Consider the following 144179-nt stretch of genomic DNA (forward strand, 5'->3'; position numbering starts at 1 on the left):
ATAGGTGGAACTGTTTGTGTTGAAGTGCACAGTGATGATGCAGCTGAGACTGAAACATTTTGCTCCTAAGCAGCTATGTATGTATGACAACAGGCCTCTGATGTTGAACAACAATGCACATTCTGCTAAATTACATTTACACTTTACATGGAAGTGTTTAAAAAACTCTAGACAAAAAGAAAAAAGAAAAAAGTAAAATACATACACATGACGATCAGGACAAAGATTGTCAGATGATGCTCATATTCTGAATGAGCTAAGCAGAGATGCCTAACCTACTGCAGCTGAATTCCCTTTTTGTGACAGAATTTAATTCATAGTTTACACACAAGAGAAACCAAAGAAAAAGTGAAAAACAAAACAGAAACCGATCTTTTTTTTCTTCTTCTTCTTCTTCTTTTTTTTTTTAAAGAGAAATCTTTGAAATTACGATGGTGAACATTTCACTTCATCCAAACTCTAAAGGTTTGGATGAAGTTTATAACACGTTTTTGCCCAAATGATATTAATCCAAGTGCCCTAATCATACTTTGCAAAACTCGATTTAAACTATGAAATAAATGCCCAGGATTTATGCCCCCAAAACAAAGATAATGCAACTCCATAACAAAAGTGAAAGTACAGATTAATCCATAATCCAAAAATAGACAAATGATTGTAACACAGTACCAAAAAAAGTAGAAAAAGACACACCAGCCCTTTGATAATTCAAAAACCATAATTGTTTTTATAACTTTCGACTCTTCTGCACACACTAGAAATGTACATCTCATATATGATCCAACCTCTAACATTATTAACATTATCACCACTAAAAACCGTCTTTTGCTTTGTTGAAACTGACACAGGACAGATGAAACCTCTCTCTTTCACTCAGTCTTTTTTTGGAAAGAAAAAAGTGTGATGAAAAGTCTTTGGAAATATCAATAATTGTAATATTGCATTGGATTAAATTTTGTAGGTTTTTTTGCATTACATTCATTCTTAACCTCACAGGTCACCTAGAAAAAAAAAATATAATTAATATAGAAAAGCGAGAAAGTCGTGTGACGGATGTGACCAGTGTCAGAGCACACATGCCAAATCGCTTTCAGTCAACATGACGACACACTTTAACCATTCTGCTAATGAGCACAAAAATGCCAATGTGAGCCATGCTTTGAATTCGCATGAATACAAATCATCACATCTGCATCCCATCTATAGAGCCTTCTTTACGCACAAAGTAATAATGAACAATGCATCCAAGGAAAGGTTTATGCAACATGGAGCCCAACTTTCACATGAATGCATCTGAATAGACACTGCTGAAATGGCTTTTAGCACTGGAGCAACCTTACATTATTATTACTAATATGACAATTTCCACTGTATAGAAAAACAATCAGTGAACCAGATAAATACTTGAAGAAGAGTCAGACAATAACTGTTAGGATGTCTGAGAATTCATTTGCTCCATTTTCCCCTGGAGGAATCAAGTTTCTTTTTAATCGTTTTTCTTTCTGTACGGCGTCACATAATCTCTAATGAGCACTCTGAAGAAACCGAACCACTACAATTCATGAAAGGCAACCTGCTGTGCTTTACACTTACACTGATACAGTTAACCTGATTTGTGCAAGTTGGTTTAAAGTGATACTACAGTCTTCCTATACTGGTTTTTAATCTGCCTGTAAAGAAGTTTGCCCATTTCTCCACGTCCATGGCTATAAATGCACAATGTAAAAAAAATCTTCATACTCTTTCATATGAGAATGCTCATCTTTCTCATCCATCTGTTTGGTCAGTAATGACTGAAACCCATTTTAAAAGACTGAACTTTCCCCATTAGATTTTATTAGGGAGAGCCTTCAATCATTTACAGCTCCTTCAAAATCTAGTGGGGTGAGTCTGAAAGACATTTCATGGAGTATTACTGTAAATGCCAAATAAAGAGGAGTGAGCATAAATACAGCTCTTGACTCTTTGCAATCAGGCTACGTGTAATATAGAAATTTGGCTGCGTAAACATCCATCTTGTACAGGTTTTGTCATTTCATGATTGCTTTAAAACAGCGAGTGGATCAGTTGCACAGCTGCTATAATGTAGTACAGTATTGTAATCAGTCTTCCATAGGAAGAAATCTCCTTTTAAAACTGAAAATGTAAGCATGTACTTCTGCCTTTTTGGAGCCACTCTAAAAAGGCTTTGAATATGCAGATGCTTAGATTCATATGGTATCATGCATGTGGTTAGCTGTCCACAATAATCAGACAGATTCATGCCGTTTCTGATGTAGATTCTTTCCTTTTTTGTAATACATAAATGTAATGTTAATCTTTCTTAATTCTATAGTTAAGCTTTGTAACTGAAGTGCTATTTCTAGCATTGCAACCATCAACTATCTTCAGAGCGTGGCCATAGAGAGCTGGTTTCATGCATGTTTTTCCATGTTTTCTGCAGACAGGACATGGCTCATACAGTAGATGCAAACAAAATATTTATGATTTAAAGTTCCACTAGCAGCCCATAATTCTATAAAGCTTATTACACACTAGAAAACAATTTGAAAGAGTAGAGAGAAGCACAGTAAGTAGAGGCGACTTTGCTAGATTTTCAGCACTAGAAGGCCAAAGCAGTATAGATCAGCGGTCCCCAACCCGGGCCGCGAGAGTTGAGGCTCAGGTGTGAAATTTATGGTTTTCAGGGGTTTTATCGGTTTTCAGCGTTATTTTGTTATCGTTTTTATCATTAACTCTGTTTTCCTGGGTCTTTTCACGTGTGTTATGAATAAATCTTCTTTTTTTTCAGTACCGGTACTAGTTTAAATTTGTTGTATTTATCCGCGACACCTTAACGGCCGGTCCGTGAAAATATTGTCGGGCATAAACCGGTCCGTGGTGCAAAAAAGGTTGGGGACCGCTGGTATAGATGGATAGGGAGGTGCCAAACGGAGGCATTGCTGTTCCCAGTCAGCGTTAACAGCATATGATCCTGACAATTATTATAAAGATGCAATATTCTATGTAAATTCTATTAGTATGATATATTAACATTAATGCCAGTACTGTTAAGATAGATGAGAATTCAGTCATTTGTTTTAGAGGTAGCATGTTTGGACAAAACAAACAAAAAAACCCATAATGGAAGTACATCAAATATTCACTGTTTTTTGTTTGTTTTTTTAAACATAATCATATCCTTCTGCAGCATCAAGGTTCCCCCCCTATTATTTACCAAGCCATAATGGCCTGACTGAAAGTTGACTGAAACTTGGCATAAATTACACTTAATTTCAATCAATTTGTAAAAAAACACTCTCCCTAACCTTCCTAACCATGGAAATGAGAAGTTCCCGAGAACAGACTGATTTTGAAACAGGTCACATCTAATTATAGCAGGTCAACAAATCATGGAACAAATTTATCTGATGGTAGATTTAAAAAATAATTCTGTATTCTTCAGATGTTTAACATCTCCGATAGCCAATTAGATATGAGTGTGTCTTTACTTCAAAGCAGGAATATAAAGGTACTTCCCCTTATGGGTGTGTAACTGCACAAAGCACTAAATGCAGCCAGTATACAATTGCAAACCTCCCCACAGCTGACTGAAATTCTATGTATCTACATTAGCTGCAAAAGAGCACTACACAGTAGCAATTAGAGCTTGCAATATTCACATCAGCTAAGATATGTGCAAATGTCTGTTGAGAAACACATCCTATCCAACGCCGTACTTCTCCATTCTCTGAAACACCTACACATCCCATTCCACTCTTAATCAAAACTCTAGTATTGTGGTCAATATTGTAATCTGCAGACCTTGTTATTTATGACAATCATATAAAAGGAATAACTTAATTAGGATTAAACACCTTAACTGAGATTTCTGACAGAACACGTATGTGAGAGGCTAGCTCTGGAGTGTAGTGGGCCCCGGCCTCTCTTTTCCACCCCCTTGCACACACACAAAGCGAGGTTATGCTGAACCTGTGTTGAACGTTGATTTGAAGGGGCCAATGCACCATTTTGATGGCTTTTCAATGGTTCTTCTAGACTGAGTTGAATGCTGCTTAGTTTCAGTAAAGACACTGTAATAAAGGAGGATTTCAATTTGTGACATTTAAAGGTGAAACATACAAGACTGGTAGCTTAAAACTGCTTAAAAATTTACAAATTATCAGAAGATTGTATGACAGCTACTGAAGTAAGGATGATAACGAGGTAGCGCCAGCCCATACTGAAGTGTAATACCGCACTGTATCTCAAGGTGAGACACTGAGTCACTGTTGCATAAAGCCTGCGTCAGTCTAACATGAAGGAAGGAAGAGCTCTTCCCAGAGATTGCTTTTTCTTTTATAAGGAGTAAAACAGTGGAGCCCAACCTGCTATGGTCAGTTTAAGCCTTGTGCTGTTTGCTGCACTTATCCTTCTTTGCAAATGAAAAGCAAAGTAAAAGCAGCACTACTTCCAGAGGAGCTGCTGCATGACCCTGCAAAACAACACTGACCTTTTCGAGAGTAAGGTGTTCAACATATTGCACCTTTAACGATAAATAAAAAGCGACCTGAGAGCGTGTGTGGGGGTGAACCAAAGAGAGCAAGAGTACTGAGCGAAGTTCAATGTAAATTCATTTGGTAGATGTGTGTCATAGATTTTTTTTTGCGCAATAATACAGTATCTGAAACTATACAGCATTGGAGCACGAACAGTGAAGGCAAGCAGTTATCCCATGACAGTTCCATTGAAATTTACTGAACACACCTCATATGCATGTTTCCTGTATGAAAGGTAGAAGCTGAATAAGCTAGTACAGGCTGTGGGGTGCTAGGAGTTGATTATGATTTGATAGGCAGAGCCATTTTCTGGGCGTGGCTTGGCTTCAGTGGTAGTGGTGGGCTTCGGAGGCCAGTCAGGGTCCACACTGAGCTCCTGGGCAAGGTGCATGTAGCGAGCTTTGGGTCTCATCTTGCGGGGGCAACACTGGCAGTACAGACACTTGTGTCCATACAGATCATTGGCTCCCTGTGAATACCACAACATGAAAAATAATCAAATAAGTAAAACTGCAGAAAGGTTCCCTGACAGACAAAGTTTGTGTGTGTGTGTGTGTTTTTTAATGAATACTTGAACAGCCAAATCAAACAAAACTGCTACATGCAAAATATAAATATGCTCATATAGTGTCAAAGTTGTAATATGCATATTTCTTGACACTGATAAACTATAGCAACTGTGCGTGCATGCAGATTAAAACAAAATTCAGCATGATTCTGGTCTACAGACAGCTTAAAGACTGAGCCTTCTCCTTAAAAACAAGCTCATGGATTCAAAGAACAAACAGACAAAGGATCTTTACATTACAAACATAGACAAAAGGGTAACTTAGAAACCACACACTGACAAAGACATTTAAGGTCTCACTATTCAAATACAAACATACTACACTTGATGAGATCCAGTGACAATGTTGAGTGATGCTAAGAAGGGCAGCAAGCAGAGGGCCTGCAGACTACCACAGGGGGTGGAGCGGTGGGGGGGAGGGGTGTGTGTCATACTTGCTAGGCAATGGGAAATATGTATTATTATTATTATTGTTGTTATTATTAATAAGAGTAGATGAATGTTTTGCTCAGCATTCTGCATGTCTATTGCATGGAAGCATATCACTTATTTAAATGACCTACAGTACAGAAAAACATTAAAACTACACACATTAGATATGATGAGATTATGGGTTTACTTCACCGAAGGCCAGCGCTGCTTCAATAGCAACAATCTATGACATCCAGCAATAGTTTCAACATTTGATGTCATGTGGCTCAGCCTGAATAAAACTGAGTTACCACGTTTTTAAGCCCTGACCAGAGTGCCCGTTAGAGGGACAAAGGGAGGAGCGTACAGATCAGAAGACTGAGGTTTTGCACATGCACGTGGTTAGCAGTTACATTAGAAGAAAAAAGTGGGAACAGAGAGAGAGAGAGAACACCACACAAGAGTAAAAAGAAAGGGCTAGAGAAAAAGGTGTCAGATATTTCCAACCTGTGGTGCCGGGGCGGCAGGAGTGACGCCAAAGTTGCCCTGTTTGTCTCGGCTGAACACAAGCTTCCGTAAGACGATGTCAAGGATGATGGTCTATGGGATGGTGCAGTGGGCAGGGGAAAGAATTACAGAGAGTCTGGTTTGATTTCACAAAGCTCCTGTTATAGAGGTGCGCAACTGATTTTTAGTGCCACACTGCTTTAAAGTACCAAGTATAGCAGTTTTCTTTCCTTCCATGAAACTGAGTGTTAATCATTGCATGCGAGGTTAAAATTAAGCTTATTAGTAAGAAGGCCGTGCATGGTTATTGTCGTCTAAAAAAAATACTGCAAGCTCTTGATGAAACTGAATCTGCTTGCTGTGTTTTTGTCCCTCCAATTCACTTCAAAGATGAAGGGAAACTGCACTGTTAGTTTAGGAAAAGGCTCCATCTACGGGGGCATACTAAGCAGTACGTGAATGCAAGGGCAGCCATCTAAAAGGAGGGCAGAAACAGTGATACTGCTCCAGCGAGTCAGCAGGCAGGCATTAATAATCCAGTGTCGTGAAGGTTTACAGAAATAAATTCTGAAAAGCATCCTTAATTAGACAAACATGTGGAGTAAAATACCCACAAATGCACATATTGTAACAAAATAAAGTCACATTCTTTAAACGGTTAACTATTAAAAACCTCACACTTTGCTTCTTTCCGTTTCTGCTTTACAACACAAAACTGATCTTGCTGTCCAGTTAAACGAGATAAAGATGAGCACACTGCATGAGAAAACAAAATCTGAACATGGGGAAAACATCAGCTGTTACCCAAGTGTGAACGTGTGGATCTTACCTCCACCAAAACAGACACAGCAGCATTGACTAAGATGATGAGGAAAAGTTTTAGCCTCCATTCAAACGGGATGCAAACAATCTACACAGACAGAGAAACACTCGTCAATGAAGCGACAAGAAAAAGTTATAAAGTTAGTCTTACCAAGACAGCCCTGCCTTAAAGCTTTATGCACGCGCAATACTACAGTAAGTCAAAAACAAAGTCAGAATCTCCATTTACATGAATAAATACCAAGAAAAGATGGAGCCTGAGGTGATAAATAAAGCTGTATCCTACATTAAAGAATATAAAGTGTGCATTTAATGTCTTCCCACCTCCATAAACCCATTAATGACGTCTACTCGGTAGAACAAGATGAACAGCAGGAAAACATATAAACTCCCAGCAGACAGCACAAAAGGCCCTGTGAAGAAAACACGCAAATAAAATTGTAGAGTTTACTTTTTAGGGCATATATATATGTGTACACACACACACACACACGTACAACACACACACAAATCAAATCAAATCAAATCAAATCACTTTTTATTGTCACATCACATGTGCAGGCACACTGGCACAGCACATGCGAGTGAAATTCTTGTGTGCGAGCCCCACAAGCAACAGAGATGTGCAAACACAACAACACAAACGAGCAAAATACAAGAATGGCCAACCTGAAACTAATAAATATATGTACAATATATAATAGTGTATGCATTTCTGGATGTGTATACTAAATATTTTCCTACGTGTGTGTGTGTGTGTGTGTGTGTGTGTGTGTGTGTGTGTGTGTGTATACATTTTTACAAATTAAATAGTAAAAAAATAAAATAAAATAATAATAATAATAATAATAATAATAAAATATATAAAATATACAGAGTTGAATATGTGCAAAACAAGTGGCATTTATATACAGTGTGGAGTGCATAATGTTGAAGTTCCAGTAGTGAAGCTGAGGTGTCTATGACGTGTTCAGCAGTCTGATGGCCTGATGGAAAAAGCTGATGGAAAAAGCACACACACACACACACACACACACACACACACACACACACACACACACACACACACACACACACACGTTAGGGAAAAGTTTCTTACAATTCTTATAGCTCGGCTGCCTGAAAGGTTTGCCTTTGGAGAAAACAATAGCAACAATGAGATACTGGAAGGAAGAGACGTAGAAGAGGCTGGTGTTCTCATAGTTTTGGATGTTGTGCTCGTCCTCTTCTGTCTCATTTTCAAAGTCCATTTCAATGTGTGATGTGAGGTTGCAGACACTGTGTGAAGACAGAGAAGTCATTAAGAACATTTTCACTCTGTGGTCCTTTTATACTGCATCTAGAAAGTAATCACAGCGCTTCACATGTTCAGAATCTTGTAGCCTTTTCCAAAATGGATTAAATTCATTTTTCAACACAAAAATTATACACACAAATCCCACAGTTACAAAGTAAAAAACGTTACTTGAAATTCGTGCAAATCTGGTCACCTCCCTGACTAAGGCCCTGGTGGTTCAAAGTTGATACAATCCCATCTCAGAGGTCTACAGACAATTCCTCGGACATCCTGGCTTGCTTTGCGCTTTGACACATGGGATCTTATTAATTGACATGTGTGCCTTTCCAAATCATCCCCAATCAACTGAATTCGCCACAAGTGGCCTTCAATCAAGTTGAAGATCATCTCACATGATCAGTGGAAACAATAAGATCAATTCTGAGTGTCACGGGAAAGGCTGTGAATACTTATGCACAGGTTATATATTTGTTTCGATTTTTAATACATTTGCAAGAATTTCATTGTGGTGGATTAAATTCTATTGTGTGCAGAATTTAATCCATCATGTAACAAAATGTGGAACACGATAACATGACAACGTTTAAAACTTATAATGAAACCAAGTTATTATTTGATTTGGGTATTTGTCTGCTACACATTAGAAGTAATAGTCAGTGCTCACTCGGTAAGTGGCGTCCAAACTTTGTACCAGGGCTGCTGTTTGACCCAAAGGAATGTCCAGATCTGGAAGCCCAAGCAGATGAGGATCTGGGTCAGCACAGAGAACAGCAGAGGCCCTGAGATCAGACCTGATGGAGGACGACGGGACACCAGCTCTTTCCACGCTGGGTTCAGACTCACTGATAAGGGGCAGAGTGAATAGTGAGGATTATTACATTCAGAACAAATAAACACACATATCGCTTATCCTTGATACTTTAGTTGTACTTACTGGTAAAGACAATGAGGAGGATGATAGCAATGTCGATGAAGAGGAACTGGAAATCGCCAAGGTTACTTAAAATCTAAAAACCAAAAACAACACGGTACAGATGACAAAAATCTGAATTCACTGGATTTCTCATCTAACTAAGCAGGCAGTTTTACGTACAGAGTAGAGGAGAGTGACGCTGATGTACTGGATGATGCTGTAGAGGGCCATAAACTTAAACACACAGAAGGAGGTGATAAGAGCAGCACGGCCCTCCCTGCAAAAACAAAGCAAACTGTGTCTTAACAACATAACTGGGGGAAAAAATTGCTCCCGGAACAACAAATTCAACTCCTCAAAACATTTGAATAATAGTGTGACACTGTGTGTAAGAGCCAAAGTCAATGTTTATGTTTTTCCTTTTTTGTTCTGGTGGCACAGGTGTATAGCTTTACCTGCGTCTCAGGTGATGGTATGTGGGTGTGGTCACAGTCTATTTACCTGATGTCGGTGTACGCAGCAGGTGTGTTGGGTGAGTGGTTTGTCGGCAAACTTTTCTGTTGAACGTCATTTTTTGGCACACCAGTTAATCCATGCGCTAGTTGTAAATTGATTGAAAGCGCAAATGTTTGTTTTTGTTTTGTTCTTAAAATAAATGCGCAAAGTACAAGTTCGACTCATTATGGATTATTGGAGGCGCGTCACAGGGACACAACCAACTCAGCCGGCCGTGGCTTTATTTACGGATGAAAGTCGCAACACTGTGTATATTTGCCAGACTGCAAATTCAGCCTATAAGATACTTATTCTTAATACCGTTTTATTCATTTATGGATCAGCATGTAAATAAAAATACAGACCTGATGAGGTTAGGGACACAGGAGATGTTGGGGGTCCTTGAGGTGAAGGGAGATGCTACTGAGGCTTCGAGCTCCGACAGAGAGATCCCACTATGAGCCCTCTTCAAAGCCTGGGTGAGATAAGTTAGCATTATATACATACTGCTGTCAGATTGTGTCCATTACAGAGAGCTGTTGTCCAAATGATGAAGGTGTACATACCCCACAGTCATTCGCGCCATCGCCACACATTCCAACAAAGTAGCTGCGAGCACATGAGAACAAACAGTAAATCTTTATTCAGTGTAATGCTTTTTAAAGTCGTTGCAAGATCAAAGCTACGATGCCACAAACTTTCAGTTTTGACTTAAAATCTGATTCTGCTGCTCATTAATGACAAACTGTCCAGCAGCACACGATGGGAATGTTAAATAACAGAATGTTGAAATCTCATTTTTGACAAGTTCAAAGCTACATCCCATATTTGACTAAATACTCACTCGACACCCTGCAGCGTCTCAATCAGCTGGGTTTTCTGGTCAGGTGCCATTCTGGCAAACACTGTGCCGCGCAACACGAGCTATAAAGCAGAGCACACAATCAGGAGTCAGAAACAAAGACGTATTTGATGCAACTTCTGTTCCATTTTCGTTTGAGCAGTTTCTTACCTTTTGAAGCATATCTGGGAAATGTTCATCGATTACAGCAAATGATTTTCCGTTCATAGCAAAGTGGTAGAGCTCTTGGCTTTTGGGATCATCTATGTGACAGACATCCTCCAGGCTTATGTTCACTTCCTGTTCCAAAGTATGAGAAATTTTAAGAAATGCATCGAGATTTAAAAAAACAAAAACAGGAACATTCAATAATTACTAAAAACCAAGTCTTTGAACTGTTTTAACAATCAACAAAGACATCTTTATATTATTTAACAAAGGTTCTGAACCCACACAGAAATTCACTATTGAATGTTAAAATCTGCTGCATTTTATCTAATCAATAAATAACTTCTATAACTTGTAATCGATGTTAATCAAATAACAGGTAATGGGTTTTGGATGATCTGATCACACACCTTTGTTTTGTATTTGATCTGCTGAAAACCTTTACATTTCCTTTAGTAGACAAGATACTGCTCAATTTATATGTGACATTACGAGCTATGTTTAGCTGAAGTATGTTCAGCTGCCTGTGTGTTGTACCAGTGTTAGAATTAGACCCATCGATTCACCTGAAGTCGGGATGCACTGCGAGGTTTGTCAGCGTATCTCCAGGTGATCTTGGCGGCTTGTCCATCGTGTGGAGGGAGGGCATCGGCGATTATGACTGTGTCCTGGGGAGGGATCATTCCGCAGTCGCGGGCCACAGAGATGGCCGTCAGCATGTTGTCACCTGCAAAGTGATTACGATATTAATTTTGCTATAACATCCCACAATTCAGTCATTTGCTTGTCATGTTTTCATCTTCAGCCTTGGGTTATAAATAAGTTACCCAAGGGTTTGCTTGGCTGTGACTGATGATAGATGATGAATTATGAATGATGAAATACAAGCTCAGTGTCACCTCACCCTAAGTGACACCACAGTAGAGTTTGGGGGCTAATGGAGATGGATGAGCTTGCAAAAAACAGGTTAAAAGTGAGCCAGAGTACGTGCAAACCATGGATCAATTGTGAAACAATCAATTCTTTTTAAGGCTCAAAGTTGAATTTGATTCACAGCCAAGTACAGTGAGTCTAGACAGGAACACCTGGTTAAAGTATACACGCAGAGTAAACTATTGCTGGCATACCTGTGACCTCTCATTTGTTATGCAATGATGGAAAATACCAGCATGTTCTCACCAGTAACCATGACTGTGCGAATGTTGGCTTGATGAAGGTCCTGCAGCACCCCTGGAGTTTCTGGCTTCAGCTTGTTCTGCATGATGATGAGACCCAGGAACTCCATGTTTGCTTCTATGTGATCCCTAATTCAACGAAAGACATATGAATGTGTTTGTGTCTAACAAAATCCCCATATTAAACATACATTTCTTCCCAGTAAATTATCTCTCATTAAAATATTTTTTTGTTCCACACAGAGCCACTTCCCTTTATTTTCTTATTCAGATCACAGAATGCATGTATTACATCAATGCAAAGTACACTACCTGTTGATGTTCTGGACCTTGTGCCAAGTAAGTTTTGATTCGAGCCGCCGATGAGCGAGAGCAATGACTCTGAAACCCTGCTTCGTGTAGCCTTCCAAAACCGCTGCAAAGTTTTCTGGCACTGCAAAGAAATGAATACAATAACAAGAGAGCCAATCAGTGATTCATCAGTAACAAACAGCAAGAAAAGAAGACAGAAACCCAAGAATTATAGATTCACAGTGCAAGCACCAACACTAACAACAACACTAAATACTAATTTTGGAGCAACAAAATCATTATCTTGAAGTATGCTCAATCATCCAGGGAAGAAAGTCCCAAAAAGTTGATTCTGCTCATCAGAAAACAGTTTCCAGATGAACAGAATCTACTTTTGGGACAAAATCATGGATATACCAGGTCAAAGATACATTTGTAGAAAAATGTATAAAAGAAAAAATAAAACAAATTGTAAGACAACATGCACATCTCTACATTTTGGACACCTCACCCGTCTCTCTTCTGCAGAGACTAGTCACAACCTCTGGTGCACCTTTCATGTAGGCATCCATACGTTTCTCCCCGAGGAGACGAGCTACTACACTCATTCTCTGGAGCGCTGAAGAAAAAGGGAACTGGCGCACAATACCAATCTCATAGGCTGCCTGCATATGCACACGTAAAGACAAACAAAATAAAATTATTTGTTTATTAGAAAGAGAAAGATGAAATGCTAAAATCGAGTTAAAAGTATACCAGTTATACACAAAGGCACTATAGAAATGAATAAAACACAAATACTCACATTACCAAATTACTCTTTTTAAAAATAAAATGAAATGAACAGTTAACTTTGACAGGCATGAAAAGAAATACAACTACTACTTACCGAGAGCTCATAGAGTTCCTATAAAAACAAAAACAAAAACACACAACAACAAATAAACCAGTCATTAAGAGTAAAAATACACTGTTCTTTTTAATGTTATAATAACATGGACACACACACAAAAAAATGCACGTTTAGATGCTGGACAGATATATTCATATAATTTTATACTTTTTCTAGACTCTGAAGGCCTGTGGTGTCCTGCTAACAACCGGGTTGCTGTACATACCATGTCCTGCTCTGGTGTTACAGCAGGCTCCGGGGGCAACAGCTGCTTAGGCGGTCGAACGACAGTGGGCATGATACGATTATGAAGAGACGTTTCCTCCTCGGTAGCCTCTTCCAGGATCTGGGCAGGTAAATATAAGTAAATGTTTACATTTCATACCAAGAAGCTTTTTAGATGTGCAACATTAAGACATTGAAATAATGCTTACATGTCTTTTAGGCAGAGGTAACATTTACTTTGAATAATCTTATCCAGACATGCCAAAGACATACTAAAAATCAGAACAGCGCAGCTTTTGTATATAATCTAAAACTCGTACACTAGATTAGTACAAAAGAAGAGGACCTTTCTAATCTCGAGCCATCAACATGATTGGAATCATGCAGATGTTTTTGTGGCAGGTTATAAAGCAATAATGCGTTAATGCCCAGTTTAGCAAAATTGTATCCAGCCTAAATACTGACAGAAGGGAGAATAAAGGGGACACTGCATCACAAAATGGATTCATGAGTCTCATAACTCTAGCCTGCCCTTACAGACATTTAGCTCGTGGATAGATACAGATGAACTCACCCAGCCTGTAGCCTCAAACATTTTGAGGTCCAGCGGGTCCCCAGACAGCTGGCCTTCTATTTTGGTAAGTGAGTGGCATGTGGCCATGCAAGCCACAAACTGGGACTTGACAAGATTTTCCTTGTAGGCATTTTCTTCTGACAGGTGGAAGCTGGAGAGGCAGAAGAAGTGGGCGGTGAAGAGAGATTAAATTATACTCCTTTAACTACATTGTGGGAGTCATAAGAAATTGGGATGATCTGATATCGTCGTGTTGGTGTTGTTCCCACATCATCATAATAAATGTTGTTCCAGGTTCAACATTGCAAGTGACCAATCACCTTCTTGTGACATAACACTTCTGCAAGCCAAGCGATTCGTTCAATTATGAAATTCCAATGTTGCAAGAACAATATGTATAATGCTTACCGTTCATTAAAGAACAGTATCCTGAAATGCAAAGAATTCAAATCGCTGGATCGGAGGACAGAGGGGGTTTCTCGCAAGTTAAGTACTTTTCTTTTCACGGCTGTTTTTTTTCCGAAGTCGCAACAGTATGACGTCACAACAATGTGATTGGTCACTTGCAATGTTGAACCTGGAACAACATTTATTATGATGATGTGGGAACAACACCAACACGAGGATATCAGATCGTGCAAGAAATTGATTGAGAAATGAGCATTTGCAAGATAAAAACTTTTAATCTATCTGGTAAATAAATGATTAGGCCTTTAAAATTCAGAGCTATTACAATTCAGTTTTCTAACGATAACCTTAGTACTAGAAAAAAGACATATCATCCAGCCACTGCTTATTACAATGCATGATCAGTTTTAGGCATCACTGGGAATCTCAGAGACAAGCAGATTTCTTGGTTTCTGCTCGTATCCAAATTTCTTCTGAGCTGTTTGAAACAACCATGACAGGAACAACACATCCGAGTTGATTAAAAGACTAGTAAATGTCTATGTAATTTAATGTTAACACCCCAGATCCTCAGTGTAATTTGTGCATTTACAGCAACTGTGTCAAACATAAGGTCTGGGAGCCAGAATCAGCCCAGCAAAGACTCCACTCCAGCCCACTGGAAATCTTTGAAAAATGAAATGAAAACTTTATATTTTGTAGTTACTGAATTTTACACATTTATCAGAGTTTTACTGTTCTGACCCATTTAAGATCAAAGTGGGCAGCATGTGGCCCACAATGTAAAATGAGTCTGACATCCCTGATTTAGAGGGATATGAAATGTTACACAGATACACTCCAGTATATTCTAAGCTCTTTTTAACAGTTTATCAGTGGCTGAAATAAATGACACCTTCAGATTTTTAGTTTCTTTAGGCTACAACATGCAGTAAAATAGGCTCACGTTTACTAATTTAGGGCACAGAGCATCTTACCTGCCATTCTCAACCCTCTGGACTCCCCACAGGTCTAACCCATCTTCTGTCAGAGTTCCAGTCTTTAAAGATAAAAGATAATGAAATTCAACTGAATCAACACGGGGTGATCTTTGCTACCAGTTGCTTCTACATATGACATGGCACTAAAATTCTACAGAGTGACTTAAGCACCGTCTTTTACAACTGATAATCTGAATAAATTAGAGACTCACTTTGTCAAAGCACACCAGATTGATCTGGCCGCAGATATTAATTCTCTGTGGGCTGATGCAGAAAATGCCAATACGTTTTAGGCGTCGCTGTGCATACACAATGCCGGCTGTCATAGCGGCTGGCAGCGCTGGTGGTACTGTTATGGTGACAATGTCCAGGGACTCAATGATGATGGTCTTAGCTGGCACCTAACAAACAAACAAAAAACTGCAGATGTTTGCATGTTTGACAACCCTGATTCTCGACAACTCACAAAGAGCCCATGTTCTTCAGTGCTAAGAGATACACAAATGTATGAGAAGACTGTCAGTTTTCTGGAGAACAAAATATTTGTTTCTACTGGCCACAGAGGATGACTCACTCTTAGAACAGCTGCCTCAGGCATTTCAACCAACCCGATTAAATTGTATTGCATTAAAAAGGGAAACCATCTGAAAACGTAATCATCTTACAAGATTTTTTGGAGAAAAAGAAAAACTGAAAGAGGAGACCGATCATTCTCCTTTAACTTTCTGCATTACCTCGTTCATGATACTGAGTACAATGGAGTAAACAAAGCCGATTCCAGCCACAGCCACCAGACACAACAGGAAGAGGTAGGCATCGCGGTACAGCTTGAAGTCGGTGGGTTTGGGATAAAGGATGGAGCGCACCAGCTGGCCTTTAGCTGTGCTGAAACCTGAGTGAAGAAAATGAATTTTTGGTCATTTTTAAGTCTTAGGCCCTTTCTCAATTCTCAAGTACGCGAGTCCGTGCTCGCGTTCTCGGCGAGTCCGGACTTGCCGAGAATGCGAGCACGGACTCGCGATTTGTACAACTGGAACACCAGCGTACTTGATGATGTCACAGGTCCGGAGTTTTTACTGCCGTCCCCTCTTAATTTAGCTGTGAGTAATATGTTATGAAGCTTAACTTTAATCACAGCCAAACCGGTTTACTCAGGAACAAATAAAACACTGAAATAAACCAAACATTAACATTTAGAAGTGAACGAAGTGACTTATATATCATGTTTAACCTCAGTAGCGAAATCTCTATTAATAAAAATAGTGTACATGTGTGACTTAATAAAAACAAGCAGGTGAGATGTTAGAATGTTTTTATTTTTATTTTAGTGGACACTCAATACAATAGACAGCTGCTGGGGTTTGTTTAACCTGAGTAGCGAAAAGACCGCGGGGGGGTTGAAAACGATGTGCCGGGAGTCCGCTGTTCTCGCCGGCTCTAGTGATCCTCGACCTCGCGGTCTGCTATGGAGCTGGCGGGTCACAGACGTCTCCGAAAACGTCAGAGCACGTTTGGAAATATATAATATCTTGATAAATCGAGCAGATATTTGAAGTTTACACAGCTACATTCTCGCTTGAAAATAACTTAAAAGTTTATTTTGTGACCCAGAAAGAGTAATATTTAAAAGTTTTTAGCCGCGCTCGTCCGCCATTGCTGCGTTTTGGACGAAATGCATTCTGGGTTATTTAGCTGTACCAAGTCCACACAATAATAATAATAATTAAAGCTGCAAGCAGCGTTATGAGGGCCCTCGCACCCCCGGCGCGTCGAGCCACGCCCAACACCTAAAACCAGCACGTCCGATCTGATGTCACATTGATGGAATTCATGCATTTAACCACCAGCTAACATTTCAACTCATTCATTCATGATTTGTTAGTCGTTCCACTAGGTGGTGCTCTAACCCTTATGCACAAATGGCATAACAAACATTTCCGAGCTCGAGTCTCATCACGCCTATGAGCTTTGGGAGAGATTGGACATTGTGTTTTTGAGTGACAGCAGATTACTGCTTTTTGGCGAGTGACTGAAACTCCACGTGCCGCCATGACCACCCCGTTTCCCTGAATGTAAAAAGCTTCGCAATTTAACATCACAAAGGTCTTTAGATTCCACACACAGGAGATCGCATCAATCTGATGAAATCCCTTGGAGGAGTTCGTCAAAGAACGGTGCCTGGAAAGAGGGGAAAATGTTGCCAAAATTGCACATTAATTTTAAAATGGCTGACTTCCTGTTGGATTTTGGATATTGCTCCAAGAGACTTTTTTGTACATCTTGATATCTCCTATAAGCTTACCAGGTTTAAGACTCATACATAAAACACAGAGCAGGGGCTGATATTTTGAAATTTTGTAGGGGGCGCTGTGGAGCCATTTCGCGCTATTCAATAAAAATGATCACATGACAACAAAGCCTTCATCCATTTGGAGGGGTGTGCTAAATTTAAAGCCTCTATATACTTTCCAAGCCCCTCAAAAGCCACTTCATCTTTCATGGTGGACCGCGTTGCCACCAGGGTGCGCCGTTCAGTTTAAAGTCACAATTTTTGCACTGAAGCATCACGAGGGACTGATGTTGATATTCACCGCTTTTGAGGTGGCCACGATGAACCTGTGAAAATCAGTACAACAAAATTAAAGCCATGACATTTCCTGTTGCCACTAGGTGGCGCTGTACGTATTCCCGACAATGGGCACATGAATCTGTTCAGGGCGGGTCTGACATCATGCCTGTAAAGTCTGGTACTGAACAGACTGGATTTCATTGAGTTATACTAATTTGTTTCTTCATGGCGTGACATCAAAGTTCGCCATGCTGCTGGGGTCACACCCTTTTGCGAAAAGTCACAGTTTTCACTGTAACCCAAGACCAACTCCTTAAGGCTTTCCTGGAGAAATTTGAGGCTGCAAGTGTCACCCATCACTATACTGTACCCCAAAGTGTAAAACATGACATTTCCTGTTCCCACTAGGTGGCGCTGTCCCTGGTGTCAAATATGGCAGTTGAAATATGTTCAGGGGTGGAGCCTTATCATATGTGTTCACTTTGGTCAAGGTCAGAAAATGTATGACAAAATGAGAGGCAATAAGATTTTCATGGCGAGTCATCGAAATTCGCCATGGCGCCACGGCCTCATAGTATTGTGAAAACTCAAAAGCTCCGCAATTTAACATGGCCCAGGTGTGTAGTTGACACTGACCAAAGATGAAGCTTATACAACCAAATCCCAAGGAGGAGTTCGCAAAAGTTCGAGGCATGGAAATGGCAAAATTAGAGCCAAAATGTCACCTTCTCTTCCAAATGGCGGACTTCCTGTTGGGTTTGCATCAATGGGCCCACAGACTTTTTTGTTCGACTCGGCATGATACACATGTGTGCCAAATTTCATACATGTAGCTGAAACGATGTGGTCGTAGGGCTGCATTTAACAAGGCATAGGTGGCGCTGTAGAGCCATTTCCCAGTGCTCATATGTAAAACCATTAAAATACAAAATTTTTCACCAGACCTGGCATGTGTGCAAAATTTCATGAGTTTTTGAGCATGTTTAGGCCCTCAAAAAGGCCCTTGTTTGGGGTGAATAATAATAATAATAATAATAATAATAATAATAATAATAATAATAAGAAACGGAGCAGATACAATAGGGCCTTCGCACTCTCGGTGCTCGGGCCCTAATAATAATAATAATAATGGATTGGATTTATATAGCGCTTTTCAAGGCACCCAAAGCGCTTTACAATGCCACTATTCATTCACTCTCACATTCACACACTGGTGGAGGCAGCTACGGTTGTAGCCACAGCTGCCCTGGGGCAGACTGACAGAAGCGAGGCTGCCATATCGCGCCATCGGCCCCTCTGGCCAACACCAGTAGGCAAGTAGGGTAAAGTGTCTTGCCCAAGGACACAACGACCAGGACAGAGAGCCCGGGGATCGAACCGGCGACCTTCCGGTTACAGATACGCTTCCCAACCCCCTGAGCCACGGTCGCCCCAATGCATGCGCGATAAAACGGGCGGAGCGAGAACACATCCGGGAATTTTTCGCTTTCTCGGCTTGATGCGTACTTTGAATTGGAACAGTACTTGCTCTCCGACTGATGACGTATCACGAGTACACGAGAACGCAAGTACGCATATTGAGACAGGCCCTTACTTTCTTTCATTCTGTCATTTGAACTGAGGCAAAATGTTCTGACCAAACGGACTTTTATAGATCAAACAGCAAGCTTGTTGTTCTAAATTGACAAACCATTTTATTCCAGCCAACTTTATCAAGCTCCCACTTTGCAGTAAAGTAAAGGATTTCATTAGAGACTATGTCACTAACTTAAACATATGGTAAATGGTAAATGTCCTGTATTTGTATAGTGCTTTACTTAGTCCCTATGGACCCCAAAGCGCTTTACACTACATTCAGTCATCCACCCATTCACACACACACACTCACACTCTGGTGATGGCAAGCTACATTGTAGCCACAGCCACCCTGGGGCGCACTGACAGAGGCGAGGCTGCCGGACACTGGCGCCACCGGGGTCTCTGACCACCACCAGTAGGCAACGGGTGAAGAGTCTTGCCCAAGGACACAACGACCGAGACTGTCGGAGCTCGAACCAGCAACCTTCCGATTACAAGACGAACTGCCAACTCTTGAGCCACGATCGCTCCATATAGGCTAAATCTCACTGTTATACTGTAACAGTACCCCATTTCATTTTAAAAGATCTGGATTATTACAATCACATTAATCATTAAAGCACTTGAATCCAGACCCCCAAACTAACCTGTGCGCACCACTACAGCCTTGACCAGTTCGCCTGTGTAGAAGCGGGTCTGGATTACATTGGTGCCACAGAAGAGTGTGTGTCTCTTATGCTCCTCTGTGTTGTAGGCACTACCAGCCTCCTCCCCCCTGTCCCCTGGCACTGGGTTTGGGAGGTTGGTCTTTGTCACTGGAACGCTCTCACCTAATGAAGATTAAAAGACATTAGCACTGCGTCCAGAAATACATAAGAGGAAAACCAGACTGTTTGGAACTTGCAAAGACATAAAATTTGAAGAAACAAGTCTTTACATGTGCTTCTCTACCAACCTGTAAGCATGCTTTCATTGACGATACAGGTGCCACTGACCAACACGGCGTCACATGGCATGATGGTCCCATTGCTGGGGATGACTATCACGTCACCGGGCACCAGATCAGTAGACAAAATTTCCTCGATATCTGCCAGGAAATATGTGGTAGAAACAAAGTGAGTGAATGTGTGCAATCAGATACAGACATCATACCTAAAACAGGAGAGGTGAGAAATGTATTCCAAGTGTAGACAGTGGACATGACAGGCAACAGGGATGAGGAGATTGTAATAAACCCAAGGCAGACCCGACCACTCGCTCATTCTTTTCAACATATTGTTGTCGTCCTTTACAGACACACACAACAACAACAGTCAGTCAGCACAGAGTTGCAGATGCCGTGCAGGTGTGTCCGCCTCCCCTGCAGCAGCACTGGCAGCAGCCCCGCCACAGAGATATTTTGTGTTTAAGAGCCTCATAGTCTTGTTCAGCACTTCTCTCATTAATAATGCCTCTCTACGCAGCAGTGGAAAAAGCTGAGGCATCATAAGCAGTACCTTACAGCTTATGTGCCCCCACAGCTATGTCTGACAACTCTAAACCCAAGTTCAACCACCCTCCTTTGGACAACTAATGACATGCATTTTGAGATGGTGATGGTATTGTCATCACTTCTGCAAACACAAACAGAACCTTTTGTGCAGAATAACAGACCAAACTGTCCATCCTTATTGTCATATAGACTCTAACGTTGCAGTGTTTCACAGCAGAGGACATTTAGAGGGCAGCCAGTGCAGGGTCTGGCTCGGCATAAATGCAGAAAAATCCCCGTTGTCAGATTTGGATTGGAAATCCCTTTTTGAAACTAGCTGAATATAGAATACCTGATGCATTTTTCCTATGAAAATAATTTTTGAATCTCAAACAAAAGATAAAATCAAAGAAAAAGTTTTACAAACCATTATTGGCTCGGCATACGGACACACGAACAATACTGTGAGCTGCCACCATGTCATGAAGCATGACGTATTGCTGGAGAAAGAGAAGAAAAATAACAATGATTAAAAAACCTTTTTAATTCCCATGAACATCTGTGAATTGCAAGGATGTTTTCATTTGAGTTAGTCAACCATGAGCCAGTAAACCACGTGCATGCGTTGGACTGAAAACGCTAGATTAGATACTCAGTTTAGTCACTGGTATAAATCATAATGGTAGAAGGAAATAAGAAGGGGAAAAAGGTCTTCAACAGGCAGTCGTCTGATTCTGTGGTACTTAATGTAATGTTCCATATAAATGAGTCAGCCTTTGAAGACGTTTATCTGAGACTGAAAACAAAAACAATCGTGGGAACGCCATCAGGCAAAAACACAGCTGGACAAACCGGGCTTAGGCCCCATTGCTAATGAGGTGGGAAAAAAGCAAAAGCTAAGTAAGCCGTCATCATTGTGTTTTGACATAATGATACAATAAGTAAATCTAAGGATACGTTATCAGTGGCTGATATGACATAAATACTTGAATAGTTTAAGTTATTCCAAGGATGCTGAAGATTTTCAAAACAAGTGTTTATATTAGAAAAAAAGAATCAACCTGTTTCTTCTTTCACACATTTGCTGATTAATTCTGTATTAATAGAGCTCTGTGCTAAAATTTAGTTTCATTAAACAAAATCTAAGTATTACAGAAAAACAAAGTGAACTAATTTTCAACCCACTGACTTTAAATTGCTCCTGACAGAAATACGAGTTCAATTCAATCTCATGATGTTGTAGAGCTCACCTTTTTGATGGTGTACAAAGAGGTAGCTATGGATATGACCGACATTAAAACAATGGCCGCAGCATAGTAGTAATACTCATCGGCACTCCACAGGATCACACTGAAGAGTTGGAAGATGTAGAAAGGGTTGAGGACCTGCAGAAGGATTTAGAGAGGAATCGGTATGGCAAGCAAAGAGGTCAAATAAAATAAAACAAAACAAAACAAAGAGAGAAAAACGGAGAAAGATCCAGAAATCACAAGAAAACAGAAATATTTGAAAATGTTGAACCAGTACAATTTCCTTAAATATAAAAAAAAAGAAAAGAAAAATTTTAAACACAGTTTCATTCATAATGCACTGAAATGATTAACAACCTACTTCAGCTAATCGCATTAACATGAAAAAGTAGCAAGACAGCAGTACATAAGCACGACTCTGTTCTGACAGAAGAAAAGGATTTCTGTTCTCAAATTATTATACGTGTGCCACACAATAAACTAATTCACTAATATTTGGTGCAAGGTGTCAATAAACCCACAAGATGAAAAGATGTCTCACACACATTCATGCTGCATACAGAAACTCAAACTTTGCTTTTACCTCTTTGATAAGCAGCTTGAAAACAGAAGGCACTTTCACTACAATTTCATTCACTCCGAAGAACAGTCTCCTAAAAGACAGGAAGAAAAATTGTATTTAGTTTGTGTGTAAATACCAGAGACTGTGGATATTCCTCCTCCACTGTTCATTAACTCCAGTTACAATATCAGGGCTTATAGTTTTTAACCCCAACAACTGAACAACAACAACTCCTTGCACCTACAGTGCCGTACAAACTTGAGTGACTTTGTCTTTTGATTGAATGTTACCTGTACTCCTGCTGGTTCATAGTCAGGCCTGTGCTGTGCTCCGAGTGGAGGGTGGAGCAGCTGACCTGCAGATCCTCCAGGCCACTGTAATAGGAACATTGGAGGAGATACTTTAATTCCACATAACCGCAACAGCAAAAGCAAAACAAGCATGCAAGTTGCTATAAAATGAAAATCTTCTCCCCCTCAAGTTTTTTTTGTTAGTCAACATACAGAGCAAGAGTCATATATTTACTTGTCATTACTGCTGTGTGCAACCTTTGAAGAGTTTACTTAAGAGGATTCTGCAGTGAAAATTGAAAGTTATATAGTTATAAAAGAATGCTTACGTTAAAACCTCAAAGTTCTGCTTCTCGTCGTTCCAATAATACTTTGTGCTATGAAAGGTAAAGTAGCGAATCTGAGGGGAAAAAAGAGCAAAGGGACCAAAATAAGAGACAGAATTATTTGGCAAAAGTAATCATATTTGTATTGTTGTCCATAAAACAACCCTTCTATGAACTTTGAAAAACGACAGTCACATTCATTTATGTGCTTAGTGCATTTCCAGTTTATACTACAGATTTATGTTGAGACAAGTGTTGTGCCTACCTGCGTGGGCTGGTAGTCTGCAAATTTTCTGATGAGCTCCTGAGCAGGGCTGCCATCGGAGGGATGAATGGTGTGTCCGTTGGCCTGAGGTGGGGAAGCAGAGGAGGAGAAGGGGTAGGAGAGGGAGGAAGGAGAGGAAGGGGAGGAGGGGGAGGTGGTCTGGGTCTCCAGGCTGTGGAAGGGGTTTCTCCCTGGGGCAAGCATCACTCGCACCCTGGCCAGGAACCAGCGCCGGAACTCATCCTAAACCACCCAAACAAAGTTAATCTAGTGAATTTCTGAGAAGCTTCATTAAGTAACAACAAATTTCCCCCTATTAAGTGCAACGTTTATGAGGAGGAACAACATTATTCTATATGTCAGTCTCCATTTTTAGTCACTGGGAAGTGGGGTGAGAGCTCATAACTATATTTCCATTAATATAACGGAAAAATACAGATGTGAAATTTTTTACTAAAATAATAATAATAATAATAATTAAAGCTGCAAGCAGCGTTATGAGGGCCCTCGCACCCCGGCACGTCGAGCCACGCCCAACACCTACAACCAGCACGTCCGATCTGATGTCAAATTGATGGAATTCATGCATTTAACCACCAGTAAAGTAAAGTGTGCATGTTAGTCCCCGTAGGGAAATAGTTCCTCTGCATTTAACCCATTCACCCAGTGAAGCAGTGGGCAGCCACCAATGCAGCGCCCGGGAAGCAGTGTGTAGGGACGGTACCTTGCTCAGGGGTACCTCAGGGTAGCGTTCAGTGGAGTCGAACCACCGACCTTCCGATCATGGGGCCACCACTCTACCTACTGAGCTATCCCTGCCCAGCTAACATTTCATCTCATTCGATCATGATTATAGTCGTCCCACTAGGTGGCGCTCTAAACATTACTGACAAATGGCATAACAACAACTATTTCTGAGCTCGAGTCTCATCATGCCTGCGACCTTTGTGTGAGATTGGACATTGTGTTTTTGAGTGACAGCAGATTACTGCTTTTTGGCGAGTGTTTGAAACTCTACGTGCCGCCATGACCACCCCGTTTCCCTCAACGTAAAAAGCTTCGCAATTTAACATCACGAAGGTCTTCAGATTCCACGCACTGCAGATCACGTCAATCTGATGAAAATCTTTGGAGGAGTTCGTCAAAGTACGGAGCCTGAAAAGAGGGGAAAATGTCGCGAAAATTAAGATAAGATAAGATAAGATAAGATAAGATAACCTTTATTAGTCCCACACGTGGGAAATTTGTTTTGTCACAGCAGGAAGTGGACAGTGCAAAAGTTATGAGGCAAAAATTAGAATACAATAAGAATAAATACAGTACACAACTGTACAGAATAGAATAAAATAAAATACTATATACAGTAGAATAAAATAAAATAAATATACAATAAGATAAAAATAGAATACAAATACAAATACTATATACAACTGAGTAAAAATACAACGATGACAGAAAGGATTATTGCACTTAGTATTATTGCATATGTATGGATGTGTGTGCTTGATCAGTTAAAGTCTTTATTATGGAGTCTGACAGCAGTGGGGAGGAAAGACCTGCGAAATCTCTCCGTCCCACACCGTGGGTGCCGCAGTCTCCCACTGAAGGAGCTGCTCAGTGCTGTCACAGTCTGCTGCATGGGGTGGGAGACGTTGTCCAACAGGGATGACAGCTTAGCCGCCATTCTCCTGTCACTCACCACCTCCACTGGGTCCAGAGGGCATCCTAGAACAGAGCTGGCCCTTCGGATCACCCTGTTCAGTCTCTTCCTGTCCCCAGCAGAGATGCTGCCGCCCCAGCAGACCACGCCATAAAAGATAGCAGAAGCCACAACAGAGTCATAGAAGGTCTTCAGGAGTGGGCCCTCCACTCCAAACGACCTGAGTCTCCGCAGCAGGTACAGCCTGCTCTGCCCTTTCCTGTAGAGGGCGTCTGAGTTATGAGTCCAGTCCAGTCTATTGTTCAGATGAACACCAAGGTACCTGTAGCTGTCCACAGCCTCAATGTCCATACCTTGGATGTTCAGTGGTTGCAGTGGAGAATGCTTGTGCCTGCGGAAGTCTACCACCAGTTCCTTGGTTTTACTGGCGTTGATCTGGAGGTAGTTCAGCTGGCACCAGTCCACAAAGTCTTGGGTCAGACCTCTGTACTCCTTGTCGTCCCCATCAGTGATGAGGCCGACTATTGCAGAGTCATCAGAGAACTTCTGCAGGAAGCACTGGGTGGAATTGTGGGAGAAGTCTGCAGTGTAGATGGTGAAGAGGAACGGAGCCAGAACCGTTCCCTGTGGGGCCCCCGTACTGCAGACGACCCTGTCCGACACACAGCCCTGAGTCCTCACATACTGTGGTCGGTCGGTGAGGTAGTCCAGGATCCAGGTAGTGAGGTGATGGTCCACTCCAGAGTTCACCAGCTTGTCCTTTAGAACCGAGGGAAGAATGGTGTTGAAGGCACTGGAGAAATCAAAGAACATGATTCTCACAGTGCTTCCAGCGGTCTCCAGGTGAGCGAGGGAACGATGTAGGAGGTGAATGACGGCATCATCCGCTCCAATGCCAGGCTGGTAGGCAAACTGAAGTGGGTCCAGTGATGAGCTTATTAGGCGCCGAAGCTGAGCCAGGACCAACCGCTCCAGGGTCTTCATCAGGTGGGATGTCAGAGCCACCGGCCTGTAGCTGTTGAGGTCCTTGGGGCGTGAAGTCTTTGGCACTGGTACAACACAGGAGGTTTTCCAGAGCTGTGGGACTCTTCCCAACCTCAGGCTCAGGTTGAAGAGGTGCTCCATCACCCCACACAGTTGGTCCGCGCAGGACCTGACGACCCTCGAGCTGATGCCATCTGGACCCGCTGCCTTCTTGCCATTAATCCTCCTCAGTTCCCTCCTAACCTGGGTGGTTGAGAGAGACAGGCTGGAGCCTTGTGTTGAGTGTGTATTGGATGCTGTTGTTGGGGGTGGGGAGGAGTGAGCAGGGTGAATAGAGGAGGTGTGAAGTGTCTGAGGTGGAACAGCAGCAGTGGGGGTGGGTGAGTCTGCAGCCGATGTTGCAGACTGCCTCATGGCTGAATCAAATCTGTTGAAGAAATGATTCAGTTCATTTGCCCACCTCACATCCCTCCCAGGCAGAGAGTTCTTAAAATGGTTGACTTTCTGTTGGATTTGGGATATTGCTCCAAGAGACTTTTTTTTACATCTTGATATCTTCTACAAGCTTATCAGGTTTCAGACTCATAGATAAAACACAGAGCAGGGGCTGATGATTTGAAATTTTGTAGGGGGTGCTGTGGAGCCATTTTGCGCTATTCAAGGAAAGTGATCACATAACAAAGCATTCATCACATTGGAGGTGTGGGCCAAATTTCAAGACTTTTTAAACTTTCCAAGCCCCTCAAAAGCCACTTCATTGTTAATGGTGAACCGCGCTGCCACCAGGGTGCGCCGTTGAGTTTAAAGTCACAGTTTTCGCACTGAAGCATCATGAGGGACTGATGGTGATATTCACCGCTTTTGAGGTGTCCACGATGAACCTGTGAAAATCAGTACAACAAAGTACACATGACATTTCCTGTTGCCACTAGGTGGCGCGCTGCGTATTCCTGACAATGGGAATTAGGGCTGCTCAATTAATCGAATTTTAATCACGATTACGATCTGGGCTTTCAACGATCATTAAAAATGACTGAGCCGATTATTAGCCCCTCCCTAATTTATCCGCGACACCTTAAAGGCCGGTCCGTGAAAATATTGTCGGGCATAAACCGGTCCGTGGCGCAAAAAAGGTTGGAGACCGCTGATTAAGAGGACCCGAGGGAAGCTCGGAAAGCTAAGCAGAAGTTATTTGGAGAGTGACTGCCGTTGGTTGAAAAGAGAGTTTAAAAAAAAAAACTTCAGTGGTGTTGCACACTATTTTATATTATTTTTTTAAAGTCATTGTTAACCCTTTAAAGCCGGTCAGAGCAGCACGCTCCGTTTTGCGTAACTATTTTTAAATCCCTGTAGAACCTGAACCGTGTAAGCTAGCGCAATAATTTGTTTTGCATATGAAACCGGAGGAGCTGTACTTACATCTTATGCCATCAGCTTGTCCTCGGTCACGGTTTCGTTCCACATATAGCTTTGCAAAAACTGCATAAAAAGCGCTTGCAGGAACAAAAGCATAATATTCCAGAAACACGCTTTGCCGTTCCTATCAGCTGTTCGTAACACTTCCCACAGTGAAATGATGCACATGCTGTTTTCTTTGCAAATTTGCATCATAGGATTGTTTTTTGTTTTTCCTGCAGTATATAAAAATTGCTGTATCTCCAAAATAAAACTATGAAGACACTCAAAATAAATTTCCTGTGGTGGGAAACTATTTTTTGCAACTTTATTGTATTTAAAGTTTTGAGGGATAAACCTCTTAAATTTCTCCAAGTAGAAATATATGTAAACAAAACAAAAGCAATTTTCAATTTTTTTTGTAGTTTATTGCACTTTTTTGCAATTTATGTAATTACTATGGACTTAATGCATACATATTATTAAAATATGGGCTATAACAGTTGTATTGATGTATAGCAACTTGAAATGCTCCCACAAATGGCACTACAGCATGTAAAAAAAATAAATAAAAATAATATAAGCTCTGGTGGACTTGGTTCTATAGTAGGTCTTAAAGGGTTAAATAAATATCGTCAAATAATCGAGATCTCAATTTCAGTGAAAATAATCGTGATTATCATTTTTGCCATAATCGAGCAGCCCTAATGGGAATATCAATCTATTCAGGGCAGGTATGACATCATGTCTGGTACTGATCAGACTGGATTTCATTGAGTTATACTAATTTGTTTCTTCGTGGTGAGACATCAAAGTTCGCCATGCTCTCGGGGTCACACCCTTTCACGAAAACTCACAGTTTTCACTGTAACCCAAGACCAACTCCTTAAGGCTTTCCAGGAGAAATTTGAGGCTGCAGATGTCACCCATCACAATACTGTACCCCAAAGTGTAAAACATGACATTTCCTGTTCCCACTAGGTGGCGCTGTCCTTGATGTCAAATGTGGCAGTTGAAATATGTTCAGGGGTGGAGGCTCATATGTGTGCTCTTTGGTCCAGATCGGACAATGTATGACAGAATGAGAGGCTATAAGATTTTCATGGCGAGTCATCGAAATTCGCCGTGGCGCCACGGCCTCACCGTATCACGAAAATTCAAAAGCTCCACAATTTAACATGGCCCAGGTGTGTAGTTGACACTGACCAAAGATGAAGCTTATACGACCAAATCCCAAGGAGGAGTTCGAAAAAGTTCGAGGCATGGAAATGGAAAAATTAGAGCCAAAATGTCACCTTCACGTCCAAATGCCGGACTTCCTGTTGGGTTTGCGTCAATGTGCCCACAGACTTTTTTTGTTCGTCTTGGCATGGTAACACAGGTGTGTCAAATTTCATACATGTAGCTGAAATGATGTGGTCGTAGGGCTGCATTTAACAAGGCATAGGTGGCGCTGTAGAGCCATTTCCCAGTGCTCATATGTAAAACCATTAAAATACAAAATTTTTCACCAGACCTGGCATGTGTGCAAAATTTCATGAGTTTTTGAGCATGTTTAGGCCCTCAAAAAGGCCCTTGTTTTGCCTGAATAATAATAATAAGAAGAAGAAGAAACGGAGCAGATACAAAAGGGCCTTCGCACTTTTAGTGCTCGGGCCCTAATAATAATGTAGACATACAGAAATCAACAAAAAAAACAACAAAGAAAAAGCCCACAACTGTGTTTGCACATATTAAAATTAAATGTTAATTATTATTATTATTATTTACTAGTCTTCAAAATAGTTACTTCTAATTACGTCTTTACCATTTTTTTCATGAATTGGCAACACCAAATAATAAATAAAAAAGAAGCCAAAATTGTTTTAATATGTTTTGATTAGTTTGTTGATAAAATGTTTAATCTCTAAAATCCACCACTTCCTTTCACAATTTCTTGATTAGATTTTTTCCAACCAAATATTAAAAACCCATTTAATACGAAGAAAGAGAGAAAAAAATAGAAAAACTTATTTTCTAAGTAAATAATTTTTCTCTTTTTTGAATAATAATGACTCACTGCTGCTTTACTTGCTACCTACCGTGGAGCGCAGCAACACCACTTTGGCCTCACGGGCTGTGGTACGAGTGCAGGTGGACTTGACGCACCATTCTGGCATCCAGTAGAGCACCAGGAGAAGGAAGCCCCCTGTACACAGCACCCCGAGGCCCACCAGGGCCAGCCGCCAACGACACAGACGGTAGCCCTGCAGCTCCTTAACAAAAAAAAAAAGAGAAAACAGGAGCACAGTATGGCACGTTAGGTAACACAGTATGTAACTTTCTGGTAGTCCCACAGGAGTTAGCAGTGAAGACAAAGTAAGCATAGCGGTCATCACTGTAGACTGGACCGCAGGTGGGGTCGAGCAGCGTGAGCTCACTGGGGTTCAGGCTGGGAACAGACTCCAGTTTCACAGCCAGGGTGGTTATGGTACCATTAGGGAAACACTCAGTAAGCAGTGAGAAGAAATTGCAAGCCATCAAGAAGTCACTGATGGGCACATTAGATTCTGGATCCTTCAGGATCACGTCAATTCTGGTATTTTTTCAATATGCGTATATGTGAAATGAAAAATACCATCTCCTCCTCTTCCCCCTTGTTGACAATCTTGAGGTCTTCCTTCTCCATGCTGCAGAACAGTTTGCCAAGCCCCTTCCTTAGTCACTGCAAACAGATCAGACAAAATGTCAACGGTGAACAGTGCGGGAAACATTTAATGCTGGGCTTACACTGTGCGATTTTTTGGCCCATTTTGAGCCGATTTTTGAGTCGTGCGACCGTTTTGGCGATCGGCCCGATTTTGGCCTTCATCGTGCGTCGTGCATCGTGTAGTATACGTGGGGTAACGAGACGCGATTAACACCTCACGACCAGCTCCCGATCATCAATCGCTTGGTCGTTTGAAATCCTCGCGACCGTCGTGAGGGTGTCACCGCAGTTTCTCACACTGCGCACGCGCAAACACAAATGTCAGCGAAAAAGACGGCGCAGCACGGCAGTGTAGCGTGTGATCTGGACACAAGCGACGGAGGCACAACTTGTAGAACTATGGTAAGCTGATCCGAGCCTTTTCGATGTGGCCTCACAAAATTATCACGACCACAACAACCGTGAAAATAGTTGGATCTACACTGCTGCTCAATCACAGCTGCCTGATCAATGTTTTTAGCAATTTAGCAAAGTTGATGGCGGTGGTGTGCGTGTCTGTGTGTGAAAGACAGAGAGGGAGAGCGAGCGACAGAATTTCTGTTATAACCTTCATTTTATGGACGCACAGTGTGAGCACTCGGGTCGCATCAGAGCATCGGGCCGTATAGTGTGAGACCCTGCATCGTGACCTATGAACTTCTAACCCCTGCGAGTCAATCGTACAGTTTGAGCAGGAGCTGAATCGCGCGACTGAAAAAAAATCACACAGTCTCTGCCCAGCTTAAGCTTCACAGCAGGCTTTGAAACCGAGAGCTCAACAGCACAGTGTCGGAACAAGTCACAAGATAACACCACATTATTTGTTTAAATTAAAGACTGATTAATCAAAGCCCTGTAAAGTGCTTAACAATGTCAAATGTCAAAGACAAATGTCAAAAGCAAATTACAACTTTGGAAAGCAAGTTTCTGTCTTTTTAATCAATATTCTTAACGCAATCTTCTTGACTGAAGTGACCAGGGATTTTGTATTTAAGCTCCACGTGGCAGGTCGGATATTGCTTAGGAAGGAAGCTGATTTTCTGCATCATTCACAAGATCAAAAAAACATTTACCAGCACTCAAAGTATGCACTTTAAGCCAAAGAGGTTTGGACCAGTGGAAGTAACGGCAACTACAGGAGGGTTTTAATCTATAACACATATAGTCACACATATAATCTATAGAATATATATTTTTAGCTAGCATATCATACACATGTTATACTTGCTAACCCTGCGAGCATGCTATATATTTAATTTTTAGATTTCTTGAAAGAAATCTCACTTGTGGATTTTTTTCCCCCCAATAAAGTTTGAAGTGACAAATCCTCACCCCCCACCTCCCTCTTCACCCACGACTGCAGACCTGCCAATGGTTCCAACACCATCATTAAGTTTGCAGATGACACCACGGTGATTGGCCTCATCAGTGACAACGATGAGGCCGCCTACAGGGAGGAGGTGGATCGTCTGGCTGAGTGGTGCGACAGAAACAACCTGCTGCTTAACACCGAGAAGACCAAGGAGCTCATCGTGGACTACAGGAGGAATGCTGACCCACATCCACCCATCCACATTAAGGGGACGGCTGTGGAGCGTGTGAGCAGCTTCAAGTTCCTGGGAGTCCACATCTCCGAGGATCTCACCTGGACGACCAACTGCTCCAAGCTGGTCAAGAAGGCTCACCAGCGCCTCTTCTTCTTGAGGACTCTGAGGAAGAACCACCTGTCCTCAGACATCCTGGTGAACTTCTATTGCTGCACCATCGAGAGCATCCTGACCAACTGTATAACAGTCTGGTACGGGAACTGCTCTGCCTCGGACCGGAAGGCGTTGCAGAGGGTCGTGAAAACTGCCCAGCGCATTGCCAGAGCACCACTTCCTGTCATAAAGGACATCTACAGGAAGCGGTGTCTGAAAAGGGCTGGGAAAATCATCAAAGACCCCAGTCACCCATCACATGGACTCTTCACCCTCCTGCCCTCTGGGAGGCGCTACAGGAGCCTCCGGACTAAGACCACCAGGTACCGGAACAGCTTCTTCCCCACAGCTGTCAGACTCCTGAACTCTGCCTCCTGACATCTGACCCACATTAAACTCACGGACTGGACATACACACACACAACCACACACACACACACAACCACACACACACACACACACACACACACACACACACACAGGACAACTGTACCCTCAAACACACAATAATAACATGGACTGAACCACCACTCACAACCACTAGCACTTTATATAGCCTCTTAACTGCACTACTGTATAGTTCTGTGTAAATAATCATACGATAATTTTTAATTCTATAACTGTTCGCAACTTGCATAGTTCCCATTTCTGTATAAGTGTATATCTCATATTTCTGTAAAGTTCATTATTTCATATTCTGTATAGTTTTTTTCATATATATATCCTATTCATAGCTTGTACTCACAACAGCCTGTACATACTTATAGTTATAGCATATTCATAACATACTTCATACCGTGTACATTATAACATACCATAATAGACCCATTTCTGTAATATACTTACATATCTATATTATTGCTAATATATATTGTAATATATCTATATCATGGCTAAAGCACTTCTGGATGGATGCAAACTACATGTCGTTGCCCTGTACCTGTGACATGTGCAATGACAATAAAGTTGAATTCTATTCTATTCTATTCTTTTCTGGCTGCCACTTCAAACAATACTGTCTTTATTTCTGTGGCTCTCTCTTATTATGAATCACTTTGTGGCAGAATACACTTTAGACAAATGTAAATGAAAGCATCGCCGTATGCCAATTGTAAACTGCAGGCATGTGCCAGTCAGTTTAGAATAGTTCCCATTAACTAATTTCACTTGGTAAGGATAAAATTGGAATAAAATATAAATTAAAACATTATGGACATAAAGTTAAGAACATGTCTATGGATACATTAGTGAACCGTTTTGTTTTTCCTATCTCTGTCCACATACAGTCGTGCAGCATTTACATTGGGTTAAAGAGATTTTAGCAAATTACAAATTCAGATGTAGACTGTAGCACACAAAACATGGCCCAGCAGCAATGAACAGCACTTCCCAAAAAGCTGCTCAACCTTAGTACACCTGAGACTATCTCTTAAGTCAATACACCCACACAGTCTGAATGACTCATCAAACTCATGCATTACTCCAGTCCATATCAAACTTGTTGCTCCATTCCTCTCTCAATTCCCAAGAGGACTACACATCCCGTACAGAAGGAAAATTGCCAGTGTGTTTGGACGTGCATGTGAATTTTGCTGTATTATCCACTGAACAATCTTTGTCAAATGATTCCTAAGGTGCTTGTAAACACAAGTTAGGCTATAGACAGTTTCACTTTTTACTTAAAACCCCAGCAAACCGTCACTAAGTAATATTACAGACAGTTGATCAGGTTCACTCCAGAGGGGCTAAATGGGGCTACTTGGGGAAACATGGCACACAAAGATGCAAATTAATGTTTCAAGAAGTAAGGCCCAGACATTAAAACAGTGCCGCATTTGACCATTTCTACATTACACAAAAGACAAGAGAAAGTAAAAAAGAAATCGGAGAAATCAGAGAATCCAGCTTCTCTGATTACATCAGGCACCACTGGTGGGGTGTGGAGTAACTGAAGGTGTAGCTCTGAAAGTCAAGAAAAACAAGTCAAGAAAAACCAAGGAGTGCTTGACCTTTACCTTCCACTGTGCTAGCCTTATACAGGTCAGTATAGACAGGAGTCAAAGTTAACTGAAGTTAGACTCAGGTTACAAGCCTGAATATTAAATAGCAAAATACATCAGTACACACAAAGATAAGCAAATCCAACGAGGTATTAAGTCAGGCAAATGGTTAGGATACCCTCTCTGACAGCAATTATCACTGGAGAGTTCTGGTATGATATGTCAGGACAGAGTGCCAATAGGGCCACCCTTCTACTGCATCCAACGCCCTGTATAACCCAATTATCCTATATCACTGCCTCGCACACTCAGATCTTATCTTGCCTGCTGCACCCGGGTGGACTTTTTCTCTGGCATACTGCGGGATATTTTGCTTAGGACCAAGCCCTTCCTTGTATTTTTCAATAGCAGCCCCCCTAGCCAGCGCTCAGCGGTGGCTGCATAACAACAAGAACATTCCCTCCTAAATTTCTGCTATAACTGGAAATGCCAACCCAAGTACATCATGGACACAAGCACCCACATGACTGTCCAGAAATGCATTGGGAAGGCACAAGCACAACCCGATTGCATTACAGAAACATTTAAGCTAAAGGGACTGGACTGATAAACACACACACACACACAAATCACTCAGCTTAACTCAACTACTCAAAACATTGAGACTGGACTGACTAATCAACACAAGCACAAACACACTGACCTACACCACCAAACTATCGTACACACCAACCTGTAAATGCTCTTTTGCACAATATTATTACTGGACTTTTTGCACTAACTTCTTTACTTCCTAATTTTTGCTGCTACACTAAGGAATGTTTACTGTTCCTCCACTACCTCAACTCATCATCACAAAACCTTATTATTATGTTACGTTGTGTTTTTTTCTCACACTGTCACTTTGTTGCTCTTGTTCGCACATTTGCACGTGCACTATGTTGTCTGCTGTCTGTTAACAAAAAAAAAAAAGTCTTCTTTAGATAGTTAGATTTTGTTAATTTATGTTGTCATTTATGTTAGGTCAGTCTGTCTTGTCTCTGCTAGCCAGCTAACTAGGCCTCTTAGTTAGCTAGTTTAGTGTTTTCTGTTAATTTATGTTGTAAATTTATGTTGCATGTACCACCTTGGTCCTGGAGGAACGTTGTTTCGCTTCACTGTGTACTAACTGTATATGGTTGAAGTGACAATAAAGCCGACTTGACTTGAAAAAGCTCAGGTAATTAGTTCCAGTGATTACCATGGACCAAATGGATTTAAATTTATTAACGGGAATCATTTCATCTTATTTTAAAAGCTTGTACAGATTCTCCCACATACAGCTTAATAATTACAAGCCATTTTTCCCATTTCAGTATTAACATCCTTCTCTTCAAGGACCAAACAGTCTTGGGATCTGGTGTAGGTGAAGATTTATACAGTGGGGAAAAAAAATACTCATGAGACACCCAGAAAATTTGCCAAGACAAAGTTTGAAATAAATGGAAAAAAGAAATTAATGCGACAATAGTTAGCATCAAGGAGGATTTATAGGCAGAAAGCATGCTTGGCAATCTTTCCATAAAACTATTTATGGAAATGGAATGCATTAAAACTATTTAATGCATTTAGCTTGACAACAATTTAAGGTTAATCAAAGATTTTTGTACATAAAACTCTGGTAACAGAGAGTGGTGTTATATGCTTTGGACCGTTAAAGGTTACACCTGAGTCATTAACTATTTTGTATTAAAGTGGTACTACAATAGAACCCTGTGGCACACCTCTGTTGACACTAATGAGGCTGGACTGTAAGCCATCAGACCCCACAGCTTGTATAACACAGCTGAGACAATTTGCCACCAAAACCAAAAAAAGATGCCTCATAAGACAGTCACGATAAAGAGTATCAAAAGCCTTAGATCAATGACTAAATATAATCAGGTACTGTTTTGTACCCCAAACAGAAGAATGACAAATAAATGACACATTTTAAAATAGAGTACTATGTTAAAAATGACCTCAATGACATAACATGACACTAGGGCTGCTCAATTAATCGAATTTTAATCACGATTACGATCTGGGCTTTCAACGATCATTAAAAATGACTGAGCCGATTATTAGCCCCTCCCTCGTGCTTTACTCTCGCGCTGCTCCGTGTGGCAAATCGAGCGCACCTCTCTGCATTTCGAACACGCGTCACAACAATTAAGAGGACCCGAGGGAAGCTCGGAAAGCTATGCAGAAGTTATTTGGAGAGGAGAGTGACTGCCGTTGGTTGAAAAGAGAGGTAAAAAAAAAAAAAAAAAAACTTCAGTGGTGTGGAAACATTATGGGTTCGCGGAGTCAGACGTGGATCAAGTAGACATAGTGTGTAAACTTTTCTACGGTGTCATAGCATAGCTGCACCACAGAGCAACACTGCAAAGTTCACTAAAAGTAGATGTTTACATTTTTCATTTATTTTTTATATTGCAAACATTTGCACTATTACCAGTATTTGCACACTATTTTATATTATTTTTTTAAAGTCTTTATTCAATACATTGTTATTGTTAACCCTTTAAATCCCTGTAGAACCGGAACCGTGTAAGCTAGCGCAATAATTTGTTTTGCATATGAAACCGGAGGAGTTGTACTTACATCTTATGCCATCAGCTTGTCCTCGGTCACGGTTTCCTTCCACATAAAGCTTTGCAAAAATTGCATATAAAGCGCTTGCAGGAACAAAAACATAATATTCCAGAAACACGCTTTGCCGTTCCTATCAGCTGTTCGTAACACTTCCCACATTGAAAAAGACGTCAACGCGAACTATCACATGTCCGCCATTTCCTGTCCGAAACCGGAAGTGACGTCATTTTCGTGGAAAATGTAGTTTTTTTACTTGTAGGTCTTAAAAGCCTATACTGGTGATTTTATAAGTCATGTTTGACTCTATACTTTTCTGAATAGTTTCTGGGATGCTTGGAACTCGAATTGCACTGCTGGAAATAGTTTATTTTGATGCACATGCTGTTTTCTTTGCAAATTTGCATCATAGGATTGTTTTTTGTTTTTCCTGCAGTATATAAAAATTGCTGTATCTCCAAAATAAAACTATGAAGACACTCAAAATAAATTTCCTGTGGTGGGAAACTATTTTTTGCAACTTTTTTGTATTTAAAGTTTTGAGGGATAAGCCTCTTAAATTTCCCCAAGTAGAAATATATGTAAAAAAAAAAAAAAAAAAAAAAAAAAAAAAACGATTTTCAATTTTTTTGTAGTTTATTGCACTTTTTTGCAATTAATGTAATTACTATGGACTTAATGCATACATATTATTAAAATATGGGCTATAACAGTTGTATTGATGTATAGCAACTTGAAATGCTCCCAAAAATGGCACTACAACATGTAAAAAAAATAATATAAGCTCTGGCGGACTTGGTTCTATGGTAGGTCTTAAAGGGTTAAATAAATATCGTCAAATAATCGAGATCTCAATTTCAGTGAAAATAATCGTGATTATCATTTTTGCCATAATCGAGCAGCCCTACATGACACAACATCCAAATATAAATTGCAGCTAAAAAGGATTACAGAGTATCAAGTTTATGTGGTTACTGAAACCAAGACTGTTACGTAGTCTATCCAGATAACAGAGGGTGGTGACCTCTAATTACAGGTTCCAAACAGACAACAGCAGTTGAAACCTTACCAGACTTATGACCCCATTTATGATTCAAGTACCACTATGTGACAACTTAACTGAAGCTAAGAAAAAGTCGAGTCAAATTTTTTTTCCTATCTGCCAGGTTAGGAATGGTTACAAAGTAAATAAATAAGGTGTATGGAAATATTGCAACATAATAAGAAAATTGGGTATGGTTAAAAGTTTGCTAAAATGCCGTAACAATAGAACATTTTGCATCATAACAGAGAGAAGAAAAATATAGTATTCGTTGTTGCCTTCCTTTTACTTAATTCATGAAGTAAAACAGCAGCTGGCCATCATATTTGCTGTGCAATTGACCCCTTGGGGATTAATCAGAATCAGAATACTTTATTGATCCCTAGGGGAAATTATTAACACTTTGCTTGTCTGGTAATTAAAATGAAGATTTTTTTCAGATATGTGGATAAATTAGATATTGAAAACCACAAACAGTTGAACATAACTAAATTACTGCTTAACGTGAATGTTCAACTGACTAATATTAAAGCATGCCTCGGCAGATTTCAGCAACATAACTGAGTGAGTATATCACAAGTCTTTTAACAAAATTATGTTTTTTGAAGGTTTCTGTGCACCTACCTTGAGAGCCAGGGACAAAATGCCCCAGGCGGTCCTCTTCCCCACAGTTAGCTTGCTCTCTAACCACACTAACCTGGAACCCTGGATGGAAAAATCCAAGAGAAAAAAAACATTAAAAATTACATCACACAATCTACATTACAATTGATTTCCAAATATTCTGAGTCTTAGGTAGGTTGAAGGTTAACTGAGGATACACATTTACAAACCAATATTACCAAATAGCCAAAACTGTTCAGAGTTTCTCCTTAATTGTCACTTCATCAAGATACAGAAAGATTGCTTCAGAATTTGATTGTAGTTGATCATTTGATTTGGTCCTATTGCCACCTTTTCCAACAACACTTCAATTCTTCTTCTTTTTTTTTTTTAAAGTTAAGTATCTAAAGAATTAAATAAATAAATAAATAAAAATGGGTTAAATGTGAGTTTAGTCCAAAACCTAAACTGGCACCACTGTGGAATAAGAAGTCTGTTCATATAAGATGGATCTGTTGGGTTTCAAAACTTAAATTATTCATTATGATGTTGTACCTATCTTAATAAAAGCTTTTGACCTATTTTACACCTGAAATTATTAAAACATTTACTGTGTGACAAACTGTTCATTTGGTTTTGTTATTTATTCATTACTGAGAATATACAAGCATGTTGTGGCCTCCAAACTAAATGTTGAGGATGAAACAGGTTCCAGTTTTACATCTTCCCAGGGACTTCAGAATCTCAGTACTTCAGGTGCCAAGATGATAAGAAATTGTTTCCACTTCACTCCAAAGTTTAGAATTACACCAGCCAATTGCTCAGCAGATAAGGTATGCCTCCTGCTTTGAATACAAGAGTGACAGGAGGAACTAGTATTCACACTGGAACACTGAGGACCTTGTGTGAGGCCTCCAGGAGCCAACATGACTTCACAGATATTTATAGATCGCTTGAGCCCAGCCTAAGGCCACATTGTTGTCTCTTATCTAATCAAATAAGAGACAACAATGTGGCCTTAGACTAATCAATCTGCCATTAATAAGCAATGTTTGCTTGGGGAAAAAATAAAACATTAAGCAGCTGTTGATCTTTTTTCCCCAAACAAGAGAAAACATTGCAATCATCCGAGTTCCTGCAAAAACTCTGTAAGATGAAAAAAAAAATCCACTTAATATAAATTTATAAAACCTCAGAGGCTCAATCATGAACACCTATTTGAGTCCTAAAGCATCTATGATCCTGTACAGCTTTTACACAGCCCAGTGCCTTATATAACCACAATATTGTCAGCATGTATTTGATTGCGGAGTTTATGGCTTTAATATACAAACAATCATTAAAGTCAGCAAGTGGAACATTACATATGGCCAGTATGGAAACAAATTCTACCAAAGTGGGCTACCAATGTTTCTGGATTTTTATTCTGTGAAATATTTTTTAGTTACTGTACCAACTACAAAAATTGTTAGAAAACACTAAAATATGTCATCAAAATTCTTTGATGCAAGTATATCCACTTACATAAAATTTACACGGCATACAAGAAGCGTCCAGAGAACCGTTCTTGTTCTCCATTCTTTTCTTTTTTTAACAATAACAAATGATTAGCGGTCAAAGATTCACTTAGCATGTGGGATTTAATAAAAAATACTGCTTGCACATAATGCTCGGGCACTTTGTAGATTTTTATCTTAGCAAAGAGACAAATAAATAATGAGAGTAGACATATACTCCTTTCCCTTTCTGTCCTGTTCTACAACACACAAGACAAAAAGGAAAAAGTGAACAATGAGCCATGACCTAATGACATAAGTCTATAATTCATGGAAGCATTTGGAGGAAAAAGTGTTTTGTTGCCATCATACTCTGAACTCAATGCGCTTTCTTTATCACTTCCCCTCCTACTCATTGGGTATTAAAGCCAAACTATGTTTCCCATCATGAGCCAGTCATGTTGTTTATCATTATAGCTTCTGGGTTCACTTTAAAAAATAAATAAATAAAATCTTTTAACTACCTGCCCTTCCTCGCCTGTGTAGACTAAAATGAGTTCCTGAGACAGCCTTCAAAGTTCTCCACCACATAACATAAGTTTATAAATAACTGAATACAATTTTAACTTGCTTGTTTTACCTAAAATGTATGTTCCATTCATGCACATAGAGCATCTACTGCATCCTTTGGGTTTAGGTACATACACAGATATGGAAAAAAAACAATGATGTAAAGTGTTGACTTGTTGGTTATAGTTAATCAGTTTGTGATATATATTGTTATTGGGATAAAAACAAACAAACAATCTAAACACTTTTTCTGTAAATTCAGTGAATAATTTATGTAATCATCACATGGGGAGTACTATTTATTTATTTTTTTACATCTGACAAAGTCGGTGTCAGACTTTGTTACAGAGGTAGCCCCAAATTTAGGAACAAGCGCCTCAACTTGTTTTGGTGGAATCCAATTTGTCTGAAGTGCTGAAGCTAAAACTTATCGAAAATAAGAAGGATTTGAGTGGTTAAATGCTTCATTTATTCAATACAAATCTTGAAATGATTTCAGTGTGTTCATCGGCACGTATAAAGGCATCAGTATAACCACGACACAGTAACACCAACTCTGATCACTAGTTGCAAAATGTTAACAGTAACTCTTCTATCTCATACCTGCCGTGCTCATATTCAATTTTAATGCGATTAAAGAAAGATCAGGAGTCTCCCCATGTATGAACAACAGAATTAATAATGATAGCTGTGTAAGGAATCTGAAGAAATCCAAACATTAGTTATGGTTATAATCGCAGCAATCACACCAGAAAGCCATGTCAAATTTATTCAGCTGCAAGACATCAACCAGAAACACACAGCTTAAGTTGTTTTAAAAAATACATGACAAAAAGTCCTGCAAAAGATGGTATCTGTTTATCTCAACATCATGAATTCTGTCAGGAATTACCTAAGTCACAGAACCTAAAACTCACAGAGGAACTGTTACAACTTCTCCATGTTATTCGAAGAAACGTCCAGCCGAGGAGCTTGAAAAACTGGTCTCAAGACAAACTAGGAAAACTGGCTTAGTTTAAAGGTAGTTAAAGGTGAGATCACCTTACATCATATACTCTTGCACCTTACTGCAGAAACAAATATAACAAAAACACAAAACTGTGAAGAGAGCTGCTGAAATGATGTGCCATCGTCATCTGTGTCAGGTGAAAACGGACTTCAAGGGATGACTCCAGACGGTGAAAGACAAAAAAGAAAAGAAGACAGAGAGCTTGGTTTCCTTTCCTATGGAAAGAAAATACTAGAGGGAAAAGCCTGGGAAAAACTTTAATCCTCAAGATCAAAAGTATGCTAAAGTTCAAGTCTGACCGCATGATCTTGGATTAACAGGAAAATTGTTTGAAACTGTGCTTTTCACTTTACAGAGGTGTGTACTAGTACACAATTTCAATTAGGTATTAACTTTTTCAACACAGTCGTAACACCAAGACAGCTTTTTTACACTTTCCTATCCTCATATGAGAAACGAGTGAGGAAAATAACCCAAACAGTAGCCACAGTCTGCCAAGTCACAGGGCTGGACTGCCACGTCTGGTATATTCGGTAGGTACTCTGATTACATGCTACAAGCTAACAGAGTAAAAGGTAGAATTACAGGTCATTTTTAAAGCTACAGTGTGTCAGCAGCAAAGGAGCCAAGTGTCATTCAGCATTTCATCCATGTAATGGTAGTAAAGCTCGACTTCAGCAGTTGTTTCTTATTATGAAACATCAGTTTAGGAAACCCAAAACTTCCCCTGTGTCAATATAAGTGCGTGGCTCCGCTACTGCAAGGTGGATTAGTGGTACAACTGTGCTGTTAACATGCATTACGTATTTTAACCCGGTATAAGGAAAGTTAAAAAAAAAAGTTTATATATTCTTTTAATATAACCAATGATCTAATTATCATTAGAAGATGCCTCTTGAATAAACAGACTGGTTCTTTTATAGAGCTATTCTACTCTGAGTAATCAAAGTGCTTTATATAACTTCCCTCATTACCCATTCACACCGATTCATACAAGCACTTTTATCTATGGTTTACTCAACTCAGTCAACAAGTGCTTTTTATCTAACATTCACACACATTCATACTCCAATAGATGCATCAAAGAGCAACTTATAACTTAGTAGAAGACCTACTCTACTAGACTGTATCTAGATTCCACTCATATCACTTGTAACAATTGATTATGCTGAAAGAGCCCGACGGGTGCTGATAAGAGCAAGCAACAGTCACGATCTGCAAATAAGCTCTGCCATATAAGCCTAATAACACCTGATAAACAATGCTCTAAGGTCGTACAGCGCATGTTTGTCAAGATGTTTTCGGTGTTTTTATGCCCTCACTTTGCTACCTAAAGCCTTAAAAAGTCTTAATCAACATGACACTGCAATCTCAGGTTTGCACTGGTCTGTTAAATTTTGCAGTTGTTCCTATTTTCATTGAAAGCATTCTCACTTTTGCTGAGAACTTGAGTGTTCTGGTCTTACTGAAGGCAAACTGTGATACCAGCAGTAGAAAGCTGCGTTTCTCTATCACACTGCTCCGAGGCTCCCACATCAAACAGCGCTGGGCTGCTGAGAGGACTTTTACCATGTCAGGATATTTGACATCTCTGCTCTGAATTAACACTGGCAGGCCTTCCATCACAGGTTGATGTGTTCAAGCTCACCTGTAAAAGCCCTACAGGCACTGGCTCAAAGGACAGTGGAATACTGGCACCAAACTTCTTAATTTAAACCGCTTTCAAGTGCTCAGCTCGACAAGACCTCAAGCTCCCTCACAGAGAAGAGCCAAGTCCAAGGGTAAAAGGGCAAGTTAGCTTCTTAGTTCTTCAATTCTTCTTTATCCAGTTTAAAACAAAAAATAGTTTTAAGTGCTGAACAGACCTATCTTATTTACAGACCAATAGTGTCAAATTTTATGAATAAATGCAATTCATCTTACATCTGAATCCCATATTGCTCAAGGTCTCACGTGAAAGAAGATCTAGAGGAATGGATATTACTCCACTCAACTCAACGTTCATATTGTCACTAACTGTAGTGATACTGAAGATAACACTGGCTCTGTTAAAGTGAAAAGACATCAAATATTTACAAATATATATATATATATATATATATATATATATATATATATATATTACTCAATGCAGCTACCACGAGAAGCCTTTCACAAGACCTGTGATTAAATGCTATCAAACATTAGTCAAAGTTATTTTATTAGCATGTTTTCATACGCTGTAGTTATTGCAGGTGTATTAACTTTTCCAATCCTACAAATTACTCGAGGATGAAATGTAGCAGGTGTGTTAGATTAAACTGTACGCCCAACAGTTTAAAGCGTCTTCAGATTTACTTTTTATGCCAACGAAATGATAACTGGATAAGAAAAAAAGCCTTCTGCAGATCAAAAGGCTCATCACAACTGCGCAACTGGCATGCACATGTTTACAACTTGAAGGGTGAAAATTCTTGATTTTCTGTCACTACGTACTGTCAGTATCATAAAGGATATGACCGGATGCTGTCCAGCAAAACTGATCTGTATTAAAAATGGAAAAATTACTCCGGGGGAACAATCCTGGCTACAATCCCAGGTATCCACTTAGGTGGGTCTGGGCAGATAAGAAGACATGATTGAATGTTTGCTAGCTGGCTAACATTAGCCAAGTTGCATTGTTAGCCTGACTAGCTTAAAAACAACGTCCAGGTATCCTCCACTGTTGAGCTGTTTTCCCAATTTAATCGCTGCCAAAAGGAAAACTGTATCTCAGAGGCAACCGTGGTGATTCTCCACCCGTGCTGCTAGAAGGATGAGGCTGACGTCTCCACACGCATCAGCTAGAACCATACCGCTTTTAGCATTTAGCCGCGCTTGATAACGAAAGACACATGGGTGATGATGATGATGGTGGTGACAGCGATGAAGGCAAAACCGCACAGATATTTCATTATAAGACACTCACCCAGAACCACCTGGACACGCTGAAGATCACCTTCGAGTCATATTGAGAAGAAAGTAGCTGTTATCTGATGAAAAACGTCGCTGACGGAGAAAACGGGCTAAGTTGATTAGAAAAATGTTGTCGCGGCAGAGGAGGCTTGCAGTGTGTTGACAGCTCAATGGGATAGACCGAGTACTACAGCAACGATGAACTGGCCTGAACTGGCTGTCTGACTGCAGGAAGTGACGTCCATCTTTTCGCGTGACGTCACGTAAGTAAGCGACGAGCACTTTTCCCTAAGAAGAAAATATTATAACAGCTGCAAAGGGAACGCTGCCTCATGCTATAGCCTTGAACGCAATAAATAAATAAATAAAATAATGCTGGGCTAGCAAGGAGTCAGTGATGCCTCTAACACAGCACAGTGTACGCACAATATCAGTGTAAGGAGGAAGTACAGATTTTTTATTGGTTATTTACGAAAATGTTTTAGAGTTTCTCAAGAAGAAGCGATGACGAAAGCCATTGTTGCGAGATCGATCAACTTTAGACCAGACAACAAACGACGGAGGCTCCGGAAAAGTGCAATCAAACGATGAGTTTTATTATCACAGGAGAACAACCAACCGTCAGCATACGGAATGGGTTGCTCTGACAAGAATACATTGGGTTCTGGTTTTATAGGACAAAATATCACACCTACGTCAATACAGTTCAAAAATACATGGTGACAGACGGGCAAAAGTTCAATTCGTGCAGACAAGGGTTCATCACGTACATATAACCTTACACCGACATATAACTTCTCCTTTCTACATTACTTGCCTTTCAAGGTAATAACTTCAGGTCTTAGCATTTCTGAGAGCTAATAATGGACCCTCGTCATTAATCCCTAAGTAGAGTACTTTTGCAGCCAGTCTCAAACTGAAGTAGAAGACGCTTAGGCCTTCACTCAAACCTGCTACTAGATTAATATGTGTATTGTAAGCATGCATGCAATTAACCTGCTATGTTCTCATCTTCTCTCAACATGTATCATCTGGACACTCTCACCAGTGAAGCTTAAAACCTTCTAGAATGGAACATCAACTCTTAACCAAGCACATTTATGCATTGTGTATAAAATGAACTCAACCTGTAAAAATAGAAAGGTCAATGTGATGACAGACATATTCAATGCAATATAAACCCTGTAAGAGATATTACTGATAAATGATACTGTGAAACATTTTATTAATACATTCTTCATAAGGCAAATTATATGGTAGCAATAAAAGAATCTCTGAATCCCAACACCATCAAACGCTTTATTGCTAAATAGAGTAAGAGTTTTAGAGTTTCCCGAGATTCGGGGTATCAAATATCTGCTCTGTCAGCTGTTCATCGTCCTTTTTCGTTGTATTTTTTGCTTGTTTGTTTTACGTTCTACATAGTTTTCAGAGCAGGTTTGCTTATTCCAGCTTTCATTGTTTAAAGTATTTTTGCTTTGGTCAGTTTTGAGTAAGAAGAGAGTATAAAGGCTCTGTGGATCAGGGGCGGATCTAAAGGGGTGGCATGGGGTGGCAAGTGCCACCCTAGTTTTGCATATGACAGTGTGGGGTGGTGTGGGGTGACATGTGCCACCCTAGTTTTGCATATGACAGTGTGGGGTGGCGTGGGGTGGCATGTGCCACCCCTAGTGCCACCCTAGTTTTGCATATGACAGTGTGGGGTGGCGTGGGGTGGCATGTGCCACCCCTAGTGCCACCCTAGTTTTTCGCATATGACAGTGTGGGGTGGCGTGGGGTGGCATGTGCCACCCCTAGTGCCACCCTAGTTTTGCATATGACAGTGTGGGGTGGCGTGGGGTGGCATGTGCCACCCCTAGTGCCACCCTAGTTTTGCATATGACAGTGTGGGGTGGCGTGGGGTGGCATGTGCCACCCCTAGTGCCACCCTAGTTTTTCGCATATGACAGTGTGGCAGTGTTGTTTATTAAAATAAGATAGCATTAACACTTTAGTCTAGCACTAAACTTCACCATGATATTGTCATGAATAGTAGCGCACACTAAACCAGGTGAGAGCCACAAATATAGTTATTTCACTGTGTTTATTGAGCACATGTTGAATGCTTTCTGCTTTTTGCAACTTCATAAATCTTGGGGGCTTACAAAGAACTGATCAAAAGAAATTAAGATATCCAAACTTGACATATTTAATCCCTAATTCAGCCAAGCTTCATAAAAACTAGATAATTCTTTCTCCTGCCAAAAGCAGTGAACACACAACTTAAGTTCATATACCCCATTTGTAAAACACATACCAAATCAGTTGCTCCTTTGACAAAGAAATTCAGCAACCCACGATTATATAATCCTTTATTCAGTAACAACCATGTATTCATGAGTGAAGATTTAGTTTCTGATTTATTCCTCACTTGTGCACTTCAACTATTGTGTCACTCCTGTGCAATTCACCTCCCCCCTTTGCTAGCCAAATTTCAAGGTAAAAAAAATGTTCTTTTTTTTTTTTTTTTTGCCTGTCCCGTTTGGCTCTTTTGCCATCAGAATTGTTGTCTAAAGGCAAACAAAGATGCCCAACGGATTTACTTTACCAAATTGACCATCCCAGCCTTGCCGTAATGGTCCATTTGATTGACCTTTTATTGTTTATTTTATTTTCACTTACTGAATACGGGACAGACTTGACTGGGAGAAAGAAGGGGAGAAAGAAAGAGGGAAAGAAACAGCTGAGAAGAGGGACGGGGAGAAGGGCAAAAGACAAAAACCAACAGAACGGGCAGAGAGAAAAAAAATGCATATATCAATCACCTGGATCACCTGCTGAGAAAGAAAAAAGAAAACAAGCAGAAGAGAACAAGAGTAATAGAATAAACAACATCACAATGATATATGGGAATATGACAGTAAATACCAAATATTAAACATTATTGTGCAGCACATAAGATCAACAGAACACAGTGTGCTTTGAGGTAGGAGCCAAAAAGGGTGTAGTTTGTGGGTGTGATCACCCTTGTGTACACCTGTGAGCATGGACGCGCTTGTTTTTAAAAAGGTTCCTTCATCTAATGATCTGCTAGAGGGTGTGGGGGGGCCACAGCCCCGTCCTCCAGGGCATGAAGCAGGTATGGAGGAGATCAAAACTCCAGACATCCAGAGGCCCCCAGAACACAAGAGACCAAGGAAGACCAACAGAGGGGCAGCCGCGCCACTGTCCCAGAAAGAGCTGAGGAGAGTCCCAGATGAGGGATCACTCAGCAGCCGCGGAGCAGAAGCCAGGGGGGGTTGCAGTGACGCGCCCGTGAGCTCCGCCGGCAGCCAGCCGTGCCTGAGTGACCGAGCCCCAGGCCAAGAGGCCGGGGGCACCCCACCTCCGAAGTGGCCCGAGCGAGCCCCAGGCTCCAGGCCCCGATAAGCGGCCGCCAAGGAGTGAGCCGGTGTTTACCTGGACGCCCATCCCCGGACACAAAGAACCACCAACGCACCGATGTCTGAGGGAGTCCGCCACTGGCAGGGGAAGTGGTGGTAGGGGGAGATAGGCCTCCAAACCTTGGAGGGCCTGAGATGTCCCCAGAGAGGTGGCGCCTGACACCCAACCTGACATATAGACACAGACATACAGGCACACACAGACACAAACATCCATTCCCACCCTCATGCTCTCATATGCACTTACTCCACACTCAACCAACGTGGAGACAGACATAAAGAGACGCTGTACACACGATCACACTCCCCAAGCGTACTCTACAAACCGGGTCTATGTACCCTTGCCCGTGGAGGGGGGAACTGCACCCAGACCCAGGTGGTGTTACCCTTTTCCCTGCGGTGGGGGGAGGCAGACCGCCCCGACTCCGCAGCAGCAGGAAGGCCCCACACTCCAGACCGCAGTCGGACGGCCAACTCCTCCTCCTAGCCCCCCCCGCTCCAGCAGGTCGCAGAGAATGGGGGTGAGAGAAGACTCCAAACCTCCCTCCACCCGCTCATATGTAGTGTTGATGCATGTGTGTTCTAAGGTGCATTTAAAACCCAGGGGGGCATGGAGCTACCTGCCAGAGAACAGCAGGTAAGCGCATAGTCCCTCCTGCTAGCCCTCAATGTCTACGTGTATTCAAAATTGAGAGGTGGGCAACGACGCCAGGGGTGAGGTGTACACCCTGATGGTACTTTGGATTCCGTGTATCGTGCCCACCCCCAAGATCCTATATGTATGTGTAATGAGAGTGTGAGTAATGTGAATGTCTAAGTTGTGGGATAAAATTGAGGCAGAGGCAGCCAGAAGGGGACAGAGGGCGGGGTGGGTAGCCTCCTCTGCACCCTGGTGACATACCCCTACTCCAAGGTCCTGCATGTGTGGGTGGTTGTGGTGGAGCGGGAAGAGGGAGGCAGCTGGAGATGGGGAGGGGGTCAGCTCCCCCGCTGACCCCAGTAGGCACCCCCATACTCCGCGACCCGCCAGGGAAAGGGGGCCCAGGCCCATCCAGACCGGGGCCCAGTGCAGCAGCGCCTCCTGGCCCCACAGAGCCCGGGACAGTCCACCCAACCCCACCACAGAGAAAACTGCACCCACCCCACCATCCACTCATCTTCCAGACTACATAAGACAATAAACACCCAGGCTGAGATCTTCCTCCACCTCTCCTGTATCTCCCCCTCCTGCAGAGGCAGCTCCTGAGGAGAGGAAAGCTCCTGCAAGATGTGACAATCTCCCCCACCAGTTGAAGAGCCCCCCAGGTGGCTCGACGCACCGGCGGCACCCTGCTCCAGGGCTGGGCCCCCATGCACCCACCCGCCCACAACCCCGGCAACACACCAACCAGGACCCAAGCCCCCGAGGCCCGGTCCGGGTCCCAGCCCAGAGACGGAGTGCCCCCAGAACCTCACGCCCATCCCGGACCCACCCAGGGGCAGCCAGGCTACCAGGTCAGTAACCCACGTCCGTCAGCACAGACCCTCCCCTAGCCCCGCTGCACGCGGCCACGAGGAAACAGTCACCTGAGAGCCAACAGAGCCCCTAACCGGACATGACCGCTACCCCGGGTTGAGCCCCCCAAGGAAGATGCCTCCGGGGAACCCCCCGACGCCCTAAGCCTGTCCCTACCCCCACACCAATCACAACAGTGAAGGCGGGACCAAACTATGACCCCCCACCCCCACTAGGTGATGGAGCTGATCAAAGGAGCCCAGAGCAATTGATCTGATGTGGTGGCAGAGGCTGTATCAAGACTGATGTAATCTAATAGATAATTTCTATACTGGTTAGAATTAAGATTATTTTTATTTTTCCAGTTCATGAGGACTGTTTTCTTGGCTATGCATAGGGCAGTGAAAACCATATGGGCGATATTCTTTTCTGAAGTGACATTATCTAAGCTGCCCAACAAACACACTAAGGGGGAAGTTGGAATGTTACATTTCAGACACTTCGATAAGTCTTCACATATCTCGCGCCAAAACTTCTGAACTGGTGGACAGAACCAAAGAGCGTGGATATAATTGTCCGGTGAATTGGTTTGGCAGTGTGAGCAGTTGTTGGTAGACGTAAAGCCCATCTTGAACATCCGATGACCTGTATAGTGCACTCTATGTAATATTTTGTATTGAATTAATTGAAGACTGGGATTTCTGATTAGATGAAAGGTTTTTAAGCAAATCTGAGACCAGAAGTTTAGGTCTAAGTTAACTGATAAATCCGCTTCCCATTTTGCAATAGGAAGTGATATTGATTCGTCTGTTTTAGAAAGCATTCTGTATATTTTGGATAGTAATTTGGGGGTTTTAAGAGTAAGAAATTGAACCACACTTGGTGGTGTTTGTAGTTCAACTTGACCCTGTTTAAATTTCTTTTTTACTATGGATTTAATTTGTTGATATTCTAAAAATCTTTTCTTGTTGATCCCATATTGTGTAACTAGTCCGTCAAATGAAATAAATTCTGTTCCTTCTAGTATATGTTCTAAATATTTGATTCCTTTACCACTCCAATCTGAAAAGTTTATCATATTATTGTTTTGTAATATGTCAGGGTTGTTCCAGATAGGTGTACGTTTGCATGGGATTAATGAAGACGCTGTCAATTTTAGAAACTCCCACCATGCTGTCAGAGAAGAGCTGATGTTGATGCTTTTAAAGCATTCATGTCGTTGGATGTTTGAGCTGATAAATGGTAGGTCTGAGATCTCTAGATTATTGCAGAGTGCTTGTTCTACATCTAGCCAAGGTTCATCTAAGAGGGTATGTTTTAGCCATCCTGAGATAAACTGAAGCCTGTTGGCTAAGAAGTAGTGCTGAAAGTTAGGTAGTTCTAATCCTCCTCTATCCTTGGTCTTTTGTAGTGTTTTTAAGCTTATACGTGGGGGTTTATTTTTCCAAAGGAATTTGGACATACATGAATCTAGAGATCTGAACCAATCTTGTGGCGGTTTAGTTGGGATCATTGAGAATAAATAATTTATTTTTGGTAAGACCATCATTTTTATAGCGGCAACCCTTCCTATGAGTGATATGGGTAGACATTTCCATCTAGCCAGATCATCTTCTACCTTCTTTAAAAGTGGGATATGGTTTAATTTAGTTAGATCTGCAAGCTTGGGAGAAACATTAATACCTAAATATTTTATATTTCCCGATTGCAGTGGTGTAGAAGAGGAATTATGGAAGGAGCAATTAATCGGTAGGACTGTAGATTTTGACCAGTTAATTGAGTAATCTGATATTCTTGCAAAAGAGTTTATCAATTCAATCACCCCAGAGATATTGGTTTGTGAATTTTGGAGAAAGAGTAACACATCATCCGCATAAAGGCTGATTTTATGTTCCACGTTCTTGCATTTTATGCCCTTAATTACTGAATTCTGTCTAATTGCTGCTGCTAGTGGTTCAATAAAAATTGCAAACAGTGAAGGGGAGAGTGGGCATCCCTGCCTGGTGCCCCTCAAGAGACAGAAGCTGGAGGATGTCTGGTCATTTGTTCTAACACAAGCTGTTGGGGAATTATGTAATATTTTTAACCAGTTTATGAAAGAGGATCCAAAACCAAATTTGTGTAAAGTTGCAAATAGAAATTTCCAGTTAACTCTGTCAAATGCTTTTTCTGCGTCTAAAGAGAATATTGTAGTTTCTAGGTTTTTACTGTATGAGTAGTCTATCAAATTAAGTAATCTACGTGTATTTGTTGATGAGTGCCTACCTTTTATGAAACCAGTTTGGTCAGGATGAATTAAGAGGGGGGTTATTTTCTCCAGTCTCTTTGAGAGAGCTTTGCAGATTATTTTAAGGTCTACATTTATAAGGGATATTGGACGATAGCTTGAGGGATATACAGGGTCTTTGCCTGGTTTTAGCAGGAGATTAATGTTTGCAGAATTCATATTTGATGGAAGTCTGCCCTTTTCTTTAATTTCCAACAACGTTCTGTAGAAAACTGGTGCTAGAATCGACCAGAATTCTTTGTAGAATTCTGCAGGAAAGCCGTCTGGACCTGGAGCCTTATTATTGGGCATACTTATCAGGGCTTCCTGGAGTTCACCTGGTGTCAGTGGTGAATCCAGTGCCATTGCTTGAGTGTCCAATAATTTTGGAAGAGTTATGTTGTCCAAAAACTGATCAATTTCTTTTTTAGATGGGTTTATTTGTGGTGAATACAACGTTTTATAGAAATCCCTGAAAATGTTGTTTATTTGTATCGGTTCATATATTGTGTTCCCAGATGAATCTTGAACAGCACATATAGTTGTTTTTTCTTTATTTATTTTTAGCTGGTTTGCTAGAAATTGACCGGATTTATTACCATGTTCATAATTTTGTAGGCGTAGTCTTTGTACTAAGAATTTTGTTTTTTTATCAATTATCTCATTTAATTCTAGTTTAGTTTTGCGTATTTTGTTCAATGTTTCCTGATCTTGGTGGGACGCGTAGGCTTCTTCTAGTGATTTGATGTTTTTTTCTAATTCCTGAATATTTTTGTTTTCTTTTTTCTTTTTATGTGATGAGAAAGAAATTATTTTACCTCTCAAAGAACAAAATGTTCTGCAGGATCGAATCACTCAGTGCCTTGCATGCTCTGCAGTGGAGTGGTCGCTGACAAAGGGCCAAGAAAAACAGAAAGATCCTCTCCCCACTGCAGCTTCAGATGTGCTAATCCAGGCTCTTCATCACTTTTGCAAACAAAATTCCACCTTTTTATATGGGACACACGGGTTGTTTTCTTTTGGCCTCAGAAGGGACTGACATGAGGCCCAGATCAAGCCATGCTAGCTCAGCGTTTGTAATGGCATCAGACCCCTAAATGACAATTTGTCTTTGGGTCTATTTTTAAGATGGTAAAAAGTTTTAATTGCCAAGTCTCCAACAGAAAGGTTCAGGACAGATTTTTTTCAATATAGAATTAAAGTCAATCTGTTACTATGGTTGCAATGACTGATCTGAAGACTTATACAGCTACATACATGGGATATCTCCATATTCATCAATATTCGATAAGCTTTTGTGCATTCACTTTTCAAAGGTAGTTAAGACAAATCTATTGCAGATATATAAATTAGAGATGGACCGATCTGATATTACGTATCGGTATCGGTCCGATACTGACGTAAATTACTGGATCGGATATCGGAGACAAATAAAAAATGTAATCGATCCATTAAATATCAAAAAAGCACCTCACAAAACTTGTGACATGGCGTAACTCGGCTCATAACCGTAGCACGTTGCAGCAGTGTGGTCACATGATAGAGCGGCTGTGTGTATTTGTAGCAGGGGCGGAGCCTGGGGGTGGCTTACTGGGCTTAAGCCCGGGTTGTTTTGTCAGAAGCCCGGGGTCTTTTGGAGTGTAATTTTTCATAGTTAGATGTCTGGCTGACAACTGTATAAAAGAAAAAGTACACACAATATTCGAAGCACATAGTGCACACTGTGGGAATTTACGACTGTGCGTGAATCCCCCCTGATATTGGTATGATCCGAGCTCAGGCACTAAGCGACTGAGCGAGGGGGCGGGGCAGCTGCTGCCTGTGAGTGCGCTGTTGGAGAAACTGAGCCAGCCATACTAAGGAGAGCTTAAGTTTGACCAGGTACCAAAGCAAATCATTCGTACCGTATAAATAATGTAAATATGACGGTGAATCACGAAAGATTGATATCAAACTGATCACTTGACCCATATTACGTTACTTGCTCTTCAAGTGAATCAACAAATGGCGAAATGAAAAGCGAACAAATGCAATTTTTTTAAGAGTCTTACCTTACATGTGTTTATTTCATATTTTCAGTTCTTACCCTCCCCGACTAAATCGGTTTCAGTTATGTACTGAAATATAAGAATGGACATTAGAGGGTTCTTTCAAAGAAAAAACTCTGGTAAATGTTATTTTATATATTATGCTTTGTATGTTGTTCAGTATATTTCTATGCAAAACAAGAGGGGTTTCAGTACACAGCAGGATATTCACATTTGTAACCAGATATTTACATACACTTTAGGGAGAAAATTTTTTTACTGTACAACATCAATTTAGAGTAAACTTTTGTTAGATAAATATTGAAATATCTTTTGAATTAGTTTAATGTCAGAATAAAGAGAGACAGAGCTTTCTGTTTTTTTATCACTTTGATCCAATTTAGGAGTACATATACACTAAGTTTGTTAATTAATAAGAAACTCCAGACGATTCCATTCTGAGCTGAAGAAGCTTCTGATAGGTTAGTAGAGTCCATGTGAGTAAATTGGTGGCACACCTGTGGATGCATATAAGGCAAAACACAGAGCCTGTTTCTTTGAAATGGGAAAATCAAGAGATGTCAACCAAAACACCAGGAAAAGAATTGTGGAGCTCCATAAATGTGGCTCAAGTTTGAATACAATTTGGTGCCATTTGCAATTAAGAAATACAGATAGTTTCTCTCTTTACCCTTAAAGTTAACAAATATGTTTTTTATATTTATCAATCTAAAAAAATAAACATTTAGTTTGATTTGATCTTACAATTAAAAAAGTGTTTGTGTTTTGATCTGAAGAGTACATAAATATGTGGTTTCAACTGTATATTTGATGATTGTCAGCACAAAGAGGGAGAGAGAGGAACAGAGAGGGAGATGGAGAATGAGGACAGAACAGAGATGAAGAAGAGCAGGTGAGACATACATGTTAGTCAAATGGTTGTTTACCAAAAGTATCACCGTATCATAGGTACTCGTGTATCTCGTACCTAGTGTTTCTTTTTAGGTTTGTTATTTTTCAAATTCTATATTTATTAAGTTATGCAGGCTTTTTTGCACAACAAGGCTAAATAATTATATAAACTTTTCTCAATCTAAATAGTGGACTTTGGTAGAATTAAAAAAATAAGTGTAGTGCAGGTCTATGATGATTTTTAGTGCTACTATCATCTAGTTCTGATTCTGGTTCTGTCTTTGTTAAGTCCTAAGTAGTCCTGATTTTGAACTCTTGTAGTCCTGTTTTAATTCCGGATCAGTTCTGGGTCTGGTTGAATTGGGGTTTAGTCTTCGTGTCTTGATACACCCCCGACTTTGTTCTGCCTTGCTGCTTAATTAAAAAACTAGTTTAAGGTGTCCTGCACATGTGATATATATTTTTCCCTATATGAAGTCATTCATTATTGAACAAAACTCAAAACAGAGCCTATTAATCTTTCAGTCATTTCTAAACACCCCCCCAAAAAAAAAAAAAAAATCCCACATGCATACTACCCTTTAGGGCTAAGCCCCGGGTGTTTCAAATGTCTGGCTCCGCCTCTGATTTGTAGCCTCGCTACCAAACCAGCATTTCATCTCCGAGGAAGTGATCCCAGAGAGAAGTAAAGCAAGTGTGTAAGTTCATCTCTGAATGTTTGTAAAGCATTCCCGCGTTAAGCTTAACAACCGATTTATGGAGCGATGGCCTCTTCTCTCTCTCTCTCTCTCTCTCCTGCTGCTACTTCAATCATGAAACTGATCAATGATCAGCTGATCGGCTTTTCTGTCGCTAGTCCGTCTCTCTTCTTTGTTTTTGGCCCACTTTGCGCCAGAAAGAGGAAACCAGCGGCTGAACAACAGCAGCACTTTTAACCTTGATCAGCTGTTGTTAGAACTTATTTAATATTACTTTCTACACCAGGATCTTTTTCTACGCAGCTGATGGCTGGTAACTGTGCAGGGGCGGATCTAGCAAAGTTTAGTCAGGGGGGCCGATAGGGCAAGAACAGGGAAAAGGGGGCACAAAGACATACTTTTCTTTCTTATTCTCATTTTAAATGTCTAGCTTTTAATAAAAAATTATCCGAATCTTACACCCAAAGTTTTAATCTGATGTAAAATGTATAGAAGTCCATTACTGTATATAGTAACTATTAGGTCTAATATACCCTAGTAAGCTATAGTACTTTTTCCTTTGGGAAGATACCATCTGTGCAGTCTGCAATTCTGTTGAATCTATTTAATTATTCTTGAAAAATAATTTATTTTTGTGCATTTTTTTCACACTGCATCAAATTAAAGTTGATTACGTCGATTAAGCATCACGAGGTGGAGGGTGCGGGGTGGTTCCCTATTTTTTTTTTTTTTTTTTTTTTTTTTTTTTTTTTTTTTTTTTTGCTGGGAGTTTTAGAGCCCTATTAGTTAGGTTGCTTAATATTTCTGCTAAGTACTCTTTAAAATACCAGAATAGGGAGGATGGAGTAGGTTTAAGTTTATTAGATTGATCAGTATTGCTGAACTATGAAATATTTTGGGTGCAGTGTATTTTTTTTTTTTTACATACAGGTATAACAGAATAGCTTTAGTGTTTTTGTTTTTTTTAACTTGAGTATGAACTTGTACAAAAAGCAGCAAGATATTAAAAAAACAGTTTTATTGATTAAAAACCACTATATCGGATTCATATCGGTATCGGCAGATATCCAAATTTATGATATCGGTATCGGACATAATCAGAATCAGAATCAGAAAGGGGTTTATTGCCAAATGTTGAGCAGGTTTACAACATTAGGAAATTGCTGATAAAAAAGTGGTATCGTGCCATCTCTAATATAAATGCATAAACCATCTTCTTAAGCACACCTGCTTAAATCTTCGTTAATCAGCCAATCACATGGCAGCAAATCAATGCATGTAGGCATGTAGACACAGTCAAGACAACCTGCTCGAGTTCAAACTGAGCAACAGAATGGAGATAAAATAATTTAAGTGACTTCGAACGTGGCACAGTTGTTGCTGCAAGATGAACTGGTCTGAGCATTTGTAGAAATTCTGGAATGATTGTGGGGGCACTTTCCCCCACTACAATCTCTATGGTTCACAGAGAATAGTCTGAAAAAGAGAAAATAGCCAGCTCTGCAGATGAAAATGACTTGTTTATGCCAGAAGCAAGAGGAGAGTGGCCAGGGTGTTTCAAGCTGAAAGTAAGGCAACTTTACCTCAAGTAACCACTTGTTAAAACCAAGGTATCGCTGAACCTTTAAGTAGATGAGCTACAGCAGCAGAGGACCACACCAGGTTCTCCTCCTGTCAGCTAGCATGAGGAAACTGAGTCTAGAATTGTCATGGGCAATAGAAGAGTGGAAAAATGTACCTTACATCAGTGGTTCAGGCTGGTGGGCTGGGAGTAATGGTGTGGCACATTTTGGGACAATTAATACCAACTGAGCATTGTTTAAACATCACAGCCTACCTGAATACTGTTGCTTACCATACTCATCCCTTTGTGATCAACTGTACCAATCTTCTAGTGGATGCTTCCAGCTGGATAAGGCACCATGCCAAAAAGCTCAGATCCTGCCAAGCTGGTTTCTTAAAACGTGACATAAAATATGCTGTCCTCAAGTGGCCTCCACAGTTAATCCACTTTTGGGATGTGGTGGAGTGGGAGACTCATCATTGATGTACAGCTGACAAATGTGCAGCAACTGTATGATGTCATCACATGGATCAAAATGTCTGATCAATGTTTTCAGCACCTTGTTGAATCTATGCCACAAAGAATTAAAGCAAAAGCACAAGCAAAGTGTACCTAATAAGTCAGCCAGTGAGTGTATATTTAGCATTAGCATATTTAGCACTTGTGTAATCATGAATACTAGCATCAGTATAGCTGAGCAATAGGGTCGTTTACAATATTATTATTATTACAATATTATTACCTTCATTATTATTAAAAAACAAACAACAAAGTAGATAAATCACATGGCCTGAACATCAACACTGTCAGATCAAATAAAATTCAATAAACATTTCCCAGCCATTTCCACAGACAGAGCCAGTTGTTGAGGACATTAATATCCACTGCTGATATCAGCAATTGCTTTGTTACATCTCATTAGTTGTTTCCCAGTCATTAGTCTGAGACCTGTCACTTGAGGAAATGTAACAGGGAGGAGTAAAAATGTAATTGTTCCATAATCAGGCCTTAGGAAGTCCCTTTAGTTAAAAATGCCTCTAGTAACTTTTATTTCATAAAGCTTCACAGCAGGCAGATGGACGGAGGTCTGCTGAATGATGGAGAGGACAGACAAGCTCCGGGCGTCTAGTCTGGTTCTTATCTGCTCTGCCGGCTCTTTTCCCAGTCCAGCCCCGATAACCCAGGTCGACAAGCAAAATACAGGATATGACCCAGTAACCTTGAATGGCAGCAGGGGAGTAATAGTGTTTTATTAGGGAAGGTCTTTTCTGTAAACCTTTCTAAAAGGCCGAACGTCTTCAGGAGCTTGACGTTTGTGCTTCCCTACAGTATTAGAAACAAAAAAAAGGTACTCGAAATAACTAAACCAAAAACAATCAGTAATTTTTGTTGTAAAACAAGACAGATGACAGATTTATTTTTGCACTTTTATTTATTTTTTATTCACAAATTACTGCACTCAGCATGTGTGAACTTCACTTAGCTAAGCTTACAACAGAGCCACACTCTTCCGTACCAGATAGAGCTTTCTGTGCGAGTCCAGACGGGGAACGGGCGCAGATGTTAAACGGTTCGGGGTTTGTCGGCCACTCTTGCAGGGGAAACTCGTCACCCTCCTGTTGTTTTGCTGTTGCTTTGCTCCAGTGTGTATTTGCTGCTTCAAAATCCCACTAGAAAATAAGAACATGTCAAAGTAATCGTACAAAGAATTATAGCAAAGTCATATAAACAGCTAATATTCTGAGACTAATGTGTCTGCTATGCTATAAAAGCATTTGGCGATAATCACATGGCACATATGATATATTAATGCACCCTAATGTTGATTTAAAATACAAACAAAGTATGTATTGATGAATTGGGAGGCAGCTCAGAAGTGTACCATACACTAAGTTAGGGCTGGGCCATATTATACCGTTCACGATAATACCGGTATAATGTTAGGCAACGATAGGAAAATGAAATATCGCGATAGAATGGGAGTAAAACGCGCATGCGCAGTGCCTTTGTTTTCATACGCACATGGCCGGTCGTTGAGTGAAACAGATGAACCAGAATTGCTTTGTAAAAATGGTGCAACTTCAGTGATGTGGAACTGGTTTGGTGTTTGTCCGTCAGATACACAACAAAGCACATTTTTTTTTGCAGAACATGCAAGCGGCCATCGTTATTGTCGTATTTGTCGGACTAAGATGCTCTTAAATCTGGGAGTAATCTGGGTCCTAAGCTCCGTAATCTTCAGGTCAAACAACACTGCAGCATCACTTAGAGTTAAAAACTGTCTAAATTCTTTCATCTTTAATAAAACGATCAGCATTGCTGCTTTACCAGGTGTAACTATAAAGTTTAACTTCCAGGCATCCATGAAAACAAAAGTTATTACATTTAACGGAGTTAGAAGTTAGCAGGAAGCTAGCGGAAGTTAGCTCGCTAGTTTCGCTAGTTACCTAAGCATGATATTGCATGTTCTGACTGAGAGATTTCTGAAAAAAAATCAAACGTACAGCTCTGCTATCACTTCCAACATAAATGAAGACAGGAAACTAAACAGCAGTGACGTTTGTAGGGTTACTGAAGTTGGGCTAGCTGGTATATAATGATGTGCTACGTGATCGCTAGCGACACAGCTATGTTAGCATAACATAAGCAGTGAAGCTGGAGGACGAACACTAACACTTTTCCACTTATAAAAGTTAATGTGCAGGTTCTTCATGGTTAGAGACAAATGCAATCGCATGGCAGGATGCTGTAAACGGACCAAACTTCAGTCAGGAGAACAACTGAGATAATCCATCCACAATACGAGGTTAGTTATTAATATACTGCAACAACATGGGAATAGAGCAGCTGCCAGAGAATTCAACACTAATGAATCAATGGTACAGAAGTGGAGGAAGCAAGAAGAATGAGTTTAATAAAGTTTGATTTATCTGACTGCTTTGTTTCGCTTAATGTGCCTTATAATCCCGTGCACCTTATGGTCCGAAAAATACGTACTGCACACTGCAGTTTAATGTTGCAAAGCACCTCTTTTTAACTTCAGTGGATATTATACATGGTTATGCTCAGGATATGTCAGCCCATTTCTACTGGAAATGCCTTTTGGTTAAACTTTCAGCAAGGAATTTGCATTTGCACTGTTACATTTTTATAAAGCTTTAATGTACATAAAAACCAGCTTCTTGTTTAAGTGAAAATAAATGGAAGGTTGTCTTTTTGCACTAGTAATGTTGTGGAGTTGTATTTTGTCTCGCATCAATTATATCGTCGGTTATATCGTTATCGCAAATTTTCAAATATATATCGTGATAAATATTTTTGGCCATATCGCCCTGCTCTACACTAAGTGTTCCTTAGTTTTCTAGGGGGGCTCATCAATGGTGGTCGTGTTGGATCATGCCCCATGAGAGCGTCAACTCGACACCTACAACACAGGTCTTGTATTGTTCACACAGTGACATTCCTGGCCAGCGAGAGTCAAACAACAGACTATAAACATCTCCCAAAATAGCAGAGGGTACTGGCCCCCTATAGACAAGGCAACCATTTTGCACCACTTCCTAGGCAGACAGACCCAGCCCACTGTTGGTCTTTAATCAAAGATCCTTTACAGCAGAACAATTGGACCACATGGCAAATCTCAAACAATTCCACCCATCACTGTAGCCCTAAGCCTCAGCTCAGCCAAGAACCAGAACTCAGCAGTAATGTGCGTGAAACACAGCACAATGGAGGTTTCAAGCTGCCGGCTGAGGCGACTGTCCAATTATCAGGATCACATGTAAAGTAGGAAAAGCCACTCATTTAAATACTTCAAAAAATGCTCTGTAATCTTTGTTTTAGTTCCCAGTTTGCTTTAAGGCTGTTAGGAAGTTAGGTAACCAAATAAAAAGTAAAAGATTCACTGATAGACCTGAACTCCTCTGGAGCTCTTTGTAATCAGGATTAAACATTAGACACAAAGTCATCTTGGAAAGAATCATTCTTTGTAAGATCGAGTAAAGAGCATCAGTAAATTCCAAGTGCATCAGACAGAAACGGCCCGGCTAAACTTTAAATTGCCTCCTGTTGTCTTTGTGAAGATTAAGCTGAGTGTTCACAGCCAAACAAAGTTATACTTTGTCACATTCAGCATAAACTTACACTTTTCCAACTCGCCTTTACTTCTCGAACAAACCAACTGTGCTAAAAGGGCATTCATGTCTTTTGTTTTTTCCTGTTTGGTGAACAGTATCAACCTGCGATTGTTTGTGCTTGCACCATTTGCCTTTGTTTCTGATTAAATGACATCCTCCATAGCCTGGCTTTCTAGTAAGGGAGTTTTTATGAGCATAAAGGCCTGACAAAGAAAAAAAAACACTTGGAATTTGAATCCTCTTGCAAACTCAGACTGTGTTTTTCAAAAAAGAGAAAACTATATAAATATGAACTGTTCTCTAAAATAAGACTAGTGAAGATTTGATACTGGCTCAGCTATACACTGCAGAAAACTAAAATACAAAACACTGAGCTTGCACTCAGAAAACCACATGCACATCTCTCCATAGACTTCAACTTGTCTGTCCAATAAGAACATGCTGACTATTGTCTCCTTATAAGAACGTCTGAGGGCTGTCTTCTGACTTACTTCCCCCAAAGTCACATGTGCAAAGCACTAAGCATAGTTGCACTATTACGTCTACTTATGAATTCTTCTTACTGCATTTTCATATTTTCATACGCAGACAGTCAATACCATTCCTTTATAATAAAGGATCTCAATCCTAAAGTGGCACTAAAACATAGGCAGTTTTGTCAGTGCCATTCTTATTCACCATTTCCACAAGCTGACTCCAGACCCCCTGTCTTATGATAATGAGTCATGAAGTCATTACCTCTTTAGGAACTTCACCACTGCTGTTGTGCAAATGACTCAATAGCTTAAACTCATAAAAAGATTCATACTAACAGAATCAGGTCATCACAGCATTTCATGTAAGGTGGCGTTACACAAAGGGTTATGTTCATTCATATTTTTATAACAGCCATGCACACTATCCAGCATACAAACATGCTGTCACCACCTAGTGGCACTTTGGAATAACTACATATTATAGCTATCCTTTACACCAGGGGTGGGCAATTCCAGGCCCCGAGGGCTGGTGTCCTGCAGGTTTTAGATCTCACCTTGGGTCAACACACCTGAATCACATGATTAGTTCATTACCAGGCCTCTGAAGAACTGCAGGAGCTAATTTAGCCATTTAAATCAGCAGTGTTGGTTCAAGGACACATCTAAAACCTGCAGGGACACCAGCCCTCAAGGCCCGGAGTTGCCCACCCCTGCTTTACACGGTGAGAACTGACATTTGATGTATTAAGATTACCAGCTTTTTGAAAATATATCATAGCTTTAGAGAGAGGGGGAGAAATGTTTATTTAGTGATAAATTTGATTCATTTCTTAATTTAAGTGATTGTATCCAAGTAGTCCAAGTCACCTCCAGATCCGAGCTGACCGGCGAGGAGTCACAGGATGCGTCTGTGGAGCAGAAGCCGTCGGCTCTGATCGCCCCAACCCTCCTGCTGGGAGGCTCGCTTCCCACGTCTCCCCTGGGTGACGTTACCTTCTCGAGGGGCATTTTCAAAAATGAAAGCACATCTAGTATTTGAAGAATAACGGTGTGCAGTGAAGAGTTCCTATCAAACAAACTGCTGTTGTAAAAATGTAGTGTCACAACAGATTCTTTGCTTACTTTTCTCGCAGGTTGACTGTTGACATCCATGTATTGGCCCACCTCTCTCATCTTCTGGAGATTTTTTATCTTTGAAGAAAAAGAATACTATTATAGTCACACCAAGGCTTTAGTAAACAAACACTATTAGAAGAACAATGCTAATAGTGTTTGTTGCAGAACGATGCCTGCATAGTGCTACTTCCAAATAACTTAATCCACACAAGAAAGCAGTAAGTAAAAATCCAATATTATCAGTATTACAGTAAAAAGCATGTTTATTATGGAAGTCTGATTGAAAACAAGCTATTAAATTCACTCTGAGAAATCCGAGAAGCAGCCTTGCACACACAACAACAAAAAAGTGGTATGATTAAACAAAACAAGCTTACTTTTGTTTGTGCTGATGAAGGAATTTGCTCTTTTGTCTGTCTCTTCATGGCAGTGTTATTCTTTGCAGGGTGCCGTGAACCACCTAAAAGGCGCTCTGTATCTGCAAAAAGTCTCATAGCCTTCTTGCTGGAGCCTCTCTTGCACCAATGAGTAATTACAATCTGACATGACAGGTTAAAGGTCAACAAACCACACCACAGCATGACTGGCACAGACTCAAGCAAATCACCTAGATCTAGATGTAATGGACAGTAGCCCCGGTTTTAGTGAGAATCCACACTCACCATCAATTTTGTTAGGTACACATGTTCAGCCACTTGTTATTGGAAGTATCTAATCAACCAATCACAGCAGCAACTTCATGCATTTACACATGGTCAAAATGACCTGCTGAAGTTCAGACTGAGCATCAGGATGGGAAAGGAAGGCGATTTAAGTCACTTTGAATGTGGCATGGTTGGTGCCAGATGGGGTGGTCTGAGTATTTCAGAAACTGCTGATCTACCAGGAGTTTCCCAAACATTCTGGTTTACAGAGAATGGTCAGAGAAATAAACAGTGACTCAAATAACAGTCAGTTGTCACAGTCTAGGCAAGCAGAAGAGGATCTCTGAATGCACAGTAGCTTTGGAATGTGGTGGAACAAAAGCTTCACATCATGGATGTAGGGCTGACAACTCTGCAGTAACTGTGTGATGCAATCACATCAATATGGACTCAAACGTCTGAGGAATGTTTCCAGCACCTTGTCGAATCTATGACACAAAGCTCTGAAGGCAAAATGAGGCCCGACCCCATACTAGTAAAGTGAGTTGTGAATCTCTACACAGTTTGAGTGATGCGTGGTCACACTTACTGTGTAAGGATACAAGAAGGTCTAGAGTCACACAGCCTGCTGATGACAGAAGCCATGGCATCGCTCTCATAAGAAATCTAAACTGAGTGTCACAGAGGAGTATGGCTGCAGTGTAGAGGGCACCAGCCAGTGAGCACAACAGTCCAGAGAAAATGGCAGTGTGGGTCACTTTATGTCCATTGCACTAAAAGGAAGAATACAAATAACACTAGGAACTTTATTAGAACAGTAACATGATTTTAAGTGAATGGTTTGTCACTTACTACTCTGCAGAGTTTGGGGATCCTGGAGGTACAGGCTATGACAAAAGACAGCAGCCCCAGTAGGTAACCCACGATTTCAGTGTTGTCCTACAGACAGACGGTTTTACGATGCAGCAGAAGGACATTTAGAGTAGCTGCAAAATGGCAATTCAAAAACAACAAAACAACCCAGGTGACAGCACTCATACACATGTGTCTGTTTGTGTAACCACACCATTGAAGAACTCCAGCTGGAGACTTGAAGGACAACATGCAGCAGCGTCCTCCCTTTGACGGGCTGCAGTGCTGAAGTATGGGAGACCCTGGACTTCAGAAAACCTCCTGCAACTACCATCAAGACACACACTGCTAGGAGATGCTGTCTCCTCCTCCTCTTCATCATCCTCAGCCTTTTTTCTGAGAGAGAACACCAGAGAGGACGGTTACAGTTAGAAAGCATTTCAATAGGTCCCCTGTTCATTTGTATGGTTATCTGTAGCGCCTCTCTGATAATTGTACCTACTGTTTTGCCAAAAGGGTTTGGTCGGCTGGATGACAATATTTAAACACCTGTGCTACCTTGCTGCTGCACTTTGAATAATGCACAATTGCTAAATTGTTTGGGAATGATAAGGTTTGCATTATTAAGATAAGGAATTTTCTTAATCATACCTGCTTTCGAATTCCAACACAGGAACACTGGAAAGCACCACAAAATACAGTTCACAAAATCCACAGCGGCAGCAAAAGCACCCATTAAAATCTGCAGAGAGGGCAGCGATAAGGAGTTACGGTATTTTAATGCATAAATAGAGTGAAAATACTTGGTTACACGTAGAACTGTGTTACCTGTATATGCAGCTGCCTGGACAGGATGGCTCCAGTTGTACTGCACAGGTTACCGATGAAGCAGTAGAAGAAAACCGCGGTTTCTCCCGGATTTTCTCCCCGAATTTTGCACCTCTGATACACGAACCTTCACAGTTACCACAGGTCAATGTTAGATATGTATTAAATGAATGGGGCCGGTGGGTGATTAATGATAATCTACTTACAGGAGACATGATAGCAGCAAAAGCAGCGCAGAAAGAAAGGTGAGACCAACAGGGACGCAAAGTGTGTCTGCGTCACGGGACAAACAGGTGTTAACTGAATCCACGCAAAAATCAACCAAACTAGTCAGGAAATAGTCTGATCGTTCCCCGACTTGACCATCCGCGATGTGCGCACTTTTCTTCATTTTAAGCGCAAATGCTCAGCGACAATCCGCAGAACCGATCAGAAACTGAGCCATGCTCCTAGTGCACATTTGACTTCTTGCTCATCAAAAGCACAGCGGCAGCTCTCCAAACGGCCCGCACGCGGCAGGGAGGGGCTTACCTGTGCCACCTGTCATATATGGAAATACGTTCAAAGGCACAAGTGAAAATGTGGATTTTACGCTCTTTCTGTGTTTAGAGATGCCAAAAAATAAATCATCATCCATTTATTTAAAGAGGCGCGTTCATTTGTAGCATTGCGTGTACCTTAGTCCGTTTCAGGAATCTTACGCTTGATCACAGTGACCGCTTGCCAAAAAACGACTACAAATTGTTGTCAATGAGTTGTTGGGCTATGATCTGTCAAGCATATCTCTCATGAATGATAACAAGTGATTTTGAGCCACAAAGCACGTTCCTGTCACAAATGTAGAAGCTGCAGTCAGTTTTTGGCAAATTGACTTTTATATATATCCTTTATTTATCCAAGTCTCAGCAGAAATCTCACCAAATATCACATACAGCTGTTCTTTCAATACATTTAAAGTGGTCAAAAAGGATTGGATCGATTATAATTTAGAACACAGATTAGCTACAATAACAGAGTCATAAAAATACTCGAAAAACAGCTAATGTCTTTGCTTTAGACATAAACCCTTCATAAATCAGGCTGGTTTCAGTCTATCTACCAATATAAGCAAAGACATTAGACATAAAAAAACAGAAACATCAGAAATCACTGCCACAGGTCAGGGGTGTTTGCGATTATTTATTGTATATTATTAATTTGACACTCATGGGAGTTCCCACTTGTTCCCAGGTTTACAACATTTTGTAGCTTGTAGCTATTCTGTGATGGTAAGAAAATCAACTCCAAATTTATTATCTGGTTGATAAATACTCAGTAAGAATTAGAAATGCTCTCAGATTCTTAGACACCTACAACCCTCATGTACTTCTTTAACCTCCTAGGACCTGGCGTCCACATATGTGGACATCACATTATATATATTATAGGGGTGGCTATAGCTCAGGCAGCTGGCTCCCCCAGTTTGCATGCCAAATATCCTTGGGCAAGATACTAACCCCTACTTGCTCTACGATGCATCCATCGGAGTATGAATGTGTATGAATGATAGTTACAAAGCACTCCCTGTATAGATAATAGTGCTCGTGTGAATGGGTGTGTATGGGGTTAATGTGGCGTGTTGTATAGAGTGCTTTGAGTACTCCAGGAGAAAAGCGCTATATAAGAACCAGTCCATTTTACATTTTGGGTTGTCTAGACCAAAATACCAAATTTTGCTCTACAAGGGCCTGATATCCACTTACGAGGATGTTATACTGCCTCTGTTTCATTGAAATTTAAAGCCAATGTCCTCATGAGTGGATCTCATTTTTCTCAGAAACAAAAATCTGACACAAAAAAATAAAAATCACATCATTCTTTGTTTTTACATTCATCAGGTCCCAATCAGCCCAAAGTGCAAGGAGAAATTAAAAATGCATCCCATGAAGGAGTTCGGGTAGTTTAACTTATTCAGATTACAAAACTTGCTATTTCATAGTCTTCTATTACAAATACAAAATATTGTATTTACACTGAAGCATTAAGTAATATATTGTTATGGAAATATGACAAAAAAGTGTCACACCAACATGAAAGCACGTGTTTATTCTACGTAACCCGGTTAAGTTACAAAGAGCATTGCTTTAAATGTATAAAAGTCAACATACAGTATTTTAACTGATTCATAGAGACTTTATGTGTCCTCCTTCAATACAATTTTGGATGTTGAATCGATTGGTTGCTCTTTAACTGGTGATCAGCCTGACGGAGTGCACTGCACCATTTTGTTAAAACCAGAGCCGACAGATTATGCACCTTAGTTAATGTCATGACGGCCTGACTTTTCCACACTCACAGGATTAAAGGGGGCCTTCATCTTTACAAAGCACTCAGAATTGATTCCCTTGGAATCACACATGAACCGTGCTTCAGGGTTTTTCCTAAAGTACAGTTCACAGATCTAAGTTGCTCAAATTAACTTAGATTTTCTGATCATAATCAGGCATCCAGATGCTTAGTAATCCGCCGCACTTTCTCCTTCTTGTTCCTGTTGCCGTGTTTTTTCCAGGGTTTGCCCACTGCCATCTCTGATTCAGCTTTGCCTGGACCCACAGGTCCACTGCCTGGTTTGTAGCCCATCACAGACTGAATTCCTTTGGAGAGTGCCCGCACGTTCTCCTAAACAGAGGTTCATCATCAACAAAAAGAAAAAATCATTTAACTTCATAATAAACTGCTCCTCTGCTGCAGACACACTTTATATTACCAAAAGTGTTCACTCGTCTGCCTTCACACTCATGTGAACTTGACTGACATCCCATTTTTAATCCATAGAGTTTGATATGATGTCCATCCAACCCTTGCAGCTATAACGGCTTCAACTCTTGTGGGAAGATTTTCCAAAAAGGTTTAGGTGTGTTTATGGGAATTTTTGACCATTCTTCCAGAAGTGGATTTGTGAGATTACCACTGAGCTGCTGTCATTCCCAGTGGCTTCCACATTGTTATAATACCACTAAGGCTACGTTCACACTACAGGCGAAAGCGCATCAAATCCGATTTTTTTGACCCTATGCAACCCATATCTGATCATGGTGTGACAGTGTGAAAGGCTCAAATCCGATATTTTCAAATCCGATCTGGGTCATTTTCGTATGTGGTACTGAATCCGATACATATCCGATGTTTTAGAAAGCGACTGCTGTTTGAACGGTCATGTCACATTAAATCCGTCTTTTACGTCACTGACACAAGACAGATGCCAATTATCAGCGCCGGAGAAGCGCCGGAGAAGACATCGCGAACGCTTCCTGGCCATCCAGCGTAGATGTCAGTGAAACTGTTGGGAAGACAACGTTGGAGAAACGTGAACATTTTATTTGTACTGTATAATCTGCAGATTCTGACAGAAATCTGCAGCTATCCTTTGAAGCACCGCTCTTCTAAAACAGCAATAAGGATCATTATTAGGTTATTTACATTATTATGTAAATAACAAAATAACTTAAAGCAAAAATTGGGAAACGTGAAGTCTGAAGTCTTTATATTAAGGGCCATCAGTCAAACAATATTGTTTGCTCTGGGTCTAAACAGAGCTACTTGTGTGTGACGTCTTCTTTTGCACATGCGGCCGCTTTGGTTCACACTAGAGCGCATTTGCTGTCGCATTTTATTTGTAGTGTGAACAAGCAGACAAAAAAATCGGCTTTGATCAAAAAAATCGGAATTGAGCAATAAGACCTGCAGTGTGAACGTAGCCTAAGAGTTAAGTGTGGAATATTTATTAGTGAGGAAATTTCACAACTAGCATTCGATCCCTGGAATTCACTGAGCTCCTGAGAGCATCCCATTCTTCCACAAATGTTTGTTGATGCAGTCCGCGTGACTAGGCGCTTGATTTTACACACCTGTGGGCCTGGAAGTGATTGAAACACCTGAATTCAACGATTGGGATGGGTGACAGAACACTTCTGGTAATATAGCTTATATTACAACATCTACTGACCAAAAATAAGAGATCAGCAGGAATAATTTACCTGATGGAAAAAGTTCTTGTCAACCACGTTTTCGATTCTCTTAATTTTGTGTTGTCTGTTCATTACTGTGGAGAGGTCACTGCTGTCTGAGTCTCTCTTCTCAAACTTTTTGTGCTGCGGCTGGAAGTCTTCAGGTTTTATATGTGGAGGGGGATGGCAGTACAGAAGCTTGCCCTGTAAGGAAAAGAGCTATCTTAGGCAAAGGACGTTGTAAACATGATGCATTACGTTACAAGAGAACAGCTACACCTTACAAAAGACTGAAGACCTCCACAGTCTGCTTAAACACATAGCCGAACCACAGATGTGCTACAGCTACACTGTTTAACGCTGCAGGTGACAGAGCTGAGCCAAGATGAAAATAACTTATTTATCTCTCCTAGAATTTTCATCTGTTTTTTCCTCCCACTTTGTTAGGCTAAACATTTCATTAATGACCCACACTCACTCAACCACAGTCCAAAATTAAAACGTAAACACAAGCAACATAACTGTGTGTTTTTTCCAACCCACAACAGTTTGCAGTTGTGAACTTACGCTCACATAATCCTTCAGGACGTAACGGGCCGATCTGGACTGATCGGGCTGGCCGTGCGACGTCATGAAACCTCTCATATCTGAAACAGACAAAAAAGAAAAGGCTATGTTATAAAACAAAGAAATTACATCAAGGGGAAAGACAGCTAGCAGCATCTAAGGGTGCCACAGTGAGGTGACAGTATCACAATTTGAGCTAGGGACCTCTGATCAAGGAGGAACACAATACATAAAATTAAATCTATAAAATAGTTTTTTTTAAAGAATCTAAGATGGTTTACTCTCTCGAGTTGTACATATTTCACCTATTGTTAATCTATTCTATCCAGACTCATGATAAATGTCTATTAGCCTCACATCCATACGCCATCAGCAGCTCTTCCGCAGTGGGCGGTCTGTCAGGGTCTTCATCTTCCCGCGGTCTGATAATATTGATGCCATAGGTGCCTTCTAACACATGCCGAGGGATCGTCTGACATATGTGACCAATCTGTTAAGAACTACGTGTCGTAAGCATCAGAATCAATTATAAAGCAGAACAGGCAGAGTCTAGCTTTCTGTCATGTAAAGGATATGAGTGAGATCGCAGGTACGTGGTCTCTCATCTGGTCTATGGGCAGAATCCCAGAGCAGATCATCTCAGCTTTGGTAGAAACGAAGGAGGGCATGACCAGTCCTGGGCAGTCACAGAGACACAGGCCTGGCTCCACATATAACGTCTGTCATAAATGTCAAAAACAAAAACACACAAAAAACACCATCATAATCATCCATCCATCCTTTTTCAGGGGCGCGGGGGGGGGGGCTGGAGCCTATCCCAGCTGTGTTAGGGCGAGAGGCAGGGTACACCCTGGACAGGTCGCCAGTCTGTCGCAGGTCTAACATCATTATTATAATAATTATCATTATTATTAAGCTTCTTGCTGGTGGAATCCCTAACCTGCATTTGAGCAGTAAGTACCTACCTGAAAGTGTTTAGTGTGTCCAGGAGTGGCTGAGACAGAAACCTTCTTGTTCCTCAGAATAGTGTTGATGGTTGAACTCTTTCCCACATTAGGATACCCGACCTGTTGGTTCCACCACATAATGAACATTTAATTGCTTTAAAATAACTCATACTGAGGAAAGTGTGGAGCTTCTTCCCCGACTATGAATCCAATTAAAATGTTTCCTGTTCCTACGATTCTAGTGAAGCATTAAAAAGCACTCCTGGTGAATTCTGCAAAGTGGTTCAAATGCTCTTACTAAATATAAATATACAACTCGATCCCAAAATTCAAAGGCGGTGTGGCTACAGCATGCAATTTACGCTAGACTGACAGATAGATGGTCCTTTTACTCACCAGTCCCACTGTCAGCTGCCCTTCTTTAACCCTGGAGCTGTTGTGAACAGCCTTGAACATTTCCAGCAGCTCATCCTTGCGCAGCAGACGGCTGGAGTTGTGGAAAGATGCATCAGATGAACCAGCAGTCTCTCCCTCTGCTTCTTCCTCGCCTTCTGAACAGGTCTTCCAGTCCTCCTCATCTACGCTTACCTCTTCCTGCTCTTCCTCTATGTCACTCTGTTCTCCCCCGTTGTCCTCATCCTCCTTATTCTTTACCTCTTCCTCTCCATCTGCACCTTTCTGATTCACATCATCTTTAATTTTCCATCCTCCTTCTTCTGGATCACTCTCTTCACACTCTGGATCGGCCACCTCCATGCCCTGTGAGGGGACAAGTTTCTGCACTATTTTTCACTGGGATTAAAGACGGCAGGATGATGCCAAAAGGTGACTTTTTCTTCAGTACAATAAATTATCTGTTCCCTAAAAAAAAATGCAAATGCATCACAGTTCAGAGAAGAGAGAAAAGTTCATCAAGCCTCCGCGCTCTCACCTTTTCCTCTGCATCCAGCCTGTTGCCTTCAGCCAGAGCAGACCAGAAAACTGCCCTCAGCCCCTCTTTCTCAAAGTATTTGGCCCAGACTCGCCTCTGTTCCCTGGTCAGTAGATCAGCTTTGTTCACCAGAAGCATGTTCACCTTATGCTCTGTAACTTCTTTAACATAGGACTCCTGGTGCCACACAACCAGAGAATTATTACAATCACTGCAGTACAGTTTAAATGTATGTAATGATGGATACAAGCAAATGTTGACAGATGAAATATGCAAAATGATTAAACAAAGTGCAATTATTTTCATATATGAAACCAGATTTCTATCATCTGTCCATTATTGAAACAAAGCACTTACAAGGTCCAGACATCTGAACAGCAAAGGATTTCTGGCATCAACAATTTGAACAACGACGTCACTAAAATAAGTAAAAAGAAATGTTTGGGGGGTTTTTTCCCTCAGCATCACATAATGAGAACAGATTCCTCAGGAAATGTGATATGCTGTTGATTTGGGTTCTACCTCCTCTCAATCACTCTCCACAGCTGTCTCCAAAATTCAAGGTTTCTCTCAAACGGGGTGAGAATTAACTTCTGCTCCTCTTCCAGCCTTTGAAGAGAACACTTGTAATTAGATTACAGGCAACAATAATCCAGCACAAATGTATCATAAGTCATTAATTAGAAAATTTTGAATGGTTATCCCTGCATTTCACTACTGATTCTTAACACCAAAAGTGACTCAGAGTACAGAAAAGCTGCATACTGTGCAAGTGCTCGTCTCCACTCCAAGAAGCTGTCTTTCTCTGTCTGTTGAAGCTCGTCTGGACTGGTGCTTTCATCCCAGTGGGGTCTTATAACAAGGAAATACACAACAGATCTTATCAATGCAACATATTATTTATACGTTAGACAAATTAACCTGTGAAAACATGTCGACTCAAATCACCGTCTCGGAATTCTGAGGAAATGTTTGTTGTCTTCGTGCAGCTTCATCAGTTCGCTTTTCTCCTCAGCTGTTAATAAGCCCGCTCGAGCTTCTGCCGGCACAAACTTGATATTGAGCTTCTCTAAGAAAACACAGAAATGAATGAAAGTGATTAGATTAACAAACAGAATCAAAAAGGCAGATCTACAGTGGAGATCACATAATATTTAAGACAAAAAATACTTAAAAACACAGGAAGAATTACTTCTGTTAGGTTTATACACGTAAATATTGTGGACTAAAATTCGATGTGGAAGGCTCATTCCCAGTTATCGCAAACACTCGATTGCAGTTGTTGCTACCCAAGGACAACCAGTTGCTAGGTTTATGGGGACAATTACTTTTCCACATAGAACCAGGCAGCTTTGATTTGTCTTTTTCCCTTAGTAAATGATGTAATCATTGAACAATTATCTTTGTCTAATTTATCATTTAATTTGTTGATGTCCTGAAATGTGCAAGTGTGACAATTATTCAAAAAAATAAGAATTCAGAAATGGGACAAATACTTTTTCAGAGCACTGTAGTTTCCCATGTTTAATAAGTAAAAAAAAGAAACATACCTACAATTCACCTGAAAACTAAACATGAGTGAATCAAATTGTTATTTACCTGCAACAAACTCTGTTCCTGCCAGTTCAGCTGTGGCCAGAAAGTCATCCATGGAACTTTGTTCTGTCACTGACTGCAGGTTCAGCCGCCCCCAGTCGTAGCCATCATTCAGTTCACTGGTGTGGAGCTGAAAATATAAAGAAAAAACAATGACAACAAACTTTCAGTAGCTTGACCAGCAGTAAGTGCATGTGAAAAAGCGTCGAGATTAAACAAAGCAGCTGTGACTGGAACATCATCGCCAAATAGCGGATCATTTTCACATCCTTGCATCCAAACCACCCTTTGACTTGTTCTAAAAATAGTTGAGATTTTGTTAAAACAATTTCCCAGAAAAGTTTATCCCCATTACAAACGTACCCCAGTCATTCATTTATTTACGTAATAGTCCTTGCGCATTAGTTCGTTTGCTCTAAAACAACAGCATCAGTAAATTTACATCTTGGTAAGCCCGTGTGGGGTAATCGTAACACTAATACTAACAGCTAAGTGGAATTAAAAAAGTTGAGTGGCATTTAAAAACGGGGTCACAACTGCTTAGGGGATGATACTATATCACGAAAGGTCTCATATCTATATCTGTGATTATCTGAATACGTTTAACACAAGCTAAAAAAAAAAAAAAAACCTGTGTCATACCCAAGAGTCGCCCCTTTTGTTTCCCCGGCCTGCCTGGAGCCTCTCCTTGATCAGAGCTCTGCCCAGCACGGCTCCTCCGCCCGCCTTCTTCTTGCCCATAATATCCTCCGATGCTGTCACTTCACAAAATACAGGAGGAATACAAAACTGAAGAATACTGCGGACAGCCACTCGCTTCAGAGACCCATGTGCACTACCTACAGCCTTGTTGTCGTAAAAACCGGAGATGGAACAAACCAAACGATTAACATATCCGGACAATTAAATTGGTGTTGGACTTTAGAAGTCATGTTATTGTATAAAAAGCTACCCTTTATATTCTTTATACTGTTAATAAAATAAACTCTAAAACAGTAACATACATTATCTTATAATTTATCTTATCTGATAAATACAGGCGGGAGAGTAGCTGTGGTACATTCCGGTTACACGCTCAGCGGTTAAATGTGCCCTGAAGAAACACCGACAGAAACAACATGAGTTCCTCGTGTGTCACACTTGGGAGTGATCGGGATGTTAGAATTAGATCAGAAAAGAGTATATCTGTACTGTGCGATACTTCTAAAGGCAAATTGCTTTCCATACTTTGGTATCGTTCCAGTACAACGTAAATGCAGTACTACACATAGTTTTACCCTATAAAGACAGCTTAAATGGGAGAAAGCAGTGTGATTTATGAGATAATTCATCATTCTGAACACATTTTAATGACCACCTTTTAATGTCAACAATAATTAGTTAATGCAAGAAAAAAAAACATAACTTTCAGACTATCCTGTATTTTGAAATTGGGTGTTTTGGAGACATGGAATGTAAATGTGCATGTCTCTAAAGGACTTTGCGTCAGCATCTGTTGTTTAGATGTGTTATGGGCTATAAATAAAATGACAGTCAATACAAAAAGGTTCAGTCATTTTTCATAGTGCATGTTTGAGATATATTTTTTCATTAACAAAACCACCAACACAACACAGTTAACACAGTTCAGTGGGCTACATACTGAACTTAGAGGAGAGAAACAAAGTAACAATCATATCTCCCTAGTATTGATTAGATACCAATATCAGTGTTGGTATTGACAGTATCAATATCTGGACTGATCCTCCCACCCCTGGGGTATATGGCCCTCTCAATCTGAGCTGTCCCTCAGATCGGGGTATAGTTAGAAGGGCAAGAGTGAGATGTTTTGGACACCTCCTAAAACGGAGGGAGGATGCCAGGCACCAGCAGCAGCAGCAGCTCATAGGGGAACAAACCATCCCCTTGGTGCCTCTCAGGAAGCTGCTGAACAGACAGTGCTACTACAAACCCCTGGTGGAGCGCAGCCGGAGTGCACCAAAATTGGGCTCTATCACGGAGGACTTGGTGGGGGAGGAAGAGGAGGAGAAAGCAATGCACTTTGAGTGTGAGGACATTCTGGACACGGACAATGATTGTGGTGCCAATGGCAAACAAGAGTTGACTCAAATTATTAATGACTTGGGAGAGATGAGCATAGGAAACGACGATGTTTTCAGGGTTTTTTTTTTCTGCGCTGCAGAAAATTGTAAAACTACTGTGAACTTGGTGGATCTGTCCAGATCTTTGACTGGAAACTACTTCTATGAATGAGTGGTTCAAAAATGTGTAAGTGAAAAGCTGCCACATTTCAGGTCCCAAAGTCAAACGAACACTGAGGGATCACTGAGAGCTAAAAACGGTCCAACTTCTTTCATCTTTAATAAAATGATCAGCGTTGCTGCTTTACCAGGTTTAACAATTAAGTTTAACATCCAGGCATCCATGAAAACAGAGTTTATTCTATTTAGCTGAGTTAGAGGTTAGCGGGAAGTTAGCTCGCTAGTTTCCACCTAAACATGATCCTCATAATCAGTGTTACTAATTCATACACTGGTTTATCATCTAGACTTTTTGTCTCATCCAGCACCATGATCAGGTCCAGTTTTTATTTCATCTTTGATTTTTCAGCTGCTGTGCCTGAGCAGCCTCCAAGAGACCCTTTGTTGCAGTTAGTCTTTCTCCAGAAGCCATCTGGCTGCTTGATCCAGCTCTGGCTGCTGCACCGGGAAAGAGCAGTGAGGAGGTGGATTGATGAATGAAATTCATAACAAAAATTCATAATGGACTTTTTCCATTTAGAAATGATAAAAATCAGCTTTCTTTTTAATTGCTATTAACTGACAGTCAGATAACCAGCTTTTAAAAACATATTCATAAACACTTTGCAGTCAACAAAATTTGCACAGAGGTTATAGATGAAATAAAAGTATCACGTGTGTTCAAGGTGTGTTTATAACTCTGTTATTGTACATATTCTGTGTTATACATCATAATCATTCCAGTCATTTTTTTTACTGTTTTAATCTTTATAAAACTGTTATTTATTTATTTATTTTTGTGATTTCTGCTGCCCTATTGGTCTGGTCTCTCTTGAAAATCTGAGAATGTGATATTCATAATAAAAGGATTTAAGTTTACTGCCAAAAAATGATTGCACTTCATAACAGAAATGTGCTAACTGGCTTGAAATAGATTGAAACTGTTATGAGATTGCTTCAGGGAGCAGACATGACACCGTCTTTTAGGTTTCGCCATCACTTTGTATTATGCGCACAACACCACCCTCCTCTGGCTTCCACATGAACTGCACCTTAAACATCAACTGTTTACAAATGTCATGACACAAACAAACGTTTCAATACCGTAAATCACTTTTTGGACTGCGATCACTTTTTGGCACAACATCGGCTCTGATAACATTTAAAGCGCACTGAAAAACCATTCTTTAATGCTAAAAACCCATTATCAGTTGTAATTATTTATTTATTCATTTAAATTTCAGATATCGATCTTCATTTTTGTAAACTGGTGAATTAATGATTTTTTAAAGAATTAAAACGACAAAGTTTGGCAATATATTTTTTAAAAAGGATGAATAAAACAGTAAAATAAAATGAGAAATATATATATATATTAAAATCTATGATAATTAGACGAACTTTATTTTAAATAAATAAAATTGATTTTCGGTGGCACTGGGTGTCATGGTGATGATGACGTGTTTGAGTGCAGGTATAAAAGCAGGAGGAAAAAGTGGAATTCGGGTTTCACGTTTGAGCGCAAACAGGAGCTTTTTCCCACTAGTGCTGTGAAAACTCGGATTTTTCAAGCTACAGCTAACGTTTGAAAATCTTCAAGGATTTGCAAAATGACTTCTTCAGACTTCAGTCGCGAGACGCACCTGCTCTCCCTTTTCATTGAGGAGGTGTTAGATCAACGCTATGGTGAGTACAGCAGGCTAATATGTCAGAGTGCTAGCAAACAAATACAACTTAGATTTTTGTCTTTTATTGTTTGGAAGTAGGACTTCATGAGTGTTAACATTTAGGATGAGATGTTTCATACCTGAGTAACATCAATTTTAACATGTGCCAGTACGCTATAAAGATGGCGCCATGTTTTTTTTTAATTGCTAACGACTTAAGGCGTTGGAGGACGCTGACGTCAGCGCGCGGCCGTTTTTGCATGTAGAGGGTTTGAGTTGACATGTTTGGGCCGCTGGCGCTGAGTTATACGTGAACGTTTCATAGATTGTGAATGTGTAAAGCTGGAGAAGCTGGAGTTTTAAAAGTTCACAGAGTCGCAGGATGAGTTTGAGATTGAAACAGTGTGTGCCTGCAATAAGGAGGTGGGAGGTTTCTCACCTAAATGTAGCTGCTTTATCCTCAAAATATCGATGCTCAACTAATATGAAGATATTACTCCTTAATGTGAATGCGTATTAAAACCTCAGTGAAAATCCACGCAGCCTTACACACATGAAAACTTTTACCAGGTGAAAAATGTGAAGGCTTTCATAAACAATGAGTTCTGCTGGGAGCTTCTTACTGTTTGTGTGGAAGAGCTTATGATGATGTAAAGCCATGTCTGGACAATTTAAATTCAGGCTTTAATTTGTGTGATCACATGATTAACGTAGACGCACGCTTTGCTTTCTCGTAGCTGATCTGGTGAGTCCAGTCACTGCACCTCAGATGGTCGTCACTAACTTGAGGAACCGTGAACTGAGCAGGAGGCATCTGAACTCCATGTCTCACCTGGTCCTCACTCTTTACCATAGCCTGGTGACTGGGTCCAAGGACTTTCCTTGCATACCTTTTAAAGGATGGTTCCACCGGGACCTGGTGACGACACCATTTGTCAATGTGAGGCAGAGCCAGAGAGAGAACACCACTCCTTCTCCTCCTACGGACTCACCAGCTGGCATGATGCTGCCGCCTGCGGGCTCCAGCTCTCATCCACGCTTCCTGACTCCAGTTCTTCCAGAGAAAGCAGATCTTGCTGTGCTGAAGGCAGATCGGAGGAACTGTGTCCGCACCCTGACTGTCGACGGCCTCCCCGTCACCAGAGTCATCTCCACTGTTTACCAAACAGAGGACACTGAGATGAAGAACCGCTGGAGAGTAACAGACTACAGCGCGGACGGCAGAGTTCTCACTTCGGTGCTCTGCCGTTTTCTAAATATGTCGGCAGAGCGTGCTAAGAGGAAGGCGGAGGAAGAGAGCAGCATCCGGAGCCCGACTCAAGCAAGGAAGCGCTTGAGATTATAATATACAGTGAAGCATGTCGAACGTCAGCAAGCCTGAACAAAGTGGTAAGTAGTAAATAGTGCTTAAGGTTGTTTCTAAAAGAATGTCCTAAAATATTTGAAAATCGTCGAGGTTTTAACTTTTATTCTTTCTTTTCTGCCTCTTGTTTCTAAAAGTCAGGCAAAAGAGTCACGCTGCGAAGAAACACCACACAGAAGATTTTCCCTCAGTAAAATGGTAAATATTTTCATCTTGTTATGACGTTTGCTCACAATAACCAGGAGTGTTTCTGAAGTGATTCACTCTCATTTGGTGTTATTTGATCCAAAGACAACTGAGGGTCTTCAGAGCAGCGTGAACGGGCGTCATCTGAGAGCAAGACAGTCCTGGCGCCTTTGTGGTTCCCTCCAGGTACTCCAGCTTCATCCCACAGTCCAGAGAGATGCAGTTAGGTTGAATGTGAGTGTGAATGGTTGTCTGTTTCTCTGTGTTAGACTGACCTGTCCAGGTTATACCCCCGCCTCTGGCCCCATAACAGCTGGGATGGCTCCAATGGTTAAGCAGAAGAAATGGATGGAAGGATGATCCAAAGAGAAACATTGAAGGCCCTCTCACAAAAAAAGATAAGAACTCATTTTACACATTGTTGAAACATCCTGAAAGTTATTTGTTGTGTTTAGAATCTGGTTGAACTGTCATTAGAGTTTGTTTCGACTTGTTGTTCATTTCTTATTCGGTTCAGCTGTGTTTCTATGTGTCCTTAGTTCCCATAATCAGCCTCCTGTGTGTAAATATAGTGTCAGTCTCCCTTTGTCCCTTGTCAGAGTGTTAGTCTCCGTCCCCTCGTGTTTCCTTGCCTCAGTAGTTCTGTTTCCTACAGTTTTCCCCCAGTATAGGTTTTGGTTAGACTTTTTCAGTTCCCTTTGTCAGTCTTTGTATTTGGTATTTCCTCATCAGTCTCATCACTTTCCTCTCCAGAGAGAAAACAATAAAAAGACCTGAAGAGACGTCTATGCAAACGCTCTCATTGTGAAAGATAAGTATACATCCAACTAATCTGTGACTCTGTCACAGCTCTGATCAGCAATTCTTTCAGGTTTGTCTGTTTTGATGATGTTATTAATTGTTATTATCCTTTATCCAGTTAACTTTCAGAGAGGAGCGGAGGGAGGAGCGAAGCCAGCGTGCTCTGTAAACTGTCATTAAAAAAAAGATAAGTATATATTGATTTTATATTATTATGACAGCTCCTCCTCAGTGAACACTTCCTCTAGTTGCTGAAATCATTTACTAATTTTTTTCTTCCTATTTGTCTTTTGTTTTTCAGAGAAAACAGAGGAGCCAAGGTGACATTAAGACCTAAGACAGGACGGATTGAACCCTTTCTCGTAAAAAGATAAGTATTCACTCTGCTTTTAATCAGAATATTGATAAATATCTAAAATTCTGCTCACCTGGTTGATAAAGTTACTAAAATGATTCCCTCTTTTCTGTCATTTGTCCTTTAGAGAGAAGATGAGGAGAGTGAACGTCAGCAAGAATGAACAAAGTGGTAAGTAGTAAATAGTGTTTAAGGTTGTTTCTAAAACATCCCAAACATTAAAAAAATTGTTGAGGTTTTAACTTTTATTCTTTCTTTTCTGCCTCTTGTTTCTAAATGTCAGGAAAAAGAGCCAAGATGAGAAGAAACTCCACACAGAAGATTTTCCCTCAGTAAAATGGTAAATACATTCATCATGTTATGACGTTTGCTCACAATAACCAGGAGTGTTTCTGAAGTGATTCACTCTCATTTGGTGTTATTTGGTGTTTGTCTTTGAAAGGAGAGGAGCAGTAACGACACTGGGAGACAAACAACAGGATGATCCAAAGAGAAACATCAAAGGCCCTCTCACCAGCTTTCATTTATTAAATTTGTCTTTACTGAACGATTTCTGGTGTGTACTTGTGTTGATACTCAGACAACAGCTCGTCTTTCTGTTTGTGCTGGAAGATTCAGGCAAACACATATTACATATATATGATTGTTATATGACACAGTTTCACATTTAGTGCTATATGATAATGATAAGGTCCAGTTTAATGGTATTGCTAGTGTCTAATGAAATGAACACGTGATTTTCAGATCCAGCAAAGTGAATATTTTTCACTGTGGATAAATTACATGGAAACGTTTAATGAGTCATCAGCTATTTCACTACAAAGATGATGTGATTAAAGGTTCTCATACATGCAGGTCAGAAGTTTTGCTCCATCCTGGATGTTAAATGCTGATCAATGTTTACACATATCTGCACATTTCTAACAGCTCATTTCACAGGTCATCAGTCTCCTGACTGCATATGCAGAGTTTTATCATCACGTGTTCATGGCAGACAAACATAATTATGAATTCTTGTTTTAGTTCCATTCAGTCACTCAACATCAGGTGTCTGCTTGTCCTGAGCTGTGAGAACTACAGTGAGTTGCTTTCCTCTTTAGCTTAGTATTAATAAACCAGGTCGTAGGTGGGCACCTGCATCAAGGAGTCAAGAAGCATATTTTATTGTTTAATGGTGAAAACAATGGATTGTTGGTCATTTGTTTAATGGAAAGACTGAAAGTGCGGCCTGGTGTTGACTTACACTTATTCAAAGTGATGAAGTACCAACAGATACTAAAAGTCACAGCCTGAAACACGTCAACTGCTTTATTATTTCTAGTTATAAATAAACTGTCAGTTTATGGCCCCTGTGGCTCGATCAGGCCCTTCCGGGATGTGGAGATATTTATTATTTACTATAACTTGTGCTTATGTTGGTTTTTGCTGTGGTTTCGCTACTGTGTTTTTCTCTTTTTGCTTGTTTTTATTTTTCCAGCAGGTGATCAAACAGATTTTTAGTGTCTTCTCTCTCTGTGTCTCTCTTCTCCTATCTTTTTGCTTTCCATCTCCTTCTGTTGAGCATCTTCCCAACTTCTCTTTTCTTCATCTTTCTCTTTCCCATCCCCAGTCCTGTCTGTTCTGATTGTAATAATTTCAAGGTAAAGAAAAGAAAGAAATAATAAAGAGCTAATACACTTTGACAATCAAGTGGACCAGTGTGGCAAAAGCTGTAATGATCCATTTGGGAAAATAAATCTGTTGGACTGGTAAACTAATATACTATAATAATACGGTATGAAAAATGGCAAACATGAGAATTCTGTGTGTTTTCCTTCTTATCTGCAGACTAACAGTCCACAGGTTTGGTGCTCAGACTCTGATTTGTTCCCTGGAGATGGAGGAGAGAGAGCACAGAGGACAGCAAGGTGGAGGAGTGAAGGAGAAGGTGGTGCAGCTCAGTGTCCAATCAGGAGTGAGCATCTCTATATATGTATATAGAATATATATATTTCAAGTTTTTGTTGTTTTTTGTTTTTTAAAGCAAACACTAAAACTGTCACCCAGACCTCTGAAGATAAAGATAACTAATCATAAATAAAGGGAATATTATCATGATGAGGACACTATCAGAGGTAGTTCAGGGAACTGTTATACTTCAGATACCAGAAAAATCGTTTTTCTTTTCTTGTTTTTTTGGCTTAACTTCATGGTAGGCAAAATGAAGAAGAGTGCTAAGTAAGTAAAAGCTGCATGGCAAAACACACACCTTCACTGCAGATGCATGCACAGAAACCAGTATTTTTTGTATCTTAAATATTAAGTAGTGTGTGTACAGTAGTCAATATAATGGGATGTGTCCTAAAGCAGCGAAAGAAGAGTTCTTACAGCATTTTGCAATATTTAGGATTTTATTGAACACTTTTACCTTTCAACATTTGTAACATTAGTGAGTAATGAAGCATTGCAGAATAATCCTGTGTTTTTGATTATTTATTGTACACTACAAGTAAACAACAATAAGTTAAACATCTGTCACATCTGTCAGAAGCTTGGATACATTTACTCCTACAAGGATTTTACTCTTATGAAATGTAAAAAGAACACTGAAATTATATTTTACAGAACACTGAAATTATATTTTACAGTTTTTCACATAAACAGTTTTGCTTTGCTTACAGAAACTATAACTTTAATCTCAGCCAAACCGATTTACTCAGGAACAAATAAAATACTAAAAAAAAGCCAAACGATAACATTTTTAAGTTATCTAAGTGACCTATATATGTTTAACCTGAGTAGCGAAAGACTGCGGTGGGTTTGAAAACGATTTGCCAGGAGTCCGGTGTTCTCACAGCTCTAGTGAGCCTAGCCCCCGGCTCGCTATCGAGCTAGTGGGTAACAGACGTCTCTGAAAACGTCGGAGCGCTTTTGAAAATATGTGGTGTCTTGATAAACTGAGCAGATATTTGAGGTTTACACAGTTACAGTCTCGCCTGAAAATATGTGAAACGTTTATTTTGTGACCTATAAAGAATAATAAGAGTAATACTAAAACTAACTAGCTGCCGCCATTGTTGGAAACTGAGCTGGGCTGCGCTATGAATTCTGGGACACAGCTACTTCTTCTTCTTCGGGGTTTAACGGCAGCTGGCATCCTTGTACATGCAGTGCTGCCATCTTCTGTTTCAGTCCGTTATTACACTCTTAAATCCTGCTACTTATTCCTGCGTCTTTTGGGATCTTACAAAGCTTCAAACGACGCGTCGACTTTTGATAGTCAACGCAATCGTGACTCTTCGAGGGGGGGGGGGAGCCCAAGATGGCGCTCTGAGCAGTCACGTATCGCTGAGCTCTGCGAACCTGGCCTTTTTTAAAATATATATTACACACAGTGAACAGAGACTTTATTTACGCCTACGCAATAGTCATCTTTTACGTCTCATTTTGGTATCTATTTGTGAACCAAAATGAGCAAACCCGAGAAGAGAAAGACCGAATCTAAGAAGTTGCATGCTAACAGTGGCTCCGTTAGCAAGCTTGCTAATGTTAGCCAAGCTGCTCAGTCTTCTCTCGCTACTGAGATGCCCGCCGACACTAAAAATACTCTCATCGACTCCATGCACGACTATTTGGAGGCAGTTTCCGAACCGCTTCAGTATTCACGGATGGAAGAAGAGTTTCCCCCTCTCCCTATCACTCCATGTGCCTCTCCCGCTGGTAAGCTAAGAAAAGTTGCGGATACGGAGACATCTACGGTTCTCTCCCAGCTCTCATCACTTACCATGTTGATTAACTCGAGGTCAGACACTTGAAAAAATGGTGAGTGACAACTCCATAGCCATCTCCGAGATGAAAAAAGCTGTCCAAGAGAACACTGAACATATCACAGCTGTTAAGGAGTCATTTGATGCTGTCTGTGCTGAGTTAAATGATATGAAGAGCAGAGTTGTCAGTGTTGAGGCACAGCTCGAAAAATATAAAGCAATCGCTGAAGCACAGGAAAAGCGCATCTCTCACCTGGAGAGCTATTCACGGCGTTGGAATCTGAAGCTCTACGGTCTGACCGAGAGGGACAAGCAGGACGTGCGGCAGGAGGTAATCAAAGTCTGTAGATCAGTCATACCGGAGATGCAAGATAAATCCCCCGACGTCGTTGACACCGTCCACCGCATCGGTCCCAAGAGGTCCAACAACAACCAACCCAGGGGAATCATCATTCAGTTTACATCCAGGAGCTACCGCGATGCTGTCTGGCGCGCTGCTAAGAAGTCCACCTACCTGAAACGTAACAACCTAAAGCTGGCTGAGGATCTGTCCCCTGACGACCGCGCCCGAAGAAACAGACTCTGGCCGTCTGTGGAAGCTGCGCGCAAAGAAAACAAGCTGGCGTTCTTCGTAGGAGGTCGTGCGTTCGTGGAGGGAAAAGAGATTTTTCCAGCCCTATAATTTGATCCAAGGTATTTTGAGGTGAAAACTGAAGTATCTTAAGATTAACTTGGTTTCACTGCCGTTCTTTTTTTGTTTGTTTGTTTTTGTTGTTGGACTCATAAAACGATCAGAGTTAAACTGATGCAGTTTATTTGTTATAAGTTTATTGGTCTTCAGTTTGGCTGCAATATTTTTACTGAAAATGTTATGAGCAAGCTGGATAAGCTTCTTTTTATTTTTTTTTATTTTTATTCTTTTTTTGAATAATTAGTTATTTAAATGGAGCAAGAAAATTTCTATTAAGCTCCCTTTCAATGCTCATATGTGAAGCGTTTATTTATTTTATTTATTTATTTATTTATTTTTACCACATTGGTTTTATTGTTCTAGGCTATTGTATTCCTATTATTATTCAAGTTCACAATTTCCTTACTCAGGGGTTGCAGTTCTCATCTTATATAGGACTCTCTTAAGTGACCAGGTTCCCAATTCAACTGTTCTTCATTTACTTGGTCTAAGCTTTTTCTTATTTGTCACTTTTAATTTTTGTTACTATCATTATGTCTCTGTCTGTTATTTCTTTAAATGCAAGAGGTTTAAGAAACAATGTTAAACGTAAGGCTATTTTTTTGTTTTGCAAGCAGTTCAATTCAGATTTCTGTTTTATACAAGAGTCTCACTCAACAGAACAAGAAAAAACATTTTGGAGATCGCAATGGGGAGATGATCTGTGGATGTCCCATGGTACAGAGCATGCTGCTGATGTCTGCATACTTAAAGGAAGATTTAATGGTCAAATCTTGAATTCTGACATAGATAAAGATGGTCATTACATTTTTCTAATAGTTGAGGCTGCACACTCTATCTATATTTTAGTCAATGTGTATGGTTTTAACTGTCAGAGGGAGAATAAACTATATTTTGATAGGTTGGAGGAGCGCCTACTGCGCTGGTTATCGAAATATCCCAATTCTTTTATTATTTTTGGTGGAGACTTTAATACAGTGTTTAACAGCTATTTGGACAGATGGCCTTCTAGAAGTTTAGACTCTAACTCATTCATAAGACTGTTTGCACAAAGATTCAACTTAGTCGATTCTTGGAGGGATTCTCATTCGTCTCAGATAGCTTATACATGGTGTAATAAGACTCAAACCAGACACTCACGTATCGATTTTTGGCTTATCTTATAAGATTTAGAAAAAGTTAAAACGGATATTTATCCTACACCACTCTCAGACCACAAAATGGTTAGCTTATCGATCCCGTTGTCATCCTCCCTAATCACTAAAACCTCTTACTGGAAGTTAAATAGTACCATTCTTGAGCATAAAGAAGTGATTTGTGAAGTTCAGAGATTCATTAAACTTTATTGGAGTAAAGCTCTCACAAATAATACATTTTGTAGTAACTGGGAACTTTTGAAATATGAAATTGGAAAATTCTTTAGAAAATATAGCAGTGATTTAGCAAAAAAAAGAAGATCTGATGAGACGCAAGTGATACAAAAGATCATATGCCTTACTTCCAAACCAATAGACACCCTCAGTGAATCTGATAAGATAGAACTGGTTGACCTGCAGCACAGGTTAGATGAGCATAGCAAATAGCACATAGCAAAATATTGTTCAAACTTTTATTGCAAACTTTATTCTTCTAGTTATTGCCCTGAAGGTTGTCTGACTTGTTAAAATTCTTTAGACAAAATTACTCAGCTGAATGAGGAGGATAGTCAGCTTTGCGACAGATCAATTTCTTTGATTGAGGTTGCAGATGCTATAAAACATCTAAAGATTAACAAATCACCTGGAACTGACAGTTCGCTGACAGTTTAGCCCCGTTTCTTTTAGAAGTTTTTAAGGAAAGTATGGATAGAGGTGCACTCCCTCCCACTTTATGTCAAGGTTTGATCACCCTCATTCCAAAACCAGGAAAGGATCCTTTGCTCTTAGACAATTGGCGACCAATCTCATTACTGAATAATGATTATAAGATATTGGCACAAATTCTGGCTAATAGAATGAAACCTGTATTAGATCAAGTTATTGATGAGAGTCAGTCTGGTTTCATGCAGAATCGTCATATCTCAAACAACATAAGATTAATTTTAGACATAATAGATTACCCAGAACTTGTACAGGATGATAGTCTTATTCTTTTTTTAGATTTCTACAAGGCGTTCGACTCCTTAGAGCATGAGTTTATTTTTACTGCTTTAAATAAATTTGGGTTTGGTCAGTCCTTCTGTAATGCCGTTCGGACACTGTATTCCAATAGTAACAGCTCCATAAAGCTTGCCACTGGTATTTCCCCAAGATTCTCTCTAAAGCGTGGAGTGAGGCAGGGTTGCCCCCTATCCGTATATTTATTCCTTCTTTCTGTGCAACTCCTTAATTCACACATTAAACTCAGTTCTTTAAAAGGCCTGGTCATTGCTAACAGAGAAATACTCATAAGTCAGCTGGCAGACGATTGTTAAGGTTCAAAATATTGGGGATGGAGACAAGAGAAAAAACCACAATAACAACACTGGTCCGGCCGGGTTGAGTCAAACGATGATTTAATGATCACACACGTGGGAGATGGACACTGATGCAGACAGCCTCAAAATCTCAAAATGGTGGAGCATTGCTCAAACTTTTATAACCTCTGGTGCCTCCACCTTATCATAAAAAGCCTAAACATTCACATGCTCTCTCTCACACAGCGCCTAAGCTACGACCTTGGCTCCCTGTTTATCTGCTCCTGCTGAAATGGGGCAGAAAACTCCAGCACACTCTGTTCTCTTCTACTCAGACAAATTAGACAATAACCTTCTGCGAACAGTATTTCTTATAACTCAGCAATATAATGCATCATAAAACAATATCATTCATTCACAACAAGTCAGCAATTTAATGTAATGCAAATCAGTTTAACTAATGCAATAGTTATCAGCTTCTTCTAATTCAGGAGAATAATGCAAACTAAAACTACATAATAATTCACAATCTTTAATTAGGGGTATAACATGGCATAAAATAATATCATAATTTTACAATTCCCCCTGATGAGGTCATTAGAATAATGACCTCACAAACACCCTGTAGCTCAGTGTGGCCGGGTTCATCTCTTCTCACTCCTGAGGTCCTTTGTCCCCCTGACGGGCAAACCATATGTAAGATGATCTCTGTGTTTGCGCAAGTCAGGTGCAAGACAAACTATTACTACAAGGATAGCAGGTCCAGATGACACTCCCCTGTTCTCCCACAGCTTTATTTGGTGTTCCCTTATACCATTCAGACGTAGACTAGAACCTCTGTCCGAAGAGCTCTTAACCTTTATTTTATTGCTGCAGCTACCAGTGTCGTCCAGTTGGGTGATCCTCTGCTCTTAATTCTTCAACCTTAGGGGTTAGACAACCCTTCAGTCGTAACACAGATCAGGGGATTATTCTGCTCCGATTTCAAACAACGATCTGTGTATTCTCCAGAAAAAGGAACAGGAAGGTGTCCCCTTTTTGCCCAAAAGCCTCTCGAACTTCGTTGGTCTGGTGTTCCCGGATTTCCGCCAACCCCTTCATGGTTATTGCTGTGTTTATGGGATCCATCCTTTTGTGGTGACTAGCTGGAGCCCAAACGCCATGACCCTTGGACCCAGTTGATGTCTCGGCAGTCACTGTGTCTGACTCTGCTACGGAGGATCCTCGCATCTGTGTGACCTCGTCTGGTGTCTGTTCCTTTCTCTGTAAGAGACAGAAAACCAAAACACCTCTCTTCCTAACCCTAATAATCTAATGTTCTTATCTACTGACCTTCTAGTGATTCAGAATTGGTCTAAAACATTCAGAATGTCCCAGGGACTTATTCTAATCATATCTTATGTGTGTGTAAGCATGTTTGCATTTAGCCCTCCGCACTCAAGGCATTTCTTACACTTTATCAGTCCGGACAGTCACGCCGAACGAAGCTTCTGACCTTCAAAAGGCCGAGTGCCAACTCGTTATAAGCACATTTGCAAGGTGTGTCTGAAAATTATTGAAACCCCTCTTTTTGACAAAAGACAAAAAATTAACAAATCTTCTAAACGCTATTCAGTTCATTTCAATGAGTAATGATTAAACATGAAAGTGATAGTTTATGCTTTTTCACTGATTCTCTAAAAGGTCCGTCTTCTCGGACCGCTATTAGCTTAAGCTTTACCATTCCTAAATTATTAAAGACACAAATGAAGTTATAAAATGTTCAAATAATCCTTGTTTGATGTTAAAGCTCAACCTTCCCCCCCTTTTTTGACACATTCCAATGTGTCAAATCAACGGAGCTAGAACATTCAAAAAAAAAAAAAAAAAGTTAGGCAGCTACAAAGTTTCCCAGACTCTTAAGGTGATCCGCGTGTAACGTTCTGACTCAGGTATTTAATATTTTAATAAATCTCGTTTAATTAACTACCACTATTTAAACTAACCTTAAAGACATAATTTAAGAAAAGATCACAAAGAATAACATGATATCAGTGTTTTGTAAGCGCGTGCGGCCTTCTATGCTCGAAGCCTTTCCCCTCAATAGATCAGTCAGACATTCGCGCTGACTGTAGCTTTTAACCCTTATTAACTTGAGCACAACTCTACAATGAGCAACAAGTTGCAATATGTATAAAAATGATCATGGTTACACCTGCAATGAAAAATTATATCATTATCCTAACACCTGTAAATAGAAGATTCATCAGAAGTTATAACAATCACAGGAACACAGATGTTAGTATAAGGTCAAAAGCTTCAATAAATGATCATCGATGCAATGCTTGTTGCATGATTCTCATACAATAATAATGCTGACATTGAAAATAACAGTATAACACCCCCTTTTGTCCCGTTTCACTTGACACCTAAACGTTTATAAATGCCTCTTTAATTCTTGATTTTATTTCCCCCTTTTCTCCCCTTACTGACCACAGCAGGGGGATCTTAGTTTTGAATCAGCCATGAATCCAGCTCACCTGATTCATCAGTGAGCTCCACCATCACTGGCGTCTGACAGGGTGGCGCTGCATACTCTTCCTTTAATATCACTATTTTCAACCTGTTAATGAGAGTGTTTAAACCTGAAGTCGACTACGTCCACAACAAGTCAATACAGCTGTAAATGTGGCCAATTATCAATCTATTACCAATCAATAACAACAGATAACTTCTATTTTATGCATGCTTTTAATCAACCACTCACCCAGAGGATCTCCAATCCCAGCAAGTTCCTTCTCCTCCTTTAATGAGTCTGTCCTCCTTCCATGCCCTGGTAACCGGTCCATCCAGAGCCATATGATCTCAAATATACATACAACAAGCCAAACCACACCTTGGTCACACCAACCCCTTTCCACCCCCAAGATGTCCAATGCCACCCTAGTATGGACTGTCAAATGTGGCTTTAACGCTGACTGTTCTGACAATCCATTTTATAACGTTCCTGGTCAGATTTGCCAATCTCTGCACCAGAGTTTTAAACGTTTCGCCATTTTCATTAGGTTTTATCTTTTATCTAGTTTCGACTCCAGATTTTCAATTTTTTGCCAGTTGTATTTAGTTTTTACCAATTCTTTGCTAGTTTAGTCTAGTTTTTATTTTCTGAAAATCCTTAGTTTGAGTTTAATTTTATTTGTGTTTTGCAAAAGTTAAGTGTAACAAAATCTCAGTTCCATCATATCAGTCATGCTCTTCTAATTATCCTTGGGTGTTGAGACTAATAACTATTAACTCTTGCCACACCGAGTGGTCCTAATTTTGGTTAAAGTTAATTGATAACCTTTTGAAGGCGATTGTTTCACACCTTTATTTAGATGTCCCAGTCCTGTTATCTCGGGATACATCACGCTGCCTTATCTGGGGTTAGCTATTTTCTTGGGATGCGAGTTAAGTGGGTGAGCTCTTCAACGAGGGGGAGCGTGCTCCCCCTGATGAGGTCTTCTAGGTAAGCTAGGTTAACCTTCTTGTGTGAGCTTTTCAAGTGCACTTTTAAGGTTTGTGGGATTTTTTGTTTTATAAATGTCCCTCAAGACCCCCTGATGACCCAGTAATTCATTTTTGCGCACTGTAGTACACATTTAGTTTTTTGCTTGTAGCTCTCATACTCTACTTGCCACTCCTCTAAGTCCTGATGTTTCTTAGAGAGGACAACAGTACCTTTAAAATTATGTCACATGTGTGGGGGTGTGGCCTTGCCAATTGTTTTTCCCACCTTTTCAAAATGGCTGGCGTGCCCACAAGCACATTTTATGGAAGAGAGAAAGGTAAGCTTGATATTTACATTTAAAATGTTTTGTTAAACTCAGATTTTTATTTTATTCAAAAAATAAACATCTGGTAAATAATTTCAGGGGTCTTTAAGAATTAGGCTCATTTACTTTCACAGGGAACATGACTAATTTATTAATGTGTGCTCTACACATTGGGACTTTATATTTATATTTATTTCACTTTTTCCTAATACCCAACTTTTGACAAAGGCGGAGAGAATTCTTAACACAATTATTAAGGGAGATTCAAACATAGATTTTTCAAAATATGAGAGGGTCAGGACCCACTAAAAGCCACAGAGAAGATTATCGAGATGCAGTGGCAGATGTAATAGAGAAAGACACAGGGCCACCTGGAATCTGTCGTCCTATCTGGTGCAAAACCAACATGTAGTAGAATCTGGAATTTTGATTTTGAGTTAAAAATAAAATATGGGTAAAATGCAGAAATGTTTTCCAGTAAAGAAAAAATAAGAGTCGCAATTATAGTTGAATCCATAACACCTAATTGTTTCTACGAGATCACGTCGTTGCTGAGAGTTATCAGTGATCTCAACGTGTGAAAGAACTCACAGTATCTGGGGTTTAAGCTCCTCTTGGCTGAGAAACCTGGGACAAACATGTGAACAAGACCTGAATAATACCAGTAATGAAGACTTCTCTCCAAAGATCAATAAAAGGAAGCCCCAATCTGATGAGAGTCTAGCAAAATATGGTTCACTCCACTTGCCTGAAATGGTTAGCAGTCCAAGGCATTTCAGTTGTAGAATGATTGGGTACAACAATGAAACAGATGTGAGATGAGGGAAGTGCCAAATGTTCCTTTGTGTCTCCAAATAAAATCAGTACTTCCTCAGATATCCTAAATAATTGACTTTTGTGAAATAGAAAGTTCAGTGCCATCACTTATTCCTAAACCAATAGTTTACAATTAGTGAAGTGTCAGTGACTTCTGGGTTGGTCCCTGATCTTCATCTTATGAGATTGTTATTTTAATAACACTTGATTCATTTAAAAGAAAAAAGAAAAAAAAGAAAAAACGAAAATATTTTCTCCCTGTTTTTTCTTATTCTCTGGGTCTCAGGAGGACATTACGTCCCTCTCCACTACAAGACTCTTGTTATGTCTACAAAACAGTCATATTAAAATCATCCTCAATTCTATTCTGGCGCTGTCTCCCGACTTTTCCTGACCTGATTCTGCGCGTGAACGGAGCAGCAACACAGACGACTCGACTAACGTACTACCTTAATTTCACTATAGCAGGGCACGCACACATCAATGCAACCAAACACATTTTGCTATAAATCCAGTTAATTTTAGTTAGTTTTGTGAACATTCAGTACAGTTTTAGTTAGTATTCCTTTTTGTTTTGATTTTATTACCATTAACGCAAATTCTTTCCACTTCTACTTTTCGTTATTTCATTTGTTGTCTTTAATAATAATAATAATCTCCTCTGCACCCTTGAATAAACACCATTAACATGATCAACCTTTTGCTGCTTGTTATTTCACCATGTTATTGAATCAAATACTTCATGCTTATGTGGTTTACGACATTATAAATGTTTGAAGAATTTTTGAGGGTCAAATTTTGAGAATTTGACCATAGTGAAAGTTATGGCATTATCACCCCCTTTGGGGATTACCTTTTTCCATTTTTGATGATATTCCTCCCCGTTCTTTATTTTTTCAAGTACCCCTCTTCGGTGGCGAGAAACTGTTGGTGTGATCAAGCGGGTGCTGTAAAAACAAAAGCTCAGGACAGAACAGTCACCAGTCATGTACTTCATTCAAAATTAACAAATATCAAGCTTCATATTGATCCTCTGAGTGTAATGGTACATTTTAATTTGCACTTCTTAAAAACAATATTTTCTTTATTTTACTCTTGTTCTTGTGCAGCACCACCCCTCAGCACATGCCCCTGTTATTTTATCTTACTTTTAAATTGTTGACTACTTCAAGAGAGCGCCCAAAAGACGGGGACCAGTGTTTATCATTACATATCTCCATTTTGAGTGTGGCTGTCTATCATTCCCCTCTTATTCATAGACCTCGGTGGAGGGTTTTTTTGTTTGTTTGTTTTTTTCTAAAATTAATTGACTCTCTATAGTGACCCACTATGGTTAATAATAACATGCTCAGTCATGAGTGGGATCAAACCTTTTCTTCACTTTAGCATTTAATATTCCCAACAATATAATGTAATACCTTAATTAAAACACAGCTACTAAAACACAATTTCCTTAATGCAAACATCAGTAGCTCAAAATTAGCAACCAAAGGGTTCAGTCTGCAGTTCACACTGCTGTGAAGCTACAGCTCTTTGGTCTCTGTCATTCTTCTGTTCTTGCAGACAAAACAAAGCAAAACAAAACATCCACCCTTCTTTTACAGGCTGGGTGAATTGTCTGTGGACATTCAATAATCCTAAAGTCAGCACCGTTTTTGTCTCAGTATCAAGTCAGTTAAACTTTTAGTCGTCAGTCCATGACTTTTAGTCGTCAGTCATATGCATACATCCACACACATTCATACCAAAAGTTGCTGATAATGGAGTCTCACGCGCAGCCTATTCGAGGCTCCATCACCAGCAAGATGACGTCATCATTTTAAAGGAAACAGCTCCTTGTTTGTTTTTTCCTTCTTTGGACTGGATTGACTCGCTGCAATCCTTTTAGGCTTCAGGATCAGTGTCCCATATAAGTGAATTTTCTCCCAAGCTCATTATAATCATGGAGAAAAAATACTTTGCGACTGTTTTCAATAAGAATATTTTATAGCGCTTTAAAGTTCAATCTCTCAGGCCTGGATTAAAGAGCTGATTTGTTAAATCAGGAACTCACAAAATACCAAAATATCACCACCGGTGGATCACACCTCTCAGATGTTCTTATCTCAGTGCACTGTAACAAAAGCAAAAACAAACGTAAACAATAAAACACTCATATAATAACAGATACTGGGGCCCATTGCAAACATGTCCAAAGTTCAAACCATCTTTCTCTCTCTTAGAGAAAGAGAACAATCCAAACCTCACTGATAGAATCAACCTAGTGTCAAACAAAACCCAAAGATCAACCAAAACTCCTTTTTGCACCAACAAAACATGTTGGATTTACTTGACTCAATAGTGGACACTAGTTACACACCAACTCTTTACCTTGGCAAAAACGTAAACAACTAAGTTGAATCAACACAACCTTTTCATAATCTCTTCGAAATAAAACTCACACCATTCATTCATCATTTTCGCTCTGTACCACTGCTCCTTGTTAGACTGTGTGAAGCACAGTAAACAATTCAGTGGAGGCTTTGAGCCATAAACAGACATCACGCACAGACATTGTTTTCATTATCAAAGTGCTTCAGACCATGTCCTCTAAATCTACACAAATGCCCTCTGCGTGGCATGAAATACATTTAAGCAATAAATAATCAATCAGTTCTTGCTGTTGTAACCAACTCCGTATTTGGATGTTTGTGTGCAGCATTTGTTAGTAAAGCATTCTTCATTGCATCAGCGTGTGTGTGTGTGGATCACTTCTCAGTTCATTGAATCAACATTTTAATTTGTGTGTGTGTGTGTGTGTGTCATTTCTCCCTCAATCAACGAGTGCATATGTTCATATGTATGTTTCTTTTCACTCTGAGTCGGTGCATGTAGATGTGTGTGTTTGTGTGGGTGTTTGTGTTCATCACTTTCCTGTTGTAGTGTTCTGGGTAAACCACGGCCTGAAGCGTGCCCTGGGTCCTGCCCTCCTCCTTTTCAGTCTGTTTGCATCCATTGGTGCTGCTGAGTTCTGTCCATACTGGTTCTGGCCCCAATTGAGGCAGTCCTTTTCTCCAGTGTCCAGCATCTTCTCCTTATTTCGCTCCTCCTTAACTTGACCCTTTTGCTTCGGTCTTCCTTCAGGGTTTTGATACGCAGCTCAATTGTCTGGATGTCCGTTTGTTGCTTGCAGAAGTACGACTGCTGTCCGTTTGTTTGCAGGTGGAACGGCTGACATCCAGAAGGTGTATAGGAGAGTCTGCAGCTTCCACCTCCCCAGTGGAAGACCTCAATCTTTGTTCTGTTAGTTTTACACAGGCCTCAAGGCTCTCTGGGATCCCTTCTTGCACTCTCCAGCCCACGGCTGAGGTCGTAGTCGTGGTCCCATTCCAGGGGAATGGAGTCCATGGTTGTTTGGGTGTCTCGGCCCGAGCGTTCAGTCCAGAGCTGGGCAGCCCAGGACGCTGAGCGATCGGAGGACGGCAGAGGCGACAGGAAGCCATCCCCCTAACGTTCGCTCCATAGCAGACCGGACAAATCACACTGCTCATCTAGCTCCAGGATGCTCCGGCCTGATTTCAAGTCCGGTGTCTTGGACTCCAAGCCTGATGGGTTCGATTTTCAGCTAGCTCCTCCTGGGCCATGCTCAGTTTCTGCTCTGATGCCTCGAGGTCTTATTGAGGGCAGAAACCTCAGAGTCTTTTCCGCAGAAATCAGATTTAAGTCCATTGATGTTTTCCTTGCTTTGCTCCACGGCCTTTTGCGGCTCTGCTGTTCGGCTCTTCTCAGAGGTCAGCTCCTGGCCGAGCCCCGACACCTGTGCCTTCAGCTTATTTTCTCCTGGTGTTTTGTCCATTCTGAGGTGCCTCCTGACCTCAGTTACTCCTCCTGTCTCTGGCACGCCCTTTTTGCTGCCCGATGGTCATTGTTGGTCCGTCACTGTCCTGCACAGTCTTAATGCAGAGTGGTTAAGGTCAGCATGGTTTTGCTCGGCCTCACTTTTCATCTGGGCTTAATGGGCGTCTCGTCACAGCTCTGTCAGCTGAAGCTGTCTTTTTCCATATGGCAAGAATGTAAAGAGTGTGTGAGAGGGGTGTGTCCAATCAGGCACAATGCTGGTGGCTTTGCGAGTGCCTCGTTTTCCAAATCCAGATGTTTATTTGTCACGTACACAGCAACAGAGAGAACAGTCTGTTGTTGGGATGGCTGAGCTCCTTCACGATCTTCCTGGTCTTGGTCCAGCACCGCCTGCTATAGATTGAGTGCAGGTCAGGGTGCTCGGAGCGGATGGTGCGCTCAGCTGATTGCACAACCCTCTGTAGTGCTTGTCTGTCCGGCATGGTGCTGTTCCCGAACCAGACAGTGATATAGCTGCTCAGGATGCTCTCAATAATTCCTTTATATAAGGTGGTCAGAATCGGTGGTGGGAGCCGGGCCTTTCTCAGTCTTCTCAGAAAGAAAAGACGCTGACAGAAATCTCCCCGTGTAGTGAAACGGGCCTTGGATTACCGCTCTCCGTCTCTGCTGCATGAGATCATTTTCCTGCAGCACTGTTAACATTTTCAAGTTGTTGTTGCGGGTTCAGCTGCTTTAGCATTTGGTCAGGGTCACATCAAAGATGGTAGAGGAGAGAGCAAAGATGGTAGAGGGGAGAGCAGGAGTCCAGGGTCAGCCTCGGCTTTTCCGGGCCGACAAAGCAGCCTGTAATCAAGCATAAAGAGAAAAAACAAAACAAAACAAAAACAAAACAAACGAACAGGAAAATCATGTTGTATTGGCTGTGTTACTCAGAGAGGGGAAAAACAACGGGACCAGGCCCTGTGTCAGCCTTCTCTCCCCCTTTTTTTTTTTTTTTTTTTTTTTTCACCATATAATCCTCTCATAACCCACCAAGCTGACAGGACAACACAGGTACATGTTAAAATTCTTAAGATCATGTTTAAAGCACAAAAATTGAATTTTCTTTCATTCAGTAATCACTTGTATTAATCAATCAGAAGAAAACATGTCACAATTTGACTTTTATTAACCACTAAATTTGTCGTGTTATCACTGGTTGTGATATTTTTTTTTTTTTTTTTTTTGAAGTTAAGTTGTTGTTCTGCAACCCAGAGGGTTTATTTGTTAGTAGTGGATAAACTTTATTGTGTAACGGCGGGTGTATGTTAAGTTTCACTGCTTTAAACTTGCTGGAAAATCTTCACGTGTTCATGGGTGTAAGCTGTTTCTTCATTGCGTGTATGTGCGTTTGTACATGGGCTAATTTAACGTTTTTTCTCAAACGAGGCATTTCTCTAGCACGTGCCTCTCTCTCACATTTCTCTGCTTGTGTGTTTTTGTTTCACCTTCTTGTTGTGATGCTCCAGGCGCCTTCCCAACCTCCACAAGTCTGTTGGCCGCAATTTTATGTGTAAAACTTCTCTTAATTTCTCCTTTAATTCTCTGCTAGCTGCTGTCTTTTCCACAGCTGCTGATTCTTGCTGAGTTTGGTTTCCATTACTATAATTTTGCTTCGGCCGCCGTGCTTGTGGGGGCAGTTGGTCCAGCCCCATAGCCACCTGTATCAACACACTGAGAGATTTATTTAATATCATTTTCATCACTGTTAAATAGACTAGCAGGCAAGACGCCCACCTTTGCACTGCAGACTACATGCCAGTCTCCCAACACACTCCTCTCTGAGTTTCCGCTTTAAACTCCAACATCATTCACACCCTAGTCATTCAACACCTTATTTGTAGTATCATAATCAGCAAAATCAGCGTTTTACTTACAGGCATGTATCATTGTTTGCAAATCAAAATTATAAAACTCAAAAACACGCTAAACAGGAAGCAAAGTCCTCTGTGCGCGTCACAGCTCATTTGCATGTTCACACACCTTCTAAAAATAGCTCGCAGTGCTGCAGCTGCACGTCACACACAGGGTCACACAAAGCTCAGACAAAACTCTTTTATTTTATATTACAAAGACGTCTTATATTCACAATCACTGACAGGCCTGACAGATTCAGCACCTAACAAATTTCGACAAATTTAAAATAACGGGTCTCACCGAAGAAAGTCCAACTTTTTTGTAGTCAATCAAACAGTATCTGTTACTTCTGGGAACAGTTTCTGACCTAACTTCTAAATCCCTAACTCAATTTAACTTTGTCCAAACAAGCACATGACACCATTTAAAACGGTGAGGAGATTCTAACTCCTAGCTTATTTCGGGATGCCCTGTACCCCACAGTTAAAGCCAAACTGAACTACCCCTGTTCGCCGACAGGTCAAGACCGCGCGTCCACGGCCAGGAGGGGGCGTAACCCCCGGGCTATGTGCTTCTTAGCAGACTTCTGGGCTGCCGTCCTATAATAATTTTCACCTAACCGATTTTGAGAAATTTTACCATAACGGGTCTCACCGAAGAAAGATAACTTTTTTACGACCAATTAAACAGTCTCTGTTACTTCTGGGAACAGTTTCTGACCTAATTTGTAAAACTATTAACCAGTCTCTGTTACTTCTGGGAACAGTTTCTGTCCTAATTTCCCTACCAAACTACCTGAGCCTTCAGCTCAATATCCAGGGACTCAAACCCAACATTCTCTGTTACTTCTGGGAACAGTTTCATATTTCTTCAACTTCATTAAATACTCTTAAGCAACTTTAACTGCATAACACACGGTGATTCTCATCAAAATCAAAACAGACACTCTACCAGTAATTTCAGTGAGTAGACTTTAATTTAGTCATATCCAATTTGGCACATTTTGGAAATAATTCAACAGGTAGTGCCTTACCTTTAGATAAGCTGGCTTTTGTCCACTCAAATCAGACCACTGGCTCGTGCCTGTCCGTTCGACAACCTCGGACCGTCCAAACTTTTAAATTCCACCCCAATACCACAGGACGAGCCCCCAAGCTGTTAAGGTTCAAAATATTGGGGATGGAGACAAGAGAAAAAACCACAATAACAACACTGGTCCGGCCGGGTTGAGTCAAACGATGATTTAATGATCACACACGTGGGAGATGGACACTGATGCAGACAGCCTCAAAATCTCAAAATGGTGGAGCATTGCTCAAACTTTTATAACCTCTGGTGCCTCCACCTTATCATAAAAAGCCTAAACATTCACATGCTCTCTCTCACACAGCGCCTAAGCTACGACCTTGGCTCCCTGTTTATCTGCTCCTGCTGAAATGGGGCAGAAAACTCCAGCACACTCTGTTCTCTTCTACTCAGACAAATTAGACAATAACCTTCTGCGAACAGTATTTCTTATAACTCAGCAATATAATGCATCATAAAACAATATCATTCATTCACAACAAGTCAGCAATTTAATGTAATGCAAATCAGTTTAACTAATGCAATAGTTATCAGCTTCTTCTAATTCAGGAGAATAATGCAAACTAAAACTACATAATAATTCACAATCTTTAATTAGGGGTATAACATGGCATAAAATAATATCATAATTTTACACGATACAGCTCTCTTCCTCAGAGACGCCTCGCAAGTTTCAGTGGCCATTAACAATATACAGCCATTCTCTAAAGCCTCCGGACTTTCACTCAACCTGCATAAATGTGAACTTTTACCAGTTAAAAGTTGTTTAGCAACTTCAATTCATGGAATACCTGTAAGAATCTCTGTAAGATACCTTGGAATTCAAATAATAAAAAATGAGCAATCCAGATGCTCCACAAACTTCATTCCTATTATAGATAAATCCCAAAAAATCTTTAATCATTGGCTACAGCGAGACCTGTCATTGAAGGGTAGAGTTCTGCTATCGAAGGCTGAAGGTATCTCCCGTCTAACCTATGCTGCCCAGTCACTACATGTTGATAATACAACCTGTAAGTCAATTAACAAATTATTATACAATTTTTTATGGAAAAATAAAACTCACTACTTGCGTAAATCAGTAGCTTTAAATTCATATGATAAAGGAGGTATAAATTTTATTGATTTCGGTGCTCTTAACAACACCTTTAAAATAAACTGGATTAAAAAGTATTTAAGAAATCCCACTTCTATCTGGAACTTTATCTCACATCATGTGTTCTCTCATTTAGACGGCCTTAACTTCCTACTGCTCTGCAATTACAGTATTCCAAAAATACCACTGAAACTTTCTCACTTTCATCAACAAATTCTTTTGGCATGGGCGCTGATTTACAAACACAATTTCTCTCCACAAAACTGTTTTATTTGGAATAACTGCAATATTATTTATAAAAATAAAACTTTTTTTTTAAATAACTGGTTTAATAATGGAATAATCTTGGTTAGTCAGTTATATAGAGAAGATGGACTCTTATATAATTACTCTGAGTTCCTCAGGAGATGTACCGATAACGCCTAAAGAATTCTCAATAGTGTTCGATGCCATCCCATCTGGTCTGTCCATGTTACACAGATGCTCCCACAGTGCTCCACTACAGGTCACTCCCCCGGATGTGTTACATTCTTCTCTTGGCAATGTTTGCTTTTCCTCTCATAAGTCTATAAATACCAAAATAAGATCTCTCTTTCAGGATGCAATGGTCTCTGTTCCATCAGCCATATTTTATTGGGCCAATTTTGTAACAGATATTGAATGGAAAAAAGTTTGGACTTGACCACAAAGGTTTTTCTTAACAAACAAAATTAAAGAGATTTCCTTTAAGTCGATTCATAAGTTTTACCCTACCAAACAATATTTGTCCAAATTTATGGCTGAAATAAATGTACATTGTACCTTCTGTCAAGAGCAACCTGAAACAGTTTCTCATCTGTTTTGGTCATGTAAATTTACGTGTAAATTCTGGAAGGATTTCCACAAGTTTATTACTGACTTTGTTCTCCCTAATCTTCAACTATACTATAAGGATGTTATCTTTGGCTATTATAATTTTAAAGACAAGGACAATGATGCTTTCTTCTTTATAAATTTGGTTTTATTTTTGGCAAAATTTCATATACACAAAAGCAAAGTCCTCGGCAGAAAGCCTGAACTTCTTGTATTAAAAATGGAACTTGCACAATATATAAGGACAATCTCCTCATCAAAAAACACTAAGGCTCTCAAGACTGTTAACATCTATATCCGATTGAAACTGCTAACTTGATTTTGGCTCTTGCAAACTTTTGTTTATTTATGTTCCCCTTAATTTATTTTATTTTTTGTACTCACTTTTGTCTCACTGTCCTTGTCACTCTTTCTGTTCCTCATTGTACTACCACAATGTCATCTTTTATGTGATCCCTGTTTTACTTGACTGTATGTTTAAAATGTGATAAATAAAGTTTAAAAAAAATAATATAACAAATCGTGAGTCTTCGACTAATCGTGGCAGCTCTAATTACAGATATCATCTTTCACTTGTGTATTTTAATGTGTTTCAGAACAATATTTCTGTTGTGCAGACTTACGGTTGGTAAACAGCAAATATCCAAGTCATTCAAAATAACATCTGTCATGTAGCTCCTGACTCCCTAAGAGTCAACAGCTTTACAGTATTTTTTGAAGACATACAAACGTTTATTTTCAAACTAATAACTGAGTTACAGGGTCAAAAATAAAAAATTAACAGTCAGTACTTTTGTTGTTCTTTTTGACAAATTCCTGTTAAATGTATTGGACCCTCTGTTTTTAGGTTTTATTTTTTTCATCTTGACTTCCTTGGAAATGCTAGCAAGAAGTCAGTTCAACAGATGTAACTTATAGTGAGATTGGAGGCGGTGCAGTATTAATATCAGAATCCCTTAGTTTTGATTATTAATCCTCTGGCTGACCCCATATTGCATTTTTTCATCTTAAAATGATGCACAGTCTTTATGTGAAATGCACTGTCTTCTTGATATTTATCAACCCATCAGTTTGTATTTCTGTGTGTTAATAAAGTTCCAACTTTTGTATTGTAACATTTTTGTCTTTTTCTTTCTTTAGTTTTTCAGACAACTCAAACTTTTAAACACTTGTAATGAGCTGTGTGTGTGTGTGTGTGTGTGTGTGTGTGTGTGTAAGAAGTACCACTTTTAACAACTTCATTAATATTGTTTTGTATCATAGTAATAAAGGTTAGTTTTAACGTCTGTATCCCCTCCTTATTTAATCTGAGATGTTCTTTTCTAAAAACCTCAGGATTGTGCAAGTACTTGTTGAGTTTAGAAGGTAAGTGAAACACTAAACAGAAAAGAAAAGAGACAGAGATGTGTGTTTTCTGTTAATACCATAATTGCAGTCATCTTAAACAAACACATGACATTTCTTTGGCACGATTGCTTTTTCACTGATTTGAAACTTTAATGTGTGGTACAACAATTCTTCTAGTTAAATAGAAAAAAAATGGGCTGTCTGTGTAAAAAGCATAAATGGCTGTTTGTCTTGGTGTATTGGTCTTTTGCCAGCATGGCAAACTAGATCAATCTGCTGGGACATCTGATTTGAGGACAATCACTTGCTTTTCCAAAGGACACTGACAACCAGACATTAGATGCCACAGCCCTGGCCCACGGTATCCCCCCCCCTCTCTCCCCCCCTCTCCCCCCCATGCATGCGGTGGGCCTTCTGTAGTAAGAGAGCAGCTTAATGAAGGTGACAAGGTGAAAACAGGAGGACTGATGTGCCGGTGCTGTGAGGGCATGTATAACACCACCTACCCAAGTGATGAATATAAGGAGGCTTTGAAGAATCTACAATAATTGTGTGTTGTTTGTACATGTGTGATGTTTTCAGGGTTTTTTAAATAAAAATCAGCTTTCTTTTTAATTGCTATTAACTGACAGTCAGATAACCAGCTTTTAAAAACATATTCATAAACACTTTGCAGTCAACAAAATTTGCACAGAGGTTATAGATGAAATAAAAGTATCACGTGTGTTCTAGGTGTGTTTATAACTCTGTTATTGTACATATTCTGTGTTATACATCATAATCATTCCAGTCTTTTTTTTTTTTTACTGTTTTAATCTTTATAAAACTGTTATTTATATATTTTTGTGATTTCTGCTGTCCTATTGGTCTGGTCTCTCTTGAAAATCTGAGAATGTGATATTCATAATAAAAGGATTTAAGTTTACTGCCAAAAAATGATTGCACTTCATAACAGAAATGTGATAACTGGCTTGAAATAGATTGAAACTGTTATGAGATTGCTTCAGGGAGCAGACATGACACCGTCTTTTAGGTTTCGCCATCACTTTGTATTATGCGCACAACACCACCCTCCTCTGGCTTCCACATGAACTGCACCTTAAACATCAACTGTTTACAAATGTCATGACACAAACAAACGTTTCAATACCGTAAATCACTTTTTGGACTGCGATCACTTTTTGGCACAACATCGGCTCTGATAACATTTAAAGCGCATTGAAAAACTATTCTTTAATGCTAAAAACCCATTATCAATTGTAATTATTTATTTATTCATTTAAATTTCAGATATCGATCTTCATTTTTGTAAACTGGTGAATTAATGATTTTTTAAAGAATTAAAACGACAAAGTTTGGCAATATATTTTTTAAAAAGGATGAATAAAACAGTAAAATAAAATGAGAAATATATATATATATTAAAATCTATGATAATTAGACGAACTTTATTTTAAATAAATAAAATTGATTTTCGGTGGCACTGGGTGTCATGGTGATGATGACGTGTTTGAGTGCAGGTATAAAAGCAGGAGGAAAAAGTGGAATTCGGGTTTCACGTTTGAGCGCAAACAGGAGCTTTTTCCCACTAGTGCTGTGAAAACTCGGATTTTTCAAGCTACAGCTAACGTTTGAAAATCTTCAAGAAGGATTTGCAAAATGACTTCTTCAGACTTCAGTCGCGAGACGCACCTGCTCTCCCTTTTCATTGAGGAGGTGTTAGATCAACGCTATGGTGAGTACAGCAGGCTAATATGTCAGAGTGCTAGCAAACAAATACAACTTAGATTTTTGTCTTTTATTGTTTGGAAGTAGGACTTCATGAGTGTTAACATTTAGGATGAGATGTTTCATACCTGAGTAACATCAATTTTAACATGTGCCAGTACGCTATAAAGATGGCGCCATGTTTTTTTTTAATTGCTAACGACTTAAGGCGTTGGAGGACGCTGACGTCAGCGCGCGGCCGTTTTTGCATGTAGAGGGTTTGAGTTGACATGTTTGGGCCGCTGGCGCTGAGTTATACGTGAAAGTTTCATAGATTGTGAATGTGTAAAGCTGGAGAAGCTGGAGTTTTAAAAGTTCACAGAGTCGCAGGATGAGTTTGAGATTGAAACAGTGTGTGCCTGCAATAAGGAGGTGGGAGGTTTCTCACCTAAATGTAGCTGCTTTATCCTCAAAATATCGATGCTCAACTAATATGAAGATATTACTCCTTAATGTGAATGCGTATTAAAACCTCAGTGAAAATCCACGCAGCCTTACACCACATGGAAACTTTTACCAGGTGAAAAATGTGAAGGCTTTCATAAACAATGAGTTCTGCTGGGCGCTTCTTACTGTTTGTGTGTGGAAGAGCTTATGATGATGTAAAGCCATGTCTGGACAATTTAAATTCAGGCTTTAATTTGTGTGATCACATGATTAACGTAGACGCACGCTTTGCTTTCTCGTAGCTGATCTGGTGAGTCCAGTCACTGCACCTCAGATGGTCGTCACTAACTTGAGGAACCGTGAACTGAGCAGGAGGCATCTGAACTCCATGCCTCACCTGGTCCTCACTCTTTACCATAACCTGGTGACTGGGTCCAAGGACTTTCCTTGCATACCTTTTAAAGGATGGTTCCACCGGGACCTGGTGACGACACCATTTGTCAATGTGAGGCAGAGCCAGAGAGAGAACACCACTCCTTCTCCTCCTACGGACTCACCAGCTGGCATGATGCTGCCGCCTGCGGGCTCCAGCTCTCATCCACGCTTCCTGACTCCAGTTCTTCCAGAGAAAGCAGATCTTGCTGTGCTGAAGGCAGATCGGAGGAACTGTGTCCGCACCCTGACTGTCGACGGCCTCCCCGTCACCAGAGTCATCTCCACTGTTTACCAAACAGAGGACACTGAGATGAAGAACCGCTGGAGAGTAACAGACTACAGCGCGGACGGCAGAGTTCTCACTTCGGTGCTCTGCCGTTTTCTAAATATGTCGGCAAAGCGTGCTAAGAGGAAGGCGGAGGAAGAGAGCAGCATCCGGAGCCCGACTCAAGCAAGGAAGCGCTTGAGATTATAATATACAGTGAAGCATGTCGAACGTCAGCAAGCCTGAACAAAGTGGTAAGTAGTAAATAGTGCTTAAGGTTGTTTCTAAAAGAATGTCCTAAAATATTTGAAAATCGTCGAGGTTTTAACTTTTATTCTTTCTTTTCTGCCTCTTGTTTCTAAAAGTCAGGCAAAAGAGTCACGCTGCAAAGAAACACCACACAGAAGATTTTCCCTCAGTAAAATGGTGAATATATTCATCTTGTTATGACGTTTGCTCACAATAACCAGGAGTGTTTCTGAAGTGATTCACTCTCATTTGGTGTTATTTGATCCAAAGACAACTGAGGGTCTTCAGAGCAGCGTGAACGGGCGTCATCTGAGAGCAAGACAGTCCTGGCGCCTTTGTGGTTCCCTCCAGGTACTCCAGCTTCATCCCACAGTCCAGAGAGATGCAGTTAGGTTGAATGTGAGTGTGAATGGTTGTCTGTTTCTCTGTGTTAGACTGACCTGTCCAGGTTATACCCCCGCCTCTGGCCCCATAACAGCTGGGATGGCTCCAATGGTTAAGCAGAAGAAATGGATGGAAGGATGATCCAAAGAGAAACATTGAAGGCCCTCTCACAAAAAAAGATAAGAACTCATTTTACACATTGTTGAAACATCCTGAAAGTTATTTGTTGTGTTTAGAATCTGGTTGAACTGTCATTAGAGTTTGTTTCGACTTGTTGTTCATTTCTTATTCGGTTCAGCTGTGTTTCTATGTGTCCTTAGTTCCCATAATCAGCCTCCTGTGTGTAAATATTGTGTCAGTCTCCCTTTGTCCCTTGTCAGAGTGTTAGTCTCCGTCCCCTCGTGTTTCCTTGCCTCAGTAGTTCTGTTTCCTACAGTTTTCCCCCAGTATAGGTTTTGGTTAGACTTTTTCAGTTCCCTTTGTCAGTCTTTGTATTTGGTATTTCCTCATCAGTCTCATCACTTTCCTCTCCAGAGAGAAAACAATAAAAAGACCTGAAGAGACGTCTATGCAAACGCTCTCATTGTGAAAGATAAGTATACATCCAACTAATCTGTGACTCTGTCACAGCTCTGATCAGCAATTCTTTCAGGTTTGTCTGTTTTGATGATGTTATTAATTGTTATTATCCTTTATCCAGTTAACTTTCAGAGAGGAGCGGAGGGAGGAGCGAAGCCAGCGTGCTCTGTAAACTGTCATTAAAAAAAAGATAAGTATATATTGATTTTATATTATTATGACAGCTCCTCCTCAGTGAACACTTCCTCTAGTTGCTGAAATCATTTACTAATTTTTTTCTTCCCATTTGTCTTTTGTTTTTCAGAGAAAACAGAGGAGCCAAGGTGACATTAAGACCTAAGAACCCTTTCTCGTAAAAAGATAAGTATTCACTCTGCTTTTAATCAGAATATTGATAAATATCTAAAATTCTGCTCACCTGGTTGATAAAGTTACTAAAATGATTCCCTCTTTTCTGTCATTTGTCCTTTAGAGAGAAGATGAGGAGAGTGAACGTCAGCAAGAATGAACAAAGTGGTAAGTAGTAAATAGTGTTTAAGGTTGTTTCTAAAACATCCCAAACATTAAAAAACTTGTTGAGGTTTTAACTTTTATTCTTTCTTTTCTGCCTCTTGTTTCTAAAAGTCAGGAAAAAGAGCCAAGATGAGAAGAAACTCCACACAGAAGATTTTCCCTCAGTAAAATGGTAAATACATTCATCATGTTATGACGTTTGCTCACAATAACCAGGAGTGTTTCTGAAGGGATTCACTCTCATTTGGTGTTATTTGGTGTTTGTCTTTGAAAGGAGAGGAGCAGTAACGACACTGGGAGACAAACAACAGGATGATCCAAAGAGAAACATCAAAGGCCCTCTCACCAGCTTTCATTTATTAAATTTGTCTTTACTGAACGATTTCTGGTGTGTACTTGTGTTGATACTCAGACAACAGCTCGTCTTTCTGTTTGTGCTGGAAGATTCAGGCAAACACATATTACATATATAGATTGTTATATGACACAGTTTCACATTTAGTGCTCTATGATAATGATAAGGTCCAGTTTAATGGTATTGCTAGTGTCTAATGAAATGAACACGTGATTTTCAGATCCAGCAAAGTGAATATTTTTCACTGTGGATAAATTACATGGAAACGTTTAATGAGTCATCAGCTATTTCACTACAAAGATGATGTGATTAAAGGTTCTCATACATGCAGGTCAGAAGTTTTGCTCCATCCTGGATGTTAAATGCTGATCAATGTTTACACATATCTGCACATTTCTAACAGCTCATTTCACAGGTCATCAGTCTCCTGACTGCATATGCAGAGTTTTATCATCACGTGTTCATGGCAGACAAACATAATTATGAATTCTTGTTTTAGTTCCATTCAGTCACTCAACATCAGGTGTCTGCTTGTCCTGAGCTGTGAGAACTACAGTGAGTTGCTTTCCTCTTTAGCTTAGTATTAATAAACCAGGTCGTAGGTGGGCACCTGCATCAAGGAGTCAAGAAGCATATTTTATTGTTTAATGGTGAAAACAATGGATTGTTGGTCATTTGTTTAATGGAAAGACTGAAAGTGCGGCCTGGTGTTGACTTACACTTATTCAAAGTGATGAAGTACCAACAGATACTAAAAGTCACAGCCTGAAACATGTCAACTGCTTTATTATTTCTAGTTATAAATAAACTGTCAGTTTATGGCCCCTGTGGCTCGATCAGGCCCCTTCCGGGAGATGGAGATATTTATCATTTACTATAACTTGTGCTTATGTTGGTTTTTGCTGTGGTTTCGCTACTGTGTTTTTCTCTTTTTGCTTGTTTTTATTTTTCCAGCAGGTGATCAAACAGATTTTTAGTGTCTCCTCTCTCTGTGTCTCTCTTCTCCTATCTTTTTGCTTTCCATCTCCTTCTGTTGAGCATCTTCCCAACTTCTCTTTTCTTCATCTTTCTCTTTCCCATCCCCAGTCCTGTCCGTTCTGATTGTAATAATTTCAAAGTAAAGAAAAGAAAGAAATAATAAAGAGCTAATACACTTTGACAATCAAGTGGACCAGTGTGGCAAAAGCTGTAATGATCCAAATTGGGAAAATAAATCTGTTGGACTGGTAAACTAATATACTATAATAATACGGTATGAAAAATGGCAAACATGAGAATTCTGCGTGTTTTCCTTCTTATCTGCAGATTAACAGTCCACAGGTTTGGTGCTCAGACTCTGATTTGTTCCCTGGAGATGGAGGAGAGAGAGCACAGAGGACAGCAAGGTGGAGGAGTGAAGGAGAAGGTGGTGCAGCTCAGTGTCCAATCAGGAGTGAGCATCTCTATATATGTATATAGAATATATATATTTCAAGTTTTTGTTTTGAGTTTTTGTTGTTTTTTGTTATTTAAAGCAAACACTAAAACTGTCACCCACACCTCTGAAGATGAAGATAACTAATCATAAATAAAGGGAATGTTATGATGATGAGGACACTATCAGAGGTAGTTCAGGGAACTGTTATAGTTCAGATACCAGAAAAATCGTTTTTCTTTTCTTGTTTTTTTGGCTTGACTTCATGGTAGGCAAAATGAAGAAGAGTGCTTGACTGCGCCTAAGCAAGTAAAAGCTGCATGGCAAAACAACACACACCTTCACTGCAGATGCATGCACAGAAACCAGTATTTTTTGTATCTTAAATATTAACTAGTGTGTGTACAGTAGTCAATATAATGGGATGTGACCTAAAGCAGCAAAAGAAGAGTTCTTACAGCATTTTGCAATATTTAGGATTTTATTGAACACTTTTACCTTTCAACATTTGTAAGATTAATGAGTAATGAAGCATTGCACAATAATCCTGTGTTTTTGATTATTTATTGTACACTACAAGTAAACAACAATAAGTTAAACATCTGTGACATCTGTCAGAAGCTTGGATACATTTACTCCTACAAGGATTTTACTCTTATGAAATGTAAAAAGAACACTGAAATTATATTTTACAGAACACGGAAATTATATTTTACAGTTTTTCACATAAACAGTTTTGCTTTGCTTACAGAAACTATAACTTTAATCTCAGCCAAACCGATTTACTCAGGAACAAATAAAATACTAAAAAAAAGCCAAACGATAACATTTTTAAGTTATCTAAGTGACCTATATATGTTTAACCTGAGTAGCGAAAGACTGCGGTGGGTTTGAAAACGATTTGCCGGGAGTCCGGTGTTCTCACGGCTCTAGTTAGCCTAGCCCCCGGCTCGCTATCGAGCTAGTGGGTAACAGACGTCTCCGAAAACGTCGGAGCGCTTTTGAAAATATGTGGTCTTGATAAACTGAGCAGATATTTGAGGTTGACACAGCTACAGTCTCGCCTGAAAATATGTGAAACGTTTATTTTGTGACCCATAAAGAATAATAAGAGTAATATTAAAACTAACTAGCTGCCGCCATTGTTGGAAACTGAGCTGGGCTGCGCTATGAATTCTGGGACAGAGCTGCTTCTTCTTCTTCGGGGTTTAACGGCAGCTGGCATCCTTGTACATGCAGTGCTGCCATCTTCTGTTTCAGTCCGTTATTACACTCTTAAATCCTACTACTTATTCCTGCGTCTTTTGGGATCTTACAAAGCTTCAAACAACGCGTCGACTTTTGATAGTCAACGTAATCGTGACTCTTCGAGAGGGGGGGGGGGAAGCCCAAGATGGCGCTCTGAGCAGTCACATATCGCTGAGCTCTGCGAACCTGGCCTTTTTAAAAATATATATTACACACAGTGAACAGAGACTTTATTTACGCCTACGCAATAGTCATCTTTTACTTCTCATTTTGGTATCTATTTGTGAACCAAAATGAGCAAACCCGAGAAGAGAAAGACCGAATCTAAGAAGTTGCATGCTAACAGCGGCTCCGTTAGCAAGCTTGCTAATGTTAGCCAAGCTGCTCAGTCTTCTCTCGCTACTGAGATGCCCGCCGACACTAAAAATACTCTCATCGACTCCATGCACGACTATTTGGAGGCAGTTTCCGAACCGCTTCAGTATTCACGGATGGAAGAAGAGTTTCCCCCTCTCCCTATCACTCCACGTGCCTCTCCCGCGGGTAAGCTAAGAAAAGTTGCGGATACGGAGACATCTACGGTTCTCTCCCAGCTCTCATCACTTACCATGTTGATTAACTCGAGGTCAGACACTTGAAAAAATGGTGAGTGACAACTCCATAGCCATCTCCGAGATGAAAAAAGCTGTCCAAGAGAACACTGAACATATCACAGCTGTTAAGGAGTCATTTGATGCTGTCTGTGCTGAGTTAAATGATATGAAGAGCAGAGTTGTCAGTGTTGAGGCACAGCTCGAAAAATATAAAGCAATCGCTGAAGCACAGGAAAAGCGCATCTCTCACCTGGAGAGCTATTCACGGCGTTGGAATCTGAAGCTCTACGGTCTGACCGAGAGGGACAAGCAGGACGTGCGGCAGGAGGTAATCAAAGTCTGTAGATCAGTCATACCGGAGATGCAAGATAAATTCCCCGACGTCGTTGACACCGTCCACCGCATCGGTCCCAAGAGGTCCAACAACAACCAACCCAGGGGAATCATCATTCAGTTTACATCCAGGATCTACCGCGATGCTGTCTGGCGCGCTGCTAAGAAGTCCACCTACCTGAAAGGTAGGGTTGCCAACCGTCCCTTAAAATACGGAATCGTCCCGTATTGAGCTAATAAGGGACGCACTTTGTCCCGTAATACAGTGAGAATCACAAAAAGTCTATAAATGTTAATGGATTTAACGCTTTGTTTGAAAACATAATTCCCAGCCCCTCTCCTGCTCTGATACCAATGAGCTGACAGCACACTTAGCACGAGTATAACAATTCAGATTACCGCTTATCTAATTGGTCGAGGAAAGGTCGCGTGGGGAGAAGATACCGGAAGACAACAGATGATCAGCATGGCCAACAGAGAGACAAACACTGACACTGCGGCGCGACTCTGGGACGACAGTACACCTTTGAACAACAGTGCTTGTTCCCCTCCTAGAAAGAAAAAAAAAGGTTGCAAAAATACAGGGAGGAATGGGAAAATGAAAACAACTGGCTGGGAAAAGTGCGCGATAACACGTATAAAGCGCACTGCACATTGTGCCGGCGCACTTTTTCCATTTGCCATGGTGGACTGACTGACGTTAAGCAGCATGCTTCTACTTGTGGGCACATGATGAATATGAGGGGCGTGAAAGAAAGAGGAACCCTTGACCAATTTGTTGTCCACCAGGCCACGGCAGAAGCAGATATGGTATGTAAACATTGTTGTTTTTTTAAACCCTCTGGTTAAGGTTAATATGGGCATGTGCAATGAATATCAGCACTGTGTGGCCAGAAGTTTGATAATATAATTTGTTTTGTGTAATAAACAAGGATAGATGATTACAACGAATAGATGACTAATACATAAAAGTAATACATAGATGAATAATGATGATGAGTTATGATGCGTAATCATGGGAACAAGTGGGTTTACAAACTGGAGCAGCTGATTAGCATTAGAAAAGCTGAAATAATACCTCAACTGAAGCCACAAAGCCCGAATAAATTGACACAGAAGAGACTTCCGTTTCAAGGCAAGGCAGAGATCCTTCCTTCCCACAGTGATTGTGGTCTTCAACAACTCTTTGAAGACTTGATTAGTCTGAGCTGCAACAACACCTAATTTCCCTCTGGGATTAATAAAGTATTACTGAATTGAATATATATAAAGAATACACATTATATTGAAAACATACATATATATGACCATACCCATTTCTTACAAGTTGCATGCGTAATTTATACTTTAAAGTCAGTTGATAAACTACACAAACTATACAGATATACTGTAATATATATATATATATATTTCTATTTTATAGGTGACTGCTGCAGAGGTGACCCATGTCTACCACACTGTAAAGCACGGTTTAAGTTATAACTCGGGTGACTGTGCACTCAAACTGACTGTACGAATGCTGAATGACTCCAGTATTGCCAAAAAGATGTCCTGTGGGAGGACGAAAGCTGAAGCAGTTGTCACAGATGTCCTGTCTCCAAAGGCAATAGAAGAGGTGATCAAAAAATTGAAAAGTGGTGCAACTCCACTCCCATTCTCTCTTCACACTGATGCTTCAAACAAGGGAAATCGGAAGATGTTTCCCTTGGCCTTGCAGTTTTTTACACCAGAGGCTGGAGTTGTCAACAAGATGTTGGATTTTGTTGAAAATCCAGATGAGTCTGCAGAGGGAATAGTAAAAATAATACAAAGCTCTCTTGAAAACGTGGGGCTATCCTTAGATCAGGTTTCTGCATTCAGTGCTGACAATGCAAATGTAAATTATGGCATCCACAACTCAGTCTTCACAAAATTGAAAGAGACCAACAGTGAGATCCTTCGTGGCAACTGTCATGCACATATTGTTCATAACACTGTGAAAAAAGCCCTGGACAAGCTCTCAGTAGATGTGGAAAATATTGTCCTGAAGATATACAGCTTCTTTTCCACCTCTGCCAAAAGGAGAGAGTCCCTGAAAGAGTTCTGTGAATTTTGTGACGTTGAATTCCATGATATCCTGCGCCATGTTGTGACGAGATGGCTGTCACTCAACCCTGCAATCACCCGCCTGCTGCAGAACTGGGACCCGCTGAAGTCATATCTCATCAGCATTGGTGAGGAATGTCCAAGGCGCCTGAAGGAATTGCTGAAGTTGACAGAAGATGCTGCTGGAGTTGAGGGAGAGGCAGACATTGTGGAAGTCTACCTCCTCTTCTGTAATAATGTCATGTGTCTGTTTAAAGAAGTGGTGAAAAAACTGGAGAAGAATGTAACCACGTCTGTTGACCTCTATTCCATCATGGAGTGTTTCCTGACAAGACTTATTCAGAGAAGAGATGATGGGTTCTACGGGTACCTAACAAGACAAAAGCTCCAGCATCTCTCGCCATCTGATGCTGATGGTGCCAGGCAGGAGTTTACAGCCTTCCTAGACACTGCCATCAGTTATGTCTGGAAGTGGTTTGACTTTTCAGAAGAAAACTGGCTTTTCCACCTGCAGCCCCTCTCTCTAGCATCTGGGAAGATTTCCTTTGATGACATGGAGAAGATCATTGAACGGCTTCACCTGGCTGGCAGGTAAGAATAAAACATTTAGCAGTGAAATGATAAACCATGTTTTAATAGTATTGATGGTTAAAAATAAACAAATACAATTGATAGATAACATATATAAATAAAACCATAATCATTAACTTTGTTTGGAGTGTATATACACACGCATGCAATCTTTTATACACTATTTTACAAATTGAAGGAGTTCATATACTTAATATAAGGATGGATAAATACATAATAAATAAACTATACTTATTGTATTGTTTAAATGCTATACAACGTTATAAACATATACAATACATTTTTTCCATTTATTTACCACTGTAAATGTTCTATGTACCACTTAGGATTTAGGTCAACTTCTCATCTCTATTGGCAGGTTAAACATCTCTATGGATGAGCGTTATGAAGAGTGTGTCACTGCAACCAGTCTTCTGAAGCACCTCACCAAAGAACATCAGGAGAAGGAAAAGTGGCAGTCCAAGGGAACAGCAGAGAAGTGGATGGAAATTCTTCAGGCAGCTGACCTCCCCAATATGCAGGCTGTTGTATCCTTTGTACTCAGCATCCCATCTTCCACTGGGTTTGAGGAGAGGATTTTCTCTCTTATGAAGAATAAGTGGACTGATGTGCGGAACAAATGTTCTACTGAATTAATTAGAAGTGAGCTCATTGTCAGTCTAAATTATGATATGTCTTGCTCAGAGTTTTACTCTGCAGTACTGAAAGACAAACAACTCCTAACTGCAGCAAGAGCTCAAAAAAATACAAATGGAAAAAGTAGTCTGTTTCCACATAATGTAGCATTGAGCTTGAGTTCATGAGTTTGTTGTTTTTTTTTTAACTTCAACTTTCAGCTACAGTCAAGGCCTTTGTATGGAACGCCAGGACTGCCATAATGAATTAATTAAATACACCATTAAATAATTAATTAAATGTGTCAATAATTAATTAAAATTGGAATTAATTAATTAAATAAATAGTTATGACACATTTAATTAATTAATTATTGACACATTTAATTAATTATTTAATGATATATTTATTTATTTCATTTTGGCAGTCCTGGCGCCTGGCTCTCATCATGAAATAATTTTATCTGTCAGCCTCACCCGTCAAACTCAGGGGGCGGGGTTAACGCTGCCATGCAGCTTCTCTAACATTTGATTGGTTGCCGTGCAAAGTAAGTCAAAACAGGTCGATCCTAGATAATCGATTGCTTGTGTAGACTTGGGGCAGCCAGGTATCCCAGAATGCAGATCAAATCACAGGCAGCAATGGTGGTGGTGTAGTTTTTCTGTCACCAGCTACACTTTTAACAGTGTTTTAGCCGCGAATGTCGCGCCGTATGTCTGGTCAGGTTGTCAACATAGAACATGTTTGCAAAAGTGCTCAGATGTTTTCAGAGATTTCACTAGCTCTGCTAACAATTAGCATGCAGAGTGCACCGAGGGGGTTACGTTAACCGGTTTGTTTACATATTCCACTCTCCGTGTTCCACATGTTGCATTCGCAGATTCTCATTTTCACCGAACGATCGTCTCTTTCCGCCTGGTCTTGTGTCTCTGTGCTTCTGTAACATAAAGAACGAGCTGACATTTTTCTCACGAAACCAGCGATCAGCTCAACAGACCCTCAGTTTACCTGCATGCATCCTCCTCCTCATCTGTCAGCTGTTTAACACCTGCTGCTAATTCAAGAAACACGCCTACGTTACCTGGTGATAGTCACAGTTTAACTGGGCAGCCGGTGCTCGATATAACGCAATGTCAGCGCATTTTTCTGCACAAGATAAGTAAATATAGTGTTTTCCCCGAGCGCAGAGCTGCTGGAGCTTGTTTCCTTACAGAGCACTTTCTAGGCGAACAGCTTCATCAGCGGCTGATGTCCAATCACCGGCACACAGCTTTGAAACCTCAGCTGAGTTTTAACTCTCAGTGGTTAAATGCTGGACTTCATTCACTCAGGTTCTGTCTGTCGGGTCACGTTTACTTCGCTGTTTTATTTACAACTGAGCAAATCGGTTTGGCTGAGGTTAAAGTTACGTTTCATAACTGCATAGTTTCACAGACGTTTAATGGTTCACTGGCACATGTGTTAGACTGAACTATCATCTAAATATCATCTGTTTTTTAATAGTTATTCAACTGTATTCTAAGCACCAGCTGTCTGTTAGAATGTGATTTTTTTCTCTCTCTCTGTTGGCAGAGGTATAAAAATGCGCAGAAAAATCTGACGTGCATGGCGAACTTCACCGACGATATTTAGGGAGGAATAAACACACATCAAACATAAATGAACCATTTGCCTGTCTCCATAATTGAGAGTATTTTCTCTTCTTATTGTTACGCCCCCTAGTCTAGGCGTGTAGGGACGCACATAAGGTTGGAGGAGAGAGAGAGACAAATCCCCGCCCTGGTTCCCAAGCCAAACATCCAAACCAGTTGTGAGTAAAAAGGTGATTTTATTTAAGGAAAAGAAGCATAGCTCCAGGGTGAGCCCAGGCCAAAATAATAAACAAAACCAACTAAGTCCCACCAGAGAAAAACTAACTAAACCCTAGGAAAGAAACAGAACAAACAAATGACAGAGCTATCCCTCGCTCCCTACCCGGAAAACAGGAGAAAACGGTTCCAAAAGAAAAGGCGGCTCACCCCTTCCGCTTCAGCCCAAGAGTGCCTACGCTCTCAGCTAATGCACTAGGAGCAGCTTTCACAATTCACGCTCACACAAATACACAATAAAAATACAGGCTGGGAAAGTCAGGGTCAGGGCCGCGTCGGCTGTCAAGCTACTCGCTCGCTCGCTCCACTCTCTCTCCCTCTCCCTGTAGATCTGTCAGAGCGGCTTTTTGAAGGTAGTCACCCGCTCCATGGTCCAATCAGCCGCTCACTACTCTTCATTAGGGGAGGGACCTGGAAAGAGTCTTAAGCACAGTACAGAAACACAGAAAGAAAACAGCCCACACAGGGTCCTCATGGCCACAGCCGTAACATTATGTCAACACTCTCTCTCTCTCTTTTTTTCTTTCTTTCTTTTTTTTTTTTTTTTTTTTTGCTTTTTCGGTCATGTTATGTTTACCTATCAAAGGCTTGTTACAAACACATGAAACAACATGAAACACATGGTGCAGACTTCTGGATGTTAGAAGAAAACTAATACTGCTCATGAATGAGACTAAAGGCAGGAAGGTGTCCTTTAAAACTAAACATGTTAATAGGACCTCCCTATTTATATCATAGCTTATGATATAGCACGTGTATTTCAGTAATAGCCTGCTGATTTCAGTGTAGTGGTGAACAGTCGCACAGCTCACGTAGGCGTTATCTGTGATACTCCTTAACTATAATTTATCCAAGTTAACTTCAGTTAACCATTCACAGTTCTTTTGCAGTGAAAAACATAAACACCCATATGCTGCCGGGAGGTTTCCTCAGTGCCAGCTGTTTACATTATAGCTGCTTATGCAGTAACCATGGTAACCACGGACTCTGAGCGGCTGGATCGACGGAGGTCAGACAACAATTTTACATGTATGATCTTAAAACAGGACACAGCCACTATACGTGCTGGCCTCATATCAAATGTGAAGGCAGACTGAGTCTATGTTTGACGTTTTTTATATCTAATCTTCCTTTTCAAACATTTAAACAGCAGCGAGTCTGCAGCTGAGGGAATACAAACTCAAATTGTCGGAACAGGTTTGCTCGTTTCTTGGATTCATTTGGTGATTTATTAAATGTATAACTGTTATTCTAATCTGCTGCCGAGTCTCTTACACTTTTCTTTATGCTGTATATTTTCACGTCTCTGGAATAGTTGGAAGTTAGATAGTCAGCTGGGAAACTTTGTGTTAACTCATGGAGCTGAGGATATCGTGGATATGCTGACCTCGCTGCGTGGTGTACAGAGCGAGGTCAGCATGATTAATATTCACAATAAAAATATTAGCCGAACATCATGAAGTCTGTATGTGTTTCATAGTGTCGAACAACCTTTGTACAGTTAAAGCCAGCAGTTACTACATGACGGAAACACCAACGTTATCTCTTTTATGCGTTTATACACAGGTCACGCTGATTACTGAACAAAAACCCAAAGATCAGATGTTAAACAGATTTATTTGCTCTCTCGCCTCCTTAAACATGTTTTTAATGTTAGTTATAATTCAGAATTGGCGACTGAAACACGTAGGACACATAAGAACATCAGGAAATAAAACACCGATAAATATAACCTCAGTGAAAGAAGTCAGCGGGGGTTACTACAGCTGTGTACCGGGGCCTGCGCTTTGTCGGTGGGATTCCTTGCGAGGCGAGCGGGTCTATCCCACGCTTTGCCGTGAGACTGGGCTGGGCAGACATCTCCGAAATCATCGAAGCACTTTTGCAAAGAGGCTGTATCTTGACAAACCGACCAGACACATGAAGATTAAACCACTACATTCTCGGCTAAAAAAATATTAAAACGGTATTTGGTGACACACAAACAGGGTTTTTCAAAGTTCAGTTCTGTTAGCTTCCACATGCAGGTTGTTGTGTGCTAGAAACAATGGCCACCAGGCCAAAGCAATGGTTTTGACTCGATCAGCGTTAACCCCGCCCCCTGAGTTTGATGGGTGAGGCTGACAGATAAAATTATTTCATGATGAGAGCCAGGCGTCAGGACTGCCAAAATTAAATAAATAAATATATCATTAAATAATTAATTAAATGTGTCAATAATTAATTAAATGTGTCAATAATTAATTAAATGTGTCAATAATTAATTAAAATGTGAAATACATAAATAATTAATTAAATGTGTCAATAATTAATTAATTAAATGTGTCAATAATTAATTAAAATGTGAAATACATAAATAATTAATTAAATGTGTCAATAATTAATTAATTACATGTGTCATAACTATTTATTTAATTAATTAATTCCAATTTTAATTAATTATTGCCTCATTTAATTAATTATTTAATGGTGTATTTAATTAATTCATTATGGCAGTCCTGGCGTTCCATACCTTTGAGGCAGAAATGTTGTGTTTACAGGTGTTCCACAGACTTTTTTTGCACTTTTCTAATTGCACTAAATGTGCACTGTTACAAGAATGTTTTTCTTTCTATTGTTTTCTATTAATTTATATAATTTTAGGTTAAGCAGGACAGAGTTCCTTGTGTTAATTTTGTCATTTTGCACAAAAAGTGAAGCGTACCAGTCTTTCGTTTAGGAAAGAGACCTATTTTATTGTGTTAATGTTGTCATTTTGCGTTAAAAATAAATGGATAAATGATCATTTGTTTCCCATGTGTTCATATCACAAAGAATATGCATCTACTTAAATCAACTTCAAGTCAAATGGTTAAAAAAAAAAAAATTCACACTCAAAAAAAAGAGCTAAAAAAATTCACCACACAGGGAAGGGTGAAGACAATTGGGTCGCCCGGCCCTGGCCACTAGGTGTCCCTTATTTTTTTTTCAGGGAGTTGGCAACCCTACTGAAAGGTAACAACCTAAAGCTGGCTGAGGATCTGTCCCCTGACGACCGCGCCCGAAGAAACAGACTCTGGCCGTCTGTGGAAGCTGCGCGCAACGAAAACAAGCTGGCGTTCTTCGTAGGAGGTCGTGCGTTCGTGGAGGGAAAAGAGATTTTTCCAGCCCTATAATTTGATCCAAGGTATTTTGAGGTGAAAACTGAAGTATCTTAAGATTAACTTGGTTTCACTGCCGTTCTTTTTTTGTTTGTTTGTTTTTGTTGTTGGACTCATAAAACGATCAGAGTTAAACTGATGCAGTTTATTTGTTATAAGTTTATTGGTCTTCAGTTTGGCTGCAATATTTTTTACTGAAAATGTTATGAGCAAGCTGGATAAGCTTCTTTTTATTTTTTACTTTTATTCTTTTTTGAATAATTAGTTATTTAAATGGAGCAAGAAAATTTCTATTAAGCTCCCTTTCAATGCTCATATGTGAAGCGTTTATTTATTTTATTTATTTATTTTTACCACATTGGTTTTATTGTTTTAGGCTATTGTATTCCTATTATTCAATCAATCAATCTTTATTTATAAAGCACTTTTCATACAGAAAAAATGCAGCACAAAGTGCTTTACATAGTTAAAAGCAGCCCACCCCACCCTCCAACTCACTCCCCACACTCTCAATACACATATATCCCCCCACCCCCACCCACATACACATACACACACGCGCACACTTAAAGAGTAAAAATTGGGCTGGGCTCGCATGAGCCAAGTGAGGAAACATTATAACAGAGAGCCGTCTGCACCGGGAGCCGGTCACAGACCGCAGCCTCCGGGCTGGGCACACAGCCGGAGGGAGGCAAAGGAGCCCCCCAACCAGGCTGAGAGGACCCCAGAGACCCAGCAGTCACGGTCAATAACAGCCCCGGTGCAGAGAGCCCCCTCCGAGGAAACACTGGAGATATGCCACAATAGGCTATATACAGGGTAAAATGATAAAATAAATAAGAACGGGTTACAATATAAATATAAATAGAGTAAGAAGATTAAAAAATGGATAAGAATAAAATCAATAAATATTAGGTAAAACCTGAATTAATAATAAAATAACAGGATAGAATAAATAAGCATAAAATAAATAAACGTTAGGTGAAAGCTAAATTAAAAAGGTGGGTCTTGAGCCTGTTCTTAAAAACATGTACGTTCTCTGCGGCCCTGAGCTCCTCCGGCAGGCTGTTCCACAGACGAGGACCATACCACTGAAAAGCTGCCTCTCCGTGAGTATGTGTCCTGACTTTAGGGACAATCAAAAGGCCAGTGCCAGAGGACCTCAGGGTCCGCGAGGGTTCGTATGGTAAAAGCAGATCTGAGAGATAAGAAGGCCCAAGACCATTAAGACATTTAAAAACCAATAAAAGAACTTTAAAATCGATCCTGAAACACACGGGGAGCCAGTGCAGCGATTCTAAAACCGGTGTAATGTGAGCCCGCCCTCTGGTCTTCGTCAACACACGAGCTGCCGAGTATTATTCAAGTTCACAATTTCCTTACTCAGTATGGAACGCCAGCACTGCCATAATGAATTAATTAAATACACCATTAAATAATTAATTAAATGTGGCAATAATTAATTAATTAAATGTGGCAATAATTAATTAATTAAATGTGGCAATAATTAATTAAAATGTGAAATACATAAATAATTAATTAAATATGTCAATAATTAATTAAAATGTGAAATACATAAATAATTAATTAAATGTGTCAATAATTAATTAATTACATGTGTCATAACTATTTATTTAATTAATTAATTCCAATTTTAATTAATTATTGCCACATTTAATTAATTATTTAATGGTGTATTTAATTAATTCATTATGGCAGTCCTGGCGTTCCATAACTCAGGGGTTGCAGTTCTCATCTTATATAGGACTCTCTTAAGTGACCAGGTTCAACTGTTCTTCATTTACTTGGTCTAAGCTTTTTCTTATTTGTCACTTTTAATTTTTGTTACTATCATTATGTCTCTGTCTGTTATTTCTTTAAATGCAAGAGGTTTAAGAAACAATGTTAAACGTAAGGCTATTTTTTTGTTTTGCAAGCAGTTCAATTCAGATTTCTGTTTTATACAAGAGTCTCACTCAACAGAACAAGAAAAAACATTTTGGAGATCGCAATGGGGAGATGATGGTACAGAGCATGCTGCTGATGTCTGCATACTTAAAGGAAGATTTAATGGTAAAATCTTGAATTCTGACATAGATAAAGATGGTCATTACATTTTTCTAATAGTTGAGGCTGCACACTCTATCTATATTTTAGTCAATGTGTATGGTTTTAACTGTCAGAGGGAGAATAAACTATATTTTGATAGGTTGGAGGAGCGCCTACTGCGCTGGTTATCGAAATATCCCAATTCTTTTATTATTTTTGGTGGAGACTTTAATACAGTGTTTAACAGCTATTTGGACAGATGGCCTTCTAGAAGTTCAGACTCTAACTCATTCATAAGACTGTTTGCACAAAGATTCAACTTAGTCGATTCTTGGAGGGATTCTCATTCGTCTCAGATAGCTTATACATGGTGTAATAAGACTCAAACCAGACACTCACGTATCGATTTTTGGCTTATCTCAAAAGATTTAGAAAAAGTTAAAACGGATATTTATCCTACACCACTCTCAGACCACAAAATGGTTAGCTTATCGATCCCGTTGTCATCCTCCCTAATCACTAAAACCTCTTACTGGAAGTTAAATAGTACCATTCTTGAGCATAAAGAAGTGATTTGTGAAGTTCAGAGATTCATTAAACTTTATTGGAGTAAAGCTCTCACAAATAATACATTTTGTAGTAACTGGGAACTTTTGAAATATGAAATTGGAAAATTCTTTAGAAAATATAGCAGTGATTTAGCAAAAAAAAGAAGATCTGATGAGACGCAAGTGATACAAAAGATCACATGCCTTACTTCCAAACCAATAGACACCCTCAGTGAATCTGATAAGATAGAACTGGTTGACCTGCAGCACAGGTTAGATGAGCATAGCAAATAGCACATAGCAAAATATTGTTCAAACTTTTATTGCAAACTTTATTCTTCTAGTTATTGCCCTGAAGCTTGTCTGACTTTTTAAAATTCTTTAGACAAAATTACTCAGCTGAATGAGGAGGATAGTCAGCTTTGCGACAGATCAATTTCTTTGATTGAGGTTGCAGATGCTATAAAACATCTAAAGATTAACAAATCACCTGGAACTGACAGTTCGCTGACAGTTTAGCCCCGTTTCTTTTAGAAGTTTTTAAGGAAAGTATGGATAGAGGTGCACTCCCTCCCACTTTATGTCAAGGTTTGATCACCCTCATTCCAAAACCAGGAAAGGATCCTTTGCTCTTAGACAATTGGCGACCAATCTCATTACTGAATAATGATTATAAGATATTGGCACAAATTCTGGCTAATAGAATGAAACCTGTATTAGATCAAGTTATTGATGAGAGTCAGTCTGGTTTCATGCAGAATCGTCATATCTCAAACAACATAAGATTAATTTTAGACATAATAGATTACCCAGAACTTGTACAGGATGATAGTCTTATTCTTTTTTTAGATTTCTACAAGGCGTTCGACTCCTTAGAGCATGAGTTTATTTTTACTGCTTTAAATAAATTTGGGTTTGGTCAGTCCTTCTGTAATGCCGTTCGGACACTGTATTCCAATAGTAACAGCTCCATAAAGCTTGCCACTGGTATTTCCCCAAGATTCTCTCTAAAGCGTGGAGTGAGGCAGGGTTGCCCCCTATCCGTATATTTATTCCTTCTTTCTGTGCAACTCCTTAATTCACACATTAAACTCAGTTCTTTAAAAGGCCTGGTCATTGCTAACAGAGAAATACTCATAAGTCAGCTGGCAGACGATACGGCTCTCTTCCTCAGAGACGCCTCGCAAGTTTCAGTGGCCATTAACAATATACAGCCATTCTCTAAAGCCTCCGGACTTTCACTCAACCTGCATAAATGTGAACTTTTACCAGTTAAAAGTTGTTTAGCAACTTCAATTCATGGAATACCTGTAAGAATCTCTGTAAGATACCTTGGAATTCAAATAATAAAAAATGAGCAATCCAGATGCTCCACAAACTTCATTCCTATTATAGATAAATCCCAAAAAATCTTTAATCATTGGCTACAGCGAGACCTGTCATTGAAGGGTAGAGTTCTGCTATCGAAGGCTGAAGGTATCTCCCGTCTAACCTATGCTGCCCAGTCACTACATGTTGATAATACAACCTGTAAGTCAATTAACAAATTATTATACAATTTTTTATGGAAAAATAAAACTCACTACTTGCGTAAATCAGTAGCTTTAAATTCATATGATAAAGGAGGTATAAATTTTATTGATTTCGGTGCTCTTAACAACACCTTTAAAATAAACTGGATTAAAAAGTATTTAAGAAATCCCACTTCTATCTGGAACTTTATCTCACATCATGTGTTCTCTCATTTAGACGGCCTTAACTTCCTACTGCTCTGCAATTACAGTATTCCAAAAATACCACTGAAACTTTCTCACTTTCATCAACAAATTCTTTTGGCATGGGCGCTGATTTACAAACACAATTTCTCTCCACAAAACTGTTTTATTTGGAATAACTGCAATATTATTTATAAAAATAAAACTCTTTTTTTTTAAATAACTGGTTTAATAATGGAATAATCTTGGTTAGTCAGTTATATAGAGAAGATGGACTCTTATATAATTACTCTGAGTTCCTCAGGAGATGTACCGATAACGCCTAAAGAATTCTCAATAGTGTTCGATGCCATCCCATCTGGTCTGTCCATGTTACACAGATGCTCCCACAGTGCTCCACTACAGGTCACTCCCCCGGATGTGTTACATTCTTCTCTTGGCAATGTTTGCTTTTCCTCTCATAAGTCTATAAATACCAAAATAAGATCTCTCTTTCAGGATGCAATGGTCTCTGTTCCATCAGCCATATTTTATTGGGCCAATTTTGTAACAGATATTGAATGGAAAAAAGTTTGGACTTTACCACAAAGGTTTTTCTTAACAAACAAAATTAAAGAGATTTCCTTTAAGTCGATTCATAAGTTTTACCCTACCAAACAATATTTGTCCAAATTTATGGCTGAAATAAATGTACATTGTACCTTCTGTCAAGAGCAACCTGAAACAGTTTCTCATCTGTTTTGGTCATGTAAATTTACGTGTAAATTCTGGAAGGATTTCCACAAGTTTATTACTGACTTTGTTCTCCCTAATCTTCAACTATACTATAAGGATGTTATCTTTGGCTATTATAATTTTAAAGACAAGGACAATGATGCTTTCTTCTTTATAAATTTGGTTTTATTTTTGGCAAAATTTCATATACACAAAAGCAAAGTCCTCGGCAGAAAGCCTGAACTTCTTGGATTAAAAATGGAACTTGCACAATATATAAGGACAATCTCCTCATCAAAAAACACTAAGGCTCTCAAGACTGTTAACATCTATATCCGATTGAAACTGCTAACTTGATTTTGGCTCTTGCAAACTTTTGTTTATTTATGTTCCCCTTAATTTATTTTATTTTTTGTACTCACTTTTGTCTCACTGTCCTTGTCACTCTTTCTGTTCCTCATTGTACTACCACAATGTCATCTTTTATGTGATCCCTGTTTTACTTGACTGTATGTTTAAAATGTGATAAATAAAGTTTAAAAAAAAAATCGTGACTCTTCAACTAATCGTGGCAGCTCTAATTACAGATATCATCTTTCACTTGTGTATTTTAATGTGTTTCAGAACAATATTTCTGTTGTGCAGACTTACGGTTGGTAAACAGCAAATATCCAAGTCATTCAAAATAACATCTGTCATGTAGCTCCTGACTCCCTAAGAGTCAACAGCTTTACAGTATTTTTTGAAGACATACAAACGTTTCTTTTCAAACTAATAACTGAGTTACAGGGTCAAAAATAAAAAATTAACAGTCAGTACTTTTGTTGTTCTTTTTGACAAATTCCTGTTAAATGTATTGGACCCTCTGTTTTTAGGTTTTATTTTTTTCATCTTGACTTCCTTGGAAATGCTAGCAAGAAGTCAGTTCAACAGATGTAACTTATAGTGAGATTGGAGGCGGTGCAGTATTAATATCAGAATCCCTTAGTTTTGATTATTAATCCTCTGGCTGACCCCATATTGCATTTTTTCATCTTAAAATGATGCACAGTCTTTATGTGAAATGCACTGTCTTCTTGATATTTATCAACCCATCAGTTTGTATTTCTGTGTGTTAATAAAGTTCCAACTTTTGTATTGTAACATTTTTGTCTTTTTCTTTCTTTAGTTTTTCAGACAACTCAAACTTTTAAACACTTGTAATGAGCCGAGTGTGTGTGTGTGTGTGTGTGTAAGAAGTACCACTTTTAACAACTTCATTAATATTGTTTTGTATCATAGTAATAAAGGTTAGTTTTAACGTCTGTATCCCCTCATTTAATCTGAGATGTTCTTTTCTAAAAACCTCAGGATTGTGCAAGTACTTGTTGAGTTTAGAAGGTAAGTGAAACACTAAACAAAAGAAAAGAGACAGAGATGTGTGTTTTCTGTTAATACCATAATTGCAGTCATCTTAAACAAACACATGACATTTCTTTGGCACGATTGCTTTTTCACTGATTTGAAACTTTAATGTGTGGTACAACAATTCTTCTAGTTAAATAGAAAAAAAATGGGCTGTCTGTGTAAAAAGCATAAATGGCTGTTTGTCTTGGTGTATTGGTCTTTTGCCAGCATGGCAAACTAGATCAATCTGCTGGGACATCTGATTTGAGGACAATCACTTGCTTTTCCAAAGGACACTGACAACCAGACATTAGATGCCACAGCCCTGGCCCACGGTATCCCCCCCCTCTCTCCCCCCCTCTCCCCCCCATGCATGCGGTGGGCCTTCTGTAGTAAGAGAGCAGCTTAATGAAGGTGACAAGGTGAAAACAGGAGGACTGATGTGCCGGTGCTGTGAGGGCATGTATAACACCACCTACCCAAGTGATGAATATAAGGAGGCTTTGAAGAATCTACAATAATTGTGTGTTGTTTGTACATGTGTGATGTTTTCAGGGTTTTTTAAATAAAAATCAGCTTTCTTTTTAATTGCTATTAACTGACAGTCAGATAACCAGCTTTTAAAAACATATTCATAAACACTTTGCAGTCAACAAAATTTGCACAGAGGTTATAGATGAAATAAAAGTATCACGTGTGTTCTAGGTGTGTTTATAACTCTGTTATTGTACATATTCTGTGTTATACATCATAATCATTCCAGTCTTTATTTTTTTACTGTTTTAATCTTTATAAAACTGTTATTTATATATTTTTGTGATTTCTGCTGTCCTATTGGTCTGGTCTCTCTTGAAAATCTGAGAATGTGATATTCATAATAAAAGGATTTAAGTTTACTGCCAAAAAATGATTGCACTTCATAACAGAAATGTGCTAACTGGCTTGAAATAGATTGAAACTGTTATGAGATTGCTTCAGGGAGCAGACATGACACCGTCTTTTAGGTTTCGCCATCACTTTGTATTATGCGCACAACACCACCCTCCTCTGGCTTCCACATGAACTGCACCTTAAACATCAACTGTTTACAAATGTCATGACACAAACAAACGTTTCAATACCGTAAATCACTTTTTGGACTGCGATCACTTTTTGGCACAACATCGGCTCTGATAACATTTAAAGCGCATTGAAAAACTATTCTTTAATGCTAAAAACCCATTATCAATTGTAATTATTTATTTATTCATTTAAATTTCAGATATCGATCTTCATTTTTGTAAACTGGTGAATTAATGATTTTTTAAAGAATTAAAACGACAAAGTTTGGCAATATATTTTTTAAAAAGGATGAATAAAACAGTAAAATAAAATGAGAAATATATATATATATTAAAATCTATGATAATTAGACGAACTTTATTTTAAATAAATAAAATTGATTTTCGGTGGCACTGGGTGTCATGGTGATGATGACGTGTTTGAGTGCAGGTATAAAAGCAGGAGGAAAAAGTGGAATTCGGGTTTCACGTTTGAGCGCAAACAGGAGCTTTTTCCCACTAGTGCTGTGAAAACTCGGATTTTTCAAGCTACAGCTAACGTTTGAAAATCTTCAAGAAGGATTTGCAAAATGACTTCTTCAAACTTGAGTCGCGAGACGCACCTGCTCTCCCTTTTCATTGAGGAGGTGTTAGATCAACGCTATGGTGAGTACAGCAGGCTAATATGTCAGAGTGCTAGCAAACAAATACAACTTAGATTTTTGTCTTTTATTGTTTGGAAGTAGGACTTCATGAGTGTTAACATTTAGGATGAGATGTTTCATACCTGAGTAACATCAATTTTAACATGTGCCAGTACGCTATAAAGATGGCGCCATGTTTTTTTTTAATTGCTAACGACTTAAGGCGTTGGAGGACGCTGACGTCAGCGCGCGGCCGTTTTTGCATGTAGAGGGTTTGAGTTGACATGTTTGGGCTGCTGGCGCTGAGTTATACGTGAACGTTTCATAGATTGTGAATGTGTAAAGCTGGAGAAGCTGGAGTTTTAAAAGTTCACAGAGTCGCAGGATGAGTTTGAGATTGAAACAGTGTGTCCCTGCAATAAGGAGGTGGGAGGTTTCTCACCTAAATGTAGCTGCTTTATCCTCAAAATATCGATGCTCAACTAATATGAAGATATTACTCCTTAATGTGAATGCGTATTAAAACCTCAGTGAAAATCCACGCAGCCTTACACCACATGGAAACTTTTACCAGGTGAAAAATGTGAAGGCTTTCATAAACAATGAGTTCTGCTGGGAGCTTCTTACTGTTTGTGTGTGGAAGAGCTTATGATGATGTAAAGCCATGTCTGGACAATTTAAATTCAGGCTTTAATTTGTGTGATCACATGATTAACGTAGACGCACGCTTTGCTTTCTCGTAGCTGATCTGGTGAGTCCAGTCACTGCACCTCAGATGGTCGTCACTAACTTGAGGAACCGTGAACTGAGCAGGAGGCATCTGAACTCCATGCCTCACCTGGTCCTCACTCTTTACCATAACCTGGTGACTGGGTCCAAGGACTTTCCTTGCATACCTTTTAAAGGATGGTTCCACCGGGACCTGGTGACGACACCATTTGTCAATGTGAGGCAGAGCCAGAGAGAGAACACCACTCCTTCTCCTCCTACGGACTCACCAGCTGGCATGATGCTGCCGCCTGCGGGCTCCAGCTCTCATCCACGCTTCCTGACTCCAGTTCTTCCAGAGAAAGCAGATCTTGCTGTGCTGAAGGCAGATCGGAGGAACTGTGTCCGCACCCTGACTGTCGACGGCCTCCCCGTCACCAGAGTCATCTCCACTGTTTACCAAACAGAGGACACTGAGATGAAGAACCGCTGGAGAGTAACAGACTACAGCGCGGACGGCAGAGTTCTCACTTCGGTGCTCTGCCGTTTTCTAAATATGTCGGCAAAGCGTGCTAAGAGGAAGGCGGAGGAAGAGAGCAGCATCCGGAGCCCGACTCAAGCAAGGAAGCGCTTGAGATTATAATATACAGTGAAGCATGTCGAACGTCAGCAAGCCTGAACAAAGTGGTAAGTAGTAAATAGTGCTTAAGGTTGTTTCTAAAAGAATGTCCTAAAATATTTGAAAATCGTCGAGGTTTTAACTTTTATTCTTTCTTTTCTGCCTCTTGTTTCTAAAAGTCAGGCAAAAGAGTCACGCTGCAAAGAAACACCACACAGATGATTTTCCCTCAGTAAAATGGTGAATATATTCATCTTGTTATGACGTTTGCTCACAATAACCAGGAGTGTTTCTGAAGTGATTCACTCTCATTTGGTGTTATTTGATCCAAAGACAACTGAGGGTCTTCAGAGCAGCGTGAACGGGCGTCATCTGAGAGCAAGACAGTCCTGGCGCCTTTGTGGTTCCCTCCAGGTACTCCAGCTTCATCCCACAGTCCAGAGAGATGCAGTTAGGTTGAATGTGAGTGTGAATGGTTGTCTGTGTTCTCTGTGTTAGACTGACCTGTCCAGGTTATACCCCCGCCTCTGGCCCCATAACAGCTGGGATGGCTCCAATGGTTAAGCAGAAGAAATGGATGGAAGGATGATCCAAAGAGAAACATTGAAGGCCCTCTCACAAAAAAAGATAAGAACTCATTTTACACATTGTTGAAACATCCTGAAAGTTATTTGTTGTGTTTAGAATCTGGTTGAACTGTCATTAGAGTTTGTTTCGACTTGTTGTTCATTTCTTATTCGGTTCAGCTGTGTTTCTATGTGTCCTTAGTTCCCATAATCAGCCTCCTGTGTGTAAATATTGTGTCAGTCTCCCTTTGTCCCTTGTCAGAGTGTTAGTCTCCGTCCCCTCGTGTTTCCTTGCCTCAGTAGTTCTGTTTCCTACAGTTTTCCCCCAGTATAGGTTTTGGTTAGACTTTTTCAGTTCCCTTTGTCAGTCTTTGTATTTGGTATTTCCTCATCAGTCTCATCACTTTCCTCTCCAGAGAGAAAACAATAAAAAGACCTGAAGAGACGTCTATGCAAACGCTCTCATTGTGAAAGATAAGTATACATCCAACTAATCTGTGACTCTGTCACAGCTCTGATCAGCAATTCTTTCAGGTTTGTCTGTTTTGATGATGTTATTAATTGTTATTATCCTTTATCCAGTTAACTTTCAGAGAGGAGCGGAGGGAGGAGCGAAGCCAGCGTGCTCTGTAAACGCTGGCTTCGCTCCTCCTAAACTGTCATTAAAAAAAAGATAAGTATATATTGATTTTATATTATTATGACAGCTCCTCCTCAGTGAACACTTCCTCTAGTTGCTGAAATCATTTACTAATTTTTTTCTTCCCATTTGTCTTTTGTTTTTCAGAGAAAACAGAGGAGCCAAGGTGACATTAAGACCTAAGACAGGACGGATTGAACCCTTTCTCGTAAAAAGATAAGTATTCACTCTGCTTTTAATCAGAATATTGATAAATATCTAAAATTCTGCTCACCTGGTTGATAAAGTTACTAAAATGATTCCCTCTTTTCTGTCATTTGTCCTTTAGAGAGAAGATGAGGAGAGTGAACGTCAGCAAGAATGAACAAAGTGGTAAGTAGTAAATAGTGTTTAAGGTTGTTTCTAAAACATCCCAAACATTAAAAAACTTGTTGAGGTTTTAACTTTTATTCTTTCTTTTCTGCCTCTTGTTTCTAAAAGTCAGGAAAAAGAGCCAAGATGAGAAGAAACTCCACACAGAAGATTTTCCCTCAGTAAAATGGTAAATACATTCATCATGTTATGACGTTTGCTCACAATAACCAGGAGTGTTTCTGAAGTGATTCACTCTCATTTGGTGTTATTTGGTGTTTGTCTTTGAAAGGAGAGGAGCAGTAACGACACTGGGAGACAAACAACAGGATGATCCAAAGAGAAACATCAAAGGCCCTCTCACCAGCTTTCATTTATTAAATTTGTCTTTACTGAACGATTTCTGGTGTGTACTTGTGTTGATACTCAGACAACAGCTCGTCTTTCTGTTTGTGCTGGAAGATTCAGGCAAACACATATTACATATATAGATTGTTATATGACACAGTTTCACATTTAGTGCTATATGATAATGATAAGGTCCAGTTTAATGGTATTGCTAGTGTCTAATGAAATGAACACGTGATTTTCAGATCCAGCAAAGTGAATATTTTTCACTGTGGATAAATTACATGGAAACGTTTAATGAGTCATCAGCTATTTCACTACAAAGATGATGTGATTAAAGGTTCTCATACATGCAGGTCAGAAGTTTTGCTCCATCCTGGATGTTAAATGCTGATCAATGTTTACACATATCTGCACATTTCTAACAGCTCATTTCACAGGTCATCAGTCTCCTGACTGCATATGCAGAGTTTTATCATCACGTGTTCATGGCAGACAAATATAATTATGAATTCTTGTTTTAGTTCCATTCAGTCACTCAACATCAGGTGTCTGCTTGTCCTGAGCTGTGAGAACTACAGTGAGTTGCTTTCCTCTTTAGCTTAGTATTAATAAACCAGGTCGTAGGTGGGCACCTGCATCAAGGAGTCAAGAAGCATATTTTATTGTTTAATGGTGAAAACAATGGATTGTTGGTCATTTGTTTAATGGAAAGACTGAAAGTGCGGCCTGGTGTTGACTTACACTTATTCAAAGTGATGAAGTACCAACAGATACTAAAAGTCACAGCCTGAAACACGTCAACTGCTTTATTATTTCTAGTTATAAATAAACTGTCAGTTTATGGCCCCTGTGGCTCGATCAGGCCCCTTCCGGGAGATGGAGATATTTATCATTTACTATAACTTGTGCTTATGTTGGTTTTTGCTGTGGTTTCGCTACTGTGTTTTTCTCTTTTTGCTTGTTTTTATTTTTCCAGCAGGTGATCAAACTGATTTTTAGTGTCTTCTCTCTCTGTGTCTCTCTTCTCCTATCTTTTTGCTTTCCATCTCCTTCTGTTGAGCATCTTCCCAACTTCTCTTTTCTTCATCTTTCTCTTTCCCATCCCCAGTCCTGTCCGTTCTGATTGTAATAATTTCAAAGTAAAGAAAAGAAAGAAATAATAAAGAGCTAATACACTTTGACAATCAAGTGGACCAGTGTGGCAAAAGCTGTAATGATCCAAATTGGGAAAATAAATCTGTTGGACTGGTAAACTAATATACTATAATAATACGGTATGAAAAATGGCAAACATGAGAATTCTGCGTGTTTTCCTTCTTATCTGCAGATTAACAGTCCACAGGTTTGGTGCTCAGACTCTGATTTGTTCCCTGGAGATGGAGGAGAGAGAGCACAGAGGACAGCAAGGTGGAGGAGTGAAGGAGAAGGTGGTGCAGCTCAGTGTCCAATCAGGAGTGAGCATCTCTATATATGTATATAGAATATATATATATATTTCAAGTTTTTGTTTTGAGTTTTTGTTGTTTTTTGTTATTTAAAGCAAACACTAAAACTGTCACCCACACCTCTGAAGATGAAGATAACTAATCATAAATAAAGGGAATGTTATGATGATGAGGACACTATCAGAGGTAGTTCAGGGAACTGTTATAGTTCAGATACCAGAAAAATCGTTTTTCTTTTCTTGTTTTTTTGGCTTGACTTCATGGTAGGCAAAATGAAGAAGAGTGCTTGACTGCGCCTAAGCAAGTAAAAGCTGCATGGCAAAACAACACACACCTTCACTGCAGATGCATGCACAGAAACCAGTATTTTTTGTATCTTAAATATTAACTAGTGTGTGTACAGTAGTCAATATAATGGGATGTGACCTAAAGCAGCAAAAGAAGAGTTCTTACAGCATTTTGCAATATTTAGGATTTTATTGAACACTTTTACCTTTCAACATTTGTAAGATTAATGAGTAATGAAGCATTGCACAATAATCCTGTGTTTTTGATTATTTATTGTACACTACAAGTAAACAACAATAAGTTAAACATCTGTGACATCTGTCAGAAGCTTGGATACATTTACTCCTACAAGGATTTTACTCTTATGAAATGTAAAAAGAACACTGAAATTATATTTTACAGAACACTGAAATTATATTTTACAGTTTTTCACATAAACAGTTTTGCTTTGCTTACAGAAACTATAACTTTAATCTCAGCCAAACCGATTTACTCAGGAACAAATAAAATACTAAAAAAAAGCCAAACGATAACATTTTTAAGTTATCTAAGTGACCTATATATGTTTAACCTGAGTAGCGAAAGACTGCGGTGGGTTTGAAAACGATTTGCCAGGAGTCCGGTGTTCTCACGGCTCTAGTTAGCCTAGCCCCCGGCTCGCTATCGAGCTAGTGGGTAACAGACGTCTCCGAAAACGTCGGAGCGCTTTTGAAAATATGTGGTCTTGATAAACTGAGCAGATATTTGAGGTTGACACAGCTACAGTCTCGCCTGAAAATATGTGAAACGTTTATTTTGTGACCCATAAAGAATAATAAGAGTAATATTAAAACTAACTAGCTGCCGCCATTGTTGGAAACTGAGCTGGGCTGCGCTATGAATTCTGGGACAGAGCTGCTTCTTCTTCTTCGGGGTTTAACGGCAGCTGGCATCCTTGTACATGCAGTGCTGCCATCTTCTGTTTCAGTCCGTTATTACACTCTTAAATCCTACTACTTATTCCTGCGTCTTTTGGGATCTTACAAAGCTTCAAACAACGCGTCGATTTTTGATAGTCAACGTAATCGTGACTCTTCGAGGGGGGGGGAAGCCCAAGATGGCGCTCTGAGCAGTCACATATCGCTGAGCTCTGCGAACCTGGCCTTTTTAAAAATATATATTACACACAGTGAACAGAGACTTTATTTACGCCTACGCAATAGTCATCTTTTACTTCTCATTTTGGTATCTATTTGTGAACCAAAATGAGCAAACCCGAGAAGAGAAAGACCGAATCTAAGAAGTTGCATGCTAACAGCGGCTCCGTTAGCAAGCTTGCTAATGTTAGCCAAGCTGCTCAGTCTTCTCTCGCTACTGAGATGCCCGCCGACACTAAAAATACTCTCATCGACTCCATGCACGACTATTTGGAGGCAGTTTCCGAACCGCTTCAGTATTCACGGATGGAAGAAGAGTTTCCCCCTCTCCCTATCACTCCACGTGCCTCTCCCGCGGGTAAGCTAAGAAAAGTTGCGGATACGGAGACATCTACGGTTCTCTCCCAGCTCTCATCACTTACCATGTTGATTAACTCGAGGTCAGACACTTGAAAAAATGGTGAGTGACAACTCCATAGCCATCTCCGAGATGAAAAAAGCTGTCCAAGAGAACACTGAACATATCACAGCTGTTAAGGAGTCATTTGATGCTGTCTGTGCTGAGTTAAATGATATGAAGAGCAGAGTTGTCAGTGTTGAGGCACAGCTCGAAAAATATAAAGCAATCGCTGAAGCACAGGAAAAGCGCATCTCTCACCTGGAGAGCTATTCACGGCGTTGGAATCTGAAGCTCTACGGTCTGACCGAGAGGGACAAGCAGGACGTGCGGCAGGAGGTAATCAAAGTCTGTAGATCAGTCATACCGGAGATGCAAGATAAATTCCCCGACGTCGTTGACACCGTCCACCGCATCGGTCCCAAGAGGTCCAACAACAACCAACCCAGGGGAATCATCATTCAGTTTACATCCAGGATCTACCGCGATGCTGTCTGGCGCGCTGCTAAGAAGTCCACCTACCTGAAAGGTAGGGTTGCCAACCGTCCCTTAAAATACGGAATCGTCCCGTATTGAGCTAATAAGGGACGCACTTTGTCCCGTAATACAGTGAGAATCAGAAAAAGTCTATAAATGTTAATGGATTTAACGCTTTGTTTGAAAACATAATTCCCAGCCCCTCTCCTGCTCTGATACCAATGAGCTGACAGCACACTTAGCACGAGTATAACGATTCAGATTACCGCTTATCTAATTGGTCGAGGAAAGGTGTGCGGAGAAGATACCGGAAGACAACAGATGATCAGCATGGCCAACAGAGAGACAAACACTGACACTGCGGCGCGACTCTGGGACGACAGTACACCTTTGAACAACAGTGCTTGTTCCCCTCCTAGAAAGGAAAAAAAAAGGTTGCAAAAATACAGGGAGGAATGGGAAAATGAAAACAACTGGCTGGGAAAAGTGCGCGATAACACGTATAAAGCGCACTGCACATTGTGCCGGCGCACTTTTTCCATTTGCCATGGTGGACTGACTGACGTTAAGCAGCATGCTTCTACTTGTGGGCACATGATGAATATGAGGGGCGTGAAAGAAAGAGGAACCCTTGACCAATTTGTTGTCCACCAGGCCACGGCAGAAGCAGATATGGTATGTAAACATTGTTGTTTTTTTAAACCCTCTGGTTAAGGTTAATATGGGCATGTGCAATGAATATCAGCACTGTGTGGCCAGAAGTTTGATAATATAATTTGTTTTGTGTAATAAACAAGGATAGATGATTACAACGAATAGATGACTAATACATAAAAGTAATACATAGATGAATAATGATGATGAGTTATGATGCGTAATCATGGGAACAAGTGGGTTTACAAACTGGAGCAGCTGATTAGCATTAGAAAAGCTGAAATAATACCTCAACTGAAGCCACAAAGCCCGAATAAATTGACACAGAAGAGACTTCCGTTTCAAGGCAAGGCAGAGATCCTTCCTTCCCACAGTGATTGTGGTCTTCAACAACTCTTTGAAGACTTGATTAGTCTGAGCTGCAACAACACCTAATTTCCCTCTGGGATTAATAAAGTATTACTGAATTGAATATATATAAAGAATACACATTATATTGAAAACATACATATATATGACCATACCCATTTCTTACAAGTTGCATGCGTAATTTATACTTTAAAGTCAGTTGATAAACTACACAAACTATACAGATATACTGTAATATATATATATATATATTTCTATTTTATAGGTGACTGCTGCAGAGGTGACCCATGTCTACCACACTGTAAAGCACGGTTTAAGTTATAACTCGGGTGACTGTGCACTCAAACTGACTGTACGAATGCTGAATGACTCCAGTATTGCCAAAAAGATGTCCTGTGGGAGGACGAAAGCTGAAGCAGTTGTCACAGATGTCCTGTCTCCAAAGGCAATAGAAGAGGTGATCAAAAAATTGAAAAGTGGTGCAACTCCACTCCCATTCTCTCTTCACACTGATGCTTCAAACAAGGGAAATCGGAAGATGTTTCCCTTGGCCTTGCAGTTTTTTACACCAGAGGCTGGAGTTGTCAACAAGATGTTGGATTTTGTTGAAAATCCAGATGAGTCTGCAGAGGGAATAGTAAAAATAATACAAAGCTCTCTTGAAAACGTGGGGCTATCCTTAGATCAGGTTTCTGCATTCAGTGCTGACAATGCAAATGTAAATTATGGCATCCACAACTCAGTCTTCACAAAATTGAAAGAGACCAACAGTGAGATCCTTCGTGGCAACTGTCATGCACATATTGTTCATAACACTGTGAAAAAAGCCCTGGACAAGCTCTCAGTAGATGTGGAAAATATTGTCCTGAAGATATACAGCTTCTTTTCCACCTCTGCCAAAAGGAGAGAGTCCCTGAAAGAGTTCTGTGAATTTTGTGACGTTGAATTCCATGATATCCTGCGCCATGTTGTGACGAGATGGCTGTCACTCAACCCTGCAATCACCCGCCTGCTGCAGAACTGGGACCCGCTGAAGTCATATCTCATCAGCATTGGTGAGGAATGTCCAAGGCGCCTGAAGGAATTGCTGAAGTTGACAGAAGATGCTGCTGGAGTTGAGGGAGAGGCAGACATTGTGGAAGTCTACCTCCTCTTCTGTAATAATGTCATGTGTCTGTTTAAAGAAGTGGTGAAAAAACTGGAGAAGAATGTAACCACGTCTGTTGACCTCTATTCCATCATGGAGTGTTTCCTGACAAGACTTATTCAGAGAAGAGATGATGGGTTCTACGGGTACCTAACAAGACAAAAGCTCCAGCATCTCTCGCCATCTGATGCTGATGGTGCCAGGCAGGAGTTTACAGCCTTCCTAGACACTGCCATCAGTTATGTCTGGAAGTGGTTTGACTTTTCAGAAGAAAACTGGCTTTTCCACCTGCAGCCCCTCTCTCTAGCATCTGGGAAGATTTCCTTTGATGACATGGAGAAGATCATTGAACGGCTTCACCTGGCTGGCAGGTAAGAATAAAACATTTAGCAGTGAAATGATAAACCATGTTTTAATAGTATTGATGGTTAAAAATAAACAAATACAATTGATAGATAACATATATAAATAAAACCATAATCATTAACTTTGTTTGGAGTGTATATACACACGCATGCAATCTTTTATACACTATTTTACAAATTGAAGGAGTTCATATACTTAATATAAGGATGGATAAATACATAATAAATAAACTATACTTATTGTATTGTTTAAATGCTATACAACGTTATAAACATATACAATACATTTTTTCCATTTATTTACCACTGTAAATGTTCTATGTACCACTTAGGATTTAGGTCAACTTCTCATCTCTATTGGCAGGTTAAACATCTCTATGGATGAGCGTTATGAAGAGTGTGTCACTGCAACCAGTCTTCTGAAGCACCTCACCAAAGAACATCAGGAGAAGGAAAAGTGGCAGTCCAAGGGAACAGCAGAGAAGTGGATGGAAATTCTTCAGGCAGCTGACCTCCCCAATATGCAGGCTGTTGTATCCTTTGTACTCAGCATCCCATCTTCCACTGGGTTTGAGGAGAGGATTTTCTCTCTTATGAAGAATAAGTGGACTGATGTGCGGAACAAATGTTCTACTGAATTAATTAGAAGTGAGCTCATTGTCAGTCTAAATTATGATATGTCTTGCTCAGAGTTTTACTCTGCAGTACTGAAAGACAAACAACTCCTAACTGCAGCAAGAGCTCAAAAAAATACAAATGGAAAAAGTAGTCTGTTTCCACATAATGTAGCATTGAGCTTGAGTTCATGAGTTTGTTGTTTTTTTTTAACTTCAACTTTCAGCTACAGTCAAGGCCTTTGTATGGAACGCCAGGACTGCCATAATGAATTAATTAAATACACCATTAAATAATTAATTAAATGTGTCAATAATTAATTAAAATTGGAATTAATTAATTAAATAAATAGTTATGACACATGTAATTAATTAATTATTGACACATTTAATTAATTATTTATGTATTTCACATTTTAATTAATTATTGACACATTTAATTAATTAATTATTGACACATTTAATTAATTATTTAATGATATATTTATTTATTTCATTTTGGCAGTCCTGGCGCCTGGCTCTCATCATGAAATAATTTTATCTGTCAGCCTCACCCGTCAAACTCAGGGGGCGGGGTTAACGCTGCCATGCAGCTTCTCTAACATTTGATTGGTTGCCGTGCAAAGTAAGTCAAAACAGGTCGATCCTAGATAATCGATTGCTTGTGTAGACTTGGGGCAGCCAGGTATCCCAGAATGCAGATCAAATCACAGGCAGCAATGGTGGTGGTGTAGTTTTTCTGTCACCAGCTACACTTTTAACAGTGTTTTAGCCGCGAATGTCGCGCCGTATGTCTGGTCAGGTTGTCAACATAGAACATGTTTGCAAAAGTGCTCAGATGTTTTCAGAGATTTCACTAGCTCTGCTAACAATTAGCATGCAGAGTGCACCGAGGGGGTTACGTTAACCGGTTTGTTTACATATTCCACTCTCCGTGTTCCACATGTTGCATTCGCAGATTCTCATTTTCACCGAACGATCGTCTCTTTCCGCCTGGTCTTGTGTCTCTGTGCTTCTGTAACATAAAGAACGAGCTGACATTTTTCTCACGAAACCAGCGATCAGCTCAACAGACCCTCAGTTTACCTGCATGCATCCTCCTCCTCATCTGTCAGCTGTTTAACACCTGCTGCTAATTCAAGAAACACGCCTACGTTACCTGGTGATAGTCACAGTTTAACTGGGCAGCCGGTGCTCGATATAACGCAATGTCAGCGCATTTTTCTGCACAAGATAAGTAAATATAGTGTTTTCCCCGAGCGCAGAGCTGCTGGAGCTTGTTTCCTTACAGAGCACTTTCTAGGCGAACAGCTTCATCAGCGGCTGATGTCCAATCACCGGCACACAGCTTTGAAACCTCAGCTGAGTTTTAACTCTCAGTGGTTAAATGCTGGACTTCATTCACTCAGGTTCTGTCTGTCGGGTCACGTTTACTTCGCTGTTTTATTTACAACTGAGCAAATCGGTTTGGCTGAGGTTAAAGTTACGTTTCATAACTGCATAGTTTCACAGACGTTTAATGGTTCACTGGCACATGTGTTAGACTGAACTATCATCTAAATATCATCTGTTTTTTAATAGTTATTCAACTGTATTCTAAGCACCAGCTGTCTGTTAGAATGTGATTTTTTTCTCTCTCTCTGTTGGCAGAGGTATAAAAATGCGCAGAAAAATCTGACGTGCATGGCGAACTTCACCGACGATATTTAGGGAGGAATAAACACACATCAAACATAAATGAACCATTTGCCTGTCTCCATAATTGAGAGTATTTTCTCTTCTTATTGTTACGCCCCCTAGTCTAGGCGTGTAGGGACGCACATAAGGTTGGAGGAGAGAGAGAGAGACAAATCCCCGCCCTGGTTCCCAAGCCAAACATCCAAACCAGTTGTGAGTAAAAAGGTGATTTTATTTAAGGAAAAGAAGCATAGCTCCAGGGTGAGCCCAGGCCAAAATAATAAACAAAACCAACTAAGTCCCACCAGAGAAAAACTAACTAAACCCTAGGAAAGAAACAGAACAAACAAATGACAGAGCTATCCCTCGCTCCCTACCCGGAAAACAGGAGAAAACGGTTCCAAAAGAAAAGGCAGCTCACCCCTTCCGCTTCAGCCCAAGAGTGCCTACGCTCTCAGCTAATGCACTAGGAGCAGCTTTCACAATTCACGCTCACACAAATACACAATAAAAATACAGGCTGGGAAAGTCAGGGTCAGGGCCGCGTCGGCTGTCAAGCTACTCGCTCGCTCGCTCCACTCTCTCTCCCTCTCCCTGTAGATCTGTCAGAGCGGCTTTTTGAAGGTAGTCACCCGCTCCATGGTCCAATCAGCCGCTCACTACTCTTCATTAGGGGAGGGACCTGGAAAGAGTCTTAAGCACAGTACAGAAACACAGAAAGAAAACAGCCCACACAGGGTCCTCATGGCCACAGCCGTAACATTATGTCAACACTCTCTCTCTCTCTTTTTTTCTTTCTTTCTTTTTTTTTTTTTTTTTGCTTTTTCGGTCATGTGATGTTTACCTATCAAAGGCTTGTTACAAACACATGAAACAACATGAAACACATGGTGCAGACTTCTGGATGTTAGAAGAAAACTAATACTGCTCATGAATGAGACTAAAGGCAGGAAGGTGTCCTTTAAAACTAAACATGTTAATAGGACCTCCCTATTTATATCATAGCTTATGATATAGCACGTGTATTTCAGTAATAGCCTGCTGATTTCAGTGTAGTGGTGAACAGTCGCACAGCTCACGTAGGCGTTATCTGTGATACTCCTTAACTATAATTTATCCAAGTTAACTTCAGTTAACCATTCAGACAGTTCTTTTGCAGTGAAAAACATAAACACCCATATGCTGCCGGGAGGTTTCCTCAGTGCCAGCTGTTTACATTATAGCTGCTTATGCAGTAACCATGGTAACCACGGACCCTGAGCGGCTGGATCGACGGAGGTCAGACAACAATTTTACATGTATGATCTTAAAACAGGACACAGCCACTATACGTGCTGGCCTCATATCAAATGTGAAGGCAGACTGAGTCTATGTTTGACGTTTTTTATATCTAATCTTCCTTTTCAAACATTTAAACAGCAGCGAGTCTGCAGCTGAGGGAATACAAACTCAAATTGTCGGAACAGGTTTGCTCGTTTCTTGGATTCATTTGGTGATTTATTAAATGTATAACTGTTATTCTAATCTGCTGCTGAGTCTCTTACACTTTTCTTTATGCTGTATATTTTCACGTCTCTGGAATAGTTGGAAGTTAGATAGTCAGCTGGGAAACTTTGTGTTAACTCATGGAGCTGAGGATATCGTGGATATGCTGACCTCGCTGCGTGGTGTACAGAGCGAGGTCAGCATGATTAATATTCACAATAAAAATATTAGCCGAACATCATGAAGTCTGTATGTGTTTCATAGTGTCGAACAACCTTTGTACAGTTAAAGCCAGCAGTTACTACATGACGGAAACACCAACGTTATCTCTTTTATGCGTTTATACACAGGTCACGCTGATTACTGAACAAAAACCCAAAGATCAGATGTTAAACAGATTTATTTGCTCTCTCGCCTCCTTAAACATGTTTTTAATGTTAGTTATAATTCAGAATTGGCGACTGAAACACGTAGGACACATAAGAACATCAGGAAATAAAACACCGATAAATATAACCTCAGTGAAAGAAGTCAGCGGGGGTTACTACAGCTGTGTACCGGGGCCTGCGCTTTGTCGGTGGGATTGCTTGCGAGGCGAGCGGGTCTATCCCACGCTTTGCCGTGAGACTGGGCTGGGCAGACATCTCCGAAATCATCGAAGCACTTTTGCAAAGAGGCTGTATCTTGACAAACCGACCAGACACATGAAGATTAAACCACTACATTCTCGGCTAAAAAAATATTAAAACGGTATTTGGTGACACACAAACAGGGTTTTTCAAAGTTCAGTTCTGTTAGCTTCCACATGCCGGTTGTTGTGTGCTAGAAACAATGGCCACCAGGCCAAAGCAATGGTTTTGACTCGATCAGCGTTAACCCCGCCCCCTGAGTTTGATGGGTGAGGCTGACAGATAAAATTATTTCATGATGAGAGCCAGGCGTCAGGACTGCCAAAATGAAATAAATAAATATATCATTAAATAATTAATTAAATGTGTCAATAATTAATTAAATGTGTCAATAATTAATTAAAATGTGAAATACATAAATAATTAATTAAATGTGTCAATAATTAATTAAATGTGTCAATAATTAATTAAAATGTGAAATACATAAATAATTAATTAAATGTGTCAATAATTAATTAATTAAATGTGTCAATAATTAATTAAAATGTGAAATACATAAATAATTAATTAAATGTGTCAATAATTAATTAATTACATGTGTCATAACTATTTATTTAATTAATTAATTCCAATTTTAATTAATTATTGCCTCATTTAATTAATTATTTAATGGTGTATTTAATTAATTCATTATGGCAGTCCTGGCGTTCCATACCTTTGAGGCAGAAATGTTGTGTTTACAGGTGTTCCACAGACTTTTTTTTGCACTTTTCTAATTGCACTAAATGTGCACTGTTACAAGAATGTTTTTCTTTCTATTGTTTTCTATTAATTTATATAATTTTAGGTTAAGCAGGACAGAGTTCCTTGTGTTAATTTTGTCATTTTGCACAAAAAGTGAAGCGTACCAGTCTTTCGTTTAGGAAAGAGACCTATTTTATTGTGTTAATGTTGTCATTTTGCGTTAAAAATAAATGGATAAATGATCATTTGTTTCCCATGTGTTCATATCACAAAGAATATGCATCTACTTAAATCAACTTCAAGTCAAATGGTTAAAAAAAAAAAAAATTCACACTCAAAAAAAAGAGCTAAAAAAATTCACCACACAGGGAAGGGTGAAGACAATTGGGTCGCCCGGCCCTGGCCACTAGGTGTCCCTTATTTTTTTTTCAGGGAGTTGGCAACCCTACTGAAAGGTAACAACCTAAAGCTGGCTGAGGATCTGTCCCCTAACGACCGCGCCCGAAGAAACAGACTCTGGCCGTCTGTGGAAGCTGCGCGCAACGAAAACAAGCTGGCGTTCTTCGTAGGAGGTCGTGCGTTCGTGGAGGGAAAAGAGATTTTTCCAGCCCTATAATTTGATCCAAGGTATTTTGAGGTGAAAACTGAAGTATCTTAAGATTAACTTGGTTTCACTGCCGTTCTTTTTTTGTTTGTTTGTTTTTGTTGTTGGACTCATAAAACGATCAGAGTTAAACTGATGCAGTTTATTTGTTATAAGTTTATTGGTCTTCAGTTTGGCTGCAATATTTTTTACTGAAAATGTTATGAGCAAGCTGGATAAGCTTCTTTTTATTTTTTACTTTTATTCTTTTTTGAATAATTAGTTATTTAAATGGAGCAAGAAAATTTCTATTAAGCTCCCTTTCAATGCTCATATGTGAAGCATTTATTTATTTTATTTATTTATTTTTACCACATTGGTTTTATTGTTTTAGGCTATTGTATTCCTATTATTCAATCAATCAATCTTTATTTATAAAGCACTTTTCATACAGAAAAAATGTAGCACAAAGTGCTTTACATAGTTAAAAGCAGCCCACCCCACCCTCCAACTCACTCCCCACACTCTCAATACACATATATCCCCCCACCCCCACCCACATACACATACACACACGCGCACACTTAAAGAGTAAAAATTGGGCTGGGCTCGCATGAGCCAAGTGAGGAAACATTATAACAGAGAGCCGTCTGCACCGGGAGCCGGTCACAGACCGCAGCCTCCGGGCTGGGCACACAGCCGGAGGGAGGCAAAGGAGCCCCCCAACCAGGCTGAGAGGACCCCAGAGACCCAGCAGTCACGGTCAATAACAGCCCCGGTGCAGAGAGCCCCCTCCGAGGAAACACTGGAGATATGCCACAATAGGCTATATACAGGGTAAAATGATAAAATAAATAAGAACGGGTTACAATATAAATATAAATAGAGTAAGAAGATTAAAAAATGGATAAGAATAAAATCAATAAATATTAGGTAAAACCTGAATTAATAATAAAATAACGGGATAGAATAAATAAGCATAAAATAAATAAACGTTAGGTGAAAGCTAAATTAAAAAGGTGGGTCTTGAGCCTGTTCTTAAAAACATGTACGTTCTCTGCGGCCCTGAGCTCCTCCGGCAGGCTGTTCCACAGACGAGGACCATACCACTGAAAAGCTGCCTCTCCGTGAGTATGTGTCCTGACTTTAGGGACAATCAAAAGGCCAGTGCCAGAGGACCTCAGGGTCCGCGAGGGTTCGTATGGTAAAAGCAGATCTGAGAGATAAGAAGGCCCAAGACCATTAAGACATTTAAAAACCAATAAAAGAACTTTAAAATCGATCCTGAAACACACGGGGAGCCAGTGCAGCGATTCTAAAACCGGTGTAATGTGAGCCCGCCCTCTGGTCTTCGTCAGCACACGAGCTGCCGAGTATTATTCAAGTTCACAATTTCCTTACTCAGTATGGAACGCCAGCACTGCCATAATGAATTAATTAAATACACCATTAAATAATTAATTAAATGTGGCAATAATTAATTAATTAAATGTGGCAATAATTAATTAAAATGTGAAATACATAAATAATTAATTAAATATGTCAATAATTAATTAAAATGTGAAATACATAAATAATTAATTAAATGTGTCAATAATTAATTAATTACATGTGTCATAACTATTTATTTAATTAATTAATTCCAATTTTAATTAATTATTGCCACATTTAATTAATTATTTAATGGTGTATTTAATTAATTCATTATGGCAGTCCTGGCGTTCCATAACTCAGGGGTTGCAGTTCTCATCTTATATAGGACTCTCTTAAGTGACCAGGTTCAACTGTTCTTCATTTACTTGGTTTAAGCTTTTTCTTATTTGTCACTTTTAATTTTTGTTACTATCATTATTTCTCTGTCTGTTATTTCTTTAAATGCAAGAGGTTTAAGAAACAATGTTAAACGTAAGGCTATTTTTTTGTTTTGCAAGCAGTTCAATTCAGATTTCTGTTTTATACAAGAGTCTCACTCAACAGAACAAGAAAAAACATTTTGGAGATCGCAATGGGGAGATGATCTGTGGATGTCCCATGGTACAGAGCATGCTGCTGGTGTCTGCATACTTAAAGGAAGATTTAATGGTCAAATCTTGAATTCTGACATAGATAAAGATGGTCATTACATTTTTCTAATAGTTGAGGCTGCACACTCTATCTATATTTTAGTCAGTGTGTATGGTTTTAACTGTCAGAGGGAGAATAAGCTATATTTTGATAGGTTGGAGGAGCGCCTACTGCGCTGGTTATCTAAATATCCCAATTCTTTTATTGTTTTTGGTGGAGACTTTAATACAGTGTTTAACAGCTATTTGGACAGATGGCCTTCTAGAAGTTCAGACTCTAACTCATTCATAAGACTGTTTGCACAAAGATTCAACTTAGTCGATTCTTGGAGGGATTCTCATTCGTCTCAGATAGCTTATACATGGTGTAATAAGACTCAAACCAGACACTCACGTATCGATTTTTGGCTTATCTCAAAAGATTTAGAAAAAGTTAAAACGGATATTTATCCTACACCACTCTCAGACCACAAAATGGTTAGCTTATCGATCCCGTTGTCATCCTCCCTAATCACTAAAACCTCTTACTGGAAGTTAAATAGTACCATTCTTGAGCATAAAGAAGTGATTTGTGAAGTTCAGAGATTCATTAAACTTTATTGGAGTAAAGCTCTCACAAATAATACATTTTGTAGTAACTGGGAACTTTTGAAATATGAAATTGGAAAATTCTTTAGAAAATATAGCAGTGATTTAGCAAAAAAAAGAAGATCTGATGAGACGCAAGTGATACAAAAGATCACATGCCTTACTTCCAAACCAATAGACACCCTCAGTGAATCTGATAAGATAGAACTGGTTGACCTGCAGCACAGGTTAGATGAGCATAGCAAATAGCACATAGCAAAATATTGTTCAAACTTTTATTGCAAACTTTATTCTTCTAGTTATTGCCCTGAAGCTTGTCTGACTTTTTTTTAAAATTCTTTAGACAAAATTACTCAGCTGAATGAGGAGGATAGTCAGCTTTGCGACAGATCAATTTCTTTGATTGAGGTTGCAGATGCTATAAAACATCTAAAGATTAACAAATCACCTGGAACTGACGGCCTTACTGCCGAGTTTTACAAACAGTTCGCTGACAGTTTAGCCCCGTTTCTTTTAGAAGTTTTTAAGGAAAGTATGGATAGAGGT

The 144179-nt window shown here is 39.9% G+C and overlaps 6 protein-coding genes across 6 annotated transcripts; 3 read left to right on the top strand and 3 right to left on the bottom strand.

The window, feature by feature from the left end:
* Positions 1-498: 498 nt before the first annotated feature.
* Positions 499-44321, bottom strand: atp13a3 (ATPase 13A3). The gene is made up of 34 exons (XM_085373669.1): positions 44164-44321; positions 38163-38243; positions 30073-30159; positions 29537-29710; positions 23417-23659; positions 23155-23225; positions 22826-22909; positions 22557-22626; positions 21974-22108; positions 21151-21223; positions 20208-20339; positions 19900-20082; positions 15840-15997; positions 15318-15506; positions 15103-15164; positions 13718-13868; positions 13145-13264; positions 12916-12933; positions 12538-12691; positions 12048-12168; positions 11740-11864; positions 11127-11287; positions 10564-10692; positions 10396-10475; positions 10118-10160; positions 9917-10026; positions 9237-9333; positions 9078-9150; positions 8808-8985; positions 7946-8124; positions 7171-7259; positions 6854-6934; positions 6025-6117; positions 499-5007 (listed from the first exon to the last, which is right to left on the bottom strand). The coding sequence occupies exons 3-34, from the start codon at positions 30121-30123 to the stop codon at positions 4810-4812; spliced, it is 3825 nt and encodes a 1274-aa protein (XP_085229795.1). The 5' UTR covers positions 30124-30159; positions 38163-38243; positions 44164-44321; the 3' UTR covers positions 499-4809.
* A 13688-nt stretch (positions 44322-58009) lies between these two features.
* On the bottom strand, positions 58010-64977 carry tmem44 (transmembrane protein 44). The gene is made up of 10 exons (XM_085373158.1): positions 64793-64977; positions 64587-64713; positions 64410-64500; positions 63973-64154; positions 63759-63845; positions 63509-63679; positions 62640-62801; positions 62269-62337; positions 62014-62142; positions 58010-58204 (listed from the first exon to the last, which is right to left on the bottom strand). The coding sequence occupies exons 1-10, from the start codon at positions 64975-64977 to the stop codon at positions 58010-58012; spliced, it is 1398 nt and encodes a 465-aa protein (XP_085229284.1).
* Positions 64978-66676: 1699 nt separating this feature from the next.
* Positions 66677-73457, bottom strand: lsg1 (large 60S subunit nuclear export GTPase 1). The gene is made up of 14 exons (XM_085372514.1): positions 73256-73457; positions 72617-72743; positions 71966-72086; positions 71783-71869; positions 71540-71626; positions 71375-71435; positions 71018-71194; positions 70483-70845; positions 70105-70206; positions 69715-69858; positions 69497-69620; positions 69140-69219; positions 68603-68776; positions 66677-67244 (listed from the first exon to the last, which is right to left on the bottom strand). Exons 1-14 carry the CDS (start codon positions 73352-73354, stop codon positions 67065-67067), a joined length of 1926 nt encoding a protein of 641 aa, XP_085228640.1. The 5' UTR covers positions 73355-73457; the 3' UTR covers positions 66677-67064.
* Positions 73458-76463: 3006 nt separating this feature from the next.
* Positions 76464-77865, top strand: LOC146617988 (uncharacterized). Its single transcript, XM_085373417.1, has 2 exons — positions 76464-76539; positions 77258-77865. Exons 1-2 carry the CDS (start codon positions 76464-76466, stop codon positions 77863-77865), a joined length of 684 nt encoding a protein of 227 aa, XP_085229543.1.
* A 24614-nt stretch (positions 77866-102479) lies between these two features.
* Positions 102480-103884, top strand: LOC146617989 (uncharacterized). Its single transcript, XM_085373583.1, has 2 exons — positions 102480-102555; positions 103277-103884. The coding sequence occupies exons 1-2, from the start codon at positions 102480-102482 to the stop codon at positions 103882-103884; spliced, it is 684 nt and encodes a 227-aa protein (XP_085229709.1).
* Positions 103885-125683: 21799 nt separating this feature from the next.
* Positions 125684-127088, top strand: LOC146617990 (uncharacterized). The gene is made up of 2 exons (XM_085373588.1): positions 125684-125759; positions 126481-127088. The coding sequence occupies exons 1-2, from the start codon at positions 125684-125686 to the stop codon at positions 127086-127088; spliced, it is 684 nt and encodes a 227-aa protein (XP_085229714.1).
* Positions 127089-144179: the final 17091 nt, after the last annotated feature.

Source organism: Diplotaxodon limnothrissa, linkage group LG15, assembly GCF_057381915.1.
Source record: "Diplotaxodon limnothrissa isolate DT_005_m linkage group LG15, D_limnothrissa_male_GT1.1, whole genome shotgun sequence".
NCBI classification, from domain to species: Eukaryota; Metazoa; Chordata; class Actinopteri; order Cichliformes; family Cichlidae; genus Diplotaxodon; species Diplotaxodon limnothrissa.

Bases quoted from the DNA above. Each gene is read 5' to 3' on its own strand.
- atp13a3 (XM_085373669.1), bottom strand. From the start codon at position 30,123: ATGGAGAAGGAAGACCTCAAGATTGTCAACAAGGGGGAAGAGGAGGAG. The intron at 13,265-13,717 runs GTGAGTTCATCT...TTACCTGCCCAG, and splicing joins TGTTTGAGGCTACAGGCTGG to ATCCTGGAAGAGGCTACCGA. The intron at 7,260-7,945 runs GTAAGAAACTTT...TTTTCTTCACAG, and splicing joins GCAGCCGAGCTATAAGAATT to GGCCTTTTGTGCTGTCTGCT.
- tmem44 (XM_085373158.1), bottom strand. From the start codon at position 64,977: ATGAAGAAAAGTGCGCACATCGCGGATGGTCAAGTCGGGGAACGATCA. The intron at 62,338-62,639 runs GTAAGCTTGTTT...TTTTCTTCAAAG, and splicing joins CTTCATCAGCACAAACAAAA to ATAAAAAATCTCCAGAAGAT. The intron at 62,143-62,268 runs GTAAGCAAAGAA...ATGCCCCTCGAG, and splicing joins ACAGTCAACCTGCGAGAAAA to AAGGTAACGTCACCCAGGGG.
- lsg1 (XM_085372514.1), bottom strand. From the start codon at position 73,354: ATGGGCAAGAAGAAGGCGGGCGGAGGAGCCGTGCTGGGCAGAGCTCTG. The intron at 72,744-73,255 runs GTATGACACAGG...TTATATTTTCAG, and splicing joins ACAAAAGGGGCGACTCTTGG to CTCCACACCAGTGAACTGAA. The intron at 71,870-71,965 runs GTGATTTGAGTC...CCTTGTTATAAG, and splicing joins TTCCTCAGAATTCCGAGACG to ACCCCACTGGGATGAAAGCA.
- LOC146617988 (XM_085373417.1), top strand. From the start codon at position 76,464: ATGACTTCTTCAGACTTCAGTCGCGAGACGCACCTGCTCTCCCTTTTC. The intron at 76,540-77,257 runs GTGAGTACAGCA...GCTTTCTCGTAG, and splicing joins GGTGTTAGATCAACGCTATG to CTGATCTGGTGAGTCCAGTC.
- LOC146617989 (XM_085373583.1), top strand. From the start codon at position 102,480: ATGACTTCTTCAGACTTCAGTCGCGAGACGCACCTGCTCTCCCTTTTC. The intron at 102,556-103,276 runs GTGAGTACAGCA...GCTTTCTCGTAG, and splicing joins GGTGTTAGATCAACGCTATG to CTGATCTGGTGAGTCCAGTC.
- LOC146617990 (XM_085373588.1), top strand. From the start codon at position 125,684: ATGACTTCTTCAAACTTGAGTCGCGAGACGCACCTGCTCTCCCTTTTC. The intron at 125,760-126,480 runs GTGAGTACAGCA...GCTTTCTCGTAG, and splicing joins GGTGTTAGATCAACGCTATG to CTGATCTGGTGAGTCCAGTC.